This window comes from Serinus canaria, chromosome 8, assembly GCF_022539315.1.
Source record: "Serinus canaria isolate serCan28SL12 chromosome 8, serCan2020, whole genome shotgun sequence".
Lineage (NCBI taxonomy): Eukaryota > Metazoa > Chordata > Aves > Passeriformes > Fringillidae > Serinus > Serinus canaria.
Window position 1 is genome coordinate 12,107,665 of NC_066322.1, and position 144,179 is coordinate 12,251,843.

The following is a 144,179-nucleotide window of genomic DNA, read 5'->3' on the forward strand; positions in this document are numbered from 1 at the left end:
GCCCATATTGCTGAAATAAATCTTACCTTTTCTAGAACAATTTTTAGGGTCAGATCTTAGATCTTACAGAAGCTTAAGGCAAATCAAGATTTTTCAAGACCAGCTCCCAATATCTGGACCCCCAAATCTGCTCTCAGCACTTTCTTGACACCCCAGATGTCTCCCTGCCTGAATCCAAGCTGTGCAGCACCTTCAGCTCTGCCTGTGCATTTGCACAGAGAGGAGCAGGTGGCTGGGGAGGTGTTACTCAGTGACACCCAAGTCCCCTGCCTGGCACAGTTTGAAGGGGGAGGCCAGTGAACACCTGTGACCATCAGCACAGAGCGCCTCAAAAACATCATCATAGTGTCAACTTTACTCTTCCAGCAGAAAGAGAAAGGGAGGGAGAAGAATTGCTTGTGCCTTTCCTGACACATCTTTGAGGGTAAGAGAGCTGGAGCACCTGGCTGTCAGTAAAGCTGCACTGTTGAGACAGCAGCAAGAAGCAGCCCTGACTCCTGGTCTCCAGTCTCGGGGCTGTTTTTGTTCTGTCGCTCTTCCTGCTCTTTTCCTGCTCACCCCTAGCAGTGATAAATGAGGAGATGGGGTGGGGGAAGCTTTGGAAGGAGCTGTCAGGCTTCCACCTACTGTCTCAGGCACTTCCAAAGGGAGAGACATTTGGGCATCTCTTGGGCCCATGATTTCTTGCTTCAGCAGCTGAGATTTGTCAGGAAAGCACTCCCCTGCTGTGCTGAGTAACAGCTCATGGGCAGGTTTCTGGCAAACACTCCCAAGAAGTCAGAGATTTAGATTTGAATCCTTACAGGAGCTGGAGCACATGCTACCTGGACCCACTGCTCTGGGTTACCAGGCACTTCAGGATAAGTGGATCAGTGTCACCATTGCAGTGTGCTATGAATCAAGAGTGCAAAAAACAACCCTTGCTCTGTTATTATGCAACTGGATGTAGGTTACCTCTCCCAGAAACGCTGAATCTAGTACACAGTGATGGCAATTGCCTTCCTAATCACATCTCTTTTAAAAGGACTATTCCTGTGCTCCTCTTTTTCTAAACTAGTTCATATGTTTGAGAAAAAAACCACAATTTTCAGGTACCACACCACCCTAAAAAACATCACTCTGGACTGAGCATTTTGACCATATGACCCTTTCCATGTTCTCAACCTCAACCTCTTTCAGTAAGGACGAAACAGACAGACAGACACACACTCAGAGTCCACAGCAAGCAACAAGGGAAAATTGAAACTCAGTTTCCAGTTGCTTTATGGTGGGCAACTTCTGAGGTGCTGCCCACAAAGTGATGGGGCACCTCAAACCACTGCCAGTGGTCTGCAACCAGTGTGGCATTTTACCTCTGCTGAAGCTCTGTCTCTGTGCAAGGACCAGCTCCTAGATCTGCACATCTGCTCTGTCAGCCTGGAAACTGGATCTGAAACCCAGCTTGTCAAACTGGCAGCACATCCACAAATGGTGACCCACTGATTACACCCACAGTCTGGTACTTATGTATCTTATTTTTTCTTTTTTTAAATTATCATCTGAAGTAGTTTAGTGACTCCATCATAAATTTTAGTGGAGTGCTAGGGCTTGGGAGACTGGTTTGAAAATTTTGACCCAAGTATAGGGATTACGTCCAGGTAGCATCCATTCACTCACAAGGAGGATCAGCTAGAAGCAGCTTGCAGTGCAGCACTTCATGCTACTTCTGTCCTACAGGGATAAAAGTACTTTGGTTTCCTCTTTGTTTATTGGGTGCCGTCCCAAGTGCTCAAGTCAGTCAAAGGAAGAAAAAAAAATTAACAGATCTTTATAGAAATATTACATTCTTTCCCGGAGTGGAGGCAAAACAAACAGAAGTTTAAAGTAAACAATCTCTACCAGCAGATCTTTTCCCCTTTTATTGCATGAATTACAATGCCCTTCAGCCAGCAGAAGGCAGAGAAAGTTCTGCCAGGAAAAAGAGTTATTTGAAAATGTTTAAAGTAAACTTTTGTTTGCTTTGCTGCACACACACACATACACATAAAAAAAAAAAGAAGAAAAGAAAAGAGAACCTTTCTTTTTCCACTTTAGTGCTAAGTAGAAAGAAAATGGATTTCTCTTTATCGACTGGCATGTGATTGGCAGAAGTAAAGGCAAGTTTCCTCATGGTCATGCCTCTGTGCTCAACCATGACCTGGAAGAACATTGTGAGAGATAAAGCAGGACTGTCCTGTTCAACAAGGACATGCAGAGCAGTGGAAAAAACAAAATATGAGTGTCTCTGATCAATCCACTGATATAAACAAACACAAAGCTACCAAAGCCAAACAGCACAATTTTATTCTAATATAACTGCTCAATGAATCTTTTTCTTCTAAATCTCTGTCCCTTTTGTAATGAGGACAAAAATTGCAGTCTGTTTTCATTCTCACTCTTGTAAATCTGGAGTAACTGGGAAAGAGATAAAAAAGCTCTTTGTTGGCTAGGACAAAAATTCTGACTAGAAAGTAAAGTGTTCTCAAAACAAAACCCATCACCTTTTGTGGAAAATGTTCCCATTTCTGATCGGTTATAATGTTTTCATTTGAAACAGACTTCTTGATCAGAAGTTAATAAAAGTGTGTTGTGAAATACTCAGAGCATTTTATAAAATGTATAACAAAAATAGGTGGTTTAGTGAAGACTTTATAATAGACAGAATAAGAAAAAGAGACAAAGGAAGATAAAAGGAGATTTCTAGCAATGTATAAGCAGAGGGGGACAAAGCTGAATAGCAGTTGGATTAGTGCAGCATGAGTTTGTTTTTAAAGTACATCCCTTTTCTGCACTTCCACCCTCTCCTGTTTGCCCCACAACCCTGACCTTGTGCCTCCCCTTTTCAAAAGAGCCGTCCCTTCTTATTTCCCTTCTGACCTGCATTCCTCACTGCTGGCTGGAACCTGGCGATAAAGGCACCAGTAAACCCGGCCAGCTTGCCTAAGATCAGAAGATATGGAGGGTGATGTTAGCAAATTAACTGATTGGTATAAAACAAAGGGGGAAAAAATGTCCTCAGGAAGCTGAGAACTTTTGAACCCATTTAAACAAATACGTGGCAGAGGAGCAGGCTTGTCTGTTACAGGAATAGCGTCCGCAAGAGCCAAGCCAGAGCTTGGAAACCACAATCAGATACAGCCTCAGAGAGCAGCCCCTGGTAGGTGAACAAAGCTGTTTAAGAAAGGGGAGTTCCTGCCTGGCAGAAGGCAGGACACAATGGGATGCTCCTCGCTGCTGTTTCTGCCCTTGCTGACCTGCACTCCAGCCCCTCCACTCTGCAGCACCTGCAGAGACAGCCAAGCCTCTTTGTGCACTCCCCTTGTGTGTTCAAGGGCCTGGGCTGGCAAAGAAAGCATGCTGTACTGAAAAGAATTGCAGTTAAGGCTTTGAGACACATAGAGACACAATTATTTAGTGCTATTAACTGGCTTTCCTGCTTCTCCACCAGCACTAAGAGGGTTAATACCTTCCTCCTGGGCTGGCCTCCAGAGATACTGCTCTCTGTGGCTCCAGTTGGCTCTCAGAAATCTCCAAAATTTTGCTGCCCTCATTAGGGACAGATGTGGGAGTTGCAGTTTGAAATGCAGTGTCCCTAAGGTAAAGAATTGGGAAATCCCAAGAACCTGGGGAAGCACTCTTAACTGTGCCAGTGGTACAGATCACAGAGAACATGTCTTCACAGAATGCTGAACACAGGGTTTTATTACCAAGAACATCACTTTCCTTCTCCCCCTCCACTTTTTCACAGACTTCCAGGACAGCTTTCCCTGGGAGCTTCCTGCTTGGCTTTTGCTGCTCCCCCAGAGCCCACAGCATGGTGCTTTGCTGTGCTAGCACACTGGGAGTGCATCCCACATGAACTGCATCCCACATGGCTCCCTCTGTGCTGGCAGCACAGGCACAGCCTCCTGCCCCTGCCAGGCCCTGGTTCTGTCCTGGAATCTGCCCTGCTATTCCAGTACATTTATTACAACCAGCACCTAAAATAACCTGACCCAGAACACACCTCAGCCCCTGCTTTTGTCATCAAAGTGGGCAAAATTTTTCATCACCTTCATTCATCATACTTGAGAGCCACCTCTGGAGCATGAGCATGCCTTTGTCACAAATTCCCTTCCTCTCTTCCTGATATAGAAAGGGGAGACCTGAACTGTGGCTGCACTCCAGGAGAGGAATTTGTTTTGTCAAGCAGTCTGTATCACATGTATGCAGAACCTGACAGGTAAAGCCTCTGAGGTCAGCCTGCACTGGCACTGTACAGGGCGTGGAGAAGGGGTTCTTGCTTCACTGCCACCACCCAGCCCTGCACCAGCAGCTCCTGGGCAGAGAGGAGACTTGGTACAACTGTGTCTTGTACCATCCTCCATTAGCTTTGCTTTGATTTTGGTCTGGGCAGGAGGCCTAAAATAGCTACAAAACCTGGGATGATTTCTGTATGGGCTTGAAGGAGATGGTACCTAGTAGAGAGAATCTAACTTTTTGGTCATTCAAGTTGTTAAGATAACACTGACCACTTGAAAGGACAGCTTACTTTAAAACATGGTTTTATGTAACTATTGTATACAATGCATGACCAGAGAGCACATTTCTGTTCATCCTTCTCTGCACAGACATACAAGATGTGCAGAGAAAATATCTCTGAGATGGATGCAGCCTAAGGTTGCCAGATTCAGAAGGATGCTACTCATTTGTAGCTCACAGCACAGGTATTCCATGAACACAATGTCTTTCTGGAGAAAACAGTAGTTTTAAAGGAGAAAAAATAACTAAACAAGACCATTCAAGCCATGCAACAGTGTAAGCAGACCTCACAGGCTCACATGGTTTCATGAAAGCTGTGCAGAACCACAGGGTCTTTCCCTTCTTCTTTCTTACTGTAAACTTTTTCCTGATCTTCATGCAAGATTATGATGTCTGATTTGCGTGTAATATTTTTAGTCCAGAAACAATTCATTAAAAAGATAACATATAGGACGTAATTGGGAGCTGCTTCAAGGATCAGTTGATTTTTTTTCCACTTTTATTTAGCTTCAGGGAAGACATCCTTACAAAATTACCATTTGATGCTGCTCTCATTTCCCCAATAATCCATAATCTGTTTGTGTTGCCCCCACACCCTGAGCCTCCTTTGAGTGCTACCTCCTCTTTCCCAGCACTACTCCCCTTTCCTTTTGGCAAATAGAGTCACTCAGGTAGGGAACCATGAGGTTCTCTAGATGACAGCTCTCAACTATCTATTTTGTAGCAGAAGTTATTCATCTCTCTTTCTCCCCCCTCTTTCAAAATGTTGCTTATTAGGGTTAGGAGGCACTCATGCCTTTGTTTTGCTACTCACCAAGTATCACTGTTCTGCCTCTGTTTCCCTATTACAGCACTGGTGTCCCTTGCTCACTGCAAAGCCAAATGTTGCACTCCAGCCTTCTCAGCTGTGCTGGGGGCTGGCAGAGCTCAACTCAACTCTCAGCTGTACTGGGAGCTGCAGGTCAGCTGTGGGAGCTGGGTGCAGCACAGAGGGAGGGTCTCTGGGTAGGCATGTCCTCATCAGTACCTGCCAGGGAAGGGTGGACACCTGGTCCTGCCCCATCCACTTGGAGAGGGAGTGAATGCAGTACTGCTTCTGGGAACGAGGAACCAAACCCCAGAGTCTTTAGGAGTTGTATTATAGGTATTAAGTGTCAATCATAATGGAGACAAAGCAGAGCTGAGCATCAGAAGGGAGATTATCCTTCAGTAGGACACGCACTGTAATTTCAGTGAGGATATACTTTACTCTTTTCTGCTTCAATGCGACCCACCTGCCAGAGAGGAGTGCAAGCTCCCTCTCCCTGAGCTGGCATCTATGCTAAATGGGTTACAGCTGCTACTCACTTCATTTAGGGCCTAACCCCTGGACGACAGAAGCCACGACTTGTGCACAGGATTTTGATGAGTCCTAGCTGGGTATTTGCAATTGGTATTTCTGCAGATCTCTTACGCAGCATGGAGCACATTTTCAGCTTAAGAAGTGTGACCTGATCTTTCATCTTGAGCATAAATGAGCTCATACTATCATGGCTAAGGTGGGTGCTTGTAAATAGAGGGAAAAACCCCACATATGTTAAGTGCCAGGGACAAAATCAAAAATGGATGAGGACTGGTAATCAAAACAACTTCAAGTTCACTTAAAAAAAAAAAAAAGAAAAGGCTTATAAACATAATGGAATGAAAACCAGCTAAATTAATTCCACTACTGATAATGAGCAGGAAGCCCAGTGCTTGGGATCATGAGTATATGCAAATCTGTTATTACTGCAAATTGGCATCCTAAGACCCTGATCATACAACACTTGCACATATGCTTAACTTTATGCACATGAGCAGCCTCATTAACGCCACAGACTTAGTCGTGCATAAAACTGAGCAAATACATGAGTGTGTGTGAGATTGGGATTTAAACACAAGGGAGAGAAAACAAATTTACTGTATCATCAACAATTATTTCTGAAACCCAGCAGAAGCCAAGGTGATGCCAGAAGTCTGCATAGTGCGGGAACATTCAAAGAGAGAGAGGAATGGGATTTTGAAGATTGCTGCCTTTAACTCAGTCCATTAAACCAAATAATGGTGGGCCAGACACAGGAGGAAAACATCCCTGCCCAGATTAAAATATAACTTATTTTAACAAAGTTATCTGGATTCTCTCTTAAAAACATAGTTTTCAAACTTAGTTATTGTAAAGAAGAACAGTTTATATTCAATTTGGATTTGAGTAAATTAGCACTGTCTCACAAAAGTCTTACAAAATTATTTTAAATGGTGTTAGGTTAATGTGGACACAGAGCTGACTGCAGCATTTATATAAATAGTTACAATAAACACAAAGGCTTACACTGGAGGGAGGTTCCTATTGCACTGCAGTGAAGGCTGATGGTCAGTCTTGGAGCTGGTTTTAATTAGAATAATCAGCAATGCTTTGGGAAACAGAGGAGCTTCCCCTATGTTTGATGAAAATACACTTTTTCCTTGGGAATCCAGAGAAGAAAATACAATAAAATATGAGCACTTACCAGCAAGGCAAGAAAAAAAACCCAAGGAGCTGCAAAACAACATCTGTAGAAGTAAAGCTTCTGCCAGATTTAAAGGGATAGCTCAGGAAAAGGAATTCTGGGAAAAATGCAACCCTGCATTGGGAAGATGTCAAATAAGGCCTCTACAAAACATATTTGTTATCATAAATAGAATCAGTAAAAATCTATGTTTGAGGATAATTTCAGTGTGCTTTTTAAGCATTTTTTGTTCCACTTGGGGGAAAAAAAAGTGCATTCTTAAAAGTCAGTTTTGCTGTTACTTTTTGGGTGTGTATGGAATTTTTTTCATACTTTCTATTCTTCTGAGCCAGTAGGACTGCTGCTGTCGATATTGCTGTGTAGCAGCAAAGTTGGTGGAATTACTGCATTTCATATTAGTCACATCCTGCAGCGTGTTTTGAAGCTGCAGTTCCAGGCCCTCCGGGTTCTGTGTGTGGCCATGGACCTGACTCCTGACAAAGTCTGGATGTGTCAAGGGCTCTTGGTTCTCCATCAGGTTTGTTCAGGAGCGTTGTCATGGAGATGCAGAGTCTGAAAGCAGCAGTGCTGTCCTCCTGTGAGTGCAGCTCCAGGACAGGCTGCCCACAGCGCCGGCCGGCCGTGGGGGCTGAGCTGGCAGGGAGCCAGGCAACTTGTGAAAATGCTTTAGCACATTTGCACTTGACAGTTTGGCTGCTTTTAAATGGACTGTCAGTGCATTTTGCTGATCAGCTGTTTTCAAGTCTGCATCCATCTTAAAGGCTTAATTTTATATAAAAATTGCATGGGGGATGACTTTGGTGAGGTGGCACAGTCGCTTCCATAATCTCACAGCAAAGCACTCAGCACCAAATGAGAACCAAAGGGAAAGAGTAACACAGGCTGGGGGGAGCTGTTGGCCAGTGGCCCTCCTCCTACCACCTCTTTTCCCAGAGAAAAGAAAGTTTTAGCTTCATGGCTTTTGACTTTTTTGTCTAATCTATACAGATTTCAAAGAAGGAGGCAGGGCTTCTCCTGGGGTTAATTGGCACATGGCAAGGGTGTGATTATGAACTGGCCTTTAAAGGAACTATGGTGATAAAGATATTAAAAGTGAAATTATTGATGAGAAAAGTGGTGCTGGAAGTGTAGCAGCTGGAGGAATCAGCCCTGAAAATATTTGTTCTGCTTCACATAATCATGTGCAGCATTGCTTTATATGTGTGGTCAAGAGGTGCTCAAGTCCTGGCTTCAGAGCATCCTCATGTTCTGAGCTGAAGGTCTGTGACAACTGGGGAGTGGAGAAAAGTCTGAAATACATTTGCACTGTATTTACCTTGTTCTAAATGACTACCTGCTTCATTCCAATAGGTAAAGAGCACAGCTCTCTGTTTATTAGCACAGCTCCAGCAGACTGAATCTCCCAATGGCTATGGTGATAATATTGCAGATTCTTGAAATACTGTTCTAATTATTTGAGGAAATATTAATTTCAGAATAGATGAGTCTTTACCTTATTTATTGTATTCTGAAACACACCTTGAAATGCAACACTGAACACAAATTTCTGTTTGGTTTAATGGAAAAAGTTTCTTCATCAAGCATTTACTTTCAGAGTGAAACATTAACATTTTACATTTTATGTATCTGGTCAATCACTGATTAGTTTTTACTTTTATTTTTTTTCCTGTTGGCCCCACTGGACATATCACAGGCCTCTAAGAAGTGTGTAATCTTAAAAAGTGTTAAACAAAATTCTTAGTTTTCAAACCAGTCAGCTAGTTGATCTGATAAATAGATTTACTTTTGGAAAAACAGTTTGCTTAGCACCTGAGTGCAAGTTTGCATAACAAAATTGTGACTAATGCCTGATTATTATTTTTCTGATTTGATACCACAGACTAATAGAACAATCCAGGCTGGAAAGGATCTCAGAGAGTCATCTCATCCACCTTCCTGCTCAGAGCAGGGTCAGGTTGAAGTCACGTTGCTGGGAACTTTATGCAGTCTTAAAAACCTCCAAAGATTTTAACACAATTGTATGAACTCTCTGTGTAATCTTTTCCAACACTTGACTGTCCTGATGGTGAAAAGGATTTTCCTCATCTCTTCTTGAAACTTCTCTTTTTTCAATTTATGTCCAGTGTCAGTCCTTCTCTCTCTGCTGGGTTGGGGTTCATGTAACTAAGGGCTGTGACAAATAAACCTTTAATTTCTTGCCAGTACATCTGCCTGTGCTAGGAAGGACAATTGCAATATCCTTCAGGGTCTGAGGCAGGGAATCTAAAAAAATTTATCTGCTCTTTATGTGCTGTATTAAAAGATGAAAACTCATCCTTGTATGTAAGGAAAACAGAGTTTCAATGAAGATCTGACCCAGAGACAGGAGAGCAGTTTTCCTATAAAAGATGTTCTTTCATTACAAAGACTATTGTAAGCTAAACATTTATGATATATTTTCTTTCCAAGGAACTTTTTCAATCTCCCTGAGCATGCTGAAGTCATTATATAGTTACTAGAGATGCTTTGTCCAGATCAGCTTACTGTAGGTTACAGTTCTGCAGGAGATTAAAAATGATGGCCTGGTAGATATCCTTCTAAAAATATTCTTTAAAGTAATGTGTATCTGCATTTCCCAACCTTAGAAGAACATATACAACAGCAAATAATTGAGGGCAAATGATATGTAACAATGTGAACTTTTACCACTGTATTTATTTAAATGAATGGAAATGTCAAAATGTGAAAGCAAAGCACTACAGTTTATTCACATATTTTACATTCAAAGGACCAGGAGATTTCTTTAGTATTTTTTTAAAAATAGACTACTCTTTTTTCAGAGAACTTGACACAGGCATGGAACAGACTTAATGAAGCCTATCATTGCAGTGCATACAATGAAAACCTTGTGTATAAGGAAAAAAAGACAAAAACCAAAGTTGACCATTACTAAAACAAGATTTCCTTTAATATAAATACAATTCAGAGTAGTGCTTTATTTTAACAGACAACACAACAGTGGGATTTATTAACAACTACATATTTACAGTGCCTCACTGGCAAAAATACTGGGCTTCTTCTGAGATCCTAGACACTTCCTGAGAAGGCAATGTGGACAGGAAATTTCTCAGCATAATTTGGGTGCTAATAGGGTGAAATTAAAGCATACTTTTCAAATAAGTCAGATGCCATAGGTGGAATGGTCAATGTATTGTGTTTATGCTCTGATCTGCCAAACTTGCACCTCAGTACTCCCTTTGATTTCAGTGGTTCTACTCACACTCCTAAGGTTAAGTGCAGGATTGATTCAAACCCAGGAGCCTCAGAGGAAGACAACTGCTTGACTCAAAGATGCTATGAGAAAACTTCTGTAATTGGAATTTTACATGGTACAGAGCCACATTACCTTGAATTTAAATGTCTTCTTCTGCACGGGTGATTTCTACCACTTTAATTTGGTCCTACAAAGTCTAGATTCCCAATATCTATGAAGTGACAAACCTGTGAAAGCATCTTCTTCCCACAGCCTCCAAAATCATAGTGCCAGTTAAGCAGATCTCAGTTTTTTTGGCTATTAAATAAAATGAGAACCAGATCTATTTCAAAGTATTCACAAAATAATCTTTCAGTTATAAAAGAAGACTGTCCCACCATTCTTGTATCAGATCTGACCTCAGCTCTTTAGATCTAAACAGTTCTTTAAAAGTTATAAAAATAAAGGATTGATTAATATACAAATATATATTTCAGAGTGATAAGAGAATAATATTAAACAAATTCCTTTTTTAATCTACTTTAAATTAAAAGAAATGTTTTCAAAAGTCTAGGCTGAAGCAGATCTTTATCTATTGACTCTTTAATGGAACCCATTCCCTGCAGATGGTCACATACAACTCAATGTATGAAGTTTTTTACTACAAAAGGATGGTGAACATGTTTCCACTAGCAAAGCACTTCATAAAATCTGCTGTGCCTGTTGGTTTTTGGTATCTTGCTTTCAAGAACTGGAGATATTTTTAATATTAGAAACAAAACCTCAGTCATGAGGTCTTGAGATTCTTAAGAAATTTATTTCCCTTTTCTTTATTAATATTTGTTTTGCAATGATCCAGTTTGTTTTGTATACTGTTAGTATACAGAATAATACAGATGTTCTGCACAAATGCTCAAGTATGTACAAAACCAGTAATTCAGTTAAGAGATTTGCCTGCTCACTGGGTCATTTCAGACTTTCAAAATACCATATTTTGCAGTAATATCCACAACAACACCATGTAGGTTGCTTCTTTCTTCTGCTGAGATGCTTTTGGGTGTTTTCCTTCCCTTTATCTCAAACAGCCGAAACAGCAAGGAACATTTTTGAACAATCTATAATACTCCTCCTGAATCTGAAATAAAAATATTGAAATAGATTTATTAATAGGTCTATATGTCTTTGAACTCATTTTGCACTGCTCTTGTCACTAGATGTTTTAAGGTGGAGCTGATGTTTACTTTAGGATGGACCACTGAAGAAAGAATCATCCCAGGCTGGTGTGGGTGAATCCTGCTGCTAACTGAAAGGACTGGAAGTTTTATTGCACACGTTGTATTATTCCATCAGGTTAATGACACTGTAACCAGTTTTACAGTGAAAAAGCCCCATTTTCCCATGCTTCATATTTCAGTTTTAAAACTGGGAGAAAATATGTGAGAACATAAAAACTGGACAGAGGTTCTCCACTGAAGGCAGAATTTCAGCTTCAGGGCTGGACACCTGGACAGTGCAGGGACATGAGACTGAGCCACTTCCCACAAGGAATAATATACTTACCTTCCTAGAGAGCACACAAAGAAATATGAAGATGAACATCCCCTGGAATGCATTGAAGATAGTAAAAAGATAGGCAGTAACCACAGACCCTTGGACCACATGGAGGACCCCGAAAATCCAGGTAGCCCCAAGGAGGAACAGGAGAGCAAGGGCACCACGGGCACAGGATCTGGACAGGAAGAAAACATTGTGAGCCACACACAGGCACAGGCTACTGGCCTTCTCCTCCACTTTGGGGGGTGAATGCTGCCTTGGAAATTTTTTCACAGCTGCAAAGGCCTGAGAAGTGCAAGTGCAGGGGCTGCTCTTCAGGGTGTGCTGTAGCACTGTAGCATGAACAAAGTCACACAATCACTTTGGAAGAGCAAAGGAGTAAAACTGGAGGGCCTTAAAACACTGGCTTCTTTAATCTTCAGATATGTTTTCTCTGGTGTACTGCAGCACCATATGATTTGATTTAAATCTACTGTTAGTGTAATTCCCCAAGGAAAAACATATGTCTGTTATGAAGCATTCCCCCACTTTTCCTCCTCCCCCCTATCTTCCTCAAAAAAATAACCCAGAAAAATGTTCAGTATGCTCTTAGGTCAGTGCATGTGCATGACATCAAAGGATTCCCAGGCTGCCTCTCAGGTTCACTGCAGAGGACGGTGCCAGTTGTAAAACCAGACTCTTTTTAAAATTCTGTCTCTTAAAAAAGAAAAAAAAAAAAAAAAGAAATTGTTTTAGAACACAGGTACTCTCAAATTGTTCCTGGGTCAGCATATTGATGCCTTAAAACTGTAGGAACTGATTGGTTACAATTTTTTTTAACAAGATGCTGTAGAGCCCTGCTCACAGACTTGCACAAATTACAACATGTTGTCTTGGAAATGAAGCCACTGATTACTTTCTTATTCATTCTCAGCTCAGTCCTTGCAGGACTTCCTTTGAACAGCAGACATTTTTAGCACTGTTCCTCTGAAAATGAATAATTTTCAACTTCATTAGAAACAGGTCACCACATGAAGCTATGAAAGGTGAGGAATAAGAGAAGTTAATCAATCAAACAATTGCTAAATCCTAACTATAAATCTAGTGCAATGCATTGAAACTGCAGGAGTGTTCCTAAGCAACACAAACAGTAAGTTGTTTTCAATGTTCCCTGTAGTACACTTCAGCTTTTCCTGCACAAACGCTTTTCAAGGTCCCTATAAATCAGTTTTAAAGAGAGTGAGTTGATGGAAAAATCATAGCAGCATGCAAAGTAAAGAATCTCCTCCATCCCCCCAGTGCCACAGAAGCACAATGTCCTACTGCAGACTTTGCCCAAGTAACGTGAATGGCTCCAATCTTTTATCATTTGTAACTTCAAGGCAAATATTTTGGTCCCATTTCAGACATAGATTTGATTTCTGTTTTGCCTTGCATAGAGGCTGTGGAAAATACTAAAGAGAAAAGGACAATTAGTTCTTTAACTTTGCCATCAGCCTTTACCCTCTGCTTGATATGGGCCACTTGTTTTCTTTGTGCATCTTTCACACACACCCTACCATACAAGGTATGACTCAGTGCCAATAGTGATTGCAAAATTTATGTCCAAATATATATAAGGGTAATAAGAGAAAAAAAATCTTTATTTTTCTACAAATCTCAGGGTATTAAGCTGTTACTTTTGAAGACTCATTATCATCTCTGTATTTAAATCTACAGAAAGAAGGTAGAATTTGTACTGAATGCAAACTTACCTTATATTTTCATAACAACTGACTTCTGGCTTTAACATTGCTGTGTGTCTAAATACTTTATAAATAATCACTCCAAAAGCCAACAAATTAACCTGGGGGGAGCAAAGAAAAAAACCTTTTAGTTCAAACCAGAATACCTTTGAATGCCAATTACTGTTAAACATTTAAATGAAACAAGTCAGATAAAATTTCTGTGTATCTGAAATCTACAGAATCCCATGCCAGGAGGGGAAAAAACCCACCCTGTTCTGATTCACTTCTATTAAAAAATATATGAGCCCTGAAATAAACATTGATCAAGCAGGGATGTAATCTTACCTAATCTCAACAATATCACTACCAACAGTCTGCAAATGTTTATTGATTTTATTGGTAAATCTCTTTGATTTTCTGCTGAGATTATTTTTCCTAAGTGGAGATGGAAGGGAAAGGAAGGGAAAGGGAAAGGGAAAGGGAAAGGGAAAGGGAAAGGGAAAGGGGAGGGAAGGGGAGGGAAGGGAAGGGAAATTTAGAAACTCCAAAAAAACCCCTCTACCCTATGGGTTTTTATTGTGCTGTATCATATTGATCTTAGAATATGTGTGTCTTTTGTTGCTAAAAAACATTAATAGCATCATACGTTTTGAGGTCTTTGGGGGTGTGAAAACTTTCAAGTGACAGAAAAATCATAGAGGTTTACACAAATAATTAAAAAAATCTAGCTTTTACTGGAAGGCTTCTTGCTGCATATCTTCTCTTGTATGTTTTTTTAATAGATGATTAGTTTTGGTATTTTTTCCTAGATTTTTTACAATGGCACTGCTTGATTTGAGTTTGAAACAAAGAAAAGCAACTTAAATAAGCAATTTTGCAAATGATGCTCAGTTGTGATTCTGATCCTCTCTTGGCTTGACTAGGCTTCACTGATCTTTCAGTTAAATTTATACGGCATTCCTTTGCAAATGTGGATGGTTGCCTTCTTTGCAGCATTTAACATCAGAATATATTTAAAATATTAGGAAATTAACCAAATTTTAGCTGTGTGTCATTCAGGTACTATTTGTAAATCCTTGGTTGCAATCCCTTGGTCAGTTCCTGTGGGCTTCTAGCTGTAGAATGAATAGACTTAAAGCCTTCCCCAAGTTGTTTCTCCAGAGGACTGTATGGTTTTCCCCCTGCTTCTTATTCTTTAAAAAAACCAAACCAAACCAAACCAAACCAAACCAAACCAAACCAAACCAAACCAAACCAAACCAAACCAAACCAAACCAAACCAAACCAAACCAAACCAAACCAAACCAAACCAAACCAAACCAAACCAAACACCCAACCCAAACTTAAAAAAAAGTCTGTGAAATAAAACCAATAGGCTGTTGGAGCACAGCACCACTTGAAAAGGAATCACTTTCATTTGTAAACACTCATAAGGTATGTTCTTAGAACATTTTTCTTGTGTCAATGGGGGAGTATCTGGTATTAAAGCAGTCTCTGCTTTAATTAGCTGCATGCTCATAGTTTAATGCAGCATAATATATTTACAATTTGATAAAACAGGAGATAGAGCTGATGAGCAGTTTTGGGAATTAATCCTTCATTGAATACCTTGTACCAGTGCTGATCGTGAGAGCTATTCTGAAGCTCCTCATATTTAAAATTGTAATCTATGATATCTCCTAAACCAGCAATTTTTCAAAGTTAATTATGAGTCAGTCAGCAGTTGTGGATAATTATATGCAGACTTACTTTTTATTTTATATTTGCTGGTGAATAATATATCAAATAACTTCAGGCATACACTGTAATCTGCATAACTCACCTAATGTACTTATTAATTTGAAAAAGGTAGCGGGAAATGTGATCAAAGTACCAGAAGTATGGAGAACACACTGCAACTTCTTTAAAAACTGCCAGAAATAGGTTCTGTGAGAAGCTCCATGGGCCAGCCCCCCTTTCTCACAAAACCAGCTGCAGAACTAGCAAGGGTTTGCTGAGTGAGGATGGGGTGGGCAGCAGGCTCCATTTCTCCTTGCCCCAGTGGGGCTCCTTTGCACAAATACTATTTGCACTGTCCGTTTCACAGGATAATGGGATTTGGCCTTCTGCATTAAAGTAATACCCATTAACTGTGATCTTTTCATTCACCAACCCGTTCAAATGGGAATAATCTGTGTGTATCAGGGGAGCAGGAGAGGTTAACACCAGCTTCTTGGAGTCAGCTGCCAGAACACAATTATTGTACAATATGTCTCAGGTAGCCTCACAGGAGGTAGTGTTACAGGGTAATGAGGGTGAACTTAACTTCTGAAACACTTGGTCATTTCCAAGATTTATTAAAGTCTTAAGTCGGTCTTTGCCCCATTTTTAAGCACTCCATTAATAAAAAATTTCTATAGCAAAGTGAAAGCACATAGACTGGCTGTACACAATGCTTCAACCTAAGTTAGAAACCTCTGGAACTGCATTTTGTCCTTCAAAGGGGGATGAAATGGATAACAGCAAAGTTGTAGTAGCTACTCTGTGACACAGAAATGAAGCAAAATGGAAGGGAAAACAATAGCATGAACTCAGGGGTAAATCCAGAAGAAAAAAACTAGCTAACGTAAACAATGTGTCAAGTGTGGCCTTTGGAGAAAACTGGTAATCCAAAAGATATCCCAAAAGGTATCCTAAACTTAATGCATCCTGCTTCAGCCTGATACTCTGCAAGCTCTTTGCTATGAACATACCAATGGCCTCAACTATTTCTGGGAAATGTAAAGTAAAAAGTTCATCTTGGATGGCAGGACTGAGTATGAACACTAATAAGCTGAACTTATTAGGACTAAAGGGGAAATGGAACTGATATCCCCAAAGAGCTTTGAGTGTTCCAACAAATGGAATGTTGGAACACTCAAATTAATTCAAATCACTTAAAATGCCTAGCCAAAGGTACAAACACTTAAGACATTTGAATTTGTATCCAAAACTGAGTTTCAAACAAGCAGAAATTGAGCTAGTAGGCTGTAGAAGTAATCTAAAATACAGATGTACACAAAAAGTCCTGGATCCCCAAATTTTCTGTCTGAGCAAGAGGGGCTTCTGTATGAGAGACACTGAAACATTGAAAAAGTTTTGATTGCTCTTTGCAGCCGAATATTGTTTTATACTTACTTTGGTTGTAATCATGTGTTTTCATTTTTCTAATTAAACCACAGTCTTAAGATGTAGTTGAATAAGCCTTCAATGACACTATAATTAAGACTGCCTTAAGGTGCCAGGCAAGGTGAATGAGAACGAAATGGCAAACATAAGGCATGCTGTCCCCGGAGAGGGAGCAGGCTGGAGCAGAGCAGGATGTGCAGGCAGCTGTGACACCGAGCTCAGGACAGGCTCAGCACAGGGCCAGCCTGGGGACAAGTTACCTGAATAATGAGCAGAGTTAGTCTGCAGCTTGGGGCAAACCAGGGCGTGAGGTGCTGTGGCATGGCCGCAGTTGTATCAAGTGAATAATGATGTTACAGTGTGACACGGCGGGCTCCGGTGCCTTTGTTTTCAGTGCTATTACATGGCTGAGCAGGCAGAGAAACTGCTGTGTCCTGAGAGGGGTTCCTCGGCAAGTCTAATAGACTAGAGGGGAATTGCATTGATTCCAAGCCCTGAACTGAATAATTTTTTTTTTTATTTTATTTATTTTATAAACCACCCCAGACTGCTATTGGGCAAACAGTGCACTCAACCCTTATCATTTTACAAAGAAAACCTCTGACTTTCTCTCTACCAGGGCAATTCTCTGAAGTGCTGAGCATCCTTCAGGTCTGCCTCCTCTGCAATTCAGTGGGAATCATGTTTCACTCATCATTGCTCAGGTGCACTACAGGACTAATTTTAATAATTAATCTATTCCTTTTTTTATTTTTTTGAAGTGGTTAATCAAAGTCAAGGACTGATACAGAAAAAGCCTCCACTCACAGCATCTTCAGGGAATCAAGTCTCCCTAAAGATATTTGTAAATGTATTTTTAGCCTTCTTAAATTCTAGAAATGTTGTGGTATATTTATGAACAAATGAAAAAAGACTTAAAATATATTTGTGAGAAATAGGCAATGAACAAGAGCAATTATTAGGATGTCCATGAAATCAGAATTCTGTCGACATGGGCAGCTACATTTGTGTAGCTGTATAATCCTGAATAGTCTCTAAGGGGACACAAAGCCAGGACCTGGTATGGTTGTACACCTGAGATGGAGTTTAAAGGAAGGATGGTAAGTCTTATATCCCTCTCTGGGACATCATATGAAAAGGGTCAGAAGGATTTAGGGTTTTAGAGTGAATTCTGGCCCCATTAAGCTAATATGCAGAATGTCACTTAAACAGTAAAACTCCTATTGCCACCAGCATTATCAAGGCTTTATCACTACACACCACAGAGAATGGCAGTCCCAAGACATTCACAGGCAGCAGTGGGCACTGCTGCAGGGTTTAGCACTTAGCTGTGTCATGGAGGAGCACTGTGGTAAAGAGCAGGACAGTGATATTTTCCTGCTGCTGCTTTGGGGATCTCCATGTTACAGTTCCCACATTCAGAACTGTGATGTTGCTGGGTTAGGTGCACCAGGCACACAAGGAAGAGTTCAGGGCAATCTGGAGTGGTACAACTCCTAGGATCAGATCTGACCCACAGCACTGATCTGGATAATGTCCTCCTCTCTTTTTCTCAGGAGAGAAAAAGCAATTTAGAATTCAAAGAAATTTACTGGTGCTCTCCTAATCATCTGGTCAACAAAAAGGAGGCCTTGCCAAAGGAATTGGCCTGGGGATCTCTGTTCAATCAATCATGTGTATTTTAGAGTAGGATGGGAAAAGCAGTGTATGGAGTTAACCTACCTCCACCTCCATCTAGGACAGCCCTGAAGGTTTGCTTGCAGATTAGCATCCCTCCCTCTGTCTCCCTACTACCTGAGCAGGTGCTTCTGCAAGGAGGGAAAGCTGGGCATGGACAGAGCAAAATGCTGCTGCTCTGGCTTCCACTCCATCAGGTCTGGGGCTGCCCCAGCAGAGAGCACTGAGGAACAGTCTCAGCTATTGTCTAAGCAAATTACCAACTTCTCTGTGGATTGCTAGTATCTCAGAAACCAAATAATAATATTAGAACGAGCACGTAGGTCCTAAAATCCTAAATGTTCCATGCTGCTGGAGTTCTGCTAATAGCACATTGCCTAGCAACAGCTATATTTAAAATAGGTCCTTAATTCCACTCTGAAATGTACCTATTTTACATACTGGAAGAGTATTATAGTGTTTTGTCCTCAAGTAAATATAATGTTAGTGCTTCACACTGCATGAAACTCTCCCTGTGTAGATATAGAATGGTATTTATTGTTAGTTGAACACTGAATAGTATGAGCTACACAAAATTTAATAAAACTTGCAAATAAAAATATTTGCACTCATGTTGAAGAGCTGTAATTTCTTTCGTAATTAATTACAATTAAATTGTAAGACACTGAGTGAAGTGATCTATCATCATTTTGCCCCATCAAGGTAGCTGAAAGCTGTCAAATTTGACAACTAAGACATCTTTTTTCCTTCCTGCCCCCCTTCCTTTTTTAAAGCAAGACAAAGAGCACTTGAAAGCTCAGAGGGGAAGGGTCTGTCTTTCATGGCAGTAGCTCAGTTAGCACCTGGACTTCTGGTGAAATTAAATGGATCAGGACAGGGCATTCAAAAAAATTTCATCCAATACTTTTTTTCTTGAATAATGTCAGTTCATTAGCACTAAAAGACATTTACTGTTTTAGACTGTGTTTTCACCAGGAATCGCTTCCTGACTAGGATAGCTTCTCTGAATAAAACCAGAAAGGACACTCCTGAACAATGAAAATCCCCATGGACAGCACATTTATACAGGATGTTGCAGACATGGGGCATAATTTTCTGTTTTACTTAATATTCAGACTAGGCTATGACCCTTGGTTTCTCCAGCTCTGTATAGTTATTCACTGCTACTGCTGGATCTATTCCATGCCATATAAATAATTAAATATTCACTGGAGCAGAAAGACCTGGATTTCCCTTACCCCCAGTTCCTCATCCAGGATCATTTAAAGACAGTTTTGTTTTTTAAACACTGCTGCAATTGTTTAATATGAGGCTGAGGCTTCGAGACTGTTTCCGATGCACATTATTTATAGAATGAAAAAGGAATTAGTAATTTAATGTACGATATCTTTGTGTAAAAAGATACACCCCAGCCTTTCAGAAGTTATTAAAACATTTCAAATACCAGTCTTTAAAGGCTCTCAAGTGTTACAAAGAAGAGAAGGTATAAGAAAGAGGGAGCTAATTCTAAAGACTCAGACAAACTAGTTCTGATTCAGTCTGAGCACTTTACATTCAAACTTCAAAAATGAAACCCCCAAATCATTCCCTTTTCCTTTCTTAGTCTCTGTCTCAATAATTGATGAAACCATCTATATGCTGATGTCAGATCTCACAAAAAAGAATGAGAAAATTTCTCCTGCTGCTCTCTTAGGCATATACTTGAATTTTTTACATATATCATATTGAATTTGGCTCTTTCAAAAAATGTCTGAAGTTCAGAGCAGCTGTATCTGTATCAGTCTGTACAATGACCCTCATTACGAGTGCTTGAATTAATGAGCTTGTGATGGTCTGGGTTCTGCCAGGGTGAGCAATCCATTTCTGCCTCTCTGGCTGGATGGCTGATGGCTGGCTGAAACCACCGCGTTCAGGGGGTCATCCTCACTGCCGCCCGCCAGAACGGAATTCAGGTACTCACAATACAACCGTTTAGGCTTCAAAATGAAAATGTATGCTGTATTAATTGCATAAAATTGGACACAAGCTGGCAGTCAAACAGTCAGGGTTTGTCTCCTGACTGATTTATCTCATTACCATGTCCCCAGTGAATATATCTTCTCGAAAGCTTTAAGTATACAACAGCAGTCTTATCTGGGAGTAGGAAATGGAACAAAAACATTAATGAACCCCCTTTAGGCTGTATTTTTGGGAAATATTTTCAATTATTCAGGGGTAGAATTTTATGCTTCTAAGATTTTAATGATTTCACTTGTTTTAAAAGTTAAAACATAGCCAAATGAGTTTATTACAAATCCTGACTTGGGGGAAAAAAAAAATATTCACATAGAATTTCTTTTTATTTATGAATACTTCAAAGTTTTCTTTTACATACCTCAAGCTATAGATTTAGACTCAATTAAGTGTTTCCTTTATATTTTTAGAACACTTAAAAGAAGCGGCAAATAAATAAATAAATAAATAAGTAAACCAATAAATAAATGGGGTTTCCATGCTTTTCATGAAGGTAAACAGCTTTGCAGACTTGTGGATTCAATGTTATTTCTCATTGGATTGCAAAACCAAACACATCATTTACTGTCATCTCTGCAGTCAAGGGCAGGAGGATGAACCAACAGAGCTGTACCTGCCCACAGCCATAAATGTTACCCCAGTTTGATCCAGTGGAAGGACTGGGGTCTATTTTGCTCACAGTGTAAATAATTCCTAGGTTTAGTTTTTTTTTTCCAAGAAGCTTTTGAGAAGATGTATTGTCTTGTCTGTTGGTAGCGACGAAAATCAGGCTGTTTAATGAACTCATTCAAGGTCCATCAAGTTCAGACAACACATTGCTCCTATCCCTATGGTTTCCTTGCATGCATGGAAACCTTTCTTAGGCTGGATCTGGAGCCTTGTGCAGGAACCCTGCAGGAGTTTCACACAGGAAAGAGGAGTGAAATAGTTGTACATCGTCTTTTAGTACAACTAGCTTCAGTGACTGGATGAGCAACCAGGAAGGAGAAGGTATCAGGAGCATGACTGAGATGTGAAGTCTGAGAACAAGCTGTATTTTCAATTTTGGAGCTGTGGATATTTGTCACAAAGCTATCCATACCTTCCACAATTTGCCAAACCCTTTTGAGGATTTGGCTTTTTTCTTTTTCAGAACTATCTGTGATTCTGCTGTGGATATGATTACAAAATCCCATGGCGTGATTTATTCAAAACCACAAAAACTTCTTTTAGTGTCCAAGTGAGATTTCCAAGCACAGTATTCCTGTGCAATTACTATTGTGAATTTAAGTTCACCTCTCTAAATGCCTGTCAGGGATCAATCAAAGGGCAGTAGGATAGAGGAAGAAAATCTGATTCAAGAGAGGTGTCATGTGGATGAAGTCATTATGTAATTGCTAAGAAAGTCCAAAAGACATCATCAGTCCACGCTAACTATCTAAAGCAAACCTATGGTGTCCTTTCAGTGAACAATTTAGGGTAAGCATATATGTTTATAGTAATTGTGCTTAGAACAAGGCACATAACAGAACCACCAAGAAGATATTAAACAATTAAAAAACCCTAAAATACAAAACAATAACACCAACCTATTTCAGTCAGTTGTGTGGCTTTCCTGATAAAAAGAAAAAAAAATCCACAAAAGGTGATTGCCCTTGGATCCATTAAAAGAGTGGGCACAGTATGTCTTTCTAGAACTGAAGGAGGATGTGTGCAACATTAATCTGCTCTGAGCTGTGGAACATCTCAGGAAATCTGCGGCCAGCTGGCACATGCAGGTGCTCTCCTCCTTTCCCTTGACATCCACCTGTGCTCCCTCCCCTGCTGTGTCTGCTTGGTTCACTCTGGGTGACAGAGGACACGCTTGAGTTTCAACTCTAGTGTCCTTCCAGTGACTGCAAGGGAGAACTTCATATACTTTTTCTTGCTGAACTACTAAAGCTGTTTTTTTAAAAAACAAACAATTATGTTTGGAACATCCTTCAAGGATCCTTCAGCCTTCTGTGATGAATTTGTTACAATGCAATAACACAGGTTCAAGTAATTTTTCTAATTACATTACTCTGAAATGACTAATGGACATATCCTCTTCTTTCTAAGTATTTCCAGGGACCATAGAATTGGGGCTTTAATGGCAGAGAGAAGGAAGATAAAACCTTGATTCATGTGAAAGCTCTGGTCTTGCTGAGAAATTGCATCCATTGGGCTTGGAAATATGGAATCTGTTGATCCTGTCCACTGAACAGGGCAAGCATTTTCTGACTCAGTTATTATTTAGCACAGCAGGTATTGTTGCTGAACAGCACTGTGGTTTAAACTAATCTGTTTCAAGCAAAGTTGCAGACTCGGTCTTTAATGCCACTATATAATTAATTCTCTCCACTTTATCCACAATGGCATAAGAAATGCCATGGAGACACCTTTAACTGAAGCCACTGAGAGGCTAATGAAAAGGGGACTATTACTCTTTAAAAAAGAGTAACAAAGGCATTGCTAGTCCCAGTAGGAATTTATTTCCACTAAAAAGGCAGACTGAGAAATAACAGTGGATATAAAAAAATGTTTTAAACTGCTATTTTCTGAAAAACACACAGTAAATGCTAGAGTATATCTTTCACATCTATCTAAGAAACATAACTAAGCATTTATCACAAAAAAAAAAAAAAAAAGGAATTTTTCAGAGCATAAATATTCACTGAAAAATCTGAGATGGTGCTGTACTTGATGTGGTGGAAGTCAAAGGTCAAGCAACATTTTTGATAATAATTCTAAGAATATTAAGAAATGTGAGGAATACTGATTGTGCAATGTTTCACTGAAGAACAGGGATAATCAGGTGAGGAAGCCCAAAGAGACAGTGGACTCTATGACATCACTGTGATGTGACTCACCTCAGAGGGGCTGCTTTTTCTTATTTTTCCTTTCATTTTTATTTTTAAATGGTAACAATGGTCTGTCAGACCATGTTCTTTATTGAAGCTTGGGAAAATGTAATATCTTAGGTTCTTTGAATATTTATTTTTATAAGAAATATGTTCAGTTTGAAAAGTCTAGATTAAGTACATGAAATTTGTGAGTATATGGGAAAACAGCACAGTAATGGATTTGCCAGGAATTCTTCTGCATTGATTGCAGCAGTATTACTAATCCTGAATCAACCAAAATGTACAGAACTGAATAAGTATTAGAGCTGTCCATTAAGATTTGATAAATGCACTAATCCATTAATTTTACCTTTTTTTGTAGAATAAATTATTTGACAAATAATGGTAAAATTCATCAAATAAATTATCTGATGAATGTATTTTTTAAGTAATCGACTAGCTCTAATGAATATGCAGGCAGTTCCTTAATGAAAAGCATTACTCTACTGCTAGCCTGCTTTCATCACTCATATGTCACTTTTTTGCATTTTGGAACTGCAATCTGTATATTTTATTCATTTACCCATTTATTTATACAAGAAAGGTTCAAACCAGTATGGTTAATCAATCACTGAAGTTCTTAGAATATTTTTGCTTTACAGTTGATTATTCACTACATTTATTAAAAAAGAGCTTGGATTTTCTGGGGACACCACTCCCAAGAATTATTCTTGGCTTGTACATTCTAAGTGCACAAGAATGCTCTGAAAATTGCAGGGTTCATGTATGAGCCATTTTTATAGCTATAAACACTGCAATTACCAATTGTTTCGAGAAACTGGAACTTGAAGCCAAGCCAGACACCTTCAAAGTCCCTAAAAACACTCATTAGAGGAGTAAAACAAGGAATTGCGTGCAGGAGCTACCTCCTCACTGCACAGCACTGGGATGTTTGGATAAAAGCCACAGAGAGGATTATTTGGATGATGTTCAATTTTGGAAATGTTCCAACCTCAAAGAGCAAGTCTGTATTTTTTATTACAGAGGTGATCTCAACAAATGATAGTGATGGATTTATACTGTCAAATGGCAAATTGTACCTATTAATGTTACAACACGTCACACTTCTGAGTCCTGGCTCCTCGCAGAGGTGTGCCAATTTATTGAGACAGTGACAGTAGGTACAACAGTCAAGTCTGCATGACTCTGTCGATACTGTAAAGGTACAAATCATGTTTTCATGGGTGACTTTGAACTTGCTGCACAAAGCTCAGCTGAGCAGATTTGATGGGAGAACATTGTGGGAGACAGGTATATTAGAAGGGTTGGCTAGAGCTGCACTTGGAATAGCAGTGATTCTTTTCCAAATTTCCCTTTTAATGTCTCATAGACTTTCATAACTACAGTGTTAATAGCCCTTGGCCAACCCTTCCAGACATCATTTCTACTCCCAAATGGATAACTAATATATAGCTGAACCTCAAAATAGGTACAAGTGGAAGGACTTATGCTGTGTCTATAGAGTTTAAAAGATGAAGATTCCAAAACCACCAGGGGTACAGAATAAAGCCCTTACATAGGTCTACTCCCACTCAAAAAGCTATGATGCCAGAGGTGGGGAAAGACATGTTGAAATGCTCCAAAATGGGAAGGAGTTTGTTGTTGACAGATATTACATGCTAACCAAAACTACAGCCACGTCACCCTGGCGACAAATAGTCATTTCCATTCTACACACTTTTCACAGGGAGATTATTACTGTAAGAGTCTATTAAATAGAAAAAAAAGTCTTCTAGGGCTTCTTTATATTCTCTGGGTTTTTTTCCTCCCCCATTTTCATACCTTTTTATCTCTGGGGTTTATATTTGTCTTTGCCTCAGTCAGTCTTTGGCTGCCATGTGTGTGAATGTTTGTCCCTTAAAGCTTGAGATAAACTCACTTTCCTATTAAAAAGTTTAAATACTTGTTATAAATAATTTCTCCATACTTGTATGCTTTGATCTAATCTACTGCATAGTTTTAGTCAAAATGGTTGTGGTTCTAAAGATTACAAATATTAGGAGGAAGGAAGGAGTTGTAGAAATTATCTTCAGTTTGCAGCTTGTTTTCTAAAGGTTTAAAATGCTCTTTCTTTGCTAAGTCCATCTAAAGAGTTTCTGACCCACTTCTTTTCATGTACAGTCACCAATCTAATAATAATATAATTTTATATGGGATCAATAAGGCCATTACTTTGCACTCAAGACTTTTAATAGAACCTTAGTATTAACAAGCAAACACCTTCAGAAGTAGTGTTTTTGCTTAGGCAACCAGAGGAGAACTTAATTTGTACTCCTGATAAACACTTGAGCTCCCTGTGCTTCATTATTACTACAGATTTACAGCCCAAGGACATTTGAAACAATGTGCCCTGAGACAGCTAACCCATTGGTACAGGAGTAGTTCTGTTCATCATTTACATGTTGTCTCAGAAGCATATTACACTATAATCCAAACCACAAATCTCCTGGGTCCCACTCACAGAAAGGGAAACCACCATTTGGGTACATGGGCATTTGTCCTGACAATGATTTTAATGGTTTTGTGCAAGAATTTTGTGGTGAGTAGCCCTCCAGACAATTGGTATCCGTGGTCTCTAAACTGTCTTGGAAAAGCTGCAAATTCAATGCTATTAGCAGATGAAGTTTAGGATTAAAGGTAAACTTGAAGTTGCCAGATTTTTCAGCTTTGAATATGACGGTTGCAGTGCCCTATCTGGCTGTCCCAGAACAAAAGTGATCTTTTCTTTTCAGAGTTCTTAATTAATATTTTTAAAATTATTTTTCTTTAATTAGCTGTGGGCAGAATGGAAATATTGGGAAAAGATTGGCTCCTGTAATTAAAAGGATTGCCTGAGTGGCACTATTTTGGAAAGAGTTTAATCTTTGTCATGTTGAAGCCCGTGCGGTGCTCTCAACAGGAAGGCTGGACAATGGAAACAGAATCACTACCATCAATGACCTTTCCAACAAGAAGACATCTGACACCAACTTCATCTTCTAGTCTCAGTGCTTATTTTCATAGGGTTTTCCATATTTTCCTTTACTGCCTGGATAGAGCATGAGCAAAATACCTAGGTCCCTACACCCTTAGAAAATATCCCTCTTGAAGTTCAGGCTTCATTTTGCTATCACTGCAACAAAACAAGCTGTCAAAACCCTCAAAAAAACCCTGGAGCTGCTGAAGCACCTTGCTGAAAGCAGATTGCCTTTCTCCCCATGGTCTAGGAATGCATTGTTATGAAGAGACACTAAATGAAAGTATGTGAATAATGTGAAAACAAGTTAGCACAAAATACTGCTAGAACACACAAAAAGTAGCTGAACAACTACGGGGCTCTTTGCTGTTCAGCTACATGTCTTAGGCAAAGGAGTGAGAGAAAAAGAAACTGTCTGGCTGCTCTCCTCATCCATAGGAGGGCTGCACTGGCATACAGGCCTGGTTCAACTTCTAACACCTCCCTTTTTCCTTTTAATTTGCAGGGATTGCTGGAAGATCTGGAGTGCTCAAAGAATGTCTACAGGCCTCCGAGTTCATCTTGCAGGATTTGCTTCTGCAGCCAGCCAGATTTACAGCAAAGCCACTGCAGACCTGCTCTGCCTCTGTGCTGTGTACCTGGGATCCCCACTGGGCACAGCTCAGCTGGAGCTGAAAACAAGGATACAGATGCCTGCACTTGGGGCATTTTGTATGTTTTGATAATGTGATTTTCGTGTGCTAACCCTACAGAGATACATCGCTGTGGATAAATCTTTACTTGAAGGCAGATGAGGAACAGCAATGAGAGAAATAACAACAAAATCCCAGCCCTGCTGCCTCCGTGGAAGAAAAGATAAGGTCCGAAGAGGAAGTAGGAAATTGTAAACATAAACCTAAGAATTGTAAGAATTTCCTAGTAAAGGATGATGTCTTGCTGTGATTTTATTCCATCTTAGTAACTTGCCAGACACCAGGGCTATCTGACCCAGAAGCACTGACCCAAGGGAGGTCATGGTGCTTTGCCTCTCAAAATCTGCTGTGCTCACCAGAAGGGTGAGATGGGGAGGCACAACCTTGCAGCTATATCTGGCAGGTTGTTTCCAGCTGTGCACAATATGCAGTGGGAATCTGGCATGAAATTTGACCAGAATTATACCTTATACTTTATTAAACTTAAAAATGGATCCTGCCTTGAAATAAAACTTTTTCACTACTAAGTTGGATGTTTTAGGATCTTCCACTTCTTTTTTTAACAAATCCTCACATTATACCAAATAGCTTAAAAAGGAACACAGCTGTAACTGGCTTGATCACAGGTGTTGTGAGGCCTCACTATTGCACCTTCTCCTTCTGTTAGCTCAGCTGTCACTGTCAACACAGTCATACAGAATAAAGCCCCATTACAGCCAGAATGGTTCCTTAAACTTTATGGCACTTAGGAATGCTCCCGAGACACCAAAAACATCTCGATTCAGAATTGAACACGTAATACCTGCCAAATTTGCGGGTTTGAAACCACTTCCAACAGGAATTAAAAAGGCCCTCTTCACAGCTGAAATAGGGCTATCAATACTTGACTTGTCTGCCCATGTGAAATAGCAGGTTCTTTTCTCTGACGTCGCAATTTAGTTTAAAATGGCTTTGATGATGACAGGGTACATGCGAATGATAAAACCACGAAGATGACAGTCTAATCTTCCAAAGATGACCGATCACTGATAAGAGATTAAGTCACACAACATTTGAAAGACCAGATTATCTGTCTGCTAGGATGGTGTCTGTGTAACACCTCCTGCTGAGCCATGCTGAGATGCCAGTGACATACAAAGACGCTTTTCTGTAAAAACCAGAAATGCTTCACAGAATTTCACAAAACGTCGGGATAAAAGAAAGAGAGAAGGAAAAATCTCCTCTGATATTATATTGAACTTTTTTCGTCAAACATCCATTTTTCAGACTAGTAAAGTATTTAGATGTACAGCATATAAATAATTTAGAGGTACTATAAAAAGGTCTAAATTAGTCAATTCTGCCCTATAATTAGCACTCACAGCTATGCTGGCAGTGGGTGGGTGATTATTAAACACCTTTTATTATTGGCTTTATGTACTACAATAAAAAATGAAAATTATACTTACAAGAATTATTAGACATGCTGGTCCTATAAAACTCCATATAAAGTTATTCTTAGTGCTGAGCCAACATCTGAAAATTAAACAGCAGAAAATGCCTTGAAATGTGTTTTTGTGATTATTGTCTCCATTGGTACGATGGTTTGGACACAGAAACAGTGACTTACACTTCTGTGGTGCCATAGTACTTGTATCCCAGTGCAGCAGAGATTCCAACCACCACAGCTGGGCTGACATAGCCAAAGACATAGAAATTCTTGTGCAAGAAACCCTTGTTGTAGATGACTCCCACAACTATAAGGTAGAGGTGAATACCTTCAATGCACATCCATGCAAACGCAGCTAGAAGGAAATAATGGAGTAGTCCAGCAGTAATGGAGCAGAAGAGCTAGAAATTCAATCAGAGAAAGCAGGAGTCATAATCCTATTAACAGGCTCTTGTCAATATATATTATAATATAACAGTACATGCACAGCAACTGAGTGACCTTAAAGTGGGGATTCAGCCCAGTTGTAATTCTGGCTAACAAGAACTTGGCCTACACCCAGTTGTATATTTGTTCATTAGTGTTTTCTGTAGCAAATGGTATAATAAAGAGACTAATTCCACTTTTAAAATTAGTGTATGTCTTCCCATAAATGGTTTGACTAGGTTGATCCTATTGTTATAGCTGAGTAGTCTATTGGCTTGATCTACAGAAATTAATTTTTTATTATTTTGATAGCATTGTAATTAGGCATCACAAGGAATTATTTCTGAAATAACTTTTTTTACACAATGTGTTTGTAAAATGATATTTTTCAGTCAATCAATACTGGAGTGCTACCTCAGGGATAGCAGCTCATATTTTTTCAAGTGGTTTTAAATCCTATTCATCTACTTATAGTAGGATATTTTGATAATTTATGCATAATTTTATTTCTTAAAACCAATCTGAGATGCAAAATCAAGCCCCTAGCTATCTGAAAAGCAAAAGGGACAGGTCAAGACCCCACATGTGGTCCTCCAGCCAGCAGCTCAATATCTCAGATGTCAGCTTGGGATTGCAGCTCTGGCCTGATTTCAGAGCAAACTGTCAACCTGGGGGCCACCAATGTGGATTTGTGCAGCATCCTAAGTGAAGTGAAAATGCACATTGAGATCACAGTCTCAGTAAAGGTGACAAATTTTGAATGAAACCCATGGAGCCAAGTCAATACACACCAGCTCAGACGAAGGCCCTGCCTCTTTAAGTGACTGTTCTGTATTTCCTGTGACTGTACTGGGAAGGCAGGGTCACTAGTGTAGGTAGGAAGTGTAGGGAGGAGAAGGAAGATCATATCTTATACTGTGTATTCATTTTGAAATACAAAATCAAGGCACAAGTGAAAACTACCCACCTTATTGTTGTTCATATTAATTCCAATCAGAAAAATAAGTTCTGCCAGGAAAAGGCTGCAGCAGAGGTTTTTGTGAATTGTCGTTCTAGTGCTTTGAATTTCACTGAAGAACCAGAAGGTGAAAATGCACATGGAGAGGCAAATCAACGAAATAATTATTCCTAGCTGAGTGATTCTTGTAAGAATGCTATAATTTGTAACACCCTGGGGGAAAATTATAATATAAGTATTTAAAAGAACAGCTTTGTAACATCTCAAGAAAGACCTCATTCTATAATACAGCTCTTTTCTTCTTTTCTACAAAATATTAATCAAAACTGTTTGTAGAGTTTCACTGGAAATGTACACTTTGGATAATCTAAAAAGTATTGGGTTTTTGTGAGACAGATATAATTCTAAGGGAAATTAGTAATAAACTGTATATATTCCTGCTCTTGCATTTTCTGATATTCCTTAACAAAACTTTTTATTAACATCAGTATCTCCTAATAAGATTTTCAAAATCAGATCATTTCAGTGAATGACAAATACACTGGCAGTAGGACATCCATTAATATGACACAAATGTTTTCTAATATAAAAGGACTTATCACAGCAGTGACTTAGATAAGCAAAACTGAATAACTGTCTTACTGCATTTGCAACATGATCAAAACAAGACTCTGAAATAACAATCACTTCAAGCAAATGCTATTCCAGATATTTAACATGAACTTTCTCCAGAGAAACACAAGATACTCCAATACAGGACATGAATATTTTCTGTATAAGAATGCAATTTCTCTTGCTGTTTGCTATTTGAACAAAGAAACTCTGAAATACATGACTGTACACCAGCAAAAGGATCATATTCAGCTGACCATAAAATGTATCTCAGTTTTTTTTTTTTTTTTTCACTAAATAAAGGATGAGAGATTCTTCACCTCCCAGCCTTTCTTTTCAAAATAACTATATAGGTACCTGCAAAGGTTTTAAATTCCAACTGAAGACTTAGGATGCTATTTAGCAACCAGGAAACAGCCTCTATCAGCATGAAATTCACAGTGTGAGAGAACTGTCTCAATACAGTATATTCATGCTAATATTCTGCTTGCTGTCAGTTCTGATACCTTATAAAGCTGCCTCCTGAGGCAGGACCTGAGCTCCTGCAGATCCCCACTGAGACCCTGGAAATCTATGGGGCTTCTTCATATAAGAAGGACATAAACTGAATGGCTCTTCTCCCAGTTTTGTGCTGGTCGGGAGAGTCCATGTTTAATAGTCATAAACTTCAGATTGATTATGTTGCTGCAAACTCTCCAGAGAAAATTTAAAGCAGATTTTTAGATGCCAAGGTTAGACAAATGGGTGGCAAAGTTTTGAGAGACAGAAATTCAGGGCCATATGGTAACTGACCACCAATGAATGGCAGATAAATCCCACAGCAGCATTAAAGTGAGATGCAAAATGAAATGCAATGCTCCAAAAATAAGCACAACAGACTGTGTTTTTGGAACAAGATATTTTGCTGCATCACTGCTCTGTAATACTGCAGAAAGGACATAAGGAAATTCAAACACATATGGGAGGAATTTTGTTTGCTTTGTGCACAATAAATTGTGTGTTTGCTGAACAAAACTGAGAGACAACCTAAAGGGGGTGAGTATGCAGGATGCAATAAAATAAAAACATAAGGAATGAAAACAGAAGAAGGCATCAGGTAAAACACTAAATTAAAATAGCACTTACAACGGAGCCACCTGAGGACATCAAAACAGCAAAATGAGTCAGATGATTACATTTGCATGAGATATGAGTGGAGTTGGAATGTGTCAGCTCACAGCCTTCTGTAGCCCAGTTGCCATTCATTGTGTCTGAGTAGTTCCAAAATGCACATTTAATGTCTTTATCTGCAGTCTGGAACAGAAACAAGATGTTCTGCTGATGGCAAAAGGCAGGATATTTCCCATCAAGAGACCTTTCTTATGCTAGACCGCACAATTCATTAAAAAATGCTTGTTATCATTGGAAGGCTGGGGAACAAAAAACACATTCTGCAAGGCCTATTCCAAGCAATTAAAACGTGGCTGGGGATGGAAGCAATTTATTCACACAGCTAAAACCCCACCAAACATGTAGTCTAATCAGATTACTGAACCCTGCTGGCACCTGCAAAGATGCTGGAATTTTTACCTATTGAAAACATTGTTATATAGATGCTTGCACCTGCTGAACATGGAGTAGGCTCCAAGGTTACAGCCACATTGCTTATCCATTCCAAATGAGCAGTTCAAAAACTGAGACTTATTCCATGCATTTTACAAAGCAATCTGGGATAAAGCCAGGGTCATATCACACCTGCTATATCACCTGCTACACGACTGTGATGAGTAAGACCATTAGTATTATTTAGTACAGTTAGTGCTTACTAAATCTAGTCAAAGACTAAGTCTGCCCTGTAATGTAGGCTTTATAAATATATGCAAATTTTATATAAAGTGATTTCTAACTCAGAAGGGAAGTAACAAATTTAAAAGCTGTGTAGCCAAGGTTAGCACCCTGTTCCATTGCTCACCTCTACAGAATTGCTTTCTTGTTATGTTTCTGATGATTCTTTGTGCCATGTAAGGGGATTTTTCACATATGATTCAAGCCAGCAAAAATCTGTATTTGCTGGAAGTAAGCTTCTCAGGTTTAAATAAATGTGTTCAGATTTCAGAAATAACAAAGCTCCAGAACTATAGGTTCTGCTATTACCCCCTAATTCCAGGTTACCTTTTTTGCATTAACCTTGAAAAATTACTTCCCTTTTTTTAGTATACATGCTTAACTGTCTGATAAACTTTCAGAAAGAAAACCCACCTAAATAAAGAACAATCAAGATCCTATAATATTCTCTGGTTCAGACATCTACATTTTATCCATACTACAACCCAGCAAAGATGGCATTATTGCCCTTGCTTTAGTCCCATAGCAATTTTCCTCTGTACCATATTTACTATATTGCACTTAGGATGTCACATTTGAGATTAATCTTATTAGAGTAATAAACTGTAACTTCACATCAGCAAACAACAGAATTGTGTTCATCATCTGCTGCAGGTATGCTTACTTCACATAAAATGATTAGCCAATGTTTTGTTTTACTTGAAGCTGGTAATAAAAAACCTCTTACCTTGGCATACTTTAAGGTAAATGTTATTTTCTCAAGCTCATAGAGAGTGGGTGGATTTGAGCTAATTGCAACAGCTATCACTGCAGAGCTTACTGTCTGTCTCTGCTCGGAAGGGTCTGTGGAGGAGAGGTTTTTGGGCGAGGAGAGCAGAGAGCCGACGTTGCTGTACCGCAGAAAGACAACTGCTACAGTGCCTATCAATCAAACACACCATGGTTAGCAGTTTGGGGGTTTTTATGGAAGAACAAAATTGAAGGCATTAAGGAAACAATAAACAATAGACATTATTGCTGCTATTGCATAAAATATGCAAAAACAGATGGAGTCTTTGTGGAATACTTATAAAAATGTTTTAGAGACAATGAAATATAGCTTTATTTAAAACAATGTAAGTGGCATTAGAAATAAAAATATGTGTTTGCACTGGCAATCCTAATTAGATATATGCATATGTATTTTTCCTAGAGTAATGTGTGCTTGCTGCTGTACTGCAACTGGTTACACATGTGATGTCAACTCTTATAAACTAAAATGCCTCTGACCTGAAATAAACACTGGACTTTTCTGAAGTACCTGGCTTTCTTTGACTTCCATTACATTGGACCCAGGATGGGAAGAAGAAAAAGGTATTTTAGGATTCAGGGCTGATCTCAAAAAAAGAGAGACTTTCTCCCTGGTTCCACAATAAACCACATTTTTACATACTGATATGAGTCGAGATACAGATTAGATGGAAGCCGAAGATTTAAAAAGTCTTTTCCATGTTTATTAAATTATGTGGTATAAGTTCAGAGCTGTTTAAACACATTTATTTATATTTAGTGACAACAGTAGTTTTAAGCCCTTTCTGTGGCACTCTGAGGTACAAGCCAGATCTGGGTCCTGCTGGTTTTGGTACTAAAGATTACACGTTCTTGCCCCAGTGAGCTACTCTGTGAATAGAAAAAGGCACCAAATTTTGAAGGAGAAGTAGCACAGAGAGTTGAAGGGGGCAGTCCAAAGTCATACAGCAGATCTGTGGCTGAGAAATGGATAAAGTTCAGGTCTGTAGTACCAATGCCCAGGGTGAAAACTCATCGGACACTCACTGTGCCACGGGATATATTAGAAATATCAGTCTTGAGCCAGTAAAGGAGAAAAGGTGATAAAAATACCTTGTCTTCTTTGTAGTTGGCAGTGGGGAAGTTCAGCCTTGGTAAACGGCACGTTTGACTCTTTTCTAGTGGGTAAAACTCTGCCTAAGGTGCTTATTAACCCGCCTACTCTCCAACCTTTGTTTCTTACCATTTGGATGAGGTTCCTTTCTCTTCTTTGGGGAGATCTTTATGTAATCTCCCCCTGTGTATACGTGAGGGTGGATGTGTTTCATGTGGTGTGAATCAAAAGCAAAAACCTTGAGTGCTGTAAAACAAGAAAAATACTGTAAAAATCACGACTCCATTATGGCCTGCCATAATTTAGAGTTGGATTAGTAAGTGTGCTACTGGATTGCATAATTACTGTGAATTTTAAGACTCTATCCTTGTGCAAAATATTTCAAGAAAAACGTCATTAATATAACATGTTTGCTTAAACATCTATGTTTCTTTTATTTTCATGCATACATTTTGCTCTCATACTTTTTACTCTTGCCTTGAAAAATATAGTCTCTTATTTACCTTGCCTTAAATTAGGTACTGGAAAAAACAATGTGGGTTACTTTAGGAAGAGCTATGGCTTTATTAAAAATGTATTTCTGAAAGTAGCTACAAATCACAATTATAAAAAGGAAAGCACAAAATTCTCCACTGAATAATAACATTTGATAAGAGCCAACTTTTGAAAAGTATATATTTTATGGTTATCTATCCATGCTACCAAATACACATTGCACCATGAACTAATGATGTGTCTTGTCAAAAAGCAAACAAGCAAGCATCACCCCTTAGGACAAAAACTACATTAGAGACTACTGAGCTCTTTACTTGCTTCATTACGGTGCTGAGTTTCAATCACCCAGGATGGGAATAAAAAGAAGTCAATTGGGCTTTTTTAAAAACAAACCAAAGCAAAACAGAATAAAACAAAACAAATCTAAAACTTGACTGACGGAGGAATACCACTCAGCTAGACCAGCTGCATTGCTTATAGCACAACACACAAAAATAATATGAGCTATTCAATAGACCAGCTGTCAGAAAATGTTTGTAAGGGCATAAGAGATTGTTTTCTTTGGCTGGAGTTTTGTAAGGCTCATAGTTCAAGAGCTTGCACCAAAAAAAGCAGTGGAGAGAGAGGGGTGATGTTGTAGGTCTTATCCTAAAATAGTTGTGTCTGGCACATATGACACCTGTGAAAAATTTATTCATGCTGAAAAACAGTAGCAAAAAAATTTTAGTGTTTGGGTGCAATTTGGAAATGGGCTCATTCAGTTTACCATTTTAGAACAAAACCAAGGAATATAATCATTAACCTTTCAACACAGGAATTCCTCTCCATCCTCTTTATCAGCTTTTTCTGTCACCTTGGTGACTGATGCCTACAGTTCCCCTGGAGACTTCACCCAAATCCTCTCTTCCTGACTGTCATGGCCTCAGCTCCATGGCCAGGAGAGGCTCTGCTTTTGAGCAAGGGAGGTGTGGGGAGGGGGCACAGGGGCTTTACAGCCAGCACTGGCACTGCTCTGCACCTGCTGCAGACCCAGAGGTGCTCTGCAGTAACATGAGTCTGATTCTACAGATTCTGTGTCGAGGAAAAAATCCCCCCCTTCTTTTTCATCACTCTAATTTATTTTGGGAAAGGTGAGGGAAGAACAGGTGCTTTGACCTGCCTTGAGACTACAGTAGGAATCTTACTCATCAAGTAATCTAAAACAGCAAGATGGTGAGAGACACTGAAGGACTCTACTAAATCTAAAATAAGAAATCAGATCACATACAATTTGGGGACATTCAGAAAAATAAAGTTGAAAGAGTGGCCTTTGGCAAAGGAATCAGCCATGCTTTATGAGGATTTTTAAAAGTGGCTGGTCAACCTTACTCTGCTCTCAGCAGAAGGAGTGGTAAAACTATTATTCCCACAGCAAAATCAGCAGGTATGGGTGGGAAGACAGCAGCACACAGGGAGAAGGTAGGCAAAAAAACAATGGTGCAGTTGAGACTAACCAATTCTCCTCCTGGGGAATTCCTCTTAAAATGAGAAATTCCTGTTGAGATAAAGCCACTCAAGATCAAAGTCACAAGGTACAATCCTTATTCCAAGTTGATTTATAAGAACTACACTGAAGCAAAAAGAGTAAAAAAAAATGTGTAGACAGTAAGTCCAAATTTTTTTCCACTGGCATTTTTTATGCACATAAGATGCACAGGGTAATTTTGTGCTTATAAAGGGAATCTAGACTGTGTGAATATGGCCATAATGAGAGATTTAAAGAGAATATGAAAACAAGTTCCTACAGACTCTCAATTTATTTTTCTGCACTGGACCCAAAGGTCTAGGCTTTGAAAATTATGATACCTACACTGAAAGTCAGGTGTTAGTTACAAAATTAACACCTGTTTCTTTCACATAACACCATTTCTAATCTTTATAATTGTGCCGAAGAACTCCTCAGTTTAATCCACACCTAAAGTATACCTTAGAATAATTTTCTTGATCTCACCTATGTCACTAGCATTAGCATCCAGCTGGGCTGTCCTTTTGAAGCTCTGTGACACCAGGAGTGTGGCTTGCTCTGCAGTGTGCAGCAGCTTAGTCAGGCTCCGCCTTTGGTTATCCACAGGCAGAGCTTCCCAGACTGTAATTTTGTCTTTTTGTAAAAAGTTGTTCACAGTGTTGACCAAAACCTGTAAGTAAAAGCATGTGTTTGAGAAGAGCCCCAGGCTATCTTTGGAACAAGGACAAACCCCACAGCTCCAAGGCTTGATGCACTCACGTTGATGGTGGTGTTGTGGAGGGCTTCATCATCAGGCACAGAGTCTCTCATGGTGCTCCACGGTGAATAGGACAGTGCTTCCACATATGAAATCACTTCTACAGGCAAAAGTGGTCCCAGAGTATTTTTATTAATTTCTTGCAGCTTCTCCAGAGGTGTTTTAAAATGACTAATCTGAAAAATGCCAGAATTCATATCTTAATGAAACAATTAAAGCCATATTTCTGCACGTGGAAATGAACCCAACAGACTGATTTCTGTTATTTACCACACTGGTTTGTAAGACACTTGTGCAGAAACACCCCTACTCAACCAACAGGTTGACCTATAAATTATTGATATTACATGTCTAGTAGAACCTTCACAAGCAACCACAATTTAAAAAATGGTATGCTATCATTACACATTTTTTCCCTACAGTAACTAAGTTTTATTTATCCTGATGATCTAAAGTGAACAAGTAAATGTTCTGCAAAAAAATTAAATGTCAATGATGTGATTATTCTGCTTCTGTATTAATCTATTGACTTTTCTTTTAAAATTTAACTGAAGAGGTGGAAGCAGATGGGAAGTATTTGTATTTTTTAGTTGTTTTTTTCTCAAATGCAAATTATAAAGCATGTAGTTGAGTGAACTGTACTGTATATTTCTCCTTCAGTGCTTCAGCTTATAAACTGCTAAATACACTTACATAAAACAGCCAGTTTAAAATATAGGCAGGAGAGTGTGAGATGAAGATTAACCTTCCACATTTCAGTCTCATGGCTGAATAAGAGAAGAGTTCTTACTTCACAATACTGGAATCTAATTAATAAAACACTCAACATCTGATTTTGTAGGACCTCTACTCTCTGCTGTTGAACAGCTTCTATGGGGCTTGCTTTGTCTTTGACTGTAACTGAACAGAACTAGAAAATGGGCTAAAAATCTGACAGTTATTTACAAGAAAGTATTTTTAAATATTCATTTAATTTTAATTTGAGCATATCTTTTAAAAAAATCTCACTCTAAGATTCTGCTGTAACATTTACCATGCCTTTGCACCTAAGTGGGACAAGCAGGTATTATATTTGATATGATGTATTACATTGCAGGTAAACATAAGAAGTATGATAACACTACATGTAATACTAGGTTAATAAAACTCTTTAAAATAATATCTTTTTGAATCCAGTAACTGAATCAAATTGCTTAATATCAAATGCAAACATATAAAATTGCTTTTAATTTATTTATGCTTATGCTTCATTTATCCTTTAAAATTAGACAATATTGTAGCTGTAGAATAATGGATAGTGCATTCATTAATATAATTTTATTTGGATTCAGGAATCTCTGTTTCTGGGGAAAAAAAAAAATCTGGTGAAAAATACTCTGTCCACAGAGTATTTGTTTCTATAAATCTTGTATCACTTTACAGACTTGCCTTTGAGGAGTAAATAAACCAGCATACCAAGATGCTATGGCTCCCTTTTCTATTTAGTCACTTGTTGACATTACTTTTGTAAGCTATCTTGCCTTCCTTCTGAACAAGCAAATAATTGCACATCAGTGAATGCAGCAGTGTGTAACTCCAGAAATTACAGAAACAGCTGAGTGATTACCACACTCCTGAATTTTTCATGCATCATGACTCACTTTGCTGGAAAGAGAACACGCAGATTCCCAGCAAGTTATTATCATGAGTAGAACATACAACCCAGTTCAAATAATTTGAAATTATTAAAAAGCCTTCTGTCAACATGCTTAAGTTCAATTGTATGCTTCAAGCCTTTGTTAAAAACTGTTTAAGAGCTATTATAATTGAAATAGCAGTTTCAAACAGAAACAATTAAAGGATTTGAAAATTAATCTACAAACCAGTGCTACTTACTCTGGCTAAAGTTCTATTAATATGTTCAGCTATACAGTCTTTGAATAACTCACACTTGGCCTTTGGATTTTCTGTAAAAACAAACAGGGAAACTAATTAGACATTGCAGTTCAATCAATACTCAATACATACTAATTGCAAAAGCTCTAGTCTAGGTCAGTCCCCAAACCACCAGCATACTGAATTCATCCACATAAAACACAGCATTCCATTCTCAAACTACAATTACAAATACTTTATCTTGGCCAAAATTAGAGCATTGGATTGGAATGAGCTGTTTCATTCAGGTAGAGAATTTGGTCCCTTTTATGGGACTTCCACAGGTGAAGCAGAGAGAGCTCAAATTTACAGAGAGGAGCACAGATCTGACATCTATGAGGAGGCAACCATTATTTCAGATGGATCTCATCACACTGTTTAGCAAAAATACATTTACAAAATTATTCTATTCTCAGGAATTGTAGATGCTGCAGCCTTGCCTCTTTTTCATGTCTTGCTGATTAATCTAACTGAAGATAAATAGGCACTGGTGGGTTTCTCAGAAGATGTATCTCTATAATAACACATAAACCTTTATAATATCATGTACCTTGGCAGGAAGTGCCATCATTTGGCTTAAACTGCAATTTTCCTGTGGATGGTTGATAACCTTCCTTACAGGAGCAGTTAAACCCTCCATCCACGTTTTCACATTTTGCATGATCTCCACAGGCAACACTTCCTTCATTGCTGCACTCATCTACATCTGCAAATATTGTGAGAAATTGAATTTTTATTAAGTATGTACAGAATAACACCTTGCTGCTTTGTTGATAATAGCCCCGCACACTACAAGCAGTTTCATAATAAAATTTCATGTAATAAAAAAAGCAACAACTAAACCCACAAGCTCAATGGCAAAACCCCTGCCAATTATAATACTTAAGGATTAGAAGGATAAATTATAATTGATCATATTTTTATACCACCACTTTTATTGCTCTATAATACTACACTGCTCATGTTTTAAAACCATATTAATTCTATCATAACAAAATGGTTGGCATGATGCAAATCATCTGAAATCCATTTTTCAGAGATTAGACTAAATAGATTTTCTCAGCTCAGTTAGAAAAAGAAAAAAAGCCCTGCAGACTTGTCTTTTAAGTTGCAGCTTTAAAAAGACACTGCAAAAGCTCACGCTGTCCATCTTGTTAATCTAAGAATTAAACTCTGTGCCCTTTAACGTGCTTGGCATATCCTTTTTTTTTAAATCCACATTTAAATTACATTTGCCTAAAATGTCTTTTGTGCTTCTAAATAAATTGCCATTAGTTAGAAAAGTTCAGTAACTGGGTGGGGCATAGTGCAAGAGTAAAACCAATGAATTCCAGTAAGGGGATCCATGAATTGATCAGTTTAGGAGAGCTGGGTACTAAAACCCTGGCTGGAGAACCGATTATTTTGCATTATTTGGCTGGCTAAGGATAAAGATCAAATAACTCAATGGAGAAAGCAAACTGGGAACTATACCAAATAATTCTGGAGAATGAAGTAATGGACTGTGAAGTGCTGTGCTGGAAAGGAGAAAAACATGGAGAGCTTTGGGACAGGTATATCTGAAAAATGAAGTGGTACATGAGTGGGTTTAAAGTAACAGCCTGAGAACTGAACTGAAGGAAAGGAAAGAGTGCAGGGAATGGAGGAGAGAGGATGGCAGCTCCAGTCAAGAGCTGGTGTGATGCTTAGTTTTGGAAAGAAATTGGTGAAAAAGGAGAAGTGGTTAATTGATCAGTGGAAGAGAAGAGCTGTCTGAATTGATAGGCAGCCTCTGCTCAGCCAGAGGGCGTGTTAAGAACAGACAAGCAGAAAGCAGATTTGGGGTGGCTGGAAAGACACTGTTAGCATATAGGAACTAGTTTCACACTCTTCTTTTGATACAAGAATCTTGGTGGTTTTCAAAGAGAAGCAACAATTCATGTGAAATAGGGTTATTATTGAAAAATGGAAACATCTACTGCATGAATATGGATTTATAGAGGGAATGCAAAAAATACATGATGGATACTTGAGGGCCATCTGTCTATTTGGACAGAGGTCTCCCTGGGGTTTAAGGTTGAAGTCCCACCTCACTTTTTCTCAAAAATGCTCTGATTTGAACCTGATATGCTGTGTTTTAAGCCTGAAGCTCAGAAGCTGCCGTGGCAAAGCCATTCAGACTCCTGCACAGACAGGAAGGAGAGGTGGGACTGGAGGTGCATTTGCCCTCCCCAGCACAGCCACCACTGCTCTGCAGGGAGAGCCACCAAGAAAGGTATGTGTTTAAATGGCTTGGTGCCAGCATGGAAGTTTAAAGCAGGAAGTTAAATTATGATTTTCTGCATTAGGGCAATAGTTTATTTCCATATTTAATGTCACAAACTGCTAATGTTTCTCTTTAAGGAGCTGAGTTTTGCAGTATCTGTATTTGCATGGTTTCTGTGACCTCAGTATTCATAGTTAGGGAGCTAACCACATTATACATGAACCAATCTGGCAAAAGGGAAGGAAAATAGCATGATGTGGTGCTACACACAGGATACCTCATAATTAAATGCTGTCATTTAAAGACACAAGGCTAAAGTTCTTACTCTTGGCATTTAAATAACCTCTCACATCAGTAAATTATAAAGCTCTGCTTGAAACAAGTGAGTGTCTGTCAGTGCCTTGTTGTGTGACTCTGTAAGACAGAGAGACTTTGAATGTAGTGGCAGGGGTGAAAATCATGACAAAGCCAGTTTGTCTGACTAGAAAACACCAACACCCTCAAACCAAAGATTTCTTTGGCCTTGTCAGCTCCATGGAGGGCATCTACATCTGAACAAGCTTTTCATCATGTAATGCAGAGCTAAAACACAGCAATTGACAACAATCTTTGCCAAAACTTACAATACAAAAAAAAAAAAAAAAAAAAAATTAATGCCTTTTAGAATACTAAGGGTCAGGTTTCCATATGATTTACTGATACAAATGTTTCAAAATTGTCATGACACTTTTCCTAAACTTATAGATCAGTAAATAATTGATTTGTTATTATTGGGAAGTCATGAAAATTTCTTTAATTATATAAAATATACAGTGTAATGGAGATTTTAATGAGAAGAGAGGATTATTGAAAACAAAAGCAGAAAATCAAGTATTTTGGTGCATCACTGGCAACAGGACTGCTATTTAAAGTCTGATAGAGACACCCTGTTGAGCATATACAAATAGACTTTCTGCAGTTGAGTTGTCCATATGGAATGGGTCCATATCATGCCTATTTAATTTTCTGTTTTCAGAAGAAAAAAACAACTCCTGGATGAGAAAATTAAAAGGCAATATGCCTGAACTTGCAAGGTACTAATCAGCTTCGTATCCCTTTTAAATCAATGAGATTGTCAGGAGCAGCCAACAGTTTGTGACAGTTGCAGGAATGCAGCTTTTAAGTTGCTGCTTTGAAATGCCGAGTGCAGTAGCTGTAGGCTTTTGTTTCTTTACAGTTTGTAGTTATGCCTTTTTAACCAAATATGCAATTGTTGGACCACACACAGACAACAGCTTGTCAGTGCTTTCAGCAACACAATTTTAGTGGAGCTGTGGGGTGAGGATCCCAAACTCTCCTCCTTGATGTGCTGTGGGAGCAGGAGTGGGCTGCCAAGGCTGCATGAGCAGTCTTCACAGACAGCATTCCTGAGCAAAGGTTAAAGAGCAGAAGCTTTTTAAACAGAAGAGCATTTGCCACAGGTCTGTATAAAGCCCTGGCCTTTCAGTAAATATTCAAAACAAATCCTGGAGCTGAACTTTGAAGCTTTTATAATGGCTGCGATCAGTAAAATAATATCACCAACACCACTTAGGCTAGTGCGAAAATAGATTTATAACCTTTTATTTTATTTCTTTGCTTTGTCACTCCTCATCTATTGCAGCAGGCAAGGAAATTCCAATTAAATTAAAAGTACGGAGAACAGTTATTATGTTCAGTCTTGCCAATTACAGGATTGTACCTACATGGCTTTGATTCCTCACCAGCCAGTCAAGACAGCTTGATGTCTACATTATACCTTCTGCTTATTAGTAGCTAGCAAGTGATTGAAAACTCCAATTGCAAAGGACTAGATGTTCCCTCCCCGTGTCTCCACACTGTGGAAGGCAGCAGCAGGCACAAAGTGGAAATGTAAAAGGCTATGAATGGCAAAGGTAAAAGAAAAGTTATCAACGTGGCCCAACGCCAGATTCCATCCACTGTACAGCTCCCTTGTCACAGCAAAGGATGGGATGGAGAATGGGTGCCTTCCCAGTGCTCTCAGAAATACCTGATGGGAGCTAATAGCATGTTCCCAGAAAAAGCAGACTGGCGTGGATGTCACTTTCATTTCACAGGTGGCCATTTTCATGTTTTTACTCTGTTGACTGGGGTGAAAAAAGTAGGTTTCTATTTCACTTTTATATCTGCAGCTGAACATTCAATAAATTGTGAAGTCTAAGGAAAAGTTTGGCTTTTGCACAAATCAAAAAATAGATTTTAAAAGCTCACTTTCAGGACAGCAGAAAAATGTCTTCAGAAATATCACATCTCTGCATTATTTTTTTCTTCTCCATTCCTTTATCCTTTTCTTCTCCTCTCTTTCCTTTCCTAATGTCCAGTTCCTCCTCTACCTGCATCTTTCTTTGTCGTGTCTTCAGCAATTCTACCTGATAACATGGGTGAAATACTTTTGACCCTCAGCTCAAAACTCAGCATTCTGACTGGATTAAGGGTAAACCAACATTTCTCAAAGCCATTTTCCCAAGATTTGTTTTGATCTACTACCTTGGGGAACATTATCACTTTTAACTCAGGAGCCTATTGTGGTTACCAAAGAGGGAATCCATGCACAGGTCTGTGCTTGGATTTTGCAAGTGACTTGCACACACAAGGTTATATAATGCAAGGTGCCAGACTTGCACTACTGGAAACTCAGGCAGGTTTGAGGGCATAAACAAATAAAGTTCATAATGGCATACTCTCTAAAATTCAAACACTAGTTTTAAAGTTACTGCCATGTACATATATACATGTATACATATATGCACATATATTAAAAAGAAGATTTAGGACTTTGCAGAATCTAAAAATATATTGTGGGGCCCCATAAAGGTGAGTAGGATGGATACCTGGTAGGTCTGTTCTGTGATTTGTACTAAATAACTTGCACTCCATTTAAAATGAAATGTTGATATTTGCTTCAGCTGTCACCCTGAATACACAAATGTCAGCTGCTTGTGGGCAAGTCATATCTGCTAACTGTAGCAGCAGAACCATTGGGTACTAAATATCCTATTATGGTTTCCCTGATGGATAAGGAAAAGCTTAATTGTGGATCAAAAGGTTGTGTTTAGGACTCACATCTTGGTAAAGTAATTGGTACACTTGTTTAATGAAAAAAGATGCCCACAGGTAATTTTTTTCATTTCAGTGTGTGTTTTAAAAGCTCTTGGCTCCTCCGTGTGGATATTCAAAAAGAAGAAGTACTCTAGTAGAGGACAAAAAAATGATCAATCTGCCCATTAAAGAGGGAAAAAAAGAAGAAATTATCAAGCTAAGGGTAAGAAGCTAAAGTGACACAAAAACAGTCAGAGAAATAACTTCGAAGACAAACTTCTGAAGGTGAGGAAATATCATAATGTAAAAATCAAAACCTGGAGCAGAAATGGTGAGAATATTTACAGCTCAATGTGCTAACTGTCTCCATCCCAGCTAATTTAAGAATGATTCATAGCAGCTGGATAAAGCAGAGCACTTTTAGATGGATGTGAGCAATGGGCAAGAAATGTCGATTAGATCACTTTCTGGCTTAATATGCAACCACTCTGCTGATATTAAGAGCAATGAGAAGAGAGGTTGTCAGCACTCACAAGCTCACAGGAGACATACCTAGAATGAGACACAGTCAGCATAAAGGTGTAAAGGGCAATAGATTTATTTCTCATTTCCCCATTCCCTGAGGACTTTTGCAACATAGAGAGAAAATTACCAGGAGTTTGAAAAAGAGAAATAGTTGCAGTTCTTCCATTCAGAGGAAATCCTAAAGGATTGCATGATTGTTCAGAAATAACATTTTTCCAGAGAACTTTTCCTCCCCTGTAATCTTGAACATGTTTCATTCAACTGCTACAGAACCAGAGGCTAATGAATGGCACAGGAGTAGAATAACCCTGCCCTGATCTTGCTTGCTGCTTTTGATTAGACTTGAGAAATACCAAAAGTATCCTAACCAAGTTTCCAAATAAAAGATATTTGATGTATACTAGTTCAAACTTATAGACAATTTGGTTGATCCAGATCTGAATGCAGAATATTTTGTCACTTTTTCTCCTGAGAATGTGACCAGCTTGCTCACAGATCTGTGAACCAGTGGCATAAATGCGTGAATTAGTGATTTCTATTTGCCTTAACTATATATTTATTGTGTAAATCTGTGATATGTGGATTTAAATATATTGCAAGCAGACTCAAGATGCAAGTGTCACTGAAAGCAATGGCAGATGCTCTGTTGTCAGGGAGAAGTGTGGGCCTGAACTGGAATGTTAAGCAAGCCTGTTCCAGTCCAAAATGTGGAAATTTTATCCACAAATTCCAAACTTCACCAATATGAGGGCATTTTTCTAGATTTCTATAATTAAGAGAAGCAATAAGAGAAGAGTGACAGTGTAAAGCTCTCTGGCAAACAGTAATAACTTACCTACACAGGAGGTTCCATCATTAGGAACAAAAATTTGTTGACCATTGCTGGGTTTGAAACCAGACATACACGTGCAGTAATAACTTCCCTCTGTGTTTGTGCAATTGGCATGCTCTCCACAAGGCTGAGTAGCATTTTCACACTCATTATCATCTGCAAGACAAATTATGGAAAAAATATATTTACATTTGATGACTGAAGAAAGCAGTATTCTATGAGCTTAATTTGGCTCTGGTATTTCACTTGCATAAGTCTCAAATGCTGAGCTGGCAGGCTTGGTATTTGTCTATAGAGTGTTCCCATTGCCAAGGATATAATCAGGTGTTCAGCAGCACTCATCTGCCCTCATCCTGCGTGGATCAACAAGTGAGAGATCAGTGGGATGCTGAAATGAATGGTTTAATTGGGTATACACTTGGAATAAAGGATTGAGACAAGTGCTTGTTCTGCCGTGGTTGTAATTGATAACATTTTTTTTCTATCCAAAAAATCTACAGGTAGAAGCTTACTCTGAGGATGTGTCTAGGAATTCTGAATTATAAATGACAGAGGTCAAAAGGATATAAAGAAATCACCCCCTGAATTCTCTGACTTCAAAGCAAAACCACTATAGCTAAATTCATATTTTAATGGCCTGCTTTAAAAGACCTTTTACAGTATTTCTCAGCATTACTAGAAAACATACTTACAAATTCATCCTACTGACTGGCCTGAGTCTTCAAGTATACTGTTTTTTCTCAGTTAATCCAAGATTGACTGAGAAAAAACAATATACTTGAAGAGATCATCAAGCAATATACTTGCTTGAGATCAGCAAGATTCACGTCTTGACCCTTACCTCTTAACAATTGCTCTGAAAGTCATAATTTTTGTACCTGAAAATTCACATGAACAAATTTACAGGGCTAATCCCAGGCCTCCAATGACACAGTGAAAAGGAGTGATACACACAAGTTGGAGAATGTCATCTGCAGAGCCTCAGCATGTGCTGTCATTATGAGCACGGGGATCCAGCAATCTTAATCAAAGGTCCAACAAAACCATAAACTCATGCTTTGAACTGCATAGTTGATCTCCTGCAATAACTCAGTAAAACCATTTCCTCTCCAAAGTCTTCCAAGATTTTGGTTGTCTATTGAATAATTTTCCGACCAAACTTGAAAAAAAATTCAAAAGCTTTCATAACAAGGCACACTTCTTATCAAACTGAGAGAAATACTCATAATACTGAGAAATCCATCTTCCCAATAGCCCATTTTTTTGAAGTACTCCAAAACTTTGAAACAAAAAATGAATTAAAGTCTCCCAAAGAAGGTGGCACTCTTGAGGGGAATTCTATATTTTCTACATCATGAGAAAGGAAAAGAGTTAAAGACATCCTAAAATGTACTGGGATTTTGTTCCTGTTCTCAAGCAAAAGGTACTCATAACATGATGGATGACAGGAAAGGATTCTAACAGGGAGAGAAATAACAATTTATTGCAGAAGAGAAATGATTTAGGAGCTTGACAGGGAGAAGAAATATGATTTCAGAAAAGACACCCAAGGATGAGCCTTAGAAAGGTGCTCCTGCTTCCTGATGGTCAGTGTTCTCATAAGCTGTTTACAGAGATAGGATGCAGATAAAGAAAGTGGCACGCAGGCTGGGGTAGTGACAAGATTAAAGTACAGCAAGAGCCACAAAGCCTTGCAGGAATATATTTCTGGAATAAAACTTAGTCACGACCCCCAGCATAACTCAAACGGGGCATATTTTGAGATTTGAAGCCTGACATGGTTTTGAATGTGACTCAGTTGACTCAGACATGTAAATATCAATTCAGAGCTGCAGTTTTCCTCATGGCAATTTGGGTCAACAGTATCAAGTGGATTATGCTCATTAAAACTAAAATGTAATGTAATTTAATGAGGAATCCAAGTATAAAAGCACTGTGCCAACACACGTCAACAATATTTATTCCACAGCCTTGGTATTCATGAGAATACAGCAGAGGATGTGTATCACTTGGATCTTAAAGAATGCCAAAATAAAACCTAATTAGTATAAGTGGAATTACGATAGGGAGGAAAAAGTGTGATGTTGAGCCTAGTTCAAAAAAAAGCATGAGCATATGAAAAAATCTGGCTTGCCAGGTAGCATTGCAGAGACCAGCTCCCAGAAAACTTTGCAAACCCTCATTACTGGGTCCACTTCTAATGTATTTTGTGTGTGTCTAAATCCTTTGCAACCCAAATTTGCCTAGCATTTAGTGACAACAAAAAAAGAGTGGACTACCCTATTCTAGTTAGTTGTAAAATTAATTTGGTCTTGGGAAAATATTACAGATTCTAGAAAAGAGTATGTGTTGACTTTGGAAAGTCAATGGATTGTAGTCTTGGAAGATGAGAAGTAGAAGGTCACTGATAGTGGCAGGACTTGATTTAAAGGAATAACAGAGTTGAGGAGTCTAAAGGCTACATGCAAGAACATTTATTTTGGATTTTTTTTCCTAGGAGTTCAACTGTAGTCCTTGATATCCAGCAATATTGCCTTTTTTTGGTCGTCCAAAGGATTTATAAGCAATATTAAAATGTCTCATAGAGTGATTATCAACAAATTCTCTAGAATTATACCTAAATAACTTCACTGGATTATTGGTGTTTTTCCTCGATATTTATGATGTCTGCAAGCAGTTTAATAGTGACTCTATGGCCTTGGTAAGCTTTCTTATTGAGAGATCCTTCTGATCATTACAGGAACACTTTGAACATTGAAGAACAGCAGTAACTTACACTGCAAACACAAGAATGAATATTTTAAAGAGTTAAATTCACATGGAGCCTTCATTTCACTGTTCCCATGGTCTAAAGTAATACTGAGCAGACTGTGCAGAAGGATAATTTACTGGACCACATCCTGCTTGCATTGAAATTGATGACGTACAAGTTACTGATGTAAGTAGGCTATGGAAAACTACTAGGTTAATGAGGAAAGCAAGAGAAGAAGTTTGAAAAAAACAGAAAGGATTTTCATATAGAGTCTATCTAAATTTTTTTTTTTACACAAAATATATATTCTACAAGATAAAAAATGATGGTAAAAATATTATCAGGTTCTCTGTGTAAACAACCTGAATTTTTTATTCAGACAGCACTCCAATGAGGAGCCCAGGGGCTTAAAGTAATATTACAAATTTTACATGATTTATAATGTCATTGGATTTGTGATTTAAAGGATGTCAGGAAAAAACAATGGGATTTATAGATGAAAAAATGCTTTCCTAACAAAATTTTCTGCCTGAGCAGAAAGGATACTTTAAGTGACAGCACTCATCCAGTCCACCTGCTTTGTTGCTACCTAATTTAATTACAGCACATGCATTTAATGCTGCACAGCTACTCCTGAACACTGCAGGCAGTATTTTGGGAATGCACATTGCGTCAAAGATTTTTTGTCTCCAGTAAATTATGAAAAATTTGGAGACTTTAGAGGCAAAACCAGCCAAATGACAAGGTTAACTATCATGGCTAAATGGTAATGTTACATTCAGGTCTGTTTGATACAGAAGGCATTTCCTGAATAACTGCACTGTCTTGAGAAATGACAGTGGGGGTGTGGAGCTGGTTGTTGTCTAGGCTTTGTTGGTTTTTTTGGGTTGCTTTCCATTTTTGGCTAGTTATTTTTTTTTACATTGCAGTTCTATGATTTGGATAGCTCTAAAATCTCAGCATTACCAATGAAAATGTAAGGAAGGTTAGAAATAATTTCCAAGGAAAACTGTGTTGAGAAACTCAGAGATATGTGGGAGATATAGGAATGTGTACCTGAGTACTGGTAGGATATTTACATGGTCAAGTTCTATAATAAAATCCATTTTCCATTTTTACCTTAAAATTACAGCTAACATGCATTTTACTGTACATAAATGTCATAGCTAGATAGAATCACCTACTGTTATAGTAATCAATGTGATGTAATCATACCCCTACTAGTCTCTTGAGAATGTATTATAGATTTTTAAAAGAAAAAAAATATGAAAAACTGATATATCCCTCTAGAGGTCCATTTTGATTTGAGCTAGTTATCAAAAACTTGTGCTCATTTATATGAGTACATTTTTGTAGAGAGAGCATTAAATTCTTTTAGAAACTGAAACATACCAATACAAAAAGGAAGAATAATTTGTAGATTTTAGGGTCATGATGCACTTGGAAACCAGAAGAATCTGATAAGATTTTAGGAGGAGAAAAACAAATCTGGAACATTTCCTTTGTTATATTCCATGTCCCTTTTAAAGTGCAAGATTTACCACGTCATATATGGCAAATATATAGTATTTTCATAATGCGTGGTTATGAAATTATAAGTTACAATTTGAAAATAGCTATAAAAGTACATAATTTGCTTTTTTTTGTGACAAGCATTGGAAAATTCTTTGGGTTATCAATTTTGGATAGAATATTTTTGTAATACTGATTGTGTATTTACATGAAAAATATCGAGGAAACATCTTTTGGTAGTGGAGTTATCAAAAAGCTATGAAAGATTTTCATTGCACTGGGCACATCTCTGTGATAGACTTTTTGATGATATGATGACATAATAGGAAGAGTTAGTAGTGGGGTGAAACTTGTCGTATTGATTCACAATCACACAGAAATTTTTCTTGTTTTACTTTTTATGAATTTTTAAATACATTGTTCCTCCCTTCAAGTAACAAACAAGGTGGAAATCCAAAGTTAAACAGAATGATTTGTGCATTTTCAGTCCTCCCCAATCCATGCAAAATGAGATTTTTGTAGAAACGAAGAGAATAGTAAAGACCCCTGACCATGAGTTTGTTGACCTGAGCCTCACTGGAACAAGCACAGGCCCAGTGCTGTGATTTTCAGGAGTTTAGTGAAGCCTGGTGTTACTCAGGACCACAAGCAGCTCTTACACTACAATATGTGCACCTCCTATTGAGCGCGTTCCCCGCCTGACGTAAAGTTAACGCGGTTAAAACAGCAACAATCAATTTTCCCCTAATCCATGCAAACCTATCTGTGGAAAGCAAGGCTGGAGGCCTCTGGGGCACAGCCATCTATCAGGATGGACACAGAGTCTCTCGGACACGGCAGTCTGAGCAGTGGACAGCCGTGGGTAGGAAGGAAGTGCAGCCAGGCTGGCTGGGGAATACATTGATTCATTGCATCCGCTGTTTTCTGACAGTAGCCTCTGCTGCCAGAGCTGCTAGGGAGCCCCTGGGGGAAATGAAAACTCCCCTTCCCTAGTGCAACCCTCATGGGAGAACAGGGCTTGAAGTGCCTCACTTAACCCCTCAAAAGCAAGGAAATGAAAGGCTTCCTGTAAAACAAATTCCAGTGCTACTCCCCCCGCTGTGCTCAGCCTGTCTGGAGGTCTCAGAACAGTGGGTGATTTTACATACATTACTTCTGTGTTGCAGGACTGCATCTACTGCCATCAAAGCCAGAGTTAAGAACAGCCATACCATTAACAACCTTGCCTTTCCTTTCTTGTGATTTGTTTCCATTAATGGCAATTTAACACAATTTGTTTATGATTCTCCAAAGATTCAGCATTTGAGCTTGGTCTAAATCAGCACGAAAGAGCAGATGCTTAGAATAACCACTTGAGACTGTAGAAACTGGGCTGGAAATCTCATTTAAATATGAATTGCTTTCATAATGGGCCTGATTCATCTTTCTCCTATACCTGGGCAGGGAACCATGCAGTTGCTGCATACGAAATCTTGCTGCTGCAAGCTCTGCATTGTTAAGATTTCACATCTCCCTACCACCTTCAGGAGCTTTTCACAATGCCTTCTTGGGATATTTTTGTAGCTTGGCAGGAGGTTTTAGCCAGTTTTAACTTGGTGGCTCTAAAACTAGCTGGTCTCCTATAAGGCCTTAGTGCAGCAAACAAATATTTTCTCTCACACATGCTATGTGTGTATGATGGGATGATTTCAGATCAGCAGTTCTTTCGTGTCTGGATGAACTAAAGGGCCTCACAACAGAAAACTCCCTCAGTCCTAATTTAAGGAATAGGACAGTCTAAAAGAAGGAGGAAAGGAAAGTTTCCTACATATTAAAGTCACACTCAGGTTGAGTTTCAGAGAATTGACAAGATTTGGAGGAGTTTATATTTTATCCAAACTGTTTCCCTCATCTTTTGCTGATATTTCCAGACATTATAAATTAAATATAAGCAGCAATTATTATCAGGCCAGTTTTGAAGTTGTCATTTTGTTTAGCCACACAGAACGTCCTGCCTTTTCAACACTTGTGAAATATCAGAAAAGGGAAATGTATAATTTCTTATCACTCATATGAGAAGAATGAGGTTGTGGTGGGTAGATATCATTAAAGGTACTAGTCCTTGACTGGAAACAAACCATTTACCCAGAAAGGCATCTGCTAAGATTTGAGAACAAAAAGAGCAAGGTGCTTAAGTTAGTGAAACAGAAGTAAAAGGGGATTATATAATTGAATGAGGGAATAAATATTGAGTGGTCCTGTCACAGTTTTTTCCTATCACTTCCTCCCCTGCACCTCTGGAGAGCAGAGGCCCACATGGAGTGTATCAACACCCTCCCATCACTGTCCCAGAAGAGACCTCATTGCTGTGCTGACCAACAGAGATTCAGCAAGAGCACTTCAAAGGTGGAAGCGCAGGGCATCAGTTTGGGTGTCCAAACCACTAGTTAGTTATTTATTGTCTAACTGACAGCCCTTCCCTGACTGGGTCATGAGAGTAGGACCTGGGAGTGCTAGGAAGATTTCCTCCTGCAGGCAGAACTTGGAGCTGGTCAGGCATCCCCTGTTTGGGGAGAGCAGGGTCTCAGGAGCCTGGCAGAGGTGTGGGTGCTGAGCACAGCCCAAGAGGCAGCTCAGGCACAAGGGACAAGGAGCTGCCACTCACTCTTCTGGGTAGCAGACCACAGCCTCCTTGTACCTGGAGTACTCCAGGATCCCTTCTGTCTCTCCCAAGAACACAGCATTAATTTTCCAGCTGAGAAGCTGGTCTGATGAGCTGTTAAAATGCAATGCTAGAGAAGGAGAGAGATTGTAGCAGAGTAATGTCAAAGACAGTACAGTGGGAAAAAGCCCCAGAATAGGTTGAAGATGGAATTCCAAGGCTGGTTTTTGAGGTGAGAAGTTGTGAAAAGGTGAATTATTTGGAAAACTGGTTAACAGATACTGAATGGGAGTGGATAAAAAATAATCCCAGTTTCTGTTCCAGTCACATGCAGCTCCTGATTGGTTATATTGCGAACTCAAACAGCACAATGCTCCCATCTGACAGGATGTGAATAAGTGAGATGTCACTCAAATCTAAACATTTTGGTCCCACGCAAGAGATTAGACAGAAGGAAAGCAGCTTAGGAAAAGTCTGATTAAGGGGAAGTAAAAACTTCCAGGCAACACTGTTCTAAATTTCAAAACAAATAAGTATATTTAGTCAGAAAGCACAGCCAGGAAATGCATCAGCACTTTACAGCCTGTATATGAAGTCCAGAGTGGGACCATGATGGTGTGGGTGAGCAAGATGTGAAGAAGGCGTAACTGAGAGAAAACACAGCTTGACTGAGGCAGTGGAACACTGAGCATTATCTGATGAGCTTTATCAAACTTGCTACAAACATGCAGCAAAGGCTCTGAGAAGAAATGGTGCTGTTCTATGTCACGATATGGGCTTATCCTTCAGTCACTCAGGAGTACATCCTGGGGTCTGGAATGTCACATGGCAACAGCAGCACTGTGTTCCCACTGTGCCAGGCAGCTGGGGCTGGAAGCACACAAAAGCACCTGTGCTGTTCTGGGACCCTCTGCAGAGCACAAAGGGCAGTATCAAATATTTAACATCAGTGACACTGTGAGGTGTGTGAGCTTGTTGCACAGGTGGCACACAGTGATGGACACAGATGAGCAAATACTTGGGGCTCTGCAGTGATTCATAAAATAACTGCTCAGGCATAGAGCTAGCTGGTAAAGGCAGTTTTAATTGGAGTTGATGGGATCCATTTGTTTGGGGTGGTTCATATTATACATTTGGGAGCCAGAAATTAAGAGCAGGCTGCTGAGTTCCTTCCTGGAGTGGGCAGACAGGTGTGTTTGAACTAAAGGACAAGCTCAGGTTCACATCTAATTCTGAAGCATGCTTTCCTCTAGCTGACTTGCTCCATTGCTCCTTGTGGCAGGCTCAGAAATACCAGGACTGTTTCTGTATTTCCTTCCAAGTGAATATGCTCATGTTTGTTTTAAGTGTGTGAAAGGTCTGTTTCTATAAAAGAACCTGACCTCAAACTCACAAATGCCCAGGGAGTGACTCCCATTAACCTACACTATTGCTATTGCAGGAGCAAAGGGGCAAAACCTGCCAAGAGCAGAAGTCAAGAATCAAGATCACTTTACTCTTCCTCACCCACACTGATTTAATTACAAAACCCAACCTCAACATCCTGGCAGACACCCCATGTCAAGCTTGCTACTTCAGGATTAGACAGAATGTAATTGAGACACATCATTAGTTTCTTGCTTTGCCTCCTTCAAAAACAAGGAATTAACACAAAGTGAAGTGCAGCTGAATGGGGATATGCTGGATTTGAACTGCTGGCAGTGTACAGGTATCAGTGTTTTTCTGAATGCTACCAGCAGAAGTGTTTTAGAAGCTTCACTGTTATTAAATTACATAGTTTCCCATTTAGCTTTCATTTTTGTTGCTTACTTGCTTGTTTTCAATGAAAAACATCCTTTAAATGAAAAATAAAACAGGACATGCAGAATCAGAATATTTTTGCTTAAAGGAAAGTAAGCAGCACAGCAGTCCCCTAGTGAAAGAGATTCACCAGTAGATAACCATGCCCCTCCTGCAGAACTGAATGGGAGCCCAAGCAGAAGTTTTGTTTCAGCACCACAAATACAACTGCACTAAAAAAAAAAACAACAAAGAAAACCAGAAATCCAACCAAACCCAAACCAAACTACAGCCAGACAATATTGGCAATCTAATTTCTTGCTGATTTCCCAATGCATTTTCCATAATTCTGGTATAGAATCAGCACCATCCATGAAAGCTGATATATGAGAATGTGAGAGTGAGGTCTTGATTAAATTAACTCTTTCTTCAGTGTATTTACTTATTCTGTGTACACATATCTGTCCAATACTCCAATAGTCACTGTATAATAGTATTAAAGAAAATAAGACTCAAAGTTGCTCAATTACCAATGCACCTGGTTCTTGTTATTTCCAGCACTAATTTCTCAAAACTCTGCTTGCAGAACTTTCTGAAACACATAAACTCAGTATGACAGAATTTTTTGCATGTTACATCAGAACCACAAACACTCCTGTAGAAGACATAATTCTCCAGTAGCTGCAAAGGGGTTACATTACCATGCACCAAATCTCGTGTTCTATCGGATCTGCAAGCAAGAGATGTGAGATGCATCTAAGGAAAGACAGTATAACCACATCAGGATTACTCTGTTAACATCTAAATCCCAAAAGCTACTAGATGGATGCCTCCTACAGACAGTTCCAGAGGGTATCACTCAGAGGCAGTGATCTCTCTGGCTCTCTCAACAGTGACCCATCAAACAGCAAGTGAAACACAAAGGTAGGGGTCATGGTGAACATGAATTCCTACATCTCACTGTTCCAGACTACCTTCCTGGTCCATGAGAGATAAACTCTCTTTGTTTCCCATTTTGCCAGCATTTTTGGAAGAGAAAAGAGGAACTGAATTTTACTTAGAAGTTTTTTGCTAAATCCTAAATTTAGAACTGTAGCCTTAAGACTTTCTTTGGGCAACAAGGACAGCTAGACATGTAGAAAGGACAACTGGGGTCCTCAGTGTTCCTCTTTTGAATCTGCTGCTTAAAAACAGGTAGCACGTTATGAAGTCCAGGTACTATTGTGCTGCATTTTTTCCAAAGGACAAATTTAAGGAAATAATTTCCTGTAACGTATCTGAAGCAGTATTAAGAACGTTTCTTGCTTTAGGGATGTGTACTATGTTCCATTTTGGATTTAGAAAGCAGAATACAAGAAAAGATGTGGTAAAATTTCGTTGAGAGAAGTAGTAACTCAAATAACATGGAAGGCCACAAAACAGTGACAACAAAAACTAATTTTTTTCCATTGTGGAAGAGTGCTCATTGATTTCTGAAACCACAGGCTAATTATGCTCTGAGTGGATGGAGTACCTTAAGGAGTCTGGTCTGGGCAGCAGAGACACAGAGATCACTATTTACTTTTGTCAAACCCAACTTGCAGTACTAAAGACAGGAGTATCTTGACAAAATTTAATTGCCACTCTTCAGGAGGTTAGATGAGGTGGCCTAATCCTGCTCTATGAAACACTTGGAGCTATATTGCTCTAAGCTAATATTAGGGTTAGGACATTAGAAGAAGATACTACAATAGTGAATAATGGTTTTCTTAATTTTATTTTTAAAGTAAGACATTGCAAGTGAAATACTCATCTTCTGCAGTGGCCCACATAGCTTTCATGTGGCTTGGTGACTGTGCTTTTTATATTGGTCCTATTTGTGAGTTATCCCATTTAGATGTTCTGGAATTCAATAGCTTCACTTCTGGATAACAGACTAAATCACAAAAGGAAATAATTTCAATCTATAACTGAGAAAGGCCATTAATTGCTGGAATACATCCAGTCTCCAAACCTGAAGATATCAAATATGGTCTGGCAAGGAGGAGACAATTAGGCTGAGGAATTCTACCCAGAGGGAAAACATGCCAGCATTATTTTAGCTGGACTAATGACTACAACAATAACCACTGAAGTATTTCCAGCAACTGTCAATGCTGCAAGGATTTAACTCCATGGTCAAAACATCTCAACTACTGACAGTGATATTCTCACAGACTGACCCAGTGGATGATTCCAGAAAAAAAAAAAATCACTATAAAATCATACAGGTGTTGATGTTGAGTACTCCCCACAGCCTCCCCCCCCCTTTTTTTTTTCTTCTGATGTGAATTAAAGCTCTATGTTATGATAGAAGTGGAACAGGAGGTTATAAAACTTAGGAGGAGTTAGGTCTGTGGTACTGCTTGGCTCAGTTAAATGGTTGCAGGTATTTGGATGATTATAAGTGTTTTCCCATATAATAGCCAAATATCATCTTAGTGGAATTTGTTACTTTGAAAAGCATCAAGCTCTCCTCCTTTGTGTAGCAACCTCTTCCAAAAACCAGACTGGTCTTAAGGCCAAATTTCCTCTTTCATCTCTCCCTCCTGAAAAATACAGCTTTGAAGTGATGGAACTCATGGTCTCCTCATGCCAAATAGTCTGGGTAGCTCTTTCTGGATCTTTTTTCTAAGGCATAAAATCTGGAAAATTTTAACTTCATGTCAAACAGCAGAATGAGTTAATCTACTCAGACCTCTTAATGAATTTTGAGTGTGAGGGGAGTACATGGCATCCTAAAATCAATCTAAAGCAATTTTCCCTTGCTGACTACACTAACAACTCTACTCTTCATTTGTTAATACATTCCTAGGTTGAAATATTCTGTTTATTCATAATCACTCTTGTCTACATGGGTTTGTAATTTTCTTTTAATTTTTGTAATCACAGGCAGTGGTGCTGCAGTAGTGCAGCTCTCTGGCCAGGTTTATTTGCCCTTTAAATCCAGCCTCTATTAGCCTAGCCCTGGCAGCACAGCACAGCACAGCTCTGCTTGCTGTTGCCTGGCCTGGTTCTTCCAGCACTGCTCCCTCAGCTCAGCAGACACTGGGAGAAAAAGTTACACAGCACAGAGAAAACACTGCTGCCACTGGCTAAAGTGAGATGAGAGAAAAGGAGGATACTGAGATGAGAGAAAAGGAGGATTGTCATAGGGTACTGAACAAACGCACGCAAAACACAACAGATTTCCACAGACTGCCCTGCTGAGGATCCATCTGAGAGGGAGGCACTGCAGAAAATTTCACCAGTATTGTTCTCTGAGTATTACTCAGCTTCAAAGTTCTCAGTTGGAAAGGCTGAAAACTTGCTTCCCAAGAAAATCACTCAAAAAATATAAAAAAGAACCTTTCCTTCACATATTGAATTAAACTCCTCAAAGTAAGTGCCTAAACCTAAGTTCAAGCAAAAATAACCAAGATAAACGTTACAATTACTGAATCAACTGAACTTGTAGAAGCATTGAGTAGATTTCTGCAGCATGTTATGCATCCCTGAAAATTGGGCCATCTAATTGGGAATGTGGTGAAGTGCTGCAAGCTGCAGTAAAGATTGTTACTTTGTTTTCAATCTAGGAAAAGTATTTATCATGCATCAAATGTTTTATTCATCAAAAGAAGTCATTGCCGTTTGTCCTCTGCACCTGCCTGTGAATGCATCAGTACAGGCAGTTCTACAGGATAGCCTCAATTTTGCTCCAAAAGTCCTAAAACAATTAACATGCTGAAAATCCCAGTTTCAGTTTGTTGGGAAATGTTCTCTGTTGTTGAAATTGTTGCAAATTTTACATTATTCTAAGCATTAAACATTTCACTTATAGTAGGTTTACACCTCAAATCTAAATTCAGACTATGGACACAAAAAGTAGTGTTTAAAAAGACATAAATTTTCAAATGGTCAAACTGTTATATAAGAAAGCAATATATTAGAGCTCAAATTCTTACACCAGCTGCCTTGGCTCCAGATCAGGCACTGTAAAGTTAACCTCCAGCACCTCCTCCAGAGACTCACTGAAAGATCTGGGATACAGAACAGCTGGAGCCAGGGAAAAGGGCACGTTGGGGATGGGACAGCGTGCCATGCTTTGGGAAGGCTGATGTTTTACAGAAGGCTGACTGTTGTTCAGAGGAGTGTTTTACCAGTCCTAAAATCTACATAGGGATTTGAATAAAGGAAGGGCATGCCTTTCCTCTTGGCTGGTGACATCCATGTTACAGCTGCTAGAGACAACTGGCAGAGTAACCCTGGGACTTAAGGCTATGGCGAGAAGGAAAAATTGTTTTCTAAGCAGGCTCCACTTTTAGGCCATTAAACTGCAAGATAATGATGGTTTTTTTGAGGAGCAACAAATTCTTTAGAACTTCATTTGGTGCCTGTCCTAGCCAAAGGCTGCTGTGTTGTGATATTTTATGTTTAAACCTACCCTACTCTGACGAGCCACCAAAGTCTTTAAAGTCTTCTCATCTTTATTGCAGACAGTACTTTGATCTCAATGCCAGAAAAGGTCAACGCAAGAACTTCAGAATTAGACTTGTTTACATCCAACATAAAACACAAATAAATGAATGTGGCAAGGACATCTCAGGCAGATGAAATAAGGCCACATTTTCCTAGTTCCACTGAAAATGTTTTTGTTTTTGCCAACCATTGTGCAAGCAATATCTTCATCAAATCCAATGAAATTCACTTATTGAGGCACTTTCCCCCTCAAAATGTTTCATCAATCATAGCCCAGAAGGGCTCTGTCATAGGATAATTGCAACTTGGCGTACCAACAAAGAGCATCCCAACATCCTCAGCTTCCTTATCTATACAATAGGCAGGCATGACAGCCATTTTATTAGCTGAGATATTGTTACCCCCATCAGATAAAATAGCATGTTTTGTTGCTTTGATTTTTTTTGTCAGCAGAGCAGAGCTGTCCTTTCCAGCTGCATGTTTAGAGAATGGCTGCGGTAGCAGCTTATGTTCCCTCACAACACCCCTGCCCACAAACATCTCACAGGGTGAGTCAAGGGATGTACCAATTGCACTTTATCAGAAAGGAATGGGAAGACCAAACAGAGCTTCTGCCACAGTAATTTCTAGCCAAGACATAATTGTGGAGTCATTTCTTATCTAAATACTTTTCTTAGAGAGAGAAAAAAAATCACCAGAGAGTGAATTCCCTCTGAAAGCAGCCAGCTGAGAAGCCACACAGAAATTATTTCAGCCATTCCTGTTCCACTGGCTCCACATACAGTATTATTAATCCACAGAATATTTAGTGAATTAAAATAACATTTGGGGTAACTACTTACCTTTAACAATTTTCCAAAATAACAAAAATTATAGCACTCAGAAATATGTATCTTGCTCCAACATGCTTGGTTAGATCACACAGACTTTGAAGGCTAACAAAAAATCTGTCATGCAGAGCAATATGCAAACCCATTTAATTTTCTATTTAAATTCTTCCTGAGAGAGTGGACTTTTCTTGAATTTCAAAATAGCAAGCCTGTTAACCAAACTCCAAGGTGGAAAAGTCTGCTTGCCGACACCAAGCTTATCTCACTGCACCATCACTTGGGCATTAATTATATGAAGTGCTGTAGACATAATTTAATAATTCAACATTTGCCTACTTCTACTGAAGACTTCCCATCTATACTAAGCACAGGGAAGTGCTCTGGACTGTCCAGCTGACTGCATGACAAATACTGTCCACATCTTTTATGACAGCAGGGCTATAGCACACCACTTTGTGATGAGGAGTGTTGTTGGAATGATAACAGGAACAGGACAATTAAAAGTCATTAACCCAGCAGGAAATCTCATCTTTGGTGGCTACTCAGCAAGGGGTTGCCCCTGATAGCAAAGAGCAAAGTAAGCAAGTGCAAAGTGTCTGACAAATACCAGCATCTCTGTTGACCTTCACAGTTGCACACATGCCATGTACCTCCAGAGAGTCAGGCATTTCCATTGATGCTCTGTCCAACAGCCCTGACATAATGACACCTCTCTCTGCCACATCTCCACCTCCCCAGCCCCCAGCTCCTAAGTAATTCCCAAATGCAAAAGGTATGTGCCTTCCTTTACACAGCAGTCTCCTTTCCTGATTTTCCACCTCCACACATGCTCCTGAAGCCACCTCCACAACCGAAGGTTGTGAGCTGGATGCACCCTTGATTATATGACCTTGAGAGACTCACAGATTTCATTTTCTTTTATTGACTGTCCTACAGATTGTGGGTGGAAGCCTGTGGAATCACTTAGCCTGCCTTTGTCTCAGTTCCCCATCTACCAAATCCTTTCATTTACCTTGTCTGTTTTGATTTAAACAAAATGAGCTCAAACCCTTAAAGGTCACATTTGCTTTGATAGCAATATGAACTCATTTGGTACCTTGATCTTGTTTGGGTAAGCTTAAACCACATAATGAATCTTAAGAAATGAAACAAACTGAAACTTCCTTTCAAACACTGCTCTCCAGAATGTTTTTACTTTGAGCGAAGGATGGTGCAAGATTAGGTTGCACAGTTAGAAAGGTACCTCATTACCCCATTAAAAAGCAGAGCTGAAAAGGAAATTCTTTCAAGGATTGGAGTGGTTGGGAGGTTTAACCCTGAATACCCTTTTGGTATTACAGAGAAGTTGCATGTTCCTCATGCTTGTCTTTAAGCCCTGCGCTGTTGTTTCCCTTGTTGAGCACTGGAGATGATCTGGAGACACAGAGGCGAGGTCCTCTAGCCCAGTCAACAAATGCCTCCTTGCAACCTTCTTAAGCAGACTAAACCCTGCTCTAAAGTTCTTTCTCCTAGGAAAGATGTTCTAATTTCGAATCTAAGGTTAAAATTGCAGACAAAAAGAGGGTTGTGATAGTCTATTTTGAGCAGAATTGCTTGTTATTGCTTGTTATTTTTATGCATCAATGGGCACCTAAAGTGCTCAGTCTTTAGAAGTGCTCCCACTGTATGAAATGAATACTTCTACAATATTCAGTATTTTTTTTCCTGCTTAAAGCTTTAGCTCCTGAAATCACATTAACAACTCCAACACTGAAAGCTTAAACAAAATCCCTCAAAACCCCAAGTATCAGCAGCTCCTAGCAACAGAAATTTTAATCTATTTTAAATGAAAGAAAGTCAAATATTTTCACGGATCCACTTTCCTGGTTTGCAGGACAATGCATACATGAGATCTTATTCACAGATACATAACTTGGCAATAAGGTTCTACAAATCTAGCCATCCTACTATTCATCTTATTAAATTCTTTAGTTTTTCAACTTTTCAGACACACCATGGGCACAATGCCTATCAAATCTCTTGAAAATTTATAAAATATTAAGTTAAATAATTGTGCCTCCTTGTTTTGTTGATGCATTTCTGAAAATCTCTTCACAAGGATGTGACAGATGATAAACTAACAAAGAAGACAGAGACCAGCATATAATCAAGGCAAAGTCAATGGCAGGGAATCACTCATTTCATTACCTGTACATATTTCTTCATACAGCAGCTTCTGACACTTCGGTCGTGCAGCTCTGACTAACACCTGCTGACAGACTTAGCTCATATCTGTCTACCTTCTTCACAGAGAAAATAACTGTACAAGGATGCCTCCTTGCTTTCTGCATTTAAAAACATGGAAGCACTTACCCTTCTTTTTTCTTCCTTCTGCTGCTCTCTGCCATGTCTGCCTATACCCTGAAATAGACTGTCAGTGGAAATCTCAGTGCTGTTTCCACTTCCTTCCCTTTTAATAGCTAGTTCAGGAGAGAGGTAGTAGATTGGCATCTGGAGTATTGGGGCCCAGGAAACTACTCAGCTGCAATTGAAACCTCGTGTGTGTCAGGTGTGATGAGTTCTGAGAAAAAAAGTCAGAAACTTCCACAAATGAACTGCAACTGCCTGAATCACAGCATGGAGATAAAAGGGGCTCTTCAATGAACAGAGTGCTACTTGGCCATTTATAAAGGATTATTCAATTATCTAATAATGAAACCTTTAGATAATGAAATATTTTTTGAAAGGTGGAGGGAGAAAAAACAACAACAAGGACTTTGTTGAAGCAGATGTAAAACTGACACATCTGCCTCCCTCGACACCACCAAATTGGCTCTTTCAATATGTTTCATTTGTTCTCCTGCCAATTGCTGATCTCTCGTCAATTTACTTTCAGATTTGGAAGAAAATTAAATGGTTTGATGACATATTGGTATTTTATCTTTGAAATGCAAAATATGTATTTCAATGATCTTAGAAACGTTTCACTTCTTTGAAATGTTTGCAATTGTATGATGTTGGACTTGATCTCCATCTGGAACAAAATAGTATAACTCCACCTAACTAAATGAATCTGGGCAGTTTATCACAGCTGGTGATCTTGTCCATAGTTTTTTCATTGATTAACAAAGAATATATCATATACTTATTTAGAAATATGCAGTGTGAAAGGTGATGACACCCTATATGCTTTAGGCATGCTTGAAAATACCTTTACTAGATGATTATCCAAAAATGCTTCCTAATAGCCTTAAGTAGTCGAAATGAAATGACAGAACTGTCATCACAGCAAATCACATAGGGAAAGAAAAACGATGCCAGCATTAACTGCATCAGCCACCTGCTCTATATAGGTTATTAAAATGATGGAAACAGTATGTTGGCTGTTCCATATATGCAGGCTAAAACCCCCCGCAGGTCCAATGTTTCATAAACTAGTTGTAATTTACATGCCTGTAATTTATACAGCACTTCTCAAAATGCTGGCTGGAAAAGACTGGCTACTGACTGGGATACTCTATTTCCTTTCTCTGTGACTACTTCCTTTAATCACAACTTGAAAAAAGAATTTTGGCACCAAAAGCACTTTGACAAATGCCGTATTATGATTCTTAATATGGTCAGGACTGTCTTGACCCTGTCAACAATAAGTGGAGCAGTCTTTATTTTGTAATGATGCCTCAATTCCACTGAAAACTCTTTTCCAAAGGGTTGGGGTCCTATAAACACCAATGGGAGCTTATGCTATGATCAGCCCAGTTGCAGTCACTGTTATTCAAACACAGGAAGAAGAAAAGGAGAAAGACATGGGGGCAATGACAATGTCCTCTTCATTAGCAGTGTTTTAGCAGAAAGGAGTTTAGAGGCAGTCCTAAGCAAACCTGCCCTCCCCTCTTCCTGAAAAACACACTAACCACCCAGCTGCAGCAGTGCCTGAGTAGAACTTCACCCCATCCCTCCTACTGAGGCTACCTGGGGTGGCAAGAGAAGCTCAATCACCCTGAGCCCAGGAGTGCATCTCTCCAGCTGGGCAGGTAATGCCTCATGTGCCAGTCTTGAGTTCAGGTTCCTGCCCTAGGGATACCTAATATATTTTATCCAAGAATTGTTTAAAGTAAAATAATCTGTCATATAAATGAATGGAAAGAGGCTCATTTTAGGAGCCACTGCCACTGTGACTGACCAATATAGATGAAAGTGCTCACATTTAGGCTTTTTTAACTCAAAGCAGTGGCTTTCCTCTCTTTATGCTAAGTTTACCCATCTGTAAAGCAGACACATTACAGTTTAGCTAACTCAGAGAAATGAGATAATACAACTTTGGCAAAAGAAAGGCTCCATCACATTGCTTTACTGGACATAAAATGGTAATATGAATATATGATTTTAAATCAACATTAAGATAGTGTAGACTCTAGGACATTTCTGATATTGCTTTGGCTGGATAATGTAATTTATTTTCAAACAGGTTTCTAGAAGTGCTTGATATTCCACAAAGTCAGCCTGTGTTACAAGATGTACATAGCTAATCTGCTGAGAAAGAGAATCATAAACAGCACTTTATTCCATATTATTTTATTCATGAGAGCATTTTCCAATTGGTGCAATCCTGAAGTATGGATTGGATCTTGAGATCATATAGCCATGCCAACATACTCCTAAGTTAGTCTGCTATAAACATTCTTAATTTCCAGAGGAGGAAGGTGGTGCAAAATATTTAAGGCTGGCATATCTGGTTTAAAACACCCATATATTTTCTTTTCTTTCTTCTTTTGTTTTTGCATATTTTTATAAGGGAAAAAACCTCATTCCACCATTACCCATACTTTCCTATGTGAGTATTCTGAGCAGGGTATTAACTATATTAGCAGTTAGTTTCCAGGGTGGAAATGACAGCATTTGCCTCTGATTGTCCCAGCCCAGGAAGCATGACTCTTGGGAGCTCTCAGAACAGGCACCCACCACTGCCAGAAACAGAGCAAGATTATATTGCTTCTTGCAAGAGGAAGAGTTTCTTGCTTTTTGAGTAAGATAATATTGCCTCTTTTTTTGTCCCCAGGAGCTGGACTGAAATTTTTGTCATGTGCATAAAGTGCCCACACCTAACTTACAAATCAGTCATCACATATCTTCAGTAGTACTGTTTTCACAGGGTAATCCTTGGTGATGTCCAAAACTAAATGTTATCTCTTTGATGAATCCATTTTAAAGTCCAAGGAAGAATGTGGGTAAGTGACACAAAGCAGAGGGTGAAAATTTGCAAGCAGTGACAGGAGTTGACAGGAAGGAAAACTTGTATGTTTATATGTGGCTTCTCAGAAGTCATCTCCCCCAAAAATGTAACTCTTCTTATCCACACTTGTGCAATACATATAAATTAACACAAAATCTTCATTAGATACCATCCCTAGAAATTATTTGAGAGAGGTAGATCCCAAGGTCTTGAAGACATTGGCCAGAAGATCCTGCTAGATTGGATGCTGAGAGCTGTCTCCCATGACACTCCTGGATACTAAGCCACAGTTAAATGTCTGTCTTGAAGGAGATTTATTTTGTATGTGCTTGAAACTGAACCATGTCACATATTTGGCAGGAAATGTAATCCCTTCAGAAAGCGGATTTGATCCTCAGTGTGATCTTGCCATTCTCAGGCAGGAATAGCTCTTGGTAAACCCAGTGCAAGGTCTATCCATGTATTTCTGTTTTGAGTAAGGGACAAGTCCCAAACATGGGGCTATGAGAGCAAAACCTCCTATCCCCACCAATCCACGTGGCCCTGATGGCATGAGAAGAGATGTCCTACAGATACAAACTGCACAGTGCACACACAAGTTGCCTCCATCTGAATTCATCCAGAAAATTGCTGGATATTTTTGAAGTTGTTTCCTAAACCTCCAAGTAGCACGTGATGCAAACAGCATCAGAATTACTATGAAGGAGACAAAGGCATGGCTCCTGGTTTGAAGACTACCAAACAAAATCACTGAATGAATGACAGCTTAGAGATCCTTCCTTAGAGCTGACAGCTCCAGTATTCCCCCATCAAGTTGATTCCCAGTTTTGAGACCCTTTGTCTTGCCCTTCTCCTTCCTTCTGTTCAGACCACCATGGCAGCCCTTCCCTGCTCTCAGCTGTGCTTTCTGTCCTTCCCTTCTGACTGTACCTCCTAAGTGCAGCTATTCCCTCCTCCCTGCCATTCCTCATTTCCTGGTGGCACTTCTCAATGACATTCCCATTGCTGAAGTATATGAGTTGGGATTCACTACTCCCTTTTCCTGAAAACCTTAGGTGTGAATCTCACCAATGGCTGAAAGCACAATGTATCTGGGATGCTGCATAGCATTTGATACAGTGGCTCATGAAATCTTATTAGAAAAATATCTAATAAAGTAATGTATAATCTTGGTAAGAGTGCTGTCATGGGGATTGCAAACTGGCTGCAGGAAAGTAAGCAAAGGACAAGGGGTCATGACAAACAGCTCTGCACTGAGCTGTGAAGGGGTACCCAGTGGGTTTCCCCAGGAGCTGGTGCTCAGCCCAGTTTCATTTAACATATTTCTTAATGCTCTGGAAAAAGAGATGAACATTCTGAGAATTAAATTTGTGGATGATACTAAATTACTAGATGCTTTTAATATCAATCAGGACAGAGTTATTCTATAGAGGGAAAGCAGAGAGGATGGGAATGGGAAGAGTCTGTGACCACACTCAGCCACACAAATTTATGAGGAAGGGTTTCATGTCCCAGTGGATAATAATGGAAGGCTAGTGAAAGTCCAGCCAAAAACAGCTTACTTCTGGTCTGTCAAAGGCAGGAGCAGAGAAATAACAACAAAATCAGCTAGGAAGCAATTATTAGTTATAATATTTCTCCCAAAGGTGCTAGATATTAATTCTCATTTTCTAGTCTCAATAAATTTCAATGTTTGCAGTTTTCTAAGATTCTGTGTGGTTTCACGCTGCAGAGTAGCATGTAGCAATGTAATACATGTGTCTTCATATAACATCTAACATATTTATATAACATATGACATCTCTTTTCTGAGGAGAAACCAGTGGTAAAAATGGGTTATCTTATAATTTTCTCTCTTTTCTCAAGAATTTAACACATCTTTTTAGTCTAATATTTGTAGAGACTCTTCCTTTCTCCAAAGTTCCTGCAGAAGTTAAACACAAATTTGCCTAGAAAAGTTATGTTGAGCTGGTTTCTGGCAGCAGTCTGGCAGCATCTTTGTGTCTGCACAGCATTGTGATTATCTCACAAATTCAAATACTTTAATTCTGAACCCTACTATTTTCCATAGAGGCAATATCTTCAGTGCTAGTCTGAATGCTCTGAATGTTAAGTGTCTGGCTCTGGCTGGATTCCCTACATTTTTTTGTCTGTGAACACGTAGCACATGGCTGTTGATTACTACTTTTAAATTGATCTGTGTCTGCTATGAAAATATATTGCTTCATAAAAGTCTTTCAGGGTATCAGCTTCCAAATTAATGATTTTTCTCTCAAGCTCTGACTTTGAGAGCTTACAGTATGGAATCATGCAGTCCAGCTACTTGAATCAAATTGAAATCCATCCATCTGCAATTCAGATCCAAATTCTTTCAGTGCTCTTGGCTCATCTCTAGGTAAAGACCAGCTGTTGTCCTGTTAAAGTGACTGTAAATAATTCCAACTTCAAGTTTCAACAGTGAAAGGCACAGGGGACCACTTAATTCCCAGGATGTTCCTGGGTTTGGTCTTCAGCTGGTGGAAACTGTACCCTGGAGCTGCAGTGGTGTCTGGGCAGAGCCAGCAGTGCCAGGAGGTGTGGCGGCCCTGCAGGGCAGTGTCCCTTCCTGGGGACACAATGCTGAGCCAGAAACCCTGACCTGGGCTAATTTCACAGGGTGCTTCCACCCATACAACACAGGTGAGGAGGGGAAAAAAGCCAGGGATTCTTTCTCTCTCTGTTTTCTCCTTTTTCATGCCATACAAGCCTGTCACCATGCTTTTTAGGGGCTACATGTCTTCTGCAACACAAACAGCACAGCACCAGAGGAAGAAAGGCTTGTTTACAGCAGAGGTTCAGTAAAGTGTTTAAAGGAAGAATTTTCCAGTAAAAAGAGATGGGCCCTAACCAAGAAGGAAGGTACTTGTTAAGGCAACTCTATCAGAATAGCAGATGAATCACAATGTGTTATAGCATTATTTGAAAGGATGTTTTGAATGGAACTGTCAGCAAGTATTTTAATAGCAAGTCTTCAATTTCTGCTTTATGGGGTTTTTAACCACCAAGAAGAAAACATAAGTAACAAGGAGGGATTTAGGAATTGTTTAGTGTTTGGCTGTTCAAAGAAAGAAAAGAGCCCTCCACATGCATTGCAGCTAATGAAAATTGCCATTATGGGGTTTTTTACTCCATTTGTGAATGCTAAACACTGTAATAATGCAAAGTCCTTATGATTTTCTAAATCTCCTCAATAAGGAGGATATTATCTACTTATTTAATGACCCAATCTCTAATGGCAAGGAGCTGTTACCACCAGCAGCTCCAGCTCATTCACATAGTTCCTCTCTTTAATTAAAAGGTCTTTACAGTTAAAAATAAAGAAATAAATCAATTAAAAACCCAAACTGCCATCAGATGGTAAGAAAATAAAGGCACTTCAGGGACAGATTTTCAATGGCTTGGGCATCCACAACTGGGAGTGTTCTTTTGAAACAACTCAGTCCTCCTTTAGGCATCTCAGATAGAGCCAGACAGTTCAAAAATCCTCAACATATATTTCTTTGGAAAACCCATCCCTAACTGTGGCTTTGTGTCCAACAGCCATTGTGTCTAGTGAGACTCAATCACAAGTCACCTACCTCCCTGCTGGAGGAATGTCATCAGCATCACCCCTTCTGCAGGAAACTCTGATAAAACACCTGACTGTACTCATCTGTGCTCCTGCCCCTGCTTGCTGCTACAAGAACAGAGGCAGCAGGTCTATTTTTACCACACTGCCAGTGAAGGCAGCAATAGCCTTGGATTTTCCTCACAGCTCTCAAAGCCAGGTGTCCACATTGCAGCACAGACCCCTTACTTGCTTGAATACCAAGCTCCAAATGGAATGTGGCTCTCTGCATGGCATTCCTTGAGGGTAAGGTGCTATTGCCAGGTTAAAAGTTTCCTCTAGGGTGATCAGTCTAAGGCTAAAACTTGAGTAATAATTCAAGAGCTGTTTGCAGCTAATGAAAGCTACAGTAGCTTTCTCTAAGAGCAGAGAATAAAGCTCAGAGGTTTTATAGCACATCCCTCTGCTCAAACAAGAAATATTTGGTGGTACTAACTCACTACCTGTTTATTCAGCAGGAAATACAAAAAGTTAGTTAACATTTCTTTTTTCTTCAGCTCACAGCTGTGTAAATATTATTCCAGTCTCTCCTTTGACATCCACCTAAACCCCACACCTGGTGTGCAAAGTGATATAAATGGAGCTCAACACTTGCTAACCCACTGCTGTGTCCCAACATACCTAGGACTGAGGATTGACTTCTGTGAGACCAGTGATGCTCTATGAAGCATCCCTGAAGAGATCTCATTTTCTAAAGGCAGCTTTCCTAGGTTTTAACCATAAATCTGAGCATGATGAAAGAGTTGTGGAATCACCATACCAAGATTTGCATGACAACACTGAAAAAGCAGCCAAATTGTAGTTCTGCATAGTTTACAACTGCTGCCCTGCACAGTTTCTATTTTGATCTGCTCAGATGAAAAGCTGTATTAAGTTTTAGAAACTTCTCCTCATCTCTGCTTTTGAGTCACTTTTGAAGGCTGTTTGCCTTTCCCATTTTCTCTGTGGTAGCTAAGGAGATGAAAGTCTTTCTGTATGCACCAGATATCCCTGACACAATGGGAGGGAAATATTGATATTTTTTATATTGCACAGTGGGTCATATTTATGAATTGATGCATGCTTCATCATAGCTCTAAATAATGGAACATTTTGGATGGGAACAAAGGGCCTGAAACTGTCTGTCTGAGTACCTCCAGTTTCCTCTCCCTTCTGAACTCCTTACAGGCTGATTTTGGAAAGGTAGAGCTTCCTCAGGATCAATGTTACCCATGAAAATGATTTATTCAAGAGAAAAAGTAAGGCAAAGCCTTCATTGTAATACAATTTTCCACCTAGTCTTTTCTCATCACTGCAAGGAAAAAATGCAGGACTCAGAACTCCTGTTCATGCCTGCAGGGCTTAACTGAATTTCTCTGTCAGCCCATGACACCACCCTGAAGCTTCTCTGGAGTTTCTTTAGGGCCTCTGGTGTTAGAGGGATCAGTGATGGAGACTGCCATGTGATGCAGAGATTATTGCTGCAATGTCTCCCTGCCTGCCATGGCACTCTGGTGCAAACTGTGAGCCAAGGCTGGGTTACCTCAGCCCTCTTGAGCTTTGGGAATATCCAAAACTCCCTGGAGCATTAGGAGGGCAGTGATGCTGTACTCTGTCCCAGCTGGGGACTGAGCATGAGAAGAGAGGACAATGGCTGTGGGAGCACACCCACACCTCATGGGCACAGATGGGGCAGAGAGAAGCAGTGGTCTCCTAGTGTAGGATGAATTCACCTTTTCTCTTTGTCTCCCATGGGTAAAATTCTGGGGATAAAATCTGCAATACCTCAGGCTAATTTCACATTTTTAAAAATTGAGATTCAGGCACTTTGCAACAAATAAAAAGTAAATATATAAACATGCAACTCGCCATCCAAGCTTATGTTCTCCCTCACTGTAACTTATGTAGATTGCTGCCTATGTGCCTACCTTTCATTACAAATAAAACATAAAAGCCAGCCCATATCCTGAAGAACTGTTTTTCTTTATTGCAACACCATTACATGAAGCCTATAACATAAACAAAGATTAGACTTGGCTGTTTTGAACAAATAGCCATTTATTGTCAAGGCTTTTCAGGAGCTTTCATTTTCCTTTTTGAAAAACAAGATCCTGTGCCAGCCTAACAAATGTGTAACATTAAATAATAAGTAAATTAATGGGACACCCTGCCACACTATTATTTAGGCCATCTCAGAGTGTCTCAGTTGCACATGTCCAAGCTAAGGCAGAAACCCAGTTAAATTCAGCATATCCAACCAAAACCCCACCAGCAGAGTCCCTTGGGACATGGCTGCTGTTCCTCACTGCTGCAACCAACCTTCAGAGCAGGAGAATGCACAGAAGGAACCATCCAGGGGCAGAGTGTTCCATGCCACTGGAAGAGCACACACAGGACACAGCCAGAGAACCTTTTCCCTGTTTCCTTGTCCTGGCACAGAGCCGGAGAGCACAGGACAGAGCTGTCTCAGCCCCAGGGGAGCAGCCAGGTTTGTGGTGGGCAGAAGGAAGGAGAACAACCCCTTGCACCTCCCCGTGTTTGCTCTGGCAGGGGCACCACAGCTGCCCAGGCTCTGGCCTCTGGCACTCCCTGAGCGTTACTTGCACCAGAATTCTCCATTTTAAAGCAGTCCTGAATCTCCTAAGCCCAGCCAGAAGTAATCACACAACAAGCTATCCCTTAGACAATGAGCAGAGATTATTCAGCTTCCTTGTACCCCAGAGAAACAGCAGCTTCCTTCCTGCCCGTGATTGGGGCTGTGATTAACCAGGCAGTTCAAGGTGAAAGGAGAATGCAGCTCCAGGCATAGATGGCTTCCTTTAACCTCAGCAAAACATCGTGCCAGATATTTCAATTAGTGCGCACCAAGGTCACAAAATCAATTTCTTATCGCCGAAAAACACACATATTGTAAATTTCATTTTCGAGCCATAATCTCTAAATTAAATCTGTGTACCTAAAATATATACAGTGCAAAATTGCAGTCCTTCAGCCCCCTCCCTCTCCTGCAGCCCAGCAGCATTTTCACAAACATCACCTGGCTTTGTGCTCTATATTTAGAGCACAATGTTTGGTTAGATTCTAATCTTCTTGGAGAATGTCATTATCTCTTTCTTTGGCAAATAGAGGTCCAAAGTGTCAATTACCTTCTTAAACTCTTCCATACACACAGGGCTGAGCTGGGTTTGATATTCACTCTGCCAACAGCTCAGTCGGCAATTTTTCACAGTCATACACAGAAAAATTGTGCACCAGCACAGTATCCTAGATAAATTACACATTTCAAATGTGGTTACCTACAACTTCACCACTCCTGGCCTGCGTATTCTGGCAGAAGAAAATAAAAAATCAATTAAAAAAAGGCAAAAAAAAAAACCCAAAGAGGACACTTTTCTGAACTCTGAGTTCAATATAGAGTTACAGAGAAAAAAGTAAAGTTAGAATGGGAGATTAGAGGGCTATGATTGTATGTAAATCAGTGGAGCTGTGTAGAACTGACATCATCTCATGTGTGTAATTCCTGATGATGCAGCCCTTGTTCTGTGGGTGGCACTGACTTCACAGCCCAAAGGAAGCTACACAGTCTGATGGCTGCAGCAGCCTCTACCATGGGTGAGCCTAGGTTGAGAAGTCTCAAGGAAATGGAATTTCTTTACAATGAATTCTCTTCTTTCCTTCAGAAAAACTAATTTTGACTATACAGTCACAGAATGAGTCACAGTATGGGTAAAATGGAAAATTTTGAGATAATTCCTTCTTTTTTCATAGAAAATTCTGCTCTTGTTCACATGCCTACTTATACACAGGTCCCTGTGTGCATGGTTGTGTGCATTTAATATACATGCATGAGTATACATGTTCAGGAAATACTTTTCATCCTTTTACTTCAAAACAGCAAGTGAGAAGAACATATTGTTACCGTTGGACCTCCTGGGACTACTTCAGATGTTAGAGACACAGGAAGGGAATCATATCTCTGGTAAACACAAAGTAAGCAAACTCTGAAATAACAAGTTTATAGCTCCTTAAATGAATTTTCCCACATCCTCTGAACATGTAACATATTGATTCTTAGTACCATAAAGCAGGATGAAAGGAGTATTTTCTCAAGAAAGGAAATTAGCATTATTTGGCAAGGGTTAAAACACATTTTGAATTAAACAAGTAAGAAACCATCCAAGTGCAGATGATCAGCCTAAAAATTTGGGTAAATTTTTGAGAGAGACAAATAACTCCTTTCTACCTCATCATCTACACACATTTTAAAAACTCTTTTTAGATGCACAGAGAACTAATTTAAAAGAGAGCCTGGTTATGATTAAAGATATAACAAGAGGAAGTTTTGTTTCTTTCTGGTTCTTTCCAAAAATGCATTACTCTATTTTAGTCATGCTCAAAGTACCATTTCAAGAAAATGTAAACAAAGCACATTAAAAAAATGGAGGGGTCTTTTTTTTTCTTTTTGGCTCAAATCTGTGAATGTAATGAATCTATCTAAAAAGTCCCTAAAATAGACTTTGTCCAAGGCTCCTAAAAGTTAGGGTCAATCTTAAAAATAGTTATTGTGGGTTGTGTCTTTGGCCCAGGTGAACTGTGTTTTCTGGCAGTAGGAAGAAGAGCTAACTCTCTGAAGATCCTCTGTCTCTCATTTGAGTGGGAAACAGGGAGGGATTTCTTGATTTTTGGATTTGACATTTCAAATGCATAAAATGCTTTGAGTCAAAACCTTCTGGACTCAGCCATCACTGGAGGGGAATCAGGGACAACCAAAGCTGATAGAGACTCCATCATCAGCAGGCATGAAAAGACACTTTATTATTAGAAATCTACAGTTCTTATAGAAACAATGGTGGACCTAAGACCTGATGGGCCTTTAGGAATCTTCTCTCACACTACTGGTGACCTAGGAATAGCACACTCTGGAGAGCCATATCTATAAACAATGGTTACAGAAAGAGAGAAAATAATTGTTCGAATTCTTTCCTCTAAGTTTCCCCCAGCTTCTACACAGCTTCCCAGGATTTTCCTGGGAGAGCCATGTCTCTCTCTGTGATTCCACACTCAGCCATTTGCAGAGGTAAGACAATTGGAGTCAGACAGCCTGCACCATGCCTTATTCAGCAGGGTTGTATTGTTACTCCAGACATCCTGCACTGCTTTCTTCCTGACTCATGTTCTCATGCATCACCAGGCACTGCTGTAACACATGCTCCCCTTTCAAATTCCTGACCTACTCTTAAAAAATTCAACTAAAGCATAATTTGAATATAGCTATAAAAAATAAATCCAAGGCTACAGAAGCTGTTTTGACTAATACTGTTAGCCAAGGGTATGGCTATTTTCAGGAACATAAACATAACTCCATCCTTTGTGGCTGGAAGGCAACCATACAACAGCTGGTTAGTCCCCAGCAGCCCATGGACATCACAGCCATGAAGCCCTTCCCAAATTCACAGAAAGTGTGACATCTTGCACATGAAAAGGCAAAGACACACATAAAGCTGCAGGTCCCCAAATGGCCAGGAGCCTGCTTTTTAACATTAACACCAGCACTTTCCTAGGCAAGTGGACTATTATGCACCAGAAAATCCCAGTTAATTTATCCAGACTTTTCAATTCCATCATCTGCCTACAGGTTTAATCTGGAATGTGAAATCAAGATACCTCAGCTGGGTAACATCTCACAGCTCAGCAATCAATCCCTGCACTTCACAAAAAGTAAAAACCCATTCAGCTGTATTATTACCAAAGAAGACACAAGGGAAGAAAACTTTCTGTCCCCTGAAGAGGAACCCTCAAACCATGGACTAAGTGAAATACAATATCTAAACATGCAACAAACAGAATGGTGCCTCCCAACAAATCTTGGGATCACCAAAATGCCCAACACCCAAATTTGCAGCAGGAATTCTGAATTAGAAGATGACTCCTGCTTCTTCCCTGAAACCATGTAAAAGCTCCAGCTAAATATAGAGGGAAAGAAGTAGAGATTAGGAGGTGCAGGAAGAGAAGGGGAAAGAAAAAATGGTAAGGAGCATGTCAAAAGGGCTGGAAATTAGTGATCCTTTTTGGCCCCCTGTATAGCACATCCCAAGTTTTCCAAGCTGTCACACGCTGAGTTGAGCCCTGTTAGTGCTTGGCTAAGGCATATCTTTCTCCTGCTGTGCTATGTTAGAGCAGCTGCAATTTGCCTTTTTATAGCTTGTGGTAACTGATAGCAGTGAAATGAATTTAGGAAGTGTGTGGATTGGATCTTCCATATCAGTGATTTCAGACTATTTGGTAAACACAGAAGTGACATCCAGTGATGTATGCCTGCTGTTAAAAAAAAAAAAAAAAGTCCTTTTGGTGAATCAACATTTGAATTAAATAATTTTTAATTGAAGAACAATTTTGGATAGAATAAAATGATTATACACAGTGGTTTGACAGGGTCATTTTAGTTTGAAAGCAAAAATTCCCTCCATACAAACTATACACAAATTGGGTGCTGCAGAATGGCAACAATGCCACCAGTGAATCCAAACAAATTCAGTGACTGCAGTAAAAGTCAATGGTGGGACTCAGCAGCATCATGGTAGAACAAGGAACTGAGGTCTCACAGGAAAACTTCTTTTTATAGCTGGCAAAAGCCAGAGATTTGGTATTTTGGCCCTCCATAAAGCAAGAAAATATGTTTGTGTTCAGATATGGAGCATGCTTTCAATCGGATTCAGCTGGATTTATACAAATTGCCCTGTGTTCTAACAGGGATTCTGTATTTTGATACAAAACACCTCTTTGCACTGATGTACTTTTTACCTCTGTAAAAGGATAAATCCTCCTACAGTGCACTTCAGAAACAGAGTTACTGCCTTGCCCCAGCAGAGAGTTTCTCCGACAGCCTCAGTCCTTGCTCAATATTTCTGGAAGAGCTGTAACTATTTTACAAGTAGCACTGATTAATCTTGCAGTATAATTTGCAAGTGACATTTACAAGGGAATATTGTGTAGGGATATCTGGGAGGGATATTGTGTTCAGGCTTTTCCTGCTTGCCTGCCTACCCTCCTGGAACAAACAGCGCTGCTTCATTTTCCTTCCGTATTTTACAAAGTTAAAGTAAACACTGTGATCACACTGTTTACTTTAATTTCCTGCAGTGTGCCAGCAAAGCAGCAAATTGGCAGTCAGCAATCAAGAAGCAGCCAGCATTTGAAACAGCAGAGCTGCTTAGGAAAGCATCACTGATGCCAACTCATTTTCCCCTTTGTTTTAAAAATAAAATATTGGCTTCTATGAAGTTTTACTTCTACTCTTATCTTTTTTAAAAGATCAAAAATTTTGTTCATTTCCTTTAATTTTCTTTCAGAAGAAGGCTGGAATTATGAACAACACCTAATTTATATGTCCAACTCTTCTTATATAAGAAAATGCATTTACAAATGGAAATATATTCTATTTATCTGTAAAAAATTCCATGGCATTTTTGCATGAGAGGAAGTTAACTTGTCTATAAATCAGTTTTTTCTGGGTATATCTTTATTTTTTATGCCAAGAGCTCTAGCCCATGTTACTTCAATAAGGGGTATGATATTGTGAAGCTAAAGTCTTGTGCATTTGAAGCAGAATACACATCTGCCCAAGAACAGTCCTAAAAAGCAAATAGATGTACTATCAGAGGTCATTTTCTCTTATTTAATACTACATAAAGCAAGGAATATAAATACAAAAGAAAAAGTAAGGAGACTGGGATAGTATTTTGTACCTCAGAGGTGTAAAGCTTGACAAGGTGACTCATTTATGGCTTTCTGGAAGATACTGTACAGAGGGAATTTATTGCTCTGTAAGTTATAATTCCAATACATAAAAGAGGCCAGATACCACAATCAGTTATTCTCCTGACTATGTGCATTCCTGCATATATTCTTACAGAAGACAATGAGATTATGAAGAGGATTAGCTTTTTGTTAGAGTGGCCAAAGTATGCCTTCAGAAAGTCCAAAACATGACCTAATTTACAGTGGTTGAAACCTTGTGGGAAAGATTGTAAAAGGATAATTATTTTAGAAGCCATGACTTTGACACCAGGAAATTAAATTCATATCTATGTGTCTTTATCTATACACAGCAAATCCAATAATCTTGAGCTCTCTGCAGTCACTTAGCCAGCTGGCAAAGGGAGCAAAGTCAAAACTTACAAACCCCATTCCTAAGGTATGTTGACATCAGTGATTCATGATTCATCAATAATGGTGCTAGGAAATAAATGTAAGAGGACATTATTGCCTTTTGCAGCACAGAAGACTCAAGGGAAAACTTCTAAGTGTGTCACAGTGAAAAGACAGGGCTAGCAAAGAAATAACTTTTACAATTACTTAAGAGGTGTTACAAGCAAGTGAAAGTAGAGAAACAAATGTAAACCTTTCACTGTAAGAATGTACCTATAAATTAAAATGAAGAGTTTCTCAGCCATGAAAGCTTAAGAGGACTAACCTGAAAATTAAGATTTTCTGTTCAACATGTTTATGTGGAAGAAGAAGTTGAATTGCTTGTTTCAGAATAAAGTTTCAAAACAATGACTGTTCTGGTTTAATTGTCTACCAGGATAACCACAATGGAGAAGCTGGCTCAACTTTATGCAAAATTACTAATGTTGTTGACAGTAATTATGACTCTCACAGCCTATCTAAATAACAAAAAGGGCAAATATGTAAACATAATGTACTACAAAGGCTCCTTAGAAAATGCCTGTATTAGCACATAATTGATGATCTCCTTTGAAGGTGACTGCACTATCATTGTAAAAGCCTGAGATTATTAACTGAATAAAAATGGGTAGCTATCTCCAGAACAGCACATTCACCTGCTGCTTTTGCCACACAGAACAGCAAGATCTCATACATCATTAAACAACTGAGGCTTTGCTTTACGTCTTCTCAGCTTTAAACTATTCATGATAGGGCGTAGTCTACATTTCTAATCCTTTATAGAACATACCCAATTAAAATTCTGGTTAATTTTTTATGCTATTAGAGGACTACTGCACAATATTAGTAATGCACTGTGTTACATACTGCCCTAGAGAAACATTGTCTCTCTTTCAGGGCCAGCAGCCACACTGCTCTGATATAAACTTTGCTGCTTTGCTGGAGGGTAAGCGACTTCAGTGGCTGTTGAGGTACTTTACCAGAGAAAATCTTGGTCTCCAGACATGAGACTTGCTTCAAACCATTTTCACTTGACTACAATGGACCAAAAATACATCTAGTATCTTGTTTTCCTGGACTCACTTTGGAAATTTTATTAAAAAGACTGAGTTTTCAAACACTGATATTATAATTCTTAATAAACAATTAATGGATTAACAAGATTTGTGAATGTATATTTCACTGCACTGAATTTTCTTTAAGTGTTCAGTGAGTGTTTTTATGAAATTTAAATGTAGGTTTCTCTAAGAAAATGCAGGTAAAAGGGAAAGTAAGAAAAAGGTGCTGTATGAGAAAAAAAAAGAGTATAGAAAACAAGATAAATCTGTTCTCACAAATTCAGATTTAATAACATTATAATAGATGCATATATAATGGAGGGGTTTAAGAACATCAGTCATGGCAGTGAGAACAACAGGTATCCTTACTGCCCATTTAATTGATTATCCATAATCACAGACTTTCTAGATCAGTACAGACAATGCAGTGGGTACCAGATGATGCTAGGTAAGTAAATGCTGGTTTGGTTTACACCAGGCAGTATTGCTAAAATTGACTTGTTTTTCTTCTTTCTCTTCATTATTCCCAAGTGTAAAAAACCATTGACTCTGCAGACATGATGTGCACTTATTGTTCAAACCAGCTGACTTTCATGGCACTACAATTGAACCAGTGCAAGAACAAAACCAGTGTTGTGAAGGTCATTTCTTACTTTCTTTTGACCAGCTTGATAGACAAATAATGATTAACCTATCACAGCAAGGTTAGCATTAAATTAAAGCAATATATTTAGAAACTACATGAAATTTGATGCAAAGAAGAGACTGACAGAACAGTGTTTGTTCAGACTTTAGAAGGGAAGGAAAAGGGCAAATAATAATGCTGCCTACACTACTTCATGGGAGGTCAGGAGGAGATAAAGCTAAACTATTATTAGAAATGTACAGTGGTAATTGCACATGGGAAGGAAAAGTTACAAGCTGCAATCAGAGTAACCTCAACCAGCTATCAGAAAAAGCATTTTCACAACTGGTCAGACACTGAAACAAGGGCCCAGATAGGAACAGGTTTCATCCTTGCAGATACTCAAAACTCAGCTGGCCAAAGCCCTAAGCTGCCTGCTCCAGGCTGAACCTGCTCTGAGTGGGGAGCTGGACCAGATGACCTCCAGAAGTCTCTTCCATACTAAATTATTCTATGCTTTTCTGATTCCTCATTTTTTGTTATTTTATACATCTATGTTTCTCTTTAAACACTCCCACCCTATAAACAAAAAAAAAGAAGGCCTTAGAAAAAAGGGTTTTTCATTCTAAATCTTCTTAAACAAACATACTTCCAAGCACAGCATGGGAAATAAGCTACAAAACTCCAAAATACCTGTGGACTGCTTTCCTACACTCATACCAAACCAAAGGGTTACTACTAAGTAGTAACTGCTGAATTTCCCAAGATGCTTGAAACACAAAAAATGATCTGGTAAATGGTTACTTCTCCCAACTACTTCTCAGGATACTGAAAACTGAGAAGATTCATTTCAGCCTCTCTGCAGCTGGACATACCTAACAGTGAAAATAAATATTAGAGCTATTCATAGTGGAAGACAACTCAAATATGAAGGTGGGGAAAATATCCTTTTCTTTAGGTGAAAGATAGAGTCATCCCAAAGTAGATTGCTTAATAGGATTTCTGGCAGGAAGCTGTGGTAGAGAAATCAACACTGGCATGTCTCTGTGGCATACACACCTCCTTGTTTTCCTAGAGCAGCCCAGGAGCTGCTGCTTGATGGTGATCAGCTGCTGGGAAGAGTGGCCAAGTGCTGTGTGTGTGAGGCAGGGAGCTGAGGGCTGTGCAGCAGCCACCACACCAGCCCTAACTCCAGAAATCCTGAGTCACAAGGGAAATTACTGAAGGTAAATCAGCAAAGATTAGTTAGCAGCTCTCATGGAAAAGAAAAGCTGGAAAACAGGTCATACTCAACTGAGACACATGGCAAGCTGTATCAAAACACCAAGCTGAGCATAATTTGTACAGTTTCTCAGAAAATATGAAAATTTTTGGCTTTGAAGACATTTCAGTGCAGGATACTGCTGTGACATAAAGTTTAATCCTTGAGCTAGTGGGCTCTTGGGTAGGTTTTTCAACTGAGCACATGAAAAGATGTGTAGGCAAAATCTCTTTACCTTTGCAGACTGTTATGCCATTTCCTGTGTATCCCTGGGAGCAGTAGCAGCCTGTTGTCCCACCCTGAACTTCACACCTGGCATCTTTGTGGCATGTCATGTTGCAGCTTGGAGAAGTGCAGCCATAGTCCAACAGACTGGAAATCAAAACTGGAACAAAGGAAAATCAGATTTGTTTCATTATCTAAAACCTTTATTCTGACCTCTAAAATAAGATCTGGGCCAAAGGTTTCCACAAAATGGGTGTATTCCAGTAAACATCATCACAGACTGTTGTGCTGCAGGATGGGGCAAGGGCCACCAGCTGCAGGGGCACCTTTGGTGAAACAGCAGACACCACAGATAACTCAAATGTGTTCTCAACTAGTGTAAAAGTTACACAGTGATTGGTATAGAAGCTACACAGTGATTGGGGGGAAACTTTTCAGTGGCTTTCAAAGCTCTCTTGCAGTTTCCAGTAAAGCCAAGGCATTTATTTGCACTCTGAATTATGTGTGGAGTGAAATCCAAACTGCCCTACATGTCTTAGGGAGAAACACCAAAGAGGGTTCCCCTGATCACACCCTTTATTCTTATAAACACTCCCATACTTCTGAAGCTAACACATAGGCATGATTTGGTAGATTAAGATGAAATATCACATATTTACATCATTATGATAGCAGGTTTTAAAAGTTATTTACAGTGTGGCAAATCATTTGAATTTAATCTCTCAAAACACCATAACTACTTTCCCATTTTATGAATGCATATGGTTTTCAACATAAAGGAAAAAAGAAACCTCTTCTTTTGAGAAAACTCACAGATCACTGTACTATCACACACACCCTACTACTGGTATAAATAAGGCATTTAGCTCAGAAAGGAAAGCAAGTTTTTTTTGCTTTGTAGTTTAGAAATTGTTAGCAGGACAAAGTGAAAGTTGCAGAACACAAAGATCCTTCTGGGTGCTGTCTCTCCCTGTCTGGGGTTCTGCTTTTCCCTACCTAAATGTCATTCTGGATATTTGCTAGCCTGGTGTTACAGTTTCATTGCTGCATGGAATCTCACAGAGATGTTGCTTTCTTGGAAAAATTAAGATTTCAGGAAAAGTTCAAAAGACTTAAAATTACACACAATTTTTAAATAATTATGTATAATCCAAGTCAATTTAGATATCATCAAATTTCATATTTTCTCTGTGTTCCTGAGAGGAGAGACTGTCTTCCACAGGGATTAAAGCAGAAACCTGTTGATTCTATTGTCATTTTACTGTTTTCAGCATGTGAAATCTAAAAATTTCCCAAGCAGATAGAGAGAGAAGGAAAAAAACATACAAAAAAAATGCACAGAAACTCCCAATGTTTCTGGTTTTTTTATTTTCAGTACGACAGCCACGGTGAGATAAGGACTGGTGTTTTGGGGTTTGGGATGATGCTAACCATGCAATTACCAAATCCAGCAGCAGCACTGATCCAAGCTACAGGGATTTCCAGTCCTGGGTACCCAGCAGCTTTCAACCACCCCCAACATAAGAATTTCTCCTTGTCACATCCCACTCCCTTCTCACCTGCCACACACTCCCCAGAGAGAGAGGTCTCACCTACCTAGGAATGGAAGCAGTTTCATTGGTGACGCCGTTGCTGTGCAGTGCCTGGTGCAGAGCCCCTGTGTCAGAGAAAAAACCTCCCTGCTTTAAAATATATGACCATGTGCAAAATATGCACATATGACTGTGGGGAGAGCGATGTCCTGGTACAGGCACAGCCCTGACACTGCCCTTTGTCCCAAGCCTCACGCTGCCAAAAGTTCCTGAGGCTCTCAGGCAGGACAGGAAGGGTCAGGAGGGGCTGAGGAGCTGGTCTTCGGGCAAGTAGGAAAGCAGTGAGAAAGCAAAAGGGAAACAAGAGGCTGCGTCTTGCAGAGGATATCAGAGAGGATTCAGGGGTGAGGAGGTTAGAGGAGCATGGAGCTGTTTGGGAGAGTGGCAGGGGGAGGGTGAAGCTGGAAGGGGTGACTGCAGAATGCTGGCAGTACAGGAGCAGCAGGTGGAGCAGATGAGGAGGGTGAGGAAGAGGTGGGGGAGAGCAGTGACTTGCTCGGTGTTGACGAGCTCAGAGGTGACGGTCTGCATGCTTCCTTCCACCTTTTCCTGCTGGCATGAGTACGTGTGAGCCCCGAGACTCTCTTTGTTTGGAACAGGTCTTGGCTAACTGCTGTCGCTCTTACTGCTTTCTTCAGTTTTGAGATGGATCTTTACTGCAGCCAAGCAATGCTGCTTTAAGGGTAGTGGGATGTAAGGGAGGTACAGGAAATCACTGAACTCTGCTTTGTGAAGAAAACAAAGACATAGGCAGGGAGGAAAGAGGCAGGAAACTCAGGAACTGAAGGAGACCAAATTTCTATGAGTTCATGGGCTGTGTAATAGACATGTTCAATACAGCATTTGGCATGTCTTTGTGTTTAACTCGAGAGCAGCTCTATTCTCATTATAGCATCCTGAAGAGACTTCAGCATGTACTTGTATCATGCATTGAAATGCCAATATTTTCTCTAATCTTGCCAGGGACAGTGTGCCTACAGTCATTTCCCAGCTTTCTGGAGATGATGACTCTCACGTTGAAGCGCTGTAAAACTGAAGCAATGACGTGTTCCTGTCGCTATAGATGCAAGCTGGGGGATGTGCACAGACAGCCATGCTGCTGGGAGAATGGAGAATCTCTCTGAGGTAAATAAAACACAAGAGACTGTGGAGGGTCACTGTGACAAAATATATCGTGTCTGACTAGAAAGTTTTGAGGCTGGGACTTTGGTGGGTACCTGATGGGAAAGCATCAGTCTGCTCTTGGGAATTATCTCTAGATCTGACAACCTTTTTTTCTAAACTTTTTAGGAACTATTTGCTCACCACCATTTTCCTGCCCCATGATCACTGCTGGCTGGAGTTCAGTGGGTAAAGCTCTGCTCAGGCCAGGGAGGTGTGAGGCATGTAGGAATAGCACGTAGGTGTCTGGTTGGCACAAAATACTTCTGGAGCACCTTGGTGAGCAAAGAGGAAGCTCCAGGAACCGGATGTTACTTTCTGATGAACTGCAGAATAATGAACAAAGGGTCCAGGTGTAGGAAGACTTTTTTCCTCCTGTTTGACTTTGTGATGGGGGGAGGACTTAAAGGGCATGAGAGGAAGGGACTAGGAATTTGTTTGTTTTGTTAAGTTTTCCCATAATCTAATGCATGGAGCCACAGAGGAACACAAAATCAGATGACCTAAGGACAGCTTTGATCTGCACGTCCTGTCCTGGTCCTTGTGCTGGCATGTACTGTAAGCTCAGCTGGTCTGTGCTAACTTACAAATCCTGCTGCTAAACTTCAGTGGAATAACAGGGGATGAAAACCTCGAATGCGGAAAATAAATGTTATTGTTCTGTGTCTTATTACTCCCCAAAATCAAGCTAAAAGGAAGCAAGGAAGCAAGAAGTTACAACCTAAGATTCAGGCCTTAAGATCTGGGAACACATTTTTACCACTCAGGGATGTACCTTTCAATTTTGTCTAGACACCAGCATTCTGCAAGGGGTGTCCAGATAGACTTGGAGAGCAATTTCATAACCCTAGTGATAGTAAATTTATAATAAAAAACTTTAATTCCTTTTCTAATTAAAGGTCTAAGGATACAGGAGAAATTGTGGATGACTCAGAAAAATACCCCATAAACTTGTACTGGGAGATAAATGTCTCTCTTTCTTTTTGCTAAAAAGGGATGTGATAGCACCTTTTCTCTAGTCAATGATTCACACCTACAAGGGGGACTGTGCCAGGCAGGTCAGCATGTTTCCATCTGGAATGGGGCTGCTGAGCAACTTGCTGCACTCACAGGTACCTGGGTGACATGGAAGGCAGGGCACAGGTCCAGCTGGCCAGGCTTTACTCTGTGACTGGCACTGGGTGAGCAGGCAGCACAGAAAGAAGAAAGATGAGGAAGAACAGAGCAAGGACAGGAGAAGGTAGGCTAGGTCAAGAGCAACCCGGTGATAAAAGGAGCTTCGATCAGATTTAGAAGGCAATAGGGAGACAGTGAAGAAGAGGGATTTAGGAATATCTTAATGAGATCTCAATACTGGGAGCAGTGGATTACTTTTGCATTACACTGCTTAAAAAACTGGCTAATGTGAGTGTCATTTAGAGGCTGAAGACAGCAAGGTCACAATAGGAATGGATGTGGAGAAGGATGGACTTGACAAAGATTTTATGAGGAGAATGAGGAGGAAAGAAGAGATTTCTGAGACATTTTGGAGATTAAACCAGAAGGATTTACTGATAATATCTATTGGCGTACAGGGACAGGAGTTAAACAAGTGGAGATGAGCAAGTGAACACATGAAAAGGAGACAATTTCAAATTTGTGCTGTCAAAAATTTCAAAAAATGCTGAGAAAAAAAATATTGAGTTGTCACAAATCTGAAGTATTGATGGGTACCTGTTTTCATAGGCAGGGAGGAGGGACTGGCACAAATGTGCATATTCCTGAAAGAGTGGAGAATATGTCTAAGTCAAATAAAATGGGTACAAGAATGTGGATTGCCAGTACTGCAGAATCCATCATTAAGAAACATTAAAAATTAATGGTTTGGGGAAATATTTCAAAAGTCAGTCTTTCCATTCTTATCCATGGAGAGCAAAGCCCCAGTTCTATACTTAACTGTGTTGCTCATTTTATAAATGGGCTCATTTATCTTTGCAAGACTGAGTTAGGAAGGCATAAGTAAATGAATATACACAGGTTAAGATGCTTGGCTTCAAACCACACATTTCTGATTACTGATCACTGTGATTATAACATCTTACACGTAGACTGTAGAATTCTCAAGCTGTTGAGAAAAAACAATTCTGTTGTTTTTTGGTGGTGAACTGATGGGAAGACATCAGCTTGCTTTTATAAATTATTGGGTACTTTCCAAGCTTTGTATCATGAAAAATCCCATTTATTCATAGTTGTTTTAAAGGTAATTGGAATGCTGATTGTGCAGACAATGCTGTGAAAATAACATGTACAGCTGATAGCTTTCTAGAGCTCAATCTTATGTAGCTTTCAAAAGATAAATATACATAAATACAGAGGACTGCTTTCATTCCAGAAACTGACTATAATGCCAACCAAGGAGTAAAAACTGAACAGAGCCAGTGTTAGGTGTGTTTTTTTAAATGAGCAGAAGCATGATCTGCTGTATTAAAGACATTGTTTGGTGTGATCAAATTTGGACTACTAACTGAATATACAAGAAAGAATCTCACCAAACTTGCCATAGCCTGCAGACCCCATTTGCAGACCACAGCAGGTCATCCTCAAAGGAGATGGTGAGAGGGTGTATCAGATTGAGAGATCCTGAACACCCCAGGTATTGTTTATAAATCTTCACCCTCCTTGGTGTTGAGTTCTGAGCATTTTCAGCACCCTCAAATGCCAGGATCCAACCCGTCACAGTCTGCTCCAGTACAATCCACCCTGTATGTGCAGAACAGCCAAAGGCATGTGCATGCAACACAAGCATTTATCTCTATCACATAAGTACATACATGTATCACTTACTGAATTGGGATGATAAATATTTCATGCAGATAAAAAAATATGATAATTTTGTTAATGATATTTCATTCTTTGCTTTTTGTTTTTTTGACAAATGATTTTTAAGTCACCCAGTTTCCTGCCAAAAAGAAAATATGATGTAAAACAGACAGAGGACCTACAAATGCATTGTATAAAGTTTTTCTCTGATGCTTGTTGTGGTTTTTTTTTTAATATCAAATTTTTTTATTGGTTTCAAATCAAGTCCTATCACTTCAAAAATTTAGATGGTCTTTATAATACTTCAGAAATGTTTCATTTATCCTATTCACTAGGACAATTATAGGGTTTTTTCTTCTAGTCATTGAAATCTGGATTCAATTGAAAATGTACTTAAATGTCAGATCAAAATAATGAATTTCCATTATTGCTTAAAATTATTTTCAAATAAAAAAATCCATGGAAAGTTTTTTTCAAACACAAGCCACTCAATCACAGGGCAGCCTATCTCAGAGGGCTGTAGCTCAAAAGTAGTGTCAGCATCTGTTTTATAACTGTCTCACCTCACCTTCCTGTCTGAGTGCTTTGCAAATCCTTATCATTTTATGTGCAAACATCATATTCCATCTGAGCATACAGGGCTGAATAGATCTCTTGGGATGATGTAACTCTAGGCAATTCTGAAGCAATAAACACACAAACTCACATAAACATATGCATGCACACATCCTCCTAAATCTGTGTAGCTATGTCCATCTGAAGGAAATGGCACATTTCAGTGCTCAGAGCCAGTTCCTTTCTTCTCTTTGTTTTACCTTGGATGAAGTCATGAAATAAGGGAATTTAAACTGAATGCAATGTTTCTGAAAGCTAGATTAACTGCCCTGAAATTGGGCTCTGTTTCTGCATCTGCTGTAATACAGCAGAGATGTACAGATTGAGTATAAAGTTCCCCACAGCTAAAAGGGATAAAGTAATTCAGATTCCATGTCTGTTTGTGTTCTCCTGGTTATGCTACAGTGAAATTGTAACAATAGCCTCATTTCTGCAGGAGAAATAGAGTGAACTCCATGAATAATTACACCAATGAAATGCCAGACTACCAGTTTCTTTAATACACTCATTTTATACCAGAGAAGCAGAAGCAAAGGGCTCCTACACTGCAGGGCCAACATACAAATTACCAGATGACCAGACTGGGTCCTCAGGCCCATGATTACATCTTTGTGTTTTTGACATGGGAGAAGAGTTCTGACACTTCTTGTTTGCCTGCCACAGAGTCCCAGACTGGCAGTCCCTGTCCTGGCCTGTCCAGGTGTTTACCCTCCCAGTGCTACAAAAAACCTCTCAGCAGAGCAATACCCCACAAAAGCCACCTTGAATTTTTTGTCCTCAGGTAACACTGAAAAATGGTTAAATTATGACATGGGTTTGGGGTCTTACCAGTTAACTTCAATGTCTATTGAAGAATGACATGATCCTAAGCAAGGATATTGGGATTTGGTCCCGCATTCCCAGAAACCTTGATGTGCTTTGGGGGTGTATCTTGCAGAAATGAAGGTCAAAGGGAGCAGAGGAGGAGGTGTAACCAGCTAGATTTGTCCACAGGAATGGACAGAACTATGGTCAGAATGAGGTCTGCACAAGGCTGGAAAAGATGCTCTTTTCCATCCTCTCAGCCCCTCAGAATTCCAGATGCCCTGGGTAACAGTTCATAGAAGTTCTGGCTCTCTGCTGCTGCCATGTTCTGCCTCACTGCTCACAGTCTTGCCGAGGACAGAGCCTCTTCCCCCTGCCCTCTTTCCTTCCTCACTGCCTCACCCCTTCATCCTTTCTCCCAGTGACTCCTCAAGCATTTGTGCATTTCCTATCTGAGAACTCTAGCAGAAGGAAAAATACTTGAAGACCATGAAAGGAAACAAAAGAATACTCAGAGGAGAAAAATAATGAATGATCATTTAGGACTGAGAGTGGAAAGTTCATCGTATGAACTGCCAAGAGTGCTTTAAGTCAAACCCAAACATCTGCATTACAAACAACAATCCTATAATCACTGACTTCTTGCATTATCCCTCCCAGGCAGAACTCTGTGGTTCATGGGCCAACAAACAATTATTCTGTAATATTCCTACTCTGTGATATCATCTCCTTCCTTGAAGATTTCAGGAACATGAGAATTTGCTGGGAAGTTGAAATGTTTGGAGAAAAGTTGGCTGCAGCACACAGAGTGTAAGTGAAGCCTCTCCATTCAATGACAGAGGGATAATGCTTTGAGAGAGAGCATGGACAGGAGGGACAGGTCCTCAGGCAACCCTGCTGTTATCCAATTGCTTTCCTACCACACCAGTCACTTGGTAAAGCAGGTTCTTCATGTGCACTGACTCCAGAGAGGGCTTTCTCTGGACCCCAGTACTACAAAGCAGAGTTCATAGCAGCTACAGAAAAGTTCAGAGTTTTGTTTGGGGCAGTGACTTAGAGCCATATTCTCCCTCACTCATCCTACAGGGTAGTGTTTCTCTGGTGTTGGGGCACTAGTGGCTGAGTGCTGGCAAGTTCTGTTGGAGCGGTTTAAAATGAAAACCTGAAGTGTGCTGAAATGGTCAGCATCCTGATACAAGCCTCTAAACTCATTGTTAAAACTTTCTGTCTGTTCTCTCATGCTAGGCAATGGATTATGGTGTGTCTTGAAGAAACTCAAAATATGTCCCTCACAGAGTTGCATATTTTGTATGGTGCTGGTGCTCTTGATGCTCTCTTGACTTTGAAAGTAAACTTGAAAGTTTAACTTGCATCCTTTGGGTGCCTTCTCACATGTACTGGCCATTTCACCTGAAATTGTTTGACTCTGTCCTTTCAGAGTTGCCTTTTAGCTTAAATTAATGTAATTTTATCCCACAAAAGAGAAATTAATTATAAATAAATAAATCAATCTAGTGATTGACTCTTTCTTACAGGTCTAGGGGTCACTGTTTCTATCTTACTTTAGCCCTGCTCATGGCTGGAGTAGGACTGAAGAGATATTTCTGCTCTGGACTTACCCTTCCCCCTGGCTTACAGCACTTTTCCTTCCTCTCTGCTGCTAGATAGTACATCCATCCTAACCCAGAGGTCAGGGCTAATTCACACCCCATCAATACTCACAAGAAGTTTAAACGATTTCTAACAATGTTCATTATCTTGTACCTGTCTGCAGTGAGCTTCATCTGGTATCTTGTTAGTCAGTCAGGTTTTATTAGCTCCTCCTGAAATTTCTTACTTTGCTCCTTGGTTTATATTAACTTAAATAATTGTGTATTGTCAGCAAATTTCAGCACCTTGTTATTCATTCCATTTCCCATATCATTAAATATGAGTGGTGAGCAAATAATGGAGGAAATTATTCATGAATATTCATTTAAAGTAAAAAGCAAATTCCATTTTCACAGCATTCGTGACCAGCCCTTGTTCACTTTCTGCAAACAACTGAGTGCTAAAGATTTACTGGTGTAAATGCATGCACAAGAGTCACATTTTATTCCCGTAGACAAATAATCCCTCCTAAAATTTCCACCTGCATGTTTCTAGACAAAATTCACCTTTTGTGTGTGAGTAGAGGAGATATCTCTAGAAAGGGGCCAGAATCCCAGAAGCTAAGAGTATATTTGAATAACCTGCTCCTTTCTCATGCAGAGGCAATCTGACACAAGGCAAGTGAGGAGGGAACTGCCTTTCTGACACATCCCATTCAAGGTCTGCACCTGCGTTCACCCGACGCCAAGCAGAGACCTGCAGCCTTCTGTTGCCATCTGCATGGCTCCTGACCATGTTTCCTTTTGGTTGGGCTTATGGATTGGCTATTCCATGCATCCTGGCACTCTGATCCAGGCCTGTCTGGTAGGGCATCATGGGCTCCCTGCCAGCCTTGAACTGCCTGGCCGTGGTGAGCTGTGCCATTCCCAGGCTGCTGGCCCTGGCCCTGCTCTGCTCTGCAGCTGCACACCCAGACCAAGCTCTGGGCAGGTCACTGCACCTTCTGGGTCCCTGGCCACCTCCACCATTTCCAGAAGCCTCCCTTACCTGTACAGCAGAGGTTGCACTGCTTGGTTACACCAAGCACAGCTCCTTGTTAAACATTGCCCTGCTCATTTCTGAAACAACGTAATTAGATGTGTCATAAATGAAGACCATAAAAGAATGAGCTGTTTTTATAATAGCAGTTAAGAACCCATCCAGTCTGTTAGCAATTGTGTTATGAGTTGCACAGCAGCACTAACCTAGATGAAGGTTATCTTTGGAACATGTAGATGCTGAAAAGAGAGAAAGAGAAGCAGGGCTTGTGAATGGGTCAGGCAATCTGCAATACTGTGACACTGTGCATGAGAAACATCATTGCAGCCAAGTGACTAAATTGATTTGTCTTCCAAATGGCAAAAAGAGGTTGAATGGAGGTGGCTGGTGAGCAGTTTAATTTGATTGCCCCCATACTTTATTCCTTATTTTTGTAAAATGGTATCAATACTCCATTAAGTGTGCATATAAGGAAAAGTTGCTTCAGTAAATTCAGATCTATGCTCCACATTTAGCTCCATGTGAACACAATGTCACACACACATAGTGGACAATTTGGCCTTTTGGGTGATTAGCCAAAATTGTTTTAAGGTCTGCTCCATGCATTAGTATAATGACAAAAACAGGACAGAATGGTTTGCAGAACTTACAAAGCAACAAGAAATATGTGCTTGCCTCAGTCGTAGGTAGTTCTGTCTGTGAACACCCAGGTGTGGCAGGCATTTCCTAAATAAACTCCTGCCTGCAAACTACATTTAGTGGAAATTTTGCTCATGCATAGCTACAGGCCTTGCTCTTTAAAAAAACTGGCAGGCAATAAGTCTGTTCATGAACTGCTTTCTCTAGTACACTGAAGTCTTCACTTACTAAATCAGATGTTTTCAGATTAAATATTTAAAACATTTTCAAAACTCACTGCTGCTGTATTTATGTGGCCCAGTCAGTGCTGATTATACCATATGATACAGCTTTTTTCATAAGATTGCAGGAAAGGAGACGTGCAGATAGTCATATGCAACTTCCTTCACAGAAATGCCTGTATTTAAAGTGGAAAAAGAAAGGAAATTAAAATGAGATTCCATTGTTTAGATGAAAAAGTGCAAAGGTTCATGACTAAATTAATGTAATTCTGACTCTGACCTTTGGACAAAACATGTAAGAGCTTTCCAATAATGACATCATATTTACTTGGTGCTTATGCCTTAGTTTGCAGTTTAATTACTTAAAGAATAAACCAACTGCAGATTTATAATATATGCATTATATAGTAGATATGTTGTAACCCTTACAGTCATCACAGTTGCTTTAATTAATTCAAGTGATATATGCTGGGTTTCAGCTCACAAAGCCCTTCCCTATAGCCTGATGGCCATGATCCTAGAAACATCTGGGTGCACCAATGGGTGCTCGTGAGAAATTCCAGTGTGTTTCAGGGAACTACAGGGATGCAGAAGATGAATGTATACATTTGCTATTCTATATTTCACACTGTTTGTCAATCTTCATTTTTAAAAATTTTCCCCTAGGTATCTTGAATTATCTTCTATTTCAATATTTTTGAAACCTCCCTATCAAGAAGAGGGTTTCCTTGGAGATTTTGAGATTCCGAGTCCACTGAAGTCAAGGGAACTTTATGCAAGCTGGGGATTTAGTTTGATAGTCTCATCTTAGTGAATACAGAGCAGATTGAATTTATCCAGACTTAAGAAAGCCAGATGAATAAGTTTGTTTGAACAATTCTGTTGTATCCCCTCTGTATTTACAGTGCAATTTAGCAGGCTGAAATTAATTTTTCCTCTCTGATTATGTTTTCTACAGACACTGGAAAGGTTGATGAGTACAATATAGTTTTAAATGATGTGCCTTATTCATGCTTTTTTCTTTATGTTCCATTACTGTAGGATTTGAGTGGAACCATATGATTATAGTCTTAGGCTGTCATGCAAATGGACTAATTTTGTTCCATTTCCCATTCCCCTCACCGTCCTTGTCAATGCAAGGGATAAATCTTGCTCTGTGTTCTGTTCCTCACAGACTTGCAGGGCTGTCATCAGAGTGGATTAATCTACTGCCTGTGTTATCACAAAATTCTCTGCCCTAACAATGACTTATCACCGAATTTAAAGCTTGATATACTTTATATTCAATCTGTAGACTTAGTCTTGCAACAAAAATTGTAATGAGAGCTAAAAACGGTACAAAAATAATCCAGTCTTATCACAGTCTTTGAATTGTAATTTCATGGATTTCCTTGAATACAGTATTTTACTGAACAATAGCAAGAGAGAACACGACAGAATAACATACTTGAAATTTCAATTTTAAATGTCACCTAAATTAAGCTCCCAAACTGTTTAATTAAGTGACCATAGCTCTATTAGAGGTTATTGTCAGCACAATCTCTGTTCAGGCAGTTCCTTCGATAAAAGCCAGGGTGTGGACAAACTATTACTCAACAGCATATAAAAACACCACTAAAACAATTATAATGGTGGGACTTCAACCTGAAATAATACAAATTTTAGAGTTACTTCTTCCACATATAATCCTTTAACTCCTCCCTTCATGCTTGGCTATTGCATGGTTTTTAAACTGACATGTGCGTGTTATGAAACATGCTTGTAATTTATTCTTTTCTCAGGGTTCTCACATTCTACATTACAAGAAAAAATGTTTTAAGCATTTCTTTAAAGTATATATTTCTCTGTGTGCTCAAGATACTAGATGAAATAATATTTTTTAATATTTTTCCCTCTGATGTAAGGTATGAAAGCCAAAAGAAACTGACTTAAGCTACTCTACATAAAAATAATACCTTCTAAACTTTAAGCTATCTTGTTATTTTTTTTAGCATATTAGGTTTGTCTACATTGAAATTTTAGAATGAGGCAAAGAAGTTGGTTCTAGATTATGTCAAATGGAAGAAGGAGCTTCCACTCCACTACCTAGACCTGATTTACAGAAATTTCCATGTTAACCATTTCATTTACAGATTCTGTTTTTTTTACTTCATAGCTGGCAATTTTGGCAAGGAACCCAGTGCAAACTTGTGCGTGTCAGCTCTGTGATTTTTCTCACCGTGCTTTATGAGATGCTCCTACAGCTGGCAGGAGGCCTGAGACTGGCTGTGTTAAACTGCCACGATGCTTTTCCCATAACTCAGCTGTGTTTTGCCAGCTCCATTTCTAAAGTGCCACGAGAGCAGCCTGCAAGACACACTGCTCACTTCCAGCAGCCTTTAAAATAAACAGGAAAATGCCTTGCATTGACACTCATGCAGTCAGATGGATTTGCCCATGCAGCTTTGGAGGAGCAACATTATGATTTCAGAAGCAAGAAATCTGGAGGATGAAGTAAAAAGCAGTGTGTGTTTTGTTGTGTTTTCGATAGTTTTGGGTTTGTGTTTTTTGAAGATTTTTTAAAATTTGTTTTGTTTTGTTTTTCTTTGAAGGCCTCTCTCTGAAGTGCATTTAGAAAGTGCAACATTGCTGCTTTCCTTGGCAAGCTGACAATGTCTGCTAGGAGGAATTCCTGGGAGGAAAAGCACTGCTGAAGAATTTTATGCCAGAGAAGGTGATGATCCTACTAAGCTTTTTGGTGCTGATTTGAAGGTACAGAATAACCACATTACAACTTTTTTCTCCCTATAATTTAATACCCTTCATGCCTAAAATACTGAAGAATTAAAAGCCTGAAAGGCAGCAGCAGCAAGTGGGGAATGTACTGGGTATTATGAATGTCCCCAACAGACACTAAGGACACTTGGCTGGGTCTGTAACATACTGTGCTGCCCCAGGGTGAGAAATGACTGCCTCAGAAATGGAAGAAGACCTGGACAATTCAGAAGATAAAGCCTGTCTTGGAATGAGCATGCTTGACTTTCTGTTCTGCCATGAGCTGTCCTTTATCACACCCACTCCCACACATCTTTCTTTGTGCCCACAGTATAAAGAATGTTTTAAAATTACTAAAATTTCTTAAGAAGTGCCCCTACTTTGAACATTAGCCCATCAATGCAGAATTTCAGATCCATTGCTCTCTGTCTGCACTACAGCACAGATGTACAGTTCAGTCTTGGGAGTGAAAGTCCAGCCCTGACTTTTAGAAATTCCACAACACATACACAGAAGTGATGTGCACAGAAATGATGTGCATGAAGAGCTCTCATTGTCTGCAAGGTCATATAGTTTATGAGCACTGTTAAAAGTCTCCTCCTGGCATGATCTCAGCATTTATGTAGAAAGGTTGTTTTTCTCTCATTATGGTATCATGGGAATTTTCCACCTTTTTTTGGGTTCCTGTTTGGCTTCAACAATTTTTGAGAAACGTCCAGCATGTTGGTAAGCACACTGAAAGTGTGCAGTGATAGAACATCTTGCCAAAATGCTCTCTGTTTTCCAAGAAAATAGGAAAGTATTGAGAGCACAGGCTGAGGCTTGGTCCTCTCTTGTCTTCAGTCACTACCACAGAATATTTTTCCTTTGACTTGGCACAGGGAGTAGGAGCAGGAATTACCATCTCAGTTTTATTTATTCCAGCAACACCTTGTAGACATTTGCTTTTGTGACACCCTTCCAGATGGGACTGAGCATGCAGCTATTTGAGTCCCAGAGCTCCACAGATGTCCAGATGGAAGATGAGAGTGCACAGCAATCAGTGAGTAATTGGGAAAGTGATAGACCTGCTGCAAAGCAGCATTACCTCACCCTTAAGGAGGATTAATTGCAAAAGACCTATGATGCCAATTAATTCTCTTTAAAAAGTTGTGTGTGGGTTCAAGGCACTTTAAGTCAAAGAAGCTGTACTTAATTCAACATAATATGCCTACATAAATAAGCAAGTGTTGAAAGATATTAAGCACTTTATATAGCACACTTGCAAAAGTATCTGAGTTTGGGTTTTTTTTTGTAAAGGTATTCTGGAAACAGTAATAAACTGATCCCCCTCTCACCAGAGGTGGTCTTCCTAAAGCATAGTGCAACCTCTAGTTTTGTCTCACACACAGCACCCAGTGCTGAATACTGAACATGAAGTTTGATCCCAAAGTGCTGATAAAATACAGCTGATTTCTTAGCTTAGGCTGACAAGATTTGTTCATGCTTAAAAAAATAATGCCTCAAGTGACAAGCCCTCAAGATTTCAAAGGAACCCTAAGAGAGTTTTGTTCAATCAGAAGGTAACAGAGATGCTCTTCCTGACACATCGCTGCAGTCTCCATGGAATAAGATAGACACCAAGGAGGGGGAAACACTACCGATCAGGTTAACATGAAAACTTTTTTGCAAGCACTAATTGGAATGCAAATCTTTGTACCATAAAAAAGCTGAGCTATGAATAGAGCATTGGAGTTTAATTAATTAAATCTGTCAGTTTCTGAAAAAGCCAGAGATGCACGTTCTGATATACTTGACTCCCAACAGTTTTATTAATAGCTATATGGTGCTTCAGCTCCCATAGAGATGCAGGTATAAAACACTGTATATTTTTCCACTTAAGAAGATTCCCTCTGAAAGGCCCAGAGCAGAGTGTGACTCACAAGGTGAGCAGGAGTGTGCCTGTCAGGGGGGGCTGGCTCTGCTGGCACAGATGAACTGCCGAGGCTGCAGAGCTCTATGGCAGCAGGAGTGAGGCTGACAGTCACTGAACACCAGGCACACTTAGAGGTTTGCCACTGCTCCACGAAAGGAATTACAATAAATTGTAACAAACACAGGCTGTAAAATACCAGGGAATCAAAGAGAAAGAATCAGAGAGAAAAAATGAAGTCAGGCTAATTGCTGTTTAAATTTCATTGCCATTTTTCCACATTTCTGCTCCAAGAAGCTAACAAATTTAAATATCCTGCAGTGAGAGACGTGCTCCCCTTTAGATAAGTATGACAGAGTGCATGGGTGTATGTGTGTGAGGAGGGTATCAGCCCCTCTGCTTATCAGTATGCTCAAGCTTAATGCTTAACGTGACAAATTCCCCCACAGCTGCTTTCTCATTATAGCTCTAGTAGGTTAGTTTCAAAATTATATATCCAGTAAGTCACTCTCCAGATGTTCACTGTCACCCTATGAATCCTCTGCTTGATTCCCTCAATGTGAATTATATTTTTCTCAAATCCTGGACCAACATTTATCAGAATATATCTTGGAACTTTTTAAAATTACTGTAAATAATTGAGAGTCTGTGAATTCCTTACCTATCCAAGGGCAAGGATAAAACCCTAAAATGAAATGCCACTAAAAATTATGGTATAAATTCAAGCCAAACTAGAATGCTTTTGTTAATCTTCCATCCTGCTCCCAAACTTAAAAAAATAAAAAAGACTTCATGATCCTGTGATCCAAAATAACAATACCCATGTATACAGCATGGCACATAGTATCATGCTGTTTCATTAGTAGGACTTCTATATATGGCTTGTGTTTTTTAACTGCAGTAGTATTTAATAGATCTTGCACTTTGCATTGCATAGCTAGTCTCACATTGTGGATCAAATATTTAGTCTTTAAAGAAGAGAATATGAAAAGAGGAAATAAAAAAAATAATTCAATAGGCCTTTATTTCTACTCTGTGTAGAACCACATGAACCTTCTCTGATTTTCCAGCAATTCCAAAAAGTCTGAAACAGTTCCAAACCACCTGAGTCAGAATGAGAAAGCATGAACTACCTGAAAACATAAGATAGCAGTTTAAAAATTAAAATGGTAAAGAAAAAAGTCCTTCAAGTAGAAAAATCCTTTCAATTTGGAATACTGGAATATCAAGATATTGAATCAGAGCAAAGCACTTTGACTTCTATTTCAGTTTTTATTAAATTTCCATCAATCTCTTCTTGACCCAAATAATTCAGAAAAATTGAAATGGAGCCAAGGAAAAATTCATTGCCACCACCCAATCAGTGTTTTCCAACAAATTTGACCTACCCCTACTTTCTCCTGATACTTGGCAAGGAGATTATTTATGAATTTTTCAACTTTACTTTTTTATGTTTTTCTGTAGAAAAAAATAAACACAACTGTGGAAGAGGTTCCAGCATAAATATATCTGACAGCTCATGGAGAGATAACTTGCTGCTTTTAATCCTGCTGGCTAATAACAACATAAATTTACCCTGCACAGAGTCCTCCTCCTAAGGTATGAGCGCTCCACTTGGGAGATATTAAATGAGAGGTGAGGGACCTGTTACAGGGCAGGTGCACTGGGGCTGCCTGGGTGTGGCAGCAGCCCAGGAGCAAAGCCCAAAGCCCTGGTGGGGCTCTGGCCCCTGGGGCTGGGTGGTGTGGGAAGGCTCCAGCCGAGGTTCCATGGCCAGAGCAACAGCAGCAAGAGAAATTTGGAATGGCCACACCCCAAGAGCCCATCATCGACATCACCCAACAAACCCTGAGGGGTCAGGGGAGTCCCGGGGGAGGTGGAGGGCAGCAAACAGGGCTGTCCCCTGTCCTTGCAGGGCGATGCCTGCTCGGTGCAGCAGGGCAGACACAGGATGTGCAAACCTCTCGTGCACACTCTGAGACCTGTAGAGTGTGGCTTTGGTCAAGGTGTCCTAGCAGCCAGGTTCAGGGTTCAGGGCATTTCAGTGGAGGAGCAGAGATCACAAATAGTGCTCCTTAATTAACACTGTACAATATATTACCTATACAGGCTGACATACCTGTCTATATTTCAAGTGGTAGGTTTATACAGCAATGGTTGGCAATGAGCAGATTTACTGCAAATACCACCATAAATAAACTTTCCTGAACCAACATCGGTAACACAAACAAATGATTATGTCTGTTGTCTGAAATGCAGCAAAAAGCAAAATTGTGGCAGGTGTGACACCTGATAGCTAAATTGAAATTTATAGAATGCATATGGCAGAACTTCATTTTTCTTTTTCATTTAGTGATCAAAAACTAGATGACAGACAGTGCAAAATGAAAACAGATGAAATGAATTTCCGAATGGATCCTGCCAAGTTTCATTTTCTCCACAAGTTCTTGGAAAGCCCAGAACCTATTCCCATGTGCACAGCCAGAATTTGCAGATTCTGCTCTTTACCTCTTCATCCTGCCATCTGACAGTTTGCCAAATCTTGTGTGCTGCAGAATGATTGTGAAGAGAGGTCTGTTTATTATGGTACTGAGATCATTCTGTCAGACTTGATAGCCTAATTTTTATATGGAGTATAAATAAAATATAATAATATATAAATATATATGTACACATGCACACATTAATTATAAAAGTTTTCAAAGTCACAGTCATTATAATGCTTCCTCTGATGAAAGTAGAAAGACTGGATAATAAATGAAGTGTAATGGAAATTTGATATGAGTTTTTAAATGTGGGCTGAGGTAAAAGGTGAACATAAGCAACAGATCCTTTTACTCGTCCGATATGAAACAAGATTCTCTGTGGAATAAGTTTCAGACAGGCATGGAGAATTTATTTTTAATCAGCTTTAAAATACAGTCTATAATAAGCATGCCCTTAGGCAGTTATACTGTGCATGCCATCATAAAAAGAAGAAAAAAAAAGAAAAAGTCTTACAATGAGGCTTAAGAAAAATGGTCAACTGGATGCTAGATTTTTGAATCTATGATTGTCTTTGCCCCTGCTGAGGATTCCTATATCATCTTTTCACCAGGAGAGTTTGGCAAAGCCACTCAGCAGGTGCTGTATGTTGGGAGCCACAAAAATCAATATGGGGAATATGAAGGCAATTTTTAAAAGCTAATGTGTGAAACATTAAAAATCCATGCAGTATAAACCATGTATAATCTTGGCAACTCCCTGGATCAAACAGCAGAAATTGTGGTATATTGCACACTAAAGTGAAATAACCTTTAAGGCTGAAGATTGATTCTTTTGGGAAAGTACTTACAATATGGTATATTAAGCATTTGGATAGAAATAACATGCCTTCTCATAACAGGGATATACCCTTGTGAAAGAAAACAACTGGACAGTGATCTCATGAGCTAAAGGGAAGGATCCAAGCTTACAGGGGAAAAGCTCAATTTTCATAAGAAAATTATTGGATAGTTTTCTTTTCAGAGTGTAACATCATTCAATAACAGCTTTTAATTAGGACATATTAGTTGCAAATTTATGTAGTGTTTTCTTGGAGACAACATATGTCATATTGCACTGAAATTATTTTGACTAAAGCTTTATAAACCTCTTAAGCATCTAATGAGGTCCAGTTCTAGAAAAAAAAATTGCCTTTGGCAGAGTTTCCATGTATCAAAGATACCCCACTAAAATCGAAGTGATTGTTCTGAGGAAAAAATTGTGTAAAATACCAAAGCAGGCTACAGTCTAGATGAGAGATGGGGAGCATTTCTGTCTTGGCTGGGTAGCTGGAAACATGAAGAAGAGAGAGATGAGGGGACATGCCAAGGTTATGTACAAAGTCTTTGTCAAGGCAGGATCTAAATATACATCTTGAGAGTCCTAGAGGGCACAATATTGTCTCATTTTGAATCGAAGTGCTCTTTCTAATTCAGTGCAATCTTCCAAAACAATTACAGCCTACAGCATATGCACAATATCATTGAAAAAAATTAGCATGTGTTTTGTATAAAATTCCCAGCACAATTATCATCCTAGCACACTAGTATGAAATCAAGAGTAAAGAGGTTGGTAAAAGAAAACAGCAATACACAGAAAAAAATTGGGAAATGGAAAAAATGGAAAATCTCTACCAAACCCCAAAGGGCTGAAGCAGACATTCTCACCCTCAACCCTACTTGTCCCTGTACTGGCTGACCAGATTAAAAGGGCAAAGGAATCAAAACATGAGCCTAATTGGAACTTGTCTCACTTTCTGTGCAAATACCTACAAAATGTCTCCAAAGAGATGTACTTTGCTACTTTGCCATGGGAATAATATATTCCATGGCTCCCTAATTATTGCATTGAGACCTCTGGAAGTCCCTTGTTAAAACTTTTGCTGTGATGCAAAGTCACACTTTTTATTATTTAACATTTTAGTCTTGTGAGTTTTGTATTTGAAGAATTTTAACTGGAACATTAAAAACCTTTTTCAGAAGAGAAGAGTACTAAGTACAGAACAGATTTGCATAAGGCTTCTTAAGAGAGAGAGCGTGATTAAAAATGCCTCTACAACATCTAAAATACCTGCTAGCAGTCAAGAACTGAAGGAGGAAAATGAAATTCTTCAAAATATTATCAACTTCTCTGCTGTAATATTAAAGAAAAATGAACAGAATTTTCAAAAATGTCCAGGGGAAAGAAAGCCAAAGACTGAGTAAGATTTTTGAATAACAGAGAAGGAGAAACAATCACCAAGGACTTAGGCATGGCAAAACTACTGTGAGAACACTTCTCTTCATACTTATAAGAGGAACTATTCAGAAGCAAAAATTTATTGGCTACAAAATCCAAAAATAACCCAAAGGGAAGATATTAAGCTGATCTTCAGTGAAGAAAATGTAAACATATACTTAAGTTAAGCAAAGAATACTTCAGGATCTGACGGGTTTTGCTACTGGGGGACAAGGAACTAGCAGAGATGATAGCAGGGGGCATCTGACTGATTTTGCAGATCAGGCTCCACCACCCAAATATTAAACAAATTGTAGTGCTCAAGTTTAGACAGAGAGGAAAGAATGAGTGACCAGGATATGTAAACTTTTAACCTGGCTTTTGTTCCAGGTGAAAAACCTGAAAGGATCACAGAGGAGTTAATTTATGAGAACTGATGGAGTGGAAAGCATCTCAGCAGAGTCAGTTTGCGTTTGCTGAACTCAGGCTAACATCACTGATCGACTTTTTCCACATCCTGAACTGGGCAAAAAAGGATGAGGTAAAATTAATCTGGACTGCAGCAAGATGTTTTGATCTAGTTGCAATCAGAAGAGCCACTGAGATAATGGAGATGAATTGCTGGCTCAAGATGATGATATGGTGGTGGTGATTAGTTTTCAGATAGAGTATTATCAGGCTGAGTCATGGTTCAGCTCAGCCAGCACTGTACTATATAATCCCTAGTGATTTTAAGGCAATGATTAATTCTGTCTTGGCAAATCTATTGTTGGAATTGGGAGCAGCAATAAATATTTTCTTTGAGTTACTGTTATATACATTAAAAGCATCTGAGGGGCACTCTGGGTATTGATGGAGCAGTAGTTATGAGCTCTTATGTCAAGGAATGGAAGAGATAGTGAGTCACAATTTACAAAACAATTTTTAAGCATTACTTAGAAAATGATTACAAATAGAGTGATGGGGAAAGTGGTGAGTAAAGAAGGAGAAGAATACACATAAAATGGCCATTGAAAAGGCAGTTTTCTCCTGGGATGAATGCAGGGGGACATGAGCTATGCTTATTGCATAGTAATGTGTATTCAGCTCGAGCTGAGTACAAAGGACCACCAAGCAGAAGCACTTGCAGTTTCTCACTGCTTCCAGGAGTGTGACAGGCTGTGTGTGGTACTGAGTGGAGAATTCAGGTCAGCAGCATTCCCAATTCAGAGAGAAGCTTCAAAGCAATTCTGAACGGCCTAAATTACATTTAGAATACCACAAAATATGCATTTTATGTCCAGTGGATTTTTTGTAAATGACATCACAAAGGGAAAAGTGGTTCCTGAAATGGGAATTTAACATGAAATGCAGATTTCCCTAGTCAAGATGCCATTGAGCCTCCATCTCCACAACAGTCTTACAAAGGCTTTACTTTCCCTGCCAGCAGCACCATTCCACACAGCCCTAGTCTTTGTCCTCCACTTTAATGCCCAGGCTGGGATTTAGAGAAGAGCAAAGTACATTACTTTGGAGATTGTAATAATTAATTTGCACTTGGATAGGGGGAACATTCAACAGTCATGACATTTTTACTTCTGCAATGAGCCTCAGCTGCCTCTCCACAGGTAGGGAACAGCCTCTGGACTCTTTGTCTAACTACTTCCCATTCTGGTCACCATTCTGGTGTTCAGGATACTGGTAGAAGGACAGATAACAGCTCAGAAGAGAATTGGTCATCTTATGAATGCTCTGTACCAGCCCTATTTTCTTATAACTGGATTGGTTTGATGGGAGAAGAAAGATTTCAAACCCAGAAATGCTGGCAGTAACAAAACTATGCTGATTTGCCTAAGTATGTTCATTCAGAAATCAGTCATTCCAGTTCCAGTCCAGATCTGCTGGGATTGGAATAACAGTCTTTGTTGCTCAATGTTTTCTTGATTTTTTCCTTTCTACATACAAATTTTGTATTCCCATACCTCTAACAGGATGTGTTTTTACTTTTTCCTGGCTCCTCTTCCTGGCAGGAAACTGGATCAGCTTCTCTGTATTTAGTGTAAAAAGAGATAAGAGTCAAGACGGCGACTTTGGACAATATTTTGCCATTATTTATTTCATAGAATTTTCTTCTCAACAGTAGGTACTATTTCCAGAGTATTTCCCCTGCTTTTTTAGTGTCTATTCTCTGGGAAAATGAAGGAAAATAATAACTTTTTTTTGGGGGGGGTGTCAGCCATCCTGACAAAAAAAAGACAAAGAAACCAAGCTGCCTTTATTTTAGCAAATTAACCATATGCCTTATATCAGTGGGAGATGTGCCCCATTGAGAGGAAATAATCACTCATGATTTTATGTAGATCTGTGCCAGGTTGTGGGCTTGGCTTCTGGTCTGCACACACAACATTTATTGATGCTTACAGGTTTGTTGGAATTATTCCTCCATGCTTATGCTGACAGAGACCAAAGTAGATGGGAAAAAAGAAGAAATGCTAGTTTAACCTTACTTCCACAGAAGGGACTTATAGCATACCATAATATGAATGCAATAATATAAACACAATATTACAAGATTGTGGTCCAAACACGGTGGTGTTCACTTATCTTGATGCAGTTTAAAGAGGAACTTCTCATTTTCCTACCCATTGGAATAGAGAGAACAAAGATTCTGACCCATAAAAATTTGTGCACAGGTTCAATTTTTACTACTAATAGTAATCAAACCTTCCCATTGGCCTCATCACATATTTAAAGTTGAGTAAAAGACCTAAGAACTCACAGGGACAGAAATATGAGTCAGGGTTTACATGGAGAGAATTGAGGTCCAGAGGGATGAAGTTTCCAGGAAGTGACAATATATCAGAAGAAAAATTGAATTCAGACCTCTGAGATCCAACTAAATCACAAGAGCACATTTCCTCTATTTAATCATTAGATAAAAACTGAGGTTGAAGAAAAACTTCAATTTGTTTGGAAACATTTTTGCTTTCATGTTGGGACCAGGTTTCAAAAACAGTACCTTTATCAAATTCAGAAGGGCAAGTGCCCACAGAAAGTGCTAGTGGGAGACTGTGATTTCCCCTGTGCTTGTTTTTTTTTTTCCTCCCCTAACAAGAATTCCTAAAATAATCTAAAATATCTGGGTTTTATGTCTGAAGAAGACAGTAGTTTAAAATATGCATACCTGTTTCTAGTGACTTGAAAGCACAAAGCAACTACGATTTTATTGCCATATCTTTTGTTCTCTGGGTTTCTATTTCAAGGGTTTGATCAAAATTAATGTGGTCTCTCTACCCAATGGCATTTATTTTGGTTATAAGATTAGAAATGTAAATTTGCAATAAAAGAAGAAAATAGGAAGCTGTTTTTAATGAATATTTTACACATGACTAATTAACAGAATCCCCTACAGGAATTTGGAAGTAATAAGGAATTGACTGAAAATAAATTAAAAATTAATAAAGGGGTCTCCAAACAACTTTGTTTATGAGCTTTACCAGTTGCATTCTTAGTTATGAATATTTCAGGCTGCTTTACTATTCAGGATGTTTTATTCTTGGAGTGTTCATAATTTTAGAGGTGATTAGGCAAAAAAAGAAGAACAACACAAAACAAAATGTCTGGAAATGATAAAGCCTACCTGGGGAAAACTTGCTAATGCACAAATAATGGCTTAATATCCATTGTTTTTTGTCTAATAATACCTGTGGTATGATGTTCCCCTTAATCCTCATCTTTTAAATGGACGGAACAGAACTGCTCACTAATTCATTGAGAAAAATGAGAATCTTCCCCCAGATATTGTCTTAAGACAAGAGCTGCAGTGCTGCAGCTGTGCATGGTCCTTAATGACTGTGAGCTGAGCCTGGAGAGGGCTTTGCCCTGGGCTTGGGCTGCTGCACACTGGGAGCTGTGGTGGCCAAGGGGCTGCAGCCCCGAGCTGAGCTGGGTGTCAGGCAGTGTGTGACCTGCTCAGAAGGGCTCTGCTCATGGCAGAAACACGAGCAGCTCCCAGCAATTCTGCTCCCATTTTCTCTGCTAAAGCCGTGCGTTCAAGCACATTGCAAGACAATGGTGCAAAAAATACACCTTTATATGTTTACAGTGTGTCTGCATTTCTATCAGTAAAACAGAAATATTGAGGGGAGGGGGAAACACACAAGTGCCACATGTTCTCATAGGCCTGATGTATTGTTGTAGCTAGGCTAAAAGTCTTTGAAATAAAAGTGATTTAAATTCTCTGGCATTGTCTTTGATACAGAAACTGATATAAAAAATTCCTCAGAGGACTTAAGCTAAACCATCCAACACCTTTAGCTGAGGAAGGTCAGAACATAAACCTGAAGAATAGAGAAGAAAAGTAAATAAATGACCACTTCAAAATAAATAAATAAATAGATCCCCTTCCCTGTTAGATGATCTGAGATGATCCGATCAATCTAGGTCTCCTAATAGCAAAGATAAATTACAGCAAACCTAGAATAAAACAGTAAACACTGACTGAGGGTTTCTGGATTTTTTAGTTGTTGTTGTTGGCTGTTTTTTTTTTTTTTTTAATTTATTTTTTTTTATTCAGAAAAAATGAAACCATGGCAGGTTTTACTCAGATGATCATTTTCTTCCCTCTGAACCTTAAGGACTGAAGCCTCTTCTTGGGTCATGTACACCAGGAACACAATTCCAAAAATGTGATACAGTGGATTTTTTTTTTTTTAAACAGTGGTGCTTCCTTCTGATACCAAATATTCACAGAGAAGACACTTGGTATGTATGTTCAGAAGTAAAGAACCAATACATTAAGTGCAATCAGTGAAGACTGTTTGATGTTCCCTCAACAAGAGCTTGATGATCACTGCCCAGAATGACATGAACAGCACAATATTTTTGTAAACTTGTCCTGCACAAATCAGAATATAATACTGTTGCTACTACTAGTGATAAAAATTAATACATTTGGTCCCACATGGAAAGAGAAGTCACACACATTAATATAGGAAATTCTAACTCTTCACTTCAGTGGCACAGTTTCTCTGTCCAACAGAACAAAAAGCTCTTTCCTAGCTAAGTGTTTGGGCAAGTATCATTCCCATTTTGCTTCAGTTTCAAGGAATATATGTCTCACAGAGGGTGCATGTCACCAGTGTTTGATGGCTCTTTTCAAAGGCTGTATCAGACAAGATGTATGTGTCTTATTCTTCTCTCCTCTGCCCAGGGAGACAGAAGAATAACAAGAGAATTCTGCTACCTCCCATAATAAAATTACCCATAGAAATATGAAATTTAAAAATATATGAAAACCCAATCGCACCTTTTAATGCACTAATTGCTTTTACACTGTCACTTCCACCTGAGAAATTTAAAGCATCTTAAATAATGAACTAACATCTAGGGTGTGAGTCCTCCCTTGGAAAAAAATCTGCAAATCTCTTGGAAATAAAGAGAATGATGACTCCATCATCATCAAATGCAAGATCCCTTAAAGAAGAAGTAAGAACCCATGACACTTCAGGCCTGGCAGTTTTCATCATAAAATAACAACTTTTTGTTCCAATGCATGGAGAAACTAGAACTTCTCCATCACACAGAGGAAGACCATGTATTTCTCTGATTAACAACACAGATTAATTAATTTTGTTTGTTTTCTTAAACAGAAATACTCTCCTGTGTCTTTCAGGGCCCTAAAAAATTAATGGTCAGATTTGATTTTAGGCAGATTCCAGTGAAACCTAGAAAAGCACCTAAGTCTCTGAATTCCTATCTGAACATGACAGTCTTCAGATATCCTGTGCTAGTAATTTAAAAAAACAATAGGTACTCTTGAAAAGTCAAGGAATTCTCCCTGAGTGTGAAGTCACTCCCACATTTTCAACTCTGTCTTTTTTTCTATTGCCCTTGTCTAACAATGAACCAGCTAAATAAAGCTTCAAACAGTTTTTACCAATCTGTAAATGTGATGTGTTTCTTAAAAATAAGTAACTGATTACTATGATTTAGTTATCAGTAAAAGCTTTTAAATAAAACCTAAAATACATCCACATTGTAAAAAGAAATTGTAACTTCTGAGTTTTATTGATAAGGCCATTTATTAAGGACTTGGAGCTGATTTGCTCATTTGAAGATAAGCTTTGAACAACATTTGTTGGATATTCATCCAATTCTCCACAGCCTTTGTTCATTCCCCTCTTCCTAATGGAAACACTGTGGGGTTTTTTTCCTTCTTTTTCTTTCAAGGTAGAAAATCACCTTCTGTGCTTCAGAGTGGCCTGCAAAGACTAGACTGAAACAATGGCTGACACTGAGACATCAATAGCAGCCAGCAGACACTGGCAAGGAGCCGAACCATGGGCAGGGAGATTTTTCTGGGAGCAATGAGAGCGTCGTTCCCGTTGGGAAGGAGCGGAGCTGTGCGCGGAGCCGTGCGCGGGAGCGCTCCTGGAGCGCGGTGCCACCGCCAGCCTTGGCTGCGGGTGAGCGACCAACACCTGGGAACAGCTGGACTCACAGATGCTCCAGGGTTGCCAGAAAGGCTTGTGGTGAAATTCATGGACGTTTTACAAATAACAAACCCACAGCTATTCCAGCTGTGAATAGAGCAAGTTGTAAATAATAGTGGGAGGTTCCAGGCTGATTCTCCCCAGAGCGACAAGGCAGTGTGGGGGATTGCTGTGTGACTGCAGTGCTTTTTGCCCACAGGAGTGGTGGAAGGAAGGAGGTGCAGCCTTTCCTCTCCTCCCCTCCCTGTAGCACTACAGACCATGTGCAAAATTCAGCTGTGTCTTTACACAACCAGCTGCCAGACTGTAAACATTTTGAACATCAAACCTTTCAAACCACTCTACCTAAGAAGAAAACCTTCAGAAAAATAGAAAGATCAAATACAGACCCTGATTGACACTTTGCAAGAGTTTTTCTTCAAAACAAGCTCCAGAAACCAAAAGAGCAATTTGTATATATTTTCTAAGGTTTTATTGTTCTAATTCTTTAGAAAACTCTGGCAAATCATCCTCACAAGACACATGTAACAAGTCGACATAAACCAAACTTCTCAGGTCATACTGTTCAGTTCAAGAAAACTGGAAACAAATTGAACAAGAAGTTAAAAGTGAATGAAAATTTTAAAGTCTCTTATGTATAATTTCTTCAGGATCTCATCTTTCAATGAGTCTTCAGAGCAACTATTGCAGGGTCTAACTCTATAATTCATATTTATAATACAGCAGCAAACAGGTGAGCAATAGAGGTAGAAATAATTTTCACTAGCCATCGTGGAAATACTTACAAATTATGGCTCTAATGGACACATATGATTAAAAAAAGAAATTATTCAATGCTGGGAAATGACATGCAAAAGAGTCTCGTGAGGGCATACTAATTGTGTATGCACTGAGTCATGCTCCATGGGAGAAACAAAATTCCTTTACTTAAAAAATAAAAATGAAATTAAAAAAGACTAGTAATGATTTGAAGCACAAGTCTGTCCATGTGTAAAAACTATAACAAACAGATTGAAAAATGTGTTTAACTGACATTTCTAGCATCTGTTTTATTTTCATCTTCAATTAGGACCCAAATCCAAAGAAAATGAGTGTTTTGGCTCTGAATCAAGTTACATTTTTCTGGATTTAGTTAATTTTTATCAAGTGCAGTTTCAATGCCTTTTATTTATTTATTTCTCTTTTTTAATGGCTCAGTCTTTTTATAGCACATCTTGCCTACATGGATGAGTTTTAGATCAGGAATAAAGCAACATACATTGACATTTCCAGTAAAAGCTATAGAAATGTTATGAAACTGACATGCCTTCCTATCCTCCCCACTTCTTCCTTCTCCAAACAACAGTAATTTCTAGCTGTTATTTGGACCCATTGTCTCTCCAATGCATGAAGAATTTTGAGTTCTGGCAAAAGCAATGATCAGATATAATTTAGTCTTTATTTCAGTCTCCCAGCAGAACTCTTCCTACAATAAATTGAACATAATTTTCTTTCCTATAATGAACCTAAACCATGGTAAGTTTATGTCTCTGCAGACACCACCCTGGCTTCTGTCCTTTCCCCAGATTTCCTACTAGCATGTTGTCAAGACCAACAACTCAGGCTACTTTTGACCTGTTGGATGCTTTACCTTCCCACCTCCTTTTCTGAAATCTGGTCACTCTTATGGAAAAGTTGTCAAAACTTCTGGGAGTGCAGGTGGTGCACTATCTCTGACCATTGCTGTTGTGGATCATACATGCCATTGGAATTATTCCAAACTTTCATGGAGCCCTACGTGTGAAAATTCACACCCAAAACAAATTGGGGGGCCCATAAGAAACCACTACCTGTGATCTACTTGCTACCTGAAAGCCTTGCTAATCAATCTATAAATAAGATTTAGCTAAGATGCAGTTTTGTAGTATCCTTACTTAAAAAGAAAATGTTGTAAGATGTAAGCAAGTCCCAGGAAACTTTTGTCTTTAATGACAGTGCACTGACAGGGACAGAGCTTTTTAAAACAACCCCAGCTATTTGCTGTAGCTGTGAGCTTGAATAAGGTGTATTTTATTGCTTATTTTCCTTGTTGCATTACCCAGGGACTGTAATGTAATTTGCTGGTGCCACCTGCCCTATTCAAATACATTAAAATAAGGATTCTTTGCTGTGTTCTGAAGAACATAGCCACTTTGTCCTTTGATCTCAAGCTTGTATTAAAAATCATGTTTGGATGTTTGGTTTGTTTTTACAATGAGTAAGCAGGCAGTGTTTTGCAGTGGGTTTCCATAATCATATATTCACTTCTATCAGGCACTTTTAAATAAAGTATAAAGTGTTGGCATGGAGGAAAAGTACAAAGCTATTCTAGAAGGAAGCACACTGATTAAAAATGAATAAATAAGTTCAAATAATGAAAGACTATAAAAAAAGCTCAAATCCACATTCCAGTGCAGGCAATGTATGAGGATGACAACATGTTTATCTTAAGATCCTATTTAACTCTACTGACAGCTATTCCCAGTAACACTGGGTGACACACCTTTCATTCTCTTTCCCTTACATTTGCGCATATATAAATTTTTTGTATGTGTGTGTTATGACACATAGATACTAGTACTAGCATTTCTTCTATAAACTTGGATTAAGGCCTCAGCCCTGCAGCCTGGGAGGTTGAATTAGATGATCCCAGAGTTTTCAATGAATGGTATTTCTGTGCTCACAAGAGCTGGATCCCAGGTATTAAACTGAGAGAGAGGTTAAGTGCTTACATCTGTCTTGCCTGAGACCCTCCTGCTTTGATACCCTTTTTATCTCCTTGTAAGAGATAATTAAGCCCCAAAAACACTTTCATGAAAGACCTTTGAGCATTCATGTACATCAGATCAGGGCTGGAATCTGTAGATTGCTGATCAAGACCCTTTCTCTCATAACATCAAAGTACTTCTTTTTTATTTCATGAACAGTCCTTGGAACTGCTCCTCTACCCACTAAAAACTATACTAGAGCCAATTAAAGTGTCATATGAAATTGATTGGGCATTAAACAGAAAAATCTATGTTTAAAGCCTTGCCTTCATGCAAGCTGGCTTTACAGCTGGACTGACCTATAGCAAATAGTCAAGACCATCAGAAATGGTATGAGGGACCATTGTATAAATGGAAACTTGCAGTCAGTCAGAAGAGTTTTCACTTCATTGATCAGCGAAGGTGAGAAAAAAGATCACTAAGTGCAAGTCTGAAAGTAAGGGGAGTTCTGACACATCTCATTTACTTGGACCAGAAACTAAAATGCCTGGATTCCTCAGCGCTGTGGAGCTGAATTTAAAGGTTCAGCAAACCAAAATACTACCCTGAACAATCTGTAGCCAAAACCGCAGAAAAATGAAAGGGCTCAGCATCTGTCATGAGCATTTCTGAATTAACATGTAGCAAAACTATTGTGTATTTCTCACACACACTCAAAAAAGTGAATTTTTGCATGAATATCAGACATTCCAAAGGTACACACTTGGTATAAATGTTACACACTTTTGAACATAAATTATGTTATCAGTCATATATAGCAGTTAAAAATATATCTGGAAGAAACAGGAGAATTGAATGTAAAACCTTTATGAACAGGAGGGTTGGATTTTGGCCAGTAACATCTCTTATCCAATGCCTTATCAGGTAGAAAACTCCTTCCTGGTGAATAGTACCCTGAGGGAGGGAGGATGGCATGAAAACTGAACACTGTAAATACACAGAATGATTTCTTTTATAGTGGTGTATTACTAATGACTCCCTAGTTAAGAGTGGGTTGAGATTTGCATTTAAATCAAGGCTGAAACAGCCTTATTTCACACTTTAATGGTTGAGTACTCTCTAAATTTGGCACAGTAAACTTTAGAGTAGAATTTTGCTAGTTACTTGCTTTAGTAAATATTTACTACACACTTATTAAATATTTGCAAATGAAAGTTGCAAAGGAAACAACTTTGTTTTTGTGTCTCATTTTCTTGGATTTTACAGTCCTCAAGCCCAGCAAACTTCACAAACACCAAAGTGCATATATGTGTATGTGCACACCTTACAGTCCTTCAGGTATTTTTTACCTGGTAAATTACTGCCAACAGAGACACTCTGGAAATTCTGAATGAAGCACAAACTGCTGTTTTGCCAAAGCAGCCAACCAGCCTACTTGGAGCTGCATGGAGAGGAGACCCTTCATCCTTGGCTCTTGTTTAGTTTAAAATAAGTCTTTTGTCTTTGAATAAGTCTTTGAATTCCTTGAATTCACTCATCCTTCTTTCCTGCGTGGAGCTTGGCAGCTCATCACATATATAATGTCATCATTACTGCACTAATGCTTGTTACAATCATGGAATTTTTTGATTGTATGCTTTGAGCCATAAAAAGGACACAATCATAACTGTAATAACACTTTTTTTTTTACAGAGATGCATAACAAGGTGAGAGAATTTACCCAAAGCTAATCATATGAACTGGAAAAGTGGGTGGTGAAACTGGATAGGATCTTAGTGAACAGTTTAGTTCTTCACTCCTGCTTTGAATCTTTTTGTTGCAAACCTCCTGTTAGCCCCATAATTCTTCGCTTCCTCACCTTTTTATTCCAACAGCCAAAATCCCCTCTGCAGGACAACCTCAATCCAAGGTGCTTCACTACTTGGACATGGGATGTTTCTTTTGTACTAAGCCAGAAGAAATTCACCAGACTGAAGACAGGCAAGAGGTGAGGATTTGAATTAGACTAAGTTTAAGGTGGGTAGGGTTAAGGAAGAGGCCCAGGAAAGAAATAATAAATCAAATGCCAGCAGAATATCAGGTAACTTCAGAGCTTATTTGCCTTTCATAGCTGGTATTACTGGGATGTACAATCCAATAACCCCATCCATGGAAAAGAAAGCAAACAACAAACCTGTATGGACTTCATACAGGGTAACAAATATCAGGTTTAATGTATAATATTACAAGTGGGTTATGAATAATAGGTTGAATTTCTCTTTGATTAAGTAGTGCTGGATTAGGAAACGAGTAGCCTCAGATCAAACAGCTTGTGGAAAGAATTAGCACAGCTCTTGAGACGCCTAGCAACTAGCAAAAAAGGAAAAAAGAGAGAGAAGAATGTTAAAAGAGTGCAACAAAAAGTTCCCAGCTTCAGAAGGGCAGCAAGACTCTAAGGAGCAGTGAACCTTGGGTGCAAGTGAGAGGTTGCCACATCCTGCCCCATGAGAAGCACTGAAAAGCTGCCACAGGGATTTTCTCCTCTGTCCATCGTGTTTCCTCCAGTTCCTCTGCTGTTTGTCTGTGTGAAAGACCCCTTTTTTTTCAATTACATAAAAGGACAAGAAGAGATAAAAGATGGGTCCAGGAAGTTATGCTGCCCAGATAATGACCCTTTCTTTGTTAAAATTCCTAAATGTGAAATCCCAAAGAGAACAAATTCAGCCTCTCATCTTCTATTTCCCTTCCTCCTTTTGTCCATGCTGCTGTCAGTCTCTTTGACACATTATTCTTCAAACACTCCCTATCAACTCTAATATTTCCCAAGAAGGAGGCTCTTTTATGTTCTTCATCATCATGAAGACACCATACATTTCTTTGGGTCAATGAACAACTTTCTCTCTGACCATTCAACCTGACAAGTAAATTACACTCAGACTTCAGAAGAAAATAATACATCTATGACCAAGATCAAACAGAACCCATGCTAACAGTGTGTGATTCACTATGGGTCCTTTACTCCTTTCAGTGTTACTGGAAATATAGATTATCAATGTTTACTAACATAAATATGTTCATGCTTTTAAAAGCAAATGGAATTTTTAAGATTTCAGTTATCCCTTATGTAGAAAGTCTTTGATTATTTCTTGCAGCTCCCACTGAAGCAGTAGAAAAGCTGCCAGGCCAAGCAGATACCAAAGGAACACGTAAATTATCTATTCAGAAGCCCTAACAGGCTGCAAAAGAGACACCACTGGTGCACTTTAAGTGAGTGCAAATGACAATAAAGTGCTGCAGGTCATGGAAGGGAAAGAAGTGACTGTCAGAAAGAAGCCCGGTGATGCAGTATAGGCAAAGTAGGAGACAACTGAAGTGAAAAATATTTAGATACAGGGCTGAAAACTAAGATTTTCCTGGTAACTTAATCTAATTTTTTTTTTTTGGTGAAAACATTTGAAAGTTATTATGGCTGCAACAGAAACTGAACTATAGTTTTTTTCTGGAAGCCTTTATTTAGGCTAGGGTTCACAATTTAACTCCTGTGCAGCATTATATACAGATAAACAGATAGCTAAAATGAGTAAATATTGCATGGTTGTCTTAATACTTGAAGGATTAGGTGCATAAAAGGTGTGGCATACACAAGTAGGTAAGTAATAAAAATCTAAGATATTAAAGATTTGTCCGTGGGATTTTAAGTTTGAAGTAAATTTCCCTGAGATGGGCATGGCTTACCCAGCTTCTGCATAGTATATACAGCAAAAAAGCAGAAGGAGATAGAAAATTCCCTATGAAAAACAGGGTTGTCAATGACTTTTTTAAACTACTTAGAAACTAAACCAAGTTTTATACATTTCTTATTGTAGTTTTATACAATATTACTGAGAAAGAATTTTTTATTTGTTTTATGAGAAGGACTGTGCTGTGCTGTAAGCTGAAAAACTTAGTATTAAACAACCTGTTACTATACTATACATTCCTTAGTTGAATCAGAATAACAGCTTAATACAGGCATTTCACACAGCTAAAAACAGGTAATTGGAACACAAAAAATAATAGAAAGGTTTTATCATCAGACACTGTGTGTTCCTGCTATAAGAACAATAACAACAGAGATTCATAGCTGTGCAGAGAGATGCTTAGCTGCTGAAATGTCCTTCACAGGTAATTTTGGTCCCATAAAGACTTTGAAGATATAAGTCTTCATTAAACTTTTTAACTCTTGGAGATCTTTGGCTACTTTGTACTTTAGGGAGATTTTTTTCATTTTTAAGGTTTTTCAGATTCTGTAATTTCTATTTTTTTTTTCTGTACACAGAAATAATAGCATGCTTTACAGTCTGTGAACTGAAATAGTATGCAGAATACACATCCCTTTTCTGGGCAAATTTTGAAATACTGAGATACAGAAATTCAAATTCTTCAGAGAGTTTGTTACCTGCCAGAGCATGTAAGATGCTTTCTGCACATACTTTTATAATCAAATAATTATTTTGGTCCATCTCACTCATTTTCTTTTTCACACCAAGCTTTCTGTCCTAGTTTAGAGTGTGATAGTGTACTTTTCCTTAAGTAAAATAATATTTTCCATATTAAAAAAAACTATACACATGGAATCAAGGGTGGAGATGAAAAGAAAATAATGAATAACAAATTTGCTGAAAAACTCAGCAAAACAAACAATCCCACCTTCCTTTTTAAATGGCAGGAGAACACTTGGCAAAATCAGGCTGACTTATGAAATTTTTTTACTCAAAAAATGAAACATTTTTTTGACATCTTTGAAATTGAAATATTCCTTTATAGAAATAACAAAATCTTTCACTTTGACATTTTCTAAGAGAACATTTCTGAATTTTTATTTTGAAATTAATTTTTCATTTGAAACAGGCTCAAAAAATTAAATATGCTTTAAATGAGGAAGAATACTGTGCTCAAAGTAAAAGAAGAAAAAGAATTCCTCATCTTGAAGCAAACACATAAAAGGAAAATTTTCCAGTTTCAGTATTTGCGGACCTATGCTTTTTCTCTAATTTTTGGTTTCTTTAAATCTGTTGCTTATAATCAGAACCTATCACAAATACTATGGTTTATCCACTTCTATTGGTCTCTATCACTTGACTTCAGCTGGACCACAGTTTATTGAATGAACAAAACTCTATATTCTGCTCTTAGAAAGGAAAAGACCACAGGAAGAGAAAGGGACTGCTGTCATCAGCAGTGTGCCCATGTGTGTCCCTGACTGTCCATTCCTCCCTCCCCCTCTCACAGCTGATTCCCCATTTTCCATCTGTTTAATTTGCTTAAGCAGTTAATTAATTTAAAGGCGACTTGTGTCAATATGTTCAGTTAGCAAGTAGCTGCCACAGGAGTATCCCATCTCACTAGTGGGAGATGATTTTAGTTGTCAGATAAGAATTTATGATGTAAATGTTGGCATTTTGTAAAAAATCATACTTTGCATCACGGAAATAGACACGTGACTTCTTATCTACCTTTTGTTTATAGTGGAAGGACACAGCCCTGTCCTCATGGGAGTGCCCACCAGGGAGGGAAGGGTAATTTACCCCAGCATTTACAGGACCAGTTCAAAACAGGCATACCAGGGCAAGATTTTTTGTTGTTTATACTTTTTAGAGAAAAATTCTAGCAACTGTCAGTGCCCCTCTGAACTATGAGCTGTTTTCTTTGTTTTTACAGGCAAAGAAGAAATTCCCTCATTGATTCTCTTAAGATCTCTTCTCCCCCTGAACTCTGGTCCCATTTCATATCCGGTCATTTCTCCTTTCACAGGTACTCTGGGCTCTCTCACCAGGGTGGGCCATTCACGCATGGAGACATTTCTTGTCAAATCAGGCTTGAAATGCCACTGCACTTTTGCTTTTATTAACCACCTTCACATGATAATCACCACCTTGCTTGCTGTGACTCAGCACTGAGCATTAGTGATCTATGTGCAGCAGATCACTGCAGCTGGTGAAAAAAGTGGGTTTTTCCTTCTCCTCCCTGATAATTGAAGCTTTGTTTAGATGGCGGGAGTGAAAATATTAACACCTGGAAATGAGGGAAAAACAAACAGCATTGTTGAGCTTCATTATAACTAAGAGCTTTACTAAAAAGAACATCAGTGCAATTAGAGTGTAATCCAAAGCCCATTAAAGTCATTGGGAATCAGTCCACTGAATTAAACAGGCTTTAGAGCAAGCCCGCACTGCATATCAGAAGGCAGGGCTCTCTGAAGGAGATTGCATTTCTAAGTGTGAATAACACTGCTGCACACACAGCTTTGCTAACAGAAATTCCAGCTCTGTCACATTTTCTGTTGCTGGCATCCTCTTTTCATCAACATTTGTCTTATAGCAGATTGTGGTTATTATTCCAAATCCAAAGTGCTTTTTGAAAAAGCGTCATCATCATCTGGGCAGATCTGCTGAATAGCTCTATAACATAGTGGGCATGGCCACGGCCTACACAGAGCAAGAATAAAAAGACACCTTGGAAGCATGAAATTTTAATGTCCTATCAATTTTATAGGCATTTTAAATGTTTTGACCAAAACTATCTCTGTAAGTGGGAAAAAAGCACGATCGGGGTCAGTTGCTCAGAGTGCTTGAATGTCTTACAGAAGCCCCCTGTCAAAAGGCTTTGAAATAACCATATTTTCTCCCTGTGATGCTGCTAGGAGGGGAGGTGGCAGAAAGTGTTCTAATCATTAGTAATAACTTTGTCCCTAAATTCATTGCTGGTATCCATTGCTGGCCCAGCTAATTATGTGAGTCAGGACAGGACAGATTGTTGCATTTACTGAATTTAAAATGAAGAAAAGGAGTGTGCTAAGGGAGATGGCATTAAACAAAATTCCCTCGCCAAAATGTAGCACTCACCACGGTGCTGGCTCTTCTCTTCCTCTTGCATGGATGAACTTTTCTGTAGGGGTCATGCACCATCTCTACCAGCTACACCTCTGATCACCCATGGGCAGGGGATTTGTGCAGAACCATCACACCTGGGAGAAGCTCAGGGCACCCCTGCCCTGCTGTGCTCCAGAACTCTGCCTCCAACCTCAGTGGCTAATCCTGCTTTCAACATGGGAGTCATTGTGGGAAAGAAAACACCAGTCTAGATAGGCTAGGAGGAAGGAAATTTTGTCTAGGTCCATTTTTGTCACGAGGCACATTCCCAGGACTTTTACAGAAGCTGTGTGTGCAGAAGTGCCAGCAAGGTGAAACAGTGACGTTCACTCTATGCCTTACCATGGGTGAGGGGATGAAGGGAAAAAGTCATGAAGGAGATGCAAAACAGCCAAGTAAAACAGTTAATTAACTTGATGTTGGAAGGTGAGACCATGTCTGCTCTGTATCACTCAGTCTGACAGGCAAGAGAGAAGGTGGTGGCTCTCTGGGTTTGAAGAAGGTGATGAATGGAAGAGCCCACGCCTAACCCAAAGGAATTAGGGTTCCTAACCCAAAGGCAGCTGGTGCAGCTCACAAGAAGACAATGTTCTTTCGTGGGAGAGATTGTAAAAAGCATGAACAAAATTATTTTTATATCTCAGGCCAAATAAGGCAATATTAATACTGTCAACTAATTTTCAGTGTTGCCTTTTTCCACTAGTAGCCTTCAAAGAGATTTACAAATGAATTCTCTGTCAATATCTGACATGCAGATATTGCAAAGAAACAGCACATGAACTACACTTGAAGAACCAGGCAGGGAGAACACATAGAAATAATGGGGAACAGAAGACACATTTCTTTTTCACTTATCTATGACAAAATTCAAGACAAAGATTAAATGAATTAATAAAAGCAGAAGAACATTCCTTTATCAAATTCTGGGATGGAACTATTAATTCTTAGATATGAGAGTTTACAAAACCCCCAAAGAAGCTACTAGAAATGCTGAGGGCATTGAAGTTTTGCTACCAGTGGCAAGTAATAAAATATGGAAAGCCAAGACGTAGAGTTTGTTATTCCTGTTATAAATATGCATCCTCCTTCACCCAGCAGAGAAATTTAAATTCTCAGTTCTACAATTCAGCTGCATCATTTGGAATTAATTTCCCTAAAGAAAAAGCAAGGGATCAAACAAGGTTGATCTCTGTTACAATCACCAAATAAAATTGATCTTGACACCAAATATTAATAATCCTTGGGCATAACCGGTGGTAGAAATAGCAAATTTCTGACTGAAGGCAGAATAAGTTAGCTCTAATAAAAAAGGCTTGGATTAAATTTATGATTTGCAGATGAAGCATCCAACACAATTATATTCTGATAAACTCCTATGTCAGAAACAGGCCAGAATATTTTGTCATGGTGCCCAGTGTCTGTCTTGGATGAGGTAAGTAAGAGTTCGTACTTCTGTAGCTGCTTTTTCTGAAGAAACCAGAATGACTTACAAGCATCACTTCACTTATGCAAACAATGGAGAATGGATAATTACAAACTGCAATAAAAGTGCCCTGCTGTGAAACTCAAAAACAATCCACAAAAGTTTAATCAGAAGGGAAGACTCTTCTCCTCTGGAAACAGCAATAGCACGTTGGAGATCCAGTATGGACATTTATGCAAAGTGGTCAAGACCTCAATTTCACATTTTGCATTTTCACATTCAGTAGCTCATTACCCCATATACTTTTCTTCATCCTTAATTTATTTACAACTGGATGCTGAAATGATGTGTATTGAATAACTGGTGTCCCTTCCTACAGTCTATTGTTCTGCCCATTTCAAAAGTCTGATAGATTTACAGTAGAAAGTGGTGCAACAAAGTGTTATCATATTGTGAAGTGAAGGAAATAAAATCAAATTAACACTAATTTAATTTTGAATACAAGGTTCCCAATAAGGTTCTAAAGTGATTTAGCTCCACTATTTAAATGGCCAATTCAGATTAATTTTCTGGTAATGATGCAGATAAGGTTTTATTCAATGGTGACTGACTTTGCACTTCTGGGGAACAGTTTCATTGACAATGTGAAAACCAGGAAAGGTGCTCATTACAAAAGTGACACAGGAAGAAACCTATTAGCTATTGACTGGATAATTTAACCAGGAAGTGACAACAAGAGAATTACATCCAGGTTACATAGAACCAATACTAAGTTCAACAGTCATTGGCAATATAAGAGGAAGTGGATGAATTATCACAAAATTCTTGAACTTTGAATGAATATAAAGGCAGGGACTAAATGTATCAACATGCAAATCTTTGAAACATGGTCAAGTCAGAGTGCAATCATTTTGCTATTTTAAGCAATTTTGATTTCCATTAAGGGCAACTTTCATCTTCTCTTTTATCCACTCTGAAATAAGGTGCTTGTACCACGATGTCAGGCCTTGCCCCTTTTAGAAATGAAATTTGCTCTGTCACATATTAGTGGAATATTAGTATGTGCCCACATTCTCACACTCTGGCATCTTAAAATGATTTTGTGAAGAAGATATTTTAAGTCATGCTCAAACAGAAAAAAAATAAAATCAGCTCATATATATTCTCTGTATAACAGAAATTGATTTTAACATTACTTTGGAGCACATACATCACTTCTGCATACTGCTTCCTTTGTATTTTCTGCAAACTCCACCTCCCCTCTAGCAAAATCAACAAATATAAAATATTGCTGCTCAAAAGCATATCATAAAATGTGTCTGATGGACATAAGTATCACGGGCTGAATGTCTGGTAGATCTTTTCATTCACTGTGCTTTGCTATTAGCATCTTCGAGTTTTCTGTTTTCCAAGCATTTTGCTTTTAATTTTAAGACATTGTACTCACACTTATCAGCACAAAGATGTTGCAAAGGGACTGAGATGGAAGTAGAGAAAAAAAACAAAGTAGATACCTTTTTTTTTCTGTTCACCAACATTTCTATGTGAGAGGTCTTTGCTGTATTTCCAAAAAGCAGTACACGAGCAAAAACATAGAGACACAACGTCATCTTTCTGCTTTCCTAAAATGTTTTCCTGAGGCAGCTCAAGGAAAGCAGTAAAGATACACAGGTAATTGTTTTGATTTCAATAAAAGCAACCAGTTTCACCTCTCAGGTCAGGTGTTGTGGTGTGATAATGCCATTTAGATGCAGAGCCATTTCTAGAGCAACAAGCATTTTCATAGCCCAAGGAACAGTGGCCCAGCTCTTTAGCTGGCATAAATCAGCACCGTTGCACTGAACTAAATGGAGCGACTGATTTACATAAACCAAAACCATGGTCCTCTGCTTCCAGAACCACATTTTGTAATATCCTGAGGATATGTTTTGAAATAAATAAATAATTCAGGGCTGTGTTCTTCACCTGGCAAGCTTGACTTGCTGTGCTGAGCCAAGAGTGGAGCACAGCCCTCACGGCTGACAGGCGCTGTTAGCTCACAATTTCACAGCAATACCCACAATTACCCAGTTTGACTCAAGAATATGATGCAAACCACTTTCCCACCAGATCTCTGTCATGAAGGAATATCAAATTGCTATTTAGCACAAGAGTTTCTTCTGAAGAAATTGGCCACAGATAGACATCTCATCCTTGCAGAGAGCATGAGACTCAAAATCCTGCTTTTAATGAGGGTTTGATGAAGATGGAACACCCAAAGCAGGGCACAAGGAAAACAGAAGAGCAGTGTTATAGATAAAGCTGGTTTATGTTGGTTATCAAGTGATGTAATTTAACAATATGAGAATTTTCTACACTAAACATCAGGAAGTATGTGGGAGCCCTTGGTAATTCCCCTCAGGCCCACCTGTATCCCATACTTTAAATTAAGGAGAGAGGAAAATACACTGGTTTAAATTTTACAACAATTTTGGCCTGAAGCAAACCTCACATTTTCCTCAACACAAATCAGCTGCATTTAATTCCCCAGACAGCTGGCATGAACACAGCCTCTCCACAGGACACCTGAATTACAAAATTAGCACATTCAGAACTCTAAATCACATTCCATTACATTAAGCCCTAAGGTCCAACGTTATGGAGAAGGAGAATAAATTGCAGAACTTCTCCTGAATTAACCCTCTTAGCACACTCTCAAAGTTAAATTGCCCTTTCCTCCCCTTTATGGAGTCATGGAAACTCAAACACTCCCTCCTGCCCTTTCTCATCTGTTTCTGTTCTTGCCTAATGGCACAGCTTATGGCACAGATGTTGAATACCTTGTCAAAAACTCACAGCTGTAAATCAGCACATCACAAGCTATTTTTTCTCACTTAGGAAATGTGTGGGTTAATTTCTATGCCTGGTCCTTCAAGACAGTACTGACCCATCCAATTCTCCTCAGCAGCATACTGTTGAAGCACACCTGCCTAAAACAAGCACACCTTCAGGTTTTCTTCTATGCAAGCTCCTGCAAACAAAGTAGTGATTCCTGGGGGAAGAGATTTTGAGTTTGTGAGACAGTGTTGTGTGCAGCTATGCAGAACTGACCTGATTTAATTGTTGCAAATTTGCTAGTTCTTGCTATGATATGATTATATTATTTTTCTGTTGCAGTTACTGTGAATTTTTATGTTAGGTATTGTACACTTAGAGACCATTGTTCTACAGGCTCAGCTTTTGACTCAGTAGATGAAGACAATTAAAAAGGTAATGAAAAAGTAACAGCAGACCTTCAAGGAGGAAGAATAGGAACAGAGAAAAAGACTGCCCTGTGCTTAAGAAAAAGAAGTATTATGTTTGAAAAAGCACCCTGTTCTCAAATTTTAGATTCTTCTTAATATTAAGTACTGAACATCAATGTAATGTTAAGATATCTCAAACAAGTAGAAAAATTTTTACATTTGCCCTATGTGTGCATTAACAGAATGCCAAGAGGTGTGGAATTTAGTCCTTCCCCCCATCACCTCACAGAAGCTCCTGAGCAGTTGGTTCTGCATGTGTCTGCTATGGAGAGGAGAAAAAAACAATAATTATGGTGGAACAGTTCTATGAGGAAGGAAAGGGACTCTCTGCCCCCAGGGATACTGGGTGTTAGATTTTAGAATAGAGGAATTAGACCATGTTGCCATTTGGTTTCTGGATTTTTTGCAGTGAAAACTAAAAGCATAAAATAACTTTTGAAAACAGATTTAGTTAAAATATGTGCGATGCTGGGTGTTTCAAGAAAGGATTTGAAGAATTCAAAGAACTTAATGAAAAATAATAACAGCCAAAGAGATCAGTTTGCAGTAAGTGGAACAAATAGAAAATAATGAAAGCAAACTGATTTAGTCTAATCTACTGACACTAAACTCTTAGCTGAGTACATGATAATGGAAATAATTAAAATTACTGATTGGATGGGGGACAAGAAAATAGCAATAAAGAATATTGAGCTAAAGTATGGGAGAAACAGATGTTTTTGCAAATATTGTGCATGGTAGGCTTAGTGAGAGTACAAAAGTAGCTGCATATTTGAATATAAATAAAATATTTCTCATAAACAATGTTTCTAGCTTCTTTTTCCCATGGCTTTTGCTGTCCTTTAGTCAATTTAGTGAGAAATTTATCCTTGGGCATACTTTTTGCCTTCTCTGTCACAATGCATCAATTATACTTCACACCATACAGTGACATTGCCTTGCAACATTGTTTTATGCTCTATTCTGTTATTATTTATGAAAAAAAATCCTATAAAAGCTATTTTAGAGAAAAAAAGCTTTAACACATTCACCCATGCATTCTCATCCATGGTGAATTTTAATGTCCTAAATTAGTCCCTGCTAAAGAGAATGTTGGGTTATGGAATTCAAATGCCTTTTCCCTCCACTCTGCACAGATTCAATCATTGTATCTTCAAAGTCCATGGTGTGTGTCAGCTCATGCTCAGGAAGCCAGCAGTGACAGAGAATTGAGATGTGCTGCCTTTTTGCATTCTTTATCTTCCTTGCCTGGGAGAAAGAATATTCTTTACTGCAGCCCAGTAACTGTGAAAACACACTTGAGTATTCAGGAAGCATCTACCTAACATTATGTATGAAAAAATAACTCAAAGAATGTTTACAAGAGGACAGTGTCCATCTGGAAGACTAAGGGTCAGAAAACTTGGGCTGTGTAAGTGATTCTGTCACCTCCTGTTCTACTCATACCTTCTCTTTCTGAATTAGGTTCCTGACATCTGAATGAGTGGGGGGAAAATGACTGTGAAGATATATGTTTTGACAGATCATTATTGCCATCAGTATATGATTTAGATAGGAACACTGCAAACCAACTCTTTTGTCAGCTGAATCATATTTTTACCCAGCAAGCTGACTTTACCATCCATCTCTTATTCTTACAGTGTTTGGAGGAAAATGTATTTATGCTCCTCTAAATAAGGTACTCATAAAAATACTGCCTAAAGAGGCCCAGGCTTACTCTGAGGAAAAGACAGGTTATAGATCATAGTTTTGTAAGAATAGTATTTACATGGAAGTTGTTAGGAGAAAAAAACTCACCTATTCCAATTTAGAAACTCCATCCTCTGCAATCAAAAAAGCTCCAGGGATGCCCCGTTCTCTCCAGAGAAGACATGAGCTTGTCTGGGATGTGATCTTAACTGGTAGCTAATTTGGTGACACATAGATCCCTAACATTAATAAATATCAGCAAGGAGCCATGAAGATGACAGATGAAATGGAGCATCCACTATGTAAAGAGACACTTGAAATCTTCAGCCTGGAGAACAAATGGCTCAAAGGGATCTCACCAATGTGTAAAAATACCTGATGGGAGAGAGTAAAGGGGATGTAGTCAGTCTTCTTCACTGTCCCCACAGGAAAAATGAACTGAAATACTGGAAATTCCTTTCAAATAGAAGAAAAAATGTTATTTTTTCCTGTGCAGATGATCAAAAGTAGGAGCAGGTCAAAGAGAGAAGGTTAAGAGTCTCTATCTGTGCAGATATTTAAAATCCACCAGACTGTGCCCAGAGCAACATGCTCTCACTGACCCTGCTTTGGACAGGTATTTGCAGTAGATGATCTCCAGAGGGGCATCTCTGCTCACCTCAGCTATTCTGTGATCAAGGGGCCAGAGCTTACCATGCATTTTTAAAAACCTCACAGAAATTTCTTAGGTGATAAAAAAAAAAGAAGATTTATTGCAGCTCTGATGTTTGATGATCTTTACCCTTATCAGGTTATCAACTTCATAATGAGTGACATAGACAGCACATTAATATCTTTTTCTAAGAGATAATACCATCTACTAAAAGAGCAGACTTATCAAATACTTGGAGATGGCAGCTGTGTTCAGTCAAAAGACACACAAAGTCTGGATGAAATCAATTAATTTTGCTGATGATACATAAATAGATGTATTTTTTTCCTTTTAATATTAGGCCAGGAAAAAAAAAAATCCACATTAATTCATTCTTTCTTTGTCAGAGAACTCATGAGCTGTCTTGAGGGAATCACTCAGAGATCTGCTCTGATCTGCAAAGAGAAACAGGATGGAAAGTTTCTTCTTCATTCCCAAAAGGCAAGAGAGGATGAATGAGAGAGAGACTGAAAGACAGGGTGTCAAAATCCTGCAAAATTTGCTATGTCAAGAACAGGAGATAACTGAACAGTCTGAAACCTGACACCCTAATGTGTCAGCCTGGATGGGATGTGTTACAGACTCAGCTTGCAGAGAGCCCTGCATTATGTTAAATTAAAACATTGCAACTGTAGCAGCAAGGCTAATTTGTTACATTTCCATAAGGCATCCAGAGAGTAATGGTGTTGGAGAAGTGATTATATCAGTCCAGAGTATTGGCAGAACAAGGGCTGCTTGGAGCTGTCACCATGCTCTGTGCAGGAACACACAGGTTCCCTGGTGAAGGCAGACATAAGATCCCTTTGGGAGCTTGACCTGGAGCAGAACCTGTCTGCATCAGATGGAGTCAAGATCTGCTAACAGAACAGGTTTTTTTTGCTCTAGATTTGCAAAATAATCTAAGGTGCCCAGGTGAATTCCCTGTACCTGCATAAACTGAGCATCACTGTGAGAATAGTCTGCAATGAAGGGTTGAAGTCTGACCCTGACTGTCTCCTTTGTACTCTACCATGAGTGCCAAGAGAATGAAGAGCTATTTTAACAGGACAGCTGGAGATTTCTTTGATGTGGGCAGTGCTGTGCCTCCCACAGTCATTGGGAGCATTGCAGGGTGGCTCCAAAAGAAAGGTTCTGGCCAGGTGCAGAGTGAGCTGTGCTGGTAGAGCACAGCAGACTCAGAGGGAGCCCTCCCATTCAGCAGACTTTAAAAGAGCTCTTAACTTCCCCATGTATTTTAGGGATCACCTTCACTAGAAGCAAAGTTCTCAGGGAAAGTCAGCATGAAGCCCACCTTTTATCTTTTTTGACCATGTTCTTATACATTAAGATGAGATCTTTGTCATCCATTCACATGAGCTTCCTGTGCAGGTACTGTGCAAGATAAATGATGGCAACACTAATTTTTATTGTTAGAAAGGCTAGAGTACCCCTAGAGTAGGTGTTTGAAAAGATCATTTACATCATTTGATGACATGTTCAGATGAAGTACTATTTTTGTCTTATTTTATAAAAGTAAAACAAAACAAATAATTGTTTTGTAACACAATGTACTTGCCACCTTAGCCACAAAAAATGCTGCAAACAGCTAGTGGTACAACTCTCCTACTCCAGATTCTTTTGTCTCTGCTAAACTTTAAGACAGGAGTCCAGCTCTTTCTTTTTCAGCAAATGAATTCCATAAGTCTATTGAGTAAAGCAGCTCAGCCAGAGTGATGCAATATGCAGGATGTTTGCAGGCATAGCTTTAATACAACGACATTGTTCCATATTTATAAATGTGTCACTTTTTACTGGCACAGCTTCACACATTTTTTTATGAGAGCTGCTCTTTTCTTGGCAAAGAAACACATTCATTACACCAACATCAAGACTTCAATGAATAGAGCCATCTTTACATGACTCAGAGGTCTTACTCAGAGGTAGGGCAGATCGAAGAGACAAAGCAAGGAAAAACATTCCTGAAATACAGGAAACCAACTGGGAATGACATGGGTTTAGGAGGGAATGGGGAATGTATATATTCTGTGGTGTATTGTCTTATTTTGGAAAGAGTCACAATTCTCTCGTGGGTTTGTCTCTGATCCCTTCAAATTATTTTGATGTATACTTGTATGCTTAAAATTATTTCTCCTCCCTTTTATTGTGCTGTCATGTTAATGGATTCATGTGTCATTTTTTATTTTCATTACAATTTCTGTAAGGAACATGAAAAACTCAAATGCCTTAATAACTTGTAAACTACCACAATGTACTTTGCCCTGACCTTGTCATTATTGTATAACTTAATTGGCTAACTATTCCACTTCTTTTCTTTTTCATAGCCTTATTATAGTAGAAAATGAAAAGAGACTTGTCATTGACCAGTCAATCAAAAATACACACCATTCAGAGATGAAAATAACAACCTCTCAATTAATTTAATAGAATTAACACTAATTATGATAAAAGTCTCCCGAGATAAAGATTGAGATCAGGACTAATGAGCAGACATTTAGCCATTCCTCTGACAAAGCCTGTAATAAAATTAGGAATGGGAACAGTTTATTTCAATCACAAAATTGCAGTTCCAAAATTTCTACCTCAGACTAGCAGATATTTAAGAGACTTCAATTTTTCTCTGTATAAAGAGTCAGAGTACATCTCATTTTGCCTGTTCTGTTGGCTGAAGTGTAGATCTGGCTGTAATTTCAAAAATGTCTTTCCCAAGATACTTGATGACATTTTCACATTTTGGACCACCTCTCTGATGGGAAGCATAATCATTTCACTATTATGCTGTTATTTTTTGCAATAGCTTTAGTTTTTCTCACACTGTTTCTATCTTCAGATGGAGTAATTTTAAACTTGGTAAGGAAAGGGAACACTTCTATTTTTTCAACCAGTGCCCATAGGGTTTGCAACAAGATTCTCTGTGCTCTATCACAACAGGAACAATAATTTAAAAGAAATAAAATAAGCAATAGACATGGCAGAAACTGGTGCTCCAGAACTGGCCATAAATCAGTGAGGGCTGGGGAGAAGAAAGCCACTGGGAGAGCTGCTTTATTATTACTATGGGAAAATCAGACACTAGTCATTTAGTACCTGATTTAAGGTAACACAGGCTTCAAAATGAAAAATGTTCAAGACAGAAGCTTTTCATTTCAATGAAAACAAGCATTGTTATCACAGCATCAGTGGTTATCACAAAAAGTATAGCCAGCTATAGTTATGAATACTTGTTGGTCCAGTTTCTTGGGCAAATGCTTAGGATGATATATTCTGGTTCACTGTATAAAGATTACATCTCTAATTTAACACTAATTAAAAATGATTAAGCATTACTTTTATTTAGTAAATTTTTTCCTCTTTCTCTCCTGCCTTGTAAAATACTCCATCCAGAGATCCTTCCCAAGGTATTCACCTGCACTTCACCTTTTCCTCTCTGCTCTTCAGAGGCTACCTCTGGTAGCTTGTGGCAAAAACCCACAAGCAAGAAAGAAAAAATGGATGAAGTTTTGAAAGAAGTCATCTGATCAGGCTGATTACCAGATAGACACCAGATTAGAGGGCCCAGGATAGGGAAACACTGATCAAATAGAAATTACCTTTCTTTCCCCTTTTTTTATTTCAGGTCAAAGAGCACTGATTTAAAATGAGAGCATGGCCTTTGGAAAATAAGCATTTAAACCTTTCTGTCCTATCCTACAGTAGTTCAGGATTATTAGGTTGCACAATGTTCTCTCTCTTGAACAAATGAATTTGCTGCTTGACAAATAATGCAAAAAGCCAACTTAGAGATTGCTATCAGTCAAGAGAGAGCACTGTTCAATGGCAGAGGACCATACTTTGCCTATGTTGCAGATCTCTGGGCAGAAAGCTTTGTTTATAGGGGATATGTGACCTGTTACATCTGTACACTGTAAAGAAAATATAGAAATGGTCAAATAGGACTAAACGTGTAAGTATTTGGATTGTCATGCCCCTACCACAAACAAAACTTTCTGATTCTTCACAGAACTGTCAGAATTGGGAAATCATATGTTATAATTCATGAAAAAAAAAGTTTTAAAAAACTACATTAAAAGGGTTTAAGACCTTGGAATGCAAAATTCTCCAGTGGACTATATCTAGAAGTTTAAATAATTATCAAATTTTCATGATATTGCTGAGGTCACATACAAAAGTTAAAATCTTACTGATTAAAATTATTTAGGTTGAATTCCAATAATCTAACAATAATTTAATAGGAAGATAGAGGGAAATCTGCCTTTAATATAGAGGTTCTGCAGCAGTTTTGAAGATTATAATCAAAGTCTGGGAAGAAGAGGATTAAGTTAAGCTGTCTCAAGTGCTGTCTCTTCTTTTGTATTGGTATAGTATGGTTCTAATATAGAAAATGAGGTCTCCATTCAAATTATTCATGCTCTTTTTTCATTTGACAATTTAAAAACTTGGTAAAATTTTTATGAAAGCAGGAGCCCCACAATAACTTTGACTGTGTGTTGTTCCAAGGTAACAAACTTTTCCCCATAATTTCTTTTCTCAATAAGAGCAAATTTTAAAATTTACATCTTTTAGGAGTGATAAGGCCCTGTAAACAAATATAAATATGCATAGCTCTGTTCCAGGTTGGATGTCTGTCACTCAAATCACTGTCTTGCCACAATCTACCCCATACAATCAGGAGGGAATCCAGATATAGTTAGATGGTTTTACAGGAGGATGTCTGCAGGAGTGACAGATGTTTGTGTTCTAGCAACATTATTGCTTCTAATAGCTTTCACTTTTATGTTCAATGTGTTGCAAAATTTACCTCCAGAAAAGAAAAAGAAAAAGAAAGAAAAAGAAAAAGAAAAAGAAAAAGAAAAAGAAAAAGAAAAAGAAAAGAAAAAAAAAGGAAAAAAAAGAAAAAGAAAAAGAAAAAGAGGAATATTACAAATTCATTCCCCCCCTCCCCCCCAAATAAAAGCTTTTTTTCAGTAGAAAGTAATTTGGGCAGCTGGTGAACTGTGGAGCTCACCAATCTATGAGATCTCAAACACACACAAGCTGTGTCTTCATGGTTCAAGGAAGAACTGACATTATGCCTGGAAGGATTATCAATCACCAGCTGCACAATATCATCTGTTGTAAATTGGGAGCCTGATTAATAACAGGGATTCGAGCATGGTCCTTGAAAATTGTGATCTTTATTGACTAACTGGACTGGTGACTTTCTTTTTTCATGTTGTTTGCACTCAATTTGTGCTGCTTTCTGTTACTGCTAGTGTATATTACTATTTCTGTTATGATTGTTTTCCATATTATGTAAAGTCAACAGTGAAGTGTTGGGTGAAGCAGGTACATTTTTTATCATTTCTGTACGAGACTTCTTGCCCTACTTTTGATTTTCTTTCTCATTCATCAGTGATGGCAGTGCACCTCCATTTTCTACTCTTTTCATTGTGGGAGTACCTAGAAAATAAGGGGAATACCTAACCCCTTTGGTTAAAACAGCCTGTGAACACGTTCAGCTTTTCAGAATTCCATATTTTCCCTTAAGTATTGAATCAATGTTTTTGAGGCAGTTTGCTTTTGAAAAAGAACAATTTCAGAAAGTTTGGTTTTCTATTAGCACCCCCACATTGTTTTAAACCTGACTCTGATTACACTGAACTTTATGTATTCTTCAAGTGATAAAGTCAACCTATTGCTGAAGAAAGGGAGTGGTTTTCTATCCTTCTGTCACTCATTACACTTTAGGAGCTTTATGAAATGGAATAAGTTCAACAAACTGTTTGGAGGTTTTGGTTTTTTCAACTCAGTGAATTCTGTTTTTAATTTCTCCACCCTATTTCCTTAGTCTAGTCTGAGGAGTGTACCACCACATTTTTCTCGTGACTGGCATGGATGGGCTAGAGCTTGTGTCCAGAGGATTCCCAGCCAACGCCTCTCACAGAACTGGCAGAGCTGACCCTTTTCTCCTGAGGAAGCACATTCAGACTGTGTAACTGCCAAGGAAGTCACACACTCTGCAGAACCTCCACTAATTATTGACATCTGTAGCTCAATTCCATGGGTAACCACTCTCCAGATCAGCTTCAGAATAGACCCATTGTAGAAGCTTAGTTTTTTAATGTGCTTTCTCTCTTAAAAAATGGATGTAGGTTGGGACTTTAATCTGACACCTTAGTCACTACCACACTTTTTAAAAAATTAGTAAATGTGTCAGCAAAACCTTGCAGTGCAAAAAAACTGCAACCCTAACTCTCAAGCAAAAAAAGCCCCAAACTAAACCTTAGCATGATAGGAAAGAAACTAATATTGACACAGTCAATACATTTTGGCAACCAGACCTCATGAAGGACAATCAGCACAAACCCCTTAAAAGCTTTTAAAACTCATGACCTTCTGATATGATGTGTACCCCAAGAAATAAAGCAGATCACAGAGCAGGAGCCAAAAGCCCATGCCATTTTTTGCTGGAAGTTTAACAGTGAGCATCCATTAATGGCTTTTATGAACATAAAATTGATTTAGCATAGATCACCTTTGTTATGTTCAATTGCTATATATTTCTTTTACTTGTAACAACTGAAATTCTCTAATCTCATTAAAATTATTTGCAAACTGGGTCTTCCTTTTTCTTTCCTTTTTAAAGATCCAAGGTTAGCATTATGAATTAACTGTGATGGTAAGTTCTATTCTTTATCAAAATAGAAACAATCCCCACCTAAATATGTTTGATTTCTCTATTGTCATCCTCCTCTAACCTAATCACAACAAACTCATCACATCAAAGTTTTAGAAACATGTTTCTGCACTAAAATAATTGTCAGTTTTCAGATGATGATTTATGAGTGTTAAACCTCTACTAAATCCATGTTAGAAGACAAATATTGGTGCTCCTCTAATTAGACTGGAAAGAATTTCACGAGAAGGTCCTTGCAAATGTGCCCATGGTACAACACTGCATGGTACAACACTGCATGACCCCATGACTATGAAATACTGTTAAGGGACCACGGCTTGCTGGGGACTCGGCTGTGGGCAGACTCTCCCAGTATCTCAAGCTTCTCTGTGAAGTAGTGAAACAAAGAGGATGGAGTTACAAATGCTGAGCATCTCACTAATGTGTGTAATCTACTGGGAGGACCGAGAGGAACCCCAGGGAAACTTCAGGGACTCTCAAAAGGTGCAGCAGAGAAATTTTCTCTTTCAAAAATGCAGTTTCATTCTCAGAATATTAAGGGAGGATGTCTGCCTTGAGAGAACAATTTCTTCAGCAGGGAGAAGCCTTTTTCACTGGTTAAATGGAATGAAATGCAGACCAGGGCACTTTAGGAGGGGGAATTTTCTTCAGACTGAAATTACTAAAGATACATTCTCAAGAGTGGCTCTTAAGAAGAGGTGAGGCCTAGAAGCACAAATGCTAAGAAGCCTCAATAAGGGAGCAGGGACATTTCCAAAAGAATATAATTTGCTGGAAAATATTCTCAGATGTGCAGTATTTTGAGCAAAGAGCTAAACTTCATGATGAACCCTGTAGCATCAGTGATTTGGAATATGATTAGTGTCCCATTGAAGTCAGCGGGAGATTTCTTCTGCATTCAACTGGCTTTCCATTGCACCCTTGTGGGATGGAAAATTCAGAGTATAATTTGTAGCCTAAGGTATGCAGTCAGGGGAGAAAAAACACTGCATGCAACAAATCAACCCACAACCAGGCCAGCTGCCACAGACAAAAACTAAAAGCTCCAGCCAGGGTGACAGCAGGCGGAATATCAGCCATCTCCGGACAGATGAGCAGGTGGCACCATCCAGGCACAGCCACTGCCAGCGGCTGCCCAAGGAGCACCAGCCAACAGCCCAGACCTCCAGAAGCAGAGCAGCAGAGGTGTGGATATATGAACAAACTGATGCACTTCAGTGCAAGCAGCCACACATTAGCTGGTGTGACAAACCAAGGGAGTCGGGGGCTCTTCTGGACAGACGCAGGCTGAGGATGAGTGGATCATCCTGCTTCAAGCAGCATCCCAGGCAGTCCTCTCAAGGCCCGTTTTAAGTCCATTAGCAGAGTGTCTGAGCAAAGCCACCCCTTGCACCCCTTTCTGAAGTGCTAGTGGTTAGGCTGGCACTGCACAGAAGTCTCCACCCCTGTATTGGCACTTGGGGCTCACTTTTAACTCAAGGCAGCTGTTTTATATCGGCTGCTCAAAGGAAAACAGAGTCCCTGTTGTGACCTGGAAAAGGATGTCTGGAGGCTGCAGGGTGCCTCGACTGCACAGGCTGCAGCAGGAGCTTAGCACAGCTTTCTCACTCTCTAGGATATTCAGGGATGTCTCTCCCTTCCTGTCATTGCTTCAGGAAGCTGTGACCTCCTTGCTGAGCCCTCATCTCCTACCAGTCCCACACCACCTCTAGCTGATGGCATCAGCGCTGGATTTAGAGGGAAGGCAGATAGGGATTTAGGGATAAGGCAGAAGAAGCTGTATTTGCACTGAAAGAAATTCACTGCTATGTAGACAATACCAGCAGCATTAAGAACTACCTGTGGGCCCATTTACATCTGGCCACAGGCTTCACTTACAGTGACAAGCTTAAATAGGACTGAAGCAACACCTCACCTGAGCATTCAGAGCTTTACTGCAGCACACATGGACAGCTTTCATTTCCATTGTTATTTGTGCCATGTGGGGAGATATCATTGCCCACATTTCTGTGCAGGTCTAATTTATTTAAGACCTGCAGTAGGAAACAGTCAGTTTGGCAATTCTAATATGCAGCTCCCCACAGTCCATAGGATTCACTTTTTTCTAACTGGCTGCTGTTGCCCTCCTGCTGCTCTGTCCACCTGCTTAGAATTTATTTCCAAATGCATTGCTACTGTAGGATCTCCTCCCTGAAGGTGAACAAGTTAATAGGTTTGCTCTACTTGATGCACTCATAGATTCCTTCTGCACTGGGGTTTGACTCCTGATTATGCATTTTTTCATCCTCTATGTCTAAGCTGAAGATAAAAATCCCCTAAGCAAAGGAAGACACCTTAATGCAAGTTACTATAATCCAAACCCTGAAATGGGCACATATGAACTTGAGTCATGTGTTATTACCAGTTACATGTGGTTGTTTCTTTTCAAAACAAGAAGAAATGGAAAAATATACAAAGTAATGCTTTGAAGTAGATCCAAAAGTAGAATAACATTTAGAACTCATGAAGTTATTTCCCCTGCTCCCCTACTGGAGAAGACCTGTAAATGTAACAGAATGATAACCTCCCTACAAAATATTTAAACCATGAAAGAGAATAATACTGCCACTATAGAATTTCACTCAATGGTTTAAGTAATTTGTACACAGAATTACATTTTTATTAAACCTTACACATAAATTTGTATACAACCTTATTGGTTTCAGCCTTGTTAAATTGTATGCCACTCTTCAACGTGAGACTGTAAGAGCTCCAACTGTGCAAATATTCTTTCACATATTACAGAAGCAAATTTGTTGCTACTTCTCTTTTTTCCTTCTCACCTAAATTATTATATAGCATTTTGCAAACACTTGTGGATTTGCTGAGAAAACAATTCCTTACTGCGTCAAAATGACCATCTTTCCTTGCAACATATCTGTGTGTACAGAGATGAGGGAGGGAAAGTTTCTTATTTTCGAATGTAGTTGAATGAGCTCTTACTGGAAAATTAAGAATTTCTGGAGAGAATTTGGCAGAACAGATGTATGCTTTCCCCAAATGAGAAACATGCATCTGTTTCCTAGAAATCTAAACAACAACAGCAAAGCACTCACACAAACAAGTTGTGTGGGTTTTTATTTTTTCTTCCTACAGATGGTTCTTATTTTTATACAAAGAAATAAGGGTGGAAAAGCCACAGTGGAAGATTCTAAATGAAGCAATGAAGTGCATTCTTATCAATGAAATTTAAATGGTCTGCAGGATGAAATTTTGTTTCATACAAATCTGCCCAATTGTACCTGAAAACCGTACAAAAGCCTTCCTTATTAAAATGCTGCCTTTCAGCCTCCCTGCTTCCATTTAGTCACAGTCTGATCTCCCTATCAATTCATTTTTTCCATTTCTGTTACCTGTAGATCATTTTGTCTTGCTCCTACAATATGGATTTAGAGTTTGCAGTCAGGAACTGATATGATCCAGTGCAAACCCTTTTGATTAGATATTCCTGTTCCATGCTCAGAGCTGACAGGAAGGATACGCTTTTTAATGTCATGAACACCATTTCCCCCCATCCCCATAATCATGTTTTACTGCCACTAAAGAATGAATTGATAGAAGAGCTACCCAGACTATCAAAAATCCCCCATCCAGAATGGCAAAATAGCTTATTGTAATTAAGCATTAGGATTATTGTCCTAATCTTTAAATTTTTCAATTGTCCATTTGAGAGATGGGTCTCTAATTAAATTTGCTCTGGTCACTGTTATGAAAACAGTATCATCTAGAACTCCAGCCTCAGTCAGCCTCTGTGGGTAACAGTGATAAGGCTGGATAATTGCAGGGTTAATAAATGGCCTTTTATTGTGTCTGAAAGCAATGTAACAATATATAGACTTTCTGAGTAACTTTAAAACGTAGCCACATTGTACAATATTGCTTGCCTGATTTTTCCTTTACTTTTTTTTTTTTTTTTAGAGCATGGGAACAATTGGACTACAAAGGTGTGATTGTTCCTTGGTCATATTCTCCTCTAGGGTCTCCCAAAAGCAAGCAGTGCTTCTCAGGCAGCTCCAGTAGTTCTGTGACAAAGTAAAACAACTTTCAATAACCTCTGTTATTCCTCTTCATTTACAGTGCAGGCCACAGGGTAACTATTTACTGTGGTAGCCAGTTCCCTGAACCTCTTGTACATTTGCTGAAACATGAGGCAAGTTCCTAACACTTTGAATTTCTTAAATGGGGATTTCAAAATTTAAGAAAAAAAAAAACAATCCAGGGACTAATGCTCTGCTGAATAATCTGGCTCTGGAGGCACAGTAGCATCCTTCCTTTGTGGCCAGGACACTTTGCCCTCAGTTAGAAAAAGGTACCTTTTACAGACTCATTCCCCCTTATGGCGACAAGGTGATCTGAGAAAGTGGTGGGCAGTAGGAGCCAGGCAGCCAGCATGCTCTGTTGGGCTGCTGTGGATCTTAATTAATGTGCAGAACAGCATGTAGGCCTGGGCAGTTTATCCATGCTGTCTGGATACAGCACGAATGCAAGTGAAACTTGAACCTAATCTAATAGGTATGTAAGTTGCATGGAAAGAGCTGGTAAAAATCCCTATGTAAAACAATCTTTTGTTAAACGGGCAGCTTGTGGAAGAAAATTGCCCAGGCTGCTCTGGAATCCCCTTGCAGTGCCATAGGACCTTTGGGAAGTTGGGCACTGACTGCAGAACATCCTGCCCCTGCCTGCAATCCTGCTCCCTACCTTCTCCTGGGCACCATTCCCATATAAGATTTGTTTCCATAACTTCTGCAGAAAACATTACTTTCATCCCACCTTCCTCAGGAAATCATATCTGTATTCTCTCTCCTGCATGAGCTTTTCAGTGGCTATGCCACATAGGTTGCCCAACACAAAAAATGTCATCATAATATATACTCCAATGCATTTTTCTACCAATCCACCCAGAACTCCTCTAAATGAGTCAGTCTTAGGATCTGAATAAAAAAAACCCAAACAAGAAAAAGCCCAAGAGAAACTACCTCAGTAGTATTATTTTGGTTGAACGGACTCAGTTTGCATCAATGTTGCAAATTCATTAATCCTCAGGAATTCTAAAAAGAATGTTCTGTAGAATTATAAATAGGCTTCAAAATCACTGTTTGGCATTTGTTGAACTCATTCACCCTCCACATCATCATTAACCTCCTTCTCATCTCCCTGTCCAACCACTTCCTGCATTAGGAGAGTCTATATATCCTTCTCACAGAATTTTAAGGTCGGTCAGAGAAGTTAACACCATCGCTTTTCATTTAACCTTTGAGCTGTGTTTTTACTCTTATTTCTCTGTATGAGCACTTTAGTGTACATATTCCCAACATGAATATATACCTAACTCTGACCAGATCCAGAAACTTTGCCTCCCACTCAGTATCTAGAGTTTAACTGAATACAAATATTTACACCTCTTTAGGACAGGATTTCTTTGACATTTTTGTTTGGCAATTTAATATTTCAGAAATATTGGCCAACATAAAAGCCTCTGGGCCTTTACATATGATACAATTTCAGATGTGGAGAAGCATAGCCTTCTCTTCCATATGCATTAGCCCTGAGCATTTACTGTAGTCTAAACTGAGTTCAAACAGACTGATTTCTTTGAAGGTGGATATTTGCTAAATCCTGAACAGAATTAATTACAGCACTCAGAGACACAAGCTGAGTACTAGTATTATGACTCTTCAATGGGGCTTTTTGCACTTTTTTAATAAAAGCAAAGCTATTAGATACAAAACTCTGTACCATGTCATGAGGAATGGTTTAAGACAATGTTTAAAATAATTTTTCCACTTCACAAGTTTTGTATTTTCATGGTGGGAAAAAAGCACATATGAATTTTAGTAAAACAGTCTCTCCTTCATAACAAAAAAATCAAAACTGCCAACATTTTTCTTTATTTCTTTGCACATTCTAAGACATCACTGATCTTCTGAATGAATGTAGACAGATATTGGAAGACTATTGAAGTGCCATCTAGTAATTTGAGAGTGAAACATTTTAATTGTCAAGTATATTACTGGTTGGCAAGTGTAAGAGAGAGAAGCATGTTTGTGTGCAAGCCCACACATACGAGTTATAGAGGGAAAGAGGAGTCTTTTCTGTTCTCAAGTAACACAAAATCCAAAGGCTTTAGTGAGACATATTACTTGGAAAACACTGCTTAGTCTGAAATCTCCTGAAAATAGATAGTGATATATCTCTTCTAGAGTTTGTATATCTCCATCACTTAGACTGTGCAGCTGGTAATGCTCATTATCCTGCCTTGGGAAACACAGCAAGGGAGTCTGTTGTTGGACAATAGAAAGGGTTGCTCTGTGAGAGCACTGAAAGCTTAACTAATTTCTACTGATTATTTCTGTCCTCACATCATACAATGTTGTTCCAGCCCACGTCCATCTGAAGTGAAATAGGATTAGAAAAAAGAATTGGAAGAAACACCTGAGAACCAAGACCTGAAACTGTTGCCTAGTCATGGAAAGTTTTACCATGCTTATTAATCTTTAAACCCTTAAGCAAATTTTTTTATTTTTCCCCTTTAAATACCCCCAAGTCAGTCTAGCTGCACAGCAGCAAGGTTGTGTGCTAGCAGAAAAAAACTCATCCAAAATTCTTTTGTAATCCAAACACAAACTCACACGTGCTGCAGCACACTGCATTTTTGTGGCTTCATTTTTTAAAGCTGAAGCTCAGAAATACTGTATATGACCTGCATTGATTAGAAAAGTACTGCAGCATCTCAGCTTCTCTAGGCAGTGAGAGGAACATCTTTTCTCCACTCCTGCAAGAGTGGCATGATAGCTTGCTTGTTTCCTACCTTAGTGATCCAGCTGTGAGATTCATAAAGCAACCATTGAACCTCTTGCCTGTTTCTTTAGGAGTGTCACAATGTGCAGCTTCCTTTGTGTTGCCCATATGCCAGCAGTCTTTTTAAAAGCCACTCTTGCTCTTCTGCTGATCATTGCAACAGACAGGAAGGTGATTTCAGGAGAGCTGCTCTGACTCCCACTGCTTTCAGTGAGAGACAAAACATCTTCTCTCTCTCCTCTCTGAAAGAAGTACTTGGCAGAAGCAGCAGACAAGTTCTTAATCTGTGTTTCTTGGAACTGATACTAGTACAGATCACATTCTCCCAATTAAAAACTGACAGAGTGAAAAAGTCTAACATTTTGCTGTGAAGGTATTTGGTAAAAAAAGGATATATTAAACAGTGAGTACAATATCTCCAGCAAGTCTATCAGAATTTCATCATCTGCCTTTAGCTGGTGCAGGATTTTTACTTTGCTCTGTGCTCAGCATAAAGGACATGAGTGCTCTAGATCCTTATTTTTTTTCCATGACCACAATTCAGAGTGTGAGCTGTGCACATGTCCTTGACAAGACTTGAAATTTAGAATAGTTTCCTTCATTACCATTATTTTCTCAAGGTATTGCATGGACACTAATTAATATTCCAGTTACTTAAGCAATCCTGGTCCATCCCACTGCAAGGAAGTCTGTCTCCAAATCACCAGATGAACTGAACACCCTCGTTCTTCCTATTCAGCATCATTACAAAGTGGCACTGAACACAATTCCTAAGAGTTCCTGTATCATTGTGTCTCTTGGCCATCATGCACAGAAGAATCTGCAATTGTTAAGTCTTTTTTGTCCAAAGGGGAAGGAGTAGGATTTCAGGATACATTAATACCTCCACAAGGGAAATGTTACATATTTGGACTCAGCCTCAGCCCAAAGGAAGAGCCCTTAACAGGCATCACTCAGGGGTGCTAAGTAAGAAAACAAAGTAAAAGGGACTATGACTGCAGCACTTGAGTCAGATGGATCTGTGTACATCTGTCACAGGTGCCTCTGTGACAGTGGCTGCAGCAAAAGTTCACTCCAGACAAGGGCTGCATGCTAATGTCTGCATGGCCCTTTTGACTGCAGCAGCATGGACCTGGCAGGAAGCATCCTAAGCAAAAGAAATAAACACCAGAGGGAAAAAGAAAAGCACAGTCACAAGCATCCCAGCTATTCTGAGGTTAGTATGAATTTTCAGGGGAGGACAGCAAGTGAGAAGAGAGACTGTGACCACCCTGTGTGACAAAGGCATCAGCGAGAAGGGGCGGGGCAAGGGGCAGTGGTGCCTGGCTAAGTTGTATCACCACTTTAGGGGAAGTTCGTAGGAAGCAGAAAACCAGTGCCAAAAGCACAAGTAGCACTGTCTCTCCTGTGACTAGATCAGTTAAGGGCTCAGAAGCCAGAGCTCCTCACGCTGTACCCCCTTCTTGGAGGTGCATGAGGCTACAGCCCAGATCAAAGAAGCAAGTGCATTGCAGAAGTGAGTTTTGAAATGTGGAGGACCCAGATAGAATTAATAATAAATAAAGAGTACCTCGGAGGAAAAACTGAGTTTCTCCTCCAAGTTAGAGGCAGCTGTCTGAAGTCAGAAGCAGTCTGTTTATAGCTGTGAGCAGAAAGCAGCCCTGTGTGCCCAGGCATTATCAGTCTTTTATTCAAGAACACAATATCTGCTTGATAATGCATACACTGTTTTGTTGTTCGTTGTCAGTGCACCTCCCAAAACAAGTTGTCCCCCTGTGGTTTTATAATCATGGGAATATTCTCCATGGCCCTGTTAGATGGGTTTTACTCTGGCTCCAGACCTCTTTGGAAAATAACCTATTGAATCACATCGGAAACCAGGGCAGAGTTGACTTCCTGGTGGACTCCAAACAATCCAAAGGCTCTCCTTGGAAAGCACAGCCTGTGCTCTGCTGTTTGTGCAATGCCACACTGCCCTGCAGCTGGGGTAATCAGCTCCATCTCAGCAGCTCCACCCCCACTGAAACAGGAGAGAAAATAATGATCTATTGTTCTAGGGGTTTATGGAAGAACTTTTTTTTTAAATTTATTTTAGCCACTTTTAAGAGATAGCAGTGAGCTGCTTGCTGAAATGCTTCCTTATTTCTTGTTTACATCTTGTTAGCCAGAATGCTAAATCACAGCTGTGATTACCTGGCAAGTAAATGGAGAAAAAAATATCTGTTTGGGACAGTTTTTTACTACTCTGAGGTGTGTCCTTGATGTTACATATAAAAAAAAAAGAGCAAACACAAAACAAAAAACAAAGAAACCCAATAAAATCTCTCCTTTTCCTACTATTAGAAGAAGAAAAAACCATTTTCAACTATGAGCCAGTGCCAAATGGTTCAGCAGATTTCAGAGGCTTCGAGACACTGACAGACTGCATCTCCTGCTGTTTACCAGAGGGATTTAAGAGTTTGTCTCTTAAAATAGCCATATTTTTCTCTTCCTGAGGGTCAAAACTTGCCACTTCTACATCGTTTTCAGTAGGTTTTTTTCACTGTGCCATGCTCTGCCATGTCAAGAGACTGAAAAGGCTCTTGAGATTCCTCTGTCTTAGGGTAAAGGGGAAGGATTGGTTGGATTCCTGCAAACATTGCCACCTGAAACAGTAAAATACAGGGGGGAAACTCTTTGTGTGGATTATTTCACTGCATAAAAACCCTTCAGCATATTCTAATGGCAATGCATCAAACTGGATTACATGAGTCATATTTACATTATAGGATGTGACATTGTGACATATGGCAGAGTACCTAAAAAGTCATTATGCCTCAAGAGCTTATAACCCAAAAGAAATTGTAAGGCATATTATTCAGCCATGCCCACCCACACCCTGCTATTATCTGCAACAGAAGGGGACTCACTGGATGAATCAGATCTTAGAGATTCTTTCCATGTGCACAGGAAACACTGATTATTTGGAACGGTGACAAAAACGTCTCTTTACCAGGTAAACAGAATTCAGTAGTGGGATTTTACTTAATGAATAGTATACAGTTAAGTACTTTGAGCTGTGGAGGTGAGAGGTAGAGAAAGCAGCTCATATCCAATTGCTTTTTCATCTGCTGGAAGCTTGATATTATTAGCAGATTCCTCCTTTAGTAGTGACCACAAATGCCAGATTTCATGTCACGTGGTATTGCAACGAGAGACCTCCCCAAATTAAGAGAGAAGCAAGATAGGAATAGAGATCCTTACTCCATCTGGTTTCTCCATAAATATTCCTTTTCCTCACCCTGGACACCTCCCTCATCCCAGCCCCTCACTGGTTCCCACTGTCCCACCCCAGTAAGCTCCTCTCTGGCCCCACTCCCTGCGTTTGGAGATCCTCGTGGGGCTGGCACCTCTGGCACTCACCCAGCAAAGGCCCCTGGGTCTTTGGGGCATAGCTGCACCACAAGGAATACTGGATTTAAATTGTTTATCCATCTAAGCCTCAATTTGTGATCTCTACAAATGCCTTTAAAATGACAGAACCTTTTATTTGTACCATCTTTGTTTGAGAAACGGGGTAAGATTGTCAAGGGCACAAAATGCTTCTGGCACCACCCAGTCCTGCTGAAAGCCAAAGGGGCTTGGGCACAGAAGTCTTGTTTATGCCTTTGAAAAATCTTTTCCATAATCTCATCAACACTAAAAAACTACAAAATAAACTCTGAATTCAAACACTGGCATCAAAGAAAAACGAATTTATAGAATATGTGATGACAGAAGACTTGATTTGACTGCAGGGGCAGCCAGCAGCTGCAGCAGACTGGCCTGTTTGACCTCATAATAATGTTTCAAACTCAAAAAAACACCTAAAAACACCCTAAAAAAATAAAAAAATCTGACCATAGACTTGAAAAAGAGAAGAAAAAAGGGATGAAATAGACCTGAGGGAAGAAGGCAGACTCAGAAGACACTGGTGGGTTTGAGAGAGAAAAATCCAGCATTGGTATTTATTCCATGCTTTAAGGAAACAAGGCCACTTCATGTTGTCCCAGGTGGTGATGCAGGAAGATGATAAAGGTGTCAGAGGCAGACCATTGCCTGAGGGCAGGAAAACAAGCAAGAGGCTCCTTGGCAAACTCACTCTAACCTTTAAGGGTTAAGGGAATATCAAAATATAGGACTTATTCAAAAAACATCTAAAGGCAGCTGAGGAGAGCAGACATATGACCATTTATGAGGAAGGGGACTGGTCCTCTACTGAATAAATCTAGAGCAGCTTCCCTGATATTTCATCAAATTAGAGAAAGATAACACTTTCATCAAGGAATTGATGAAATTTCATTTTAAAAACACACCAATAAAAGACTTGAACAAAAAACAACCTTATTTTTTCAGAACATAAATTTTCATTCTACAAGAGAACAGTGTGTGGGTGACTAATAACAATCCAACCATCTGGACTTCTCTCAGACAAACTCATGTTAATTCAAACTACACAGGCAAAAAAATAAAATATATATTGCCTGCCTCAGAGCATTTGGGAAAGTGTTATGGTCTGCAGAACTGTCATGCACTGTCAGCAAGCAGCAAACTTTAGAGCACCTTTAATGTTACACCACAGTGCTGTTGTAGTTGACAATTAAAATAGTTAATGTGCAAGCTGGCCTTTAAGTGCTACACTAATCAAAATAATGGATTGCTTTTGTATGATGACCCCACAGCTGGATCAGTCAGTGATCACTGGACAAAAAGGAATTTTTTAATAGTGCCAGTAGTGGCACTTGTAATTGTGTGGTTCTGTGGTGGTAATGAGGAAGGATGGGGCTTTCACCAGGCTCACTGAGGGATTGAGCATATTGGGATCTAGGCAGATATTATCTGGGTATTGTGATTGCCACAGTGCCCAGATAATATCATATCCAACCTCAGGGCCTCCCAAACCCAGAGGCAGCAAGAGGGGTTTGGTCCTTTAGCACCTCCTCATTGCACCCACAGGCACACAGTGTTTCCAAACCCTCTTGCTAGAGATATTTCTTGGCTATTTAGAGAAAGAGCTTTCCCCTGTGTCTATGTTTGCGTGGATTTATGGGGCATAAGGAATGATAGGGCTGAATTTCATGGCCAGTTGTTCAAGGGCAAGTGGGAACTTGTGTTTTTCTCCCACTTACCTGTGGTCTCTCCCACAGCTAAAATAAATTCAGTGCATTCTCCTTGCCAAGAACCTAAGAGTTGAAACTAGGGCAGATTGCATTTCAAGTAATTTCCCCTGCCCCCATTCTCCCCCTGACTCCAGCTTTTTTTTTTTTTTTAATTATTCAGATTAAAAATGAAATGCAGTTGTTACATTATGATAATATCAAACTCATTAACATTAGTCAGAAAAAATACAGGAGGTAGCCTGCCAAAACCAAGCTATCACTTTTGCATTCATTCAAGTAAAGTTCATTGAAATGGGAATTCATCCCTTTATTCTGGATTAGAATTGAACTCCTGGTGTATTCAAAGAGCTGTACAAGCCATACTGGCACAGAAGATGCTCGTAGAAAAGTAGTATTCAACATAACTGCTTTATTACAATTTTACTTCTGTGACATTATACAGAAAACTCCTTGTTCAATCTCAAGGACACCTAAAGCAGGAACTCTGTCATGTTTATCAATGGTTGGGCAGGTATGCTAGGTATGCTCCAGCTGCCAGTGTCTGACTACAGACCATAAACTTGTTAAGAAATATGTTGAAATATCTTACTACCATTTAGTACAGCTGGACTACATGTACCAAATCACAGAGATTGGTTGCTCATTTCCAATTCCCTTTCCAAGACAAATCCCATGGTTCCCCTTGCCTGCATCCTACATTTTGTCTGAAAATAAGGCTCATCCCATTATAAATCAGAGCAAAAGAGCCTTTTTAGACAAAAATACAATGAAGTTTTTTTTCATACAAGTTTCTATTTCTAGAGTTTAGGATTAATTTTTGCAGAACTTAAAACAACCAGGCAGGATGTGGCTCCCAATCCCAGCATTTAATTACAGGGATAAACACTTCCATAAATTATTAATTCTTTCCTAGGAACAATTTTTGACCACATGGACCACAATACCATAATTCTAGTTATTTCATTATATCTGTCTATATCATTGCCACATATTGTTTCCCTTCCAAAATGTTTATATAAAATTTATAATGTGATGAAAAGATCTTCCCCCTCATTTTTGTATGTAAATGTAAAATCTTGTCCATTTCCTCACAGTATTTGCTCTGTTTAATTGCATTTTAAATGAACATAAAGTAACTACCCCAAAGACATCAGACTGCTTCTGCCAGGACTCTGCAGATTCTGCTGGCACGTGTTGAGAAGCTGCTGCATCTCAGATGTGAGCTGATCTTCACAGATAGCCTGTCCTGAGGGTGGGAGCAGAGCAGTCGTACAGGAAAGCTTTGGGGACCTTGCCTCCCCTCCTCTTTTCAGATCTGTTTCCAGCATCAGAAAATGTAAAGACCAGCAATGGCTTGGAGAAAAAAAGGGTTTTTCTGCCATCACAGGTTCCTCCTTCAGCCAAGACAACTTCAAACCGCACTGAAGCCAGAGTCAGGCAGAGCTGGTTTGCTAAAGCAGCAGCAAGCTCCAAGGGCCAGTAATAGTGAGAGCCCTGGCAGCCCTTCAGCTGAAATAAATCTCAGAAAGAGAGAGAACAGAAGACAAGTCTGGATTGATGCTCAGAGGGGTCCTGTTTGCAGCAGTGCTACAAGCCCTCACCCGTGTTTGTCCCCCCAGGATTTGTCCAGGCTGTCTGTGGTGAGCAGTGAGTGCCAGCAGTTCTTGGAGTCTGGCTGCAAAGAGGGCACCAAATCCTACCTCCTCTGCCCTTTAATGATCATTAGGAATATTCTTACATTTTCCATTTGTAAGAGCTTTATGCCGTGACATAATTTCAGGAAAATAACCCAACGGTCCTCATTTAGATATTTACAGAACTTTAAAAGATTCCTAATTTATACACAAATTTATAGGGATTTTAAACCTCAGGGAAGGAGGACAGTTAAACCAAGAATCAGACAGGTGTTTTGAGGCTGAAGGTGAATTTATTGCTTAAGTAAGACCCCTGAACTGGTCAAAAACCTAAGTAGTTCTCTGTAATTCTATAAAAGACTAAACATTTGGAGGGCTTAATAAATGCTGGTAAGAAGAAAGCTCCTAACTTTTGAAGTTGGTTTTCTATATGAAATGTATCTAGTGCTATTTAAATAAGAGATAAATCTTTTAGTAAAAGAGATGAATAAGAAAAGTACTGAGGAGAATAGAAAAGTATCAAGGAGATTTTACAGTGACTTCTTATCCTGAAAGGGATGTTTCTAGCTCTAGTCAAAAAATTAATTTCATCTATAGAACCTTTAAAACTAATTTTAATTCTTCAGAACTTGAAATATATTAAATTATTTAAAGTGTTAATATATGTTCACTTTTAGCAGCATTTGAGATGGTTATCAGCTCCTCTTCTTCAAACTTTATGGCTTTTTTTTGAGCAGTATAAAAGGTTTCAGGCTGGATGTAGCAGTCAGCTTAGAGGCAGAGGGATAAGAAGTATATTCTATAATGCACATCCTATAGGACAGAGTCTGGGTGGCCCAAAAAAAGAGCATACTACAATATTATCTCCTCCAGAGTAACAACCCTTTAAAATTTGATTCAGTCCCTCACAGTTAAAAGGGTTAGAAATGTCAAATATCCTTATTTTATGCCAGAGTACCTTCCCCAAAGCACAATACTGAGAAAAACCAAACTGAGAAAAACCTTCAGTCACTTAACACTGACTCCCACTAAGTAAAAGCAATGCCAGTATTTATCCACTGTGCTGTCTGGCAAGAAGGGATCTTGACTCAGGCTGCTCAGAGACAAATATTAAAAAGATCTGAATTTCAGACTCAGGGGAAATTTCTGACTTTTCTCCCTGAATAATGATGAAAAGTTGTTTTCCTTCTTAAAGCGTATTTATACTTAAAATGGAAACCAGAAATTCAGAAATGTTTTTGGATTAAA

At 39.1% G+C, this 144,179-nt stretch overlaps 1 protein-coding gene across 1 annotated transcript; it reads right to left on the minus strand.

Moving 5' to 3' along the window:
• Positions 1–9,740: 9,740 nt before the first annotated feature.
• Positions 9,741–81,885, minus strand: ADGRL4 (adhesion G protein-coupled receptor L4). The gene is made up of 17 exons (XM_018912310.3): positions 81,744–81,885; positions 81,205–81,265; positions 79,619–79,768; positions 45,429–45,581; positions 39,296–39,451; positions 38,707–38,777; positions 36,834–37,007; positions 36,561–36,744; positions 34,205–34,321; positions 32,921–33,114; positions 31,495–31,662; positions 29,767–29,970; positions 28,554–28,774; positions 28,393–28,459; positions 13,584–13,675; positions 11,857–12,025; positions 9,741–11,431 (listed from the first exon to the last, which is right to left on the minus strand). The coding sequence occupies exons 2-17, from the start codon at positions 81,224–81,226 to the stop codon at positions 11,369–11,371; spliced, it is 2,205 nt and encodes a 734-aa protein (XP_018767855.2). The 5' UTR covers positions 81,227–81,265; positions 81,744–81,885; the 3' UTR covers positions 9,741–11,368.
• Positions 81,886–144,179: the final 62,294 nt, after the last annotated feature.

What these genes read in the sequence shown, in the direction of transcription:
- ADGRL4 (XM_018912310.3), bottom strand. Translation starts at nt 81,226, where the DNA reads ATGAAACTGCTTCCATTCCTAG. An exon ending in GAAACTGCTTCCATTCCTAG is followed by an intron (nt 79,769 to 81,204) that starts GTAGGTGAGACC and finishes CCTTTGTTCCAG; the next exon opens with TTTTGATTTCCAGTCTGTTG. An exon ending in TTAATATGAACAACAATAAG is followed by an intron (nt 28,775 to 29,766) that starts GTGGGTAGTTTT and finishes TTGAATTTCTAG; the next exon opens with CTCTTCTGCTCCATTACTGC.